The 107,368-nt window shown below is 39.0% G+C and overlaps 1 protein-coding gene and 1 pseudogene across 2 annotated transcripts; both read right to left on the reverse strand.

The window, feature by feature from the left end:
* Positions 1 to 13,042: 13,042 nt before the first annotated feature.
* Positions 13,043 to 72,049, reverse strand: Kif20b (kinesin family member 20B). Of its 2 annotated transcripts, none has more exons than XM_057777936.1 (32): positions 71,984 to 72,049; positions 69,415 to 69,562; positions 65,791 to 65,877; positions 65,591 to 65,707; positions 64,687 to 64,825; positions 62,262 to 62,446; positions 55,255 to 55,291; positions 54,595 to 54,819; positions 53,999 to 54,110; positions 52,903 to 52,974; positions 52,672 to 52,818; positions 51,499 to 51,661; positions 49,963 to 50,247; positions 47,185 to 47,324; positions 46,875 to 47,013; positions 45,361 to 45,469; positions 44,235 to 44,275; positions 43,106 to 43,247; positions 35,622 to 36,858; positions 34,954 to 35,092; positions 33,617 to 33,736; positions 32,797 to 32,857; positions 31,380 to 31,505; positions 29,796 to 29,923; positions 28,249 to 28,404; positions 25,057 to 25,233; positions 22,528 to 22,638; positions 19,657 to 19,854; positions 18,129 to 18,230; positions 17,626 to 17,776; positions 16,018 to 16,160; positions 13,043 to 13,155 (listed from the first exon to the last, which is right to left on the reverse strand). In XM_057777936.1, exons 2-32 carry the CDS (start codon positions 69,559 to 69,561, stop codon positions 13,078 to 13,080), a joined length of 5,214 nt encoding a protein of 1,737 aa, XP_057633919.1. In that variant the 5' UTR covers position 69,562; positions 71,984 to 72,049; the 3' UTR covers positions 13,043 to 13,077. The 2 variants fall into 2 exon arrangements, with proteins under 2 accessions (XP_057633919.1, XP_057633918.1); XM_057777935.1 differs by having other exon boundaries at positions 45,361 to 45,589.
* A 22,868-nt stretch (positions 72,050 to 94,917) lies between these two features.
* On the reverse strand, positions 94,918 to 95,212 carry LOC130880804 (ribosomal biogenesis factor-like; annotated as a pseudogene).
* Positions 95,213 to 107,368: the final 12,156 nt, after the last annotated feature.

Raw genomic sequence — 107,368 nt, forward strand, 5'->3', positions numbered from 1 at the left:
TTCCTATTATTCTGTGTATCACCACAAGGTTGCTACTTACTAGGTAAAGTTCCATCTGGCATCTGTCTCCTTTGGCGGCTCCATGGTATCCCTCTGACTCAGCCTTCTTTTCTCTTAGCATTCAGTTTACTTTTCCCACCTAGCTCTATTCTGCAGTGCCATAGGCCCAAAGCTGCTTCTTTATTAACTAATGGTAATAAAACATATTCACGGCATACAGAGGGAAATCCCATATCATATAGAGGTTAACGCTGAAGATCAGAGAAGCAAAGCAGCCAGCCACTAAAGAGTTCTTTTACCTCTACCAATGCTCAGACCAAAGAGGTGATATGTTGGCGGAGACTGCTTGTTCATTTCCTGGCCTCCCAGCCCTGAAATTATCATTCAGAAACTATATTAATTACAACACTGCTTAGCCTATTAGCTTATGCATATTTCTAGCTAGCTCTAACATCTTAAATCAACCCATCTCTATTAATCTGTGCATCACCACGGTCATGGCCCACCAGTAAGGTTCTGGTGTCTGTCTCCTCTGGCAGTTACAATGGCATCTCACTGACTCTACCTTCTTTCTCCTAGCATTCAGTTTAGTTTTCCTGCCTAGTTCTATTCTGCCCTGTCATAGGCCCAAGAAGCTTCTTTATTAACCAGTGGCATTCACAGCATACAGAGGGGAATCCCACATCAGTGATCCTGTTCTCAGACTGCATCTCCAGAGTGCATGTCTCCACCAAACCTCAGACTGTCCTGTTCCTCAGACTGCCTCAGACTGTCTGAGTTCCTGTCTCCTTCTGCATTATATTCCTCTCTGCCCAGACATATCGCTCCTGTCTCCACCTCCCTAGTGATGGGATTAAAGGCATGTGACTCCCAAATACTGGGATTAAATGTATGTGCCACCACTGCCTGGACTCTAGTGACTTAGCTCTGCACTCTGATCTTCACACAAGCTTTATTTGTTAAAACACAAACAAAATATCACTACAAAAGAGAATCGTAACTATAACTTGAGACAGTTATAAATAGCATGCAAGCATGAAACTCACCTTATTTTTATGAGTATTTCAATGTTTCTTTAATGTATGATTTGTTCTCAGCCATGACACTACTAAATACAAATAAATTCAGAAAACTTGACCAAATTTGGTCCCTTCTGTCACATCCAATTATAATGTCATCTCCAAGTGTCTCATCTTTGAGATGCTACAAATTCCATTTTCACAGCATAGTTCTGTACACAGAGATGCACAAAGCAAACCTCCCTTCTTGAAGTAGCCACATTCAGAGAGGAAGACGAGTACAAAATAGATACACTCCTCTGGCCTTCTCTAAGTATGCCAGCACCATCCCCTTGGTCACTTGTTGGGCTAACATCTGATAGAGCCCCAGGGTATCAAAATATTTCTATATATTATTTCAGAGAGATCCCGCCTTTTTCTTCATGGCTTTTCAGGGTGACAGCATGCTGACTCTCTCCCTCTCCCTTTGAGAAATTTAGTTTTCCCCAGTTCTGTGAGCAGTCCATGAATTTAGTGAAATACTCCCAAAGTGGACCAGGGAGCAGCTATTATCTCGACTATTCTGTTCCCTGATGGAAAATACCACTCTGCTTAATCAACATAGGAAGATCTGTCTATGTGACACAGCCTATGCCCGACTCTACTCAGGAGGCTGAGCTACGAGGGTCTCAAGCTTGAAATCAACCTAGGTGGCTTAGCAAGACCCTGTCTCAAAATGAAACTTTTAAAAGAGCTGGGAATGTAGCTCACTGGTAGAACACTTGCCTCAGGTCCTGGGTTTGGTTTTTCAGGCTGAAAACTTAAATCTTTTTTTAAAAAATAAGCCTTTCTGTTGTCAGCACTTCCTTACCTGTTACTGTTTTCGCTTGCTTTTACTCCATTGTCTCTGCCTTTGACAACAGCTGCAATCTATGTGCTTGACTTGTCTACCCTGGAGGACAATGCGACACCTTGGATTTTCATGTGCAGGTCTGTTAAAACAACAATGAAAGTTCTCGCTATAAGGTGAGATGTCAGAATGTACATTTTGGGCCAGAAGAGTCAATAGGGCACAAGCATTTGGCAGATGGCCTAGTATTTACAACCAGACATTTAATTCATGCTTTTTAGGAATAGCAACAATAAACAAGGATCTTCAGCTTCTAAGGTCTAAGCTTAATCTAAACCCCAAGAGGCTTGCTTGGCTGGGAAGGCTAGCGTATAAATTCAATATTACAAGCATACTTACAGTCTATATGCCACAGTAGGAACTCTCTAATGATGGACTAACTAGGAATTAATTTATTCCCAAACAACAAGACTGAGTAGCAGTGGCTTTCCTGCTTCATCGTAAGTTCAGACATACACAGTCTCTCTCTGCAGAGTAACTGCTCAGAGTGGTCACAAAGACGGGATCCCTGCACTTCCTGCCTGTCCTATCTGCGGTCCTTAGCTACAGTGAACTTTGCCCTCACACTTGTCATCGCAGGGACAATGATGGCCACTGCACACCAAAGTTTATGCTCCCAGGAGGATGGGGCAAGAGGAAAGCCAGGGAGGCAAGGCGGAAAGGTTAGGGTATGAAAGTTTTGCCATTTTATACAATGGTTTGCTTTCCACCTACAATGTTGGCTATCTCTACTTACAAGGGGGGAAGGCCTTGGGCTTGTGGTTTTTACTTTGATGCTGGACTTAGACAAACGAGACAGGAAACTGCCTGTCTTACAACCAAGTGCTTCAGAACAAACGGACCCACATTGCTACCCCTGCATGCTTCTTATATTTGTAAGGGACAGTCATTTACTTGTACTAACGCTGGATGATAACTTCAAAATTCTTTAGGTGATCATATTTCCAAACTTTCTATTGAACAATTCATGAACAACATTATTATTTACTTTCATATGGCATATTAGCTAGAAACAGACTTGATTATTTCTAGATTCCAGTTCAGATAATTGAATAAAATTTATTTTAGCCACAGTTTTAAAAATTAGTTCCTGGAAGAGTCCTCAGTAGTAAAAAAAAAATACCTTGGATGGAAAGAAAAAGTATTGGAGACAATCTTATCTATCTTTCCATAGTTTTGTACTATTTGGTGTGTTACATAAATTAGAATTGGTACAGATGCGGAGTCAGAAAACAAGGTCTGCAGGAACTAGTCCAGTATAAAAGGTGCTTTGTCTCCATCTGGTGGACGATGTTAATGTTGCAATGAGGCCGTCTACGGTAGGGCTCATGGCTAGACTGTCTTTTCCTTCCTTCCTTCTTCCTTTCTTCTTTTCTGTTTCTTTCCTCTCTCTCTCTCTCTCTCTCTCTCTCTCTCTCTCTCTCAAAACTCATCAATGCGTTGGAAGAAACCCAGTCGTTTGGGAACCCTGAGTGCCAACTCCCCGTTAAACAACCACAAAGTAGAATGTGGTCTATGCACATAAATTACACAATCTCCCAAAGGCCCCACTACACCCAGAAATTATCAAGCTGTTTCTAGCAACACAAGAAGTCTGATCTGTTGCTCCTTTGATGGGGCAGCACGGAGATGCAAACACACAGTCAGATTTGCCCTTGAGCAGAAGTCTTAAGTGGTTTCAATCTGATTCTGTTTCACACGTGTTCACAACTGATAGTATTTTCCATAGAATTCTTAGATGCTTGTCAAAGCAAGTATTCTTTCTTCCTATAGGTGTCTACACTCCCTTGGGTATGAAGCCCTGCAGTTGTACACACGCCTTTTCCTCTAATTTGCAGTTTACTAAAACTTGCTTTTTCTGGGGTCAACAATATGGCTCGATGGATAAAAATGCTACTGCAGAAGCCAGAAAAGCTGGGTTTTATCTCCAGATTTCATGGTTGGAGGGAAAGCATAGACTCCCAGAGGTCATCTCTGGCTCATGTACTCACACACATATGCACACAGTAATAAAAGAGTTCTTAAACTTGGTTTATGTAATCTGCTTCTCTTTCTTACCTTGCTTTTTGCCAGCTGATTAGATTTATTTGGTGGGTCAGACACAAAGATGATAATGTTGAGGGCAAAATACATTCAAGATACATACACCAATATTGTTTATGTAGAGTGAGAATTCATCTTATTCTTCTAGAAGACATTTCAGATGAAGCTACATTCAAACTAGTCACTATCATCATGCCAATTTTGACCAATAGCAACCGTCTTCATCATGACATATGCATTTATTGATATAAAGTTTATATTTAACCATATATATGACTTTACATTTTAAAAAGGTAACTAAGTTTTACTTCTGGCATTATTAGATAGTTCTGAGTACTTTGAGAACCTGGAAAAATTCAACATACACCATTAAAAGACAGATCTGATTGGTATTTACAACATACCTAAACATTAGAGAACTCATAACCAGAATGTAGAGAACAGGAGAATCAAATAGGTGGCTGGAGAGATGGCTCAGCAGTTAAGGACACTGACTGGCTCCTTTACCAGGGAACCAGGGTCTGAGGCCCAGCACATAGCAGTTGACAACTGTCTGTAACTCTACTCCCAGAGGATCAGACAATCTCTCCTCGTCCCTCCAGGCACTGCACACATATATACACAGGAAAGACATCCATACACATAACAATAAATGCGAATTTTTTTAAGCTAGTGAGAATTTCTAAAGGCTGGCTGTCATGGGTCAGTGTGTAATAGCACTTGCTAGGCAAGCCTGCTTCTCTGAGTTTGACTCCCAAGTCATGTAAACGTGGAAGGAGAAAACTGGCTCCACAATGTCATCCTGTCACGTTCACATGTGTACCGCGACTCACGCGCCTCTCTCCCACACACATCATGCACATACACGTTAATTAAATGTCATCGGTTGTCTCAGTGATCAAAGCACTGAAAATGAAAACCACAGTGCATACATCTGAAACATCTTTCAGAGTATCTAAACCCAAAAGGACAATACTAACCCATGCTGAGCAAATGCCACTCTTAGGTTATTTTTAACAAAACCTCAATCATTTAATTTTTTCAACAGACTCAGGGGCCAGATGGTCAAAGTCTGCTAGCTCAAAGAGGAAGAGAAAGCACCCAGCGGACCTTCTTCCTCCACTATCTCAGAAGTACCCTTCTACCATACTGTCTCTCACCAAAAACAAAACAAAAAACCCTCAATGTCCCTCCCTTCTCCTTCCTGTGTGTCTATCCATCCTCCTGATTCTGTCTTACTCTCTACATTTTTTTCTTAATAATCCTATGTTCACTTCCTGTCTGTTGCTTTCTTGCTCCACACATATTGATCTATGATTGACTTTATTTAATCCTGTTTACAATATTCAAGCAGAAAGCTATTGGATTAAGGTGTGTGGTAGGCCTGAGCCACACAACTAGAAACAGGTTTTCCAATAAATAAGACAACCTTGAGGGTCACAGTATGATCAAATATCCTTCAACACTCATATTCCACTAGTGAAAATGAACTTGGTACAATCAGCCTGGGAATTTAGTGGTATTTTTAAAATTTGAGCAATGCTATGACTTAGCAATGTTAACTTCTATAGATATGCAGGGAATGTTTCTTTGGCAGCATTGTTTATAAATAGCATGATGCAAAACAATACTGTAATGAAACAAAAAAGGCATAGCTCCTCAGAGAGCAGTGAAGCTCACACACGGAGTCTTACACTCATGAAGTCTGACAGGGAGTACAAGCACTAGCAGGCATTCTTGGTGTGAAATCAAGATAGAGATTAACTTCAGAAGAAAGGGGAGAGTGAAGGAGGAAAGGAGGAAGGGATTGGGCAGGGGCAAGAAATTTGTATTTTTGCTGTTTTGTACATTTTATTTTTAAAACCAACATGATACTAAGGAAAATTTATTTTAAAAAAGTATTCACATTCTCACCTTAAGTAGGGCAGCTTTAAAGCTTTTAAAAGCTCTAAGTAGACAGCTTTTAGAGCTATACACCTCTAAACTGGACCTGTTACTCATTAAACTTCATCAAGTGGTCTAATAATTAAACTTCATCAAGTGGCCCACAATAATGTATTCTTGGGAACTCCAAGATGGGCCAGTGAAATGGCTCAGGGAGAAGAGGCACTTAATCCCAGGACTCATGACAAGACTTCAAGCTCCATACCCTACAAGGGGATAGGCGAGAAAAGCAACTCCCTAGAGCTGTCTTCAGAGAGGACAGCTATATCTACACACACACACACACATACAGAGAGAGAGAGAGAAAGAGAGAGAGAGGAGAGAGAAATACTACAAGGTGATGCTGGTCCATCACCACATTTCGAGTCCAAAGTGCTAGGGCAGAGTTTTCCAACTATGCTTTATGAAAAGTAAGGTTTTGCAAACTACCAAGTACTAGCGGCCATTAAATGTTTAATGATACTTTAGTTTTAAAAAAATACTGTTGGGCCCTTTCTCTTGCTTTTTGAGAATTTGCTCTTAAATATAAGTACCAAACACTTATGTTTAGTAAGATAAATAATAAATGTACAGTATACAAGCTATATATCATGGGCACTGTCAAAACACCCTCTTAATTCAGAAGACAATATCAAAAATATGGCAGGAAAGGCTGCTTGGTAATGAGCACAAGATGTTTGGCACTGTCCTGGATAAGCAGCACTTAGCAGCTGGCATCTCTGCTGGATTGTCGTTTGCAGGGGCTGGCAAACTTTCTCCATAGGGCCAGATGGTAAACATCGTAAGCCTTGTAGACCATAGGTTTTCTATCATAACTACTCAGTTCTGCCAGTGCATCACAAAAGCTACCACACACAATATGTATATGACTAGGCCTAGGAGGAGGCCTAATAGAACCCCTAGTCTACTATACATCATCAGTTAACAATATGTAGGTTGTCTGAAATTTTCCACAGAGTTTTCAGAAACTGTCCAATCTTGGTATAGTGATACAAGCCTATAATTACAGCCTTTGGGAAGCTGAGACAGGACAGGCAGGAGGACAGTGTGTTCCAATCCAGGCTGTTCCAGCTACATAGTAAGATTCTACCTCAAGAAAAGGAAAGGAAATGAGAGTGGGGAAGAACAGAATGGAGTGGAAAGGGGGCATGGCAGGAACAGGGACGGAGAAAGAATAAGTTGTACCTCAACAATGACTTTTTTGGTGTCTTCATGGTTATTCACTGTCAAATAATTTTATAAATGGTGATCACTGAACAAGAATCCTAAAATAAATATGAAGTGACAGCACGGGGGACAACTTAGTCTATAATCTGCATTCTCTAGCCACACACTCCTGGGAAGCTGGCCTTCATGTCACAGGATTAGCAACCATCATTTATCATATTGCCAAACTGGCACAGAAATTATGTACATGAATTTAAATTTCACATAGAACTTAATCATGCTGATTCTGTGTCACAAAATGCATGTATTTACATAGGTTTATATTTATAATATGCATAGGAAGTATGACCAAAAACTGCAAATGTGCTTTAGAAATAAAAAGTAAAACTTAGCTGAGTATAATGGTGCATGACTTTAACCTCAGCAGGAGGCCGAGAGGCAGATCTTTGTGAGCTGGAGGCCAGCCTGGTCTACATAATGAGTTCAAGGACAGACAGGACTATGTAGAAAGACACTGTCTCCAAATAAATAAATAAAATAAAATTTCAGCTAATTACAGCTCAAAAGCAATCCACGTATTGGTTGGTTATACTACTTTATTACCATACAAACTTGACTACGCTAGCTTAGCCTCAGTTTCAGAAACCCAATATGAAAGTTCACATTCATGAAAGCTTAACTTACCGGGGTATCTAAATTTCTTTGAGCTGTTCATTTTGAAAAACTAGAGATTTTAGTATGTGTGAAACACTAAACCAGTTCAGATTTGTTCAAAAATGTTGGTCACCTGTGCTTTTATAAATAATATTTATAAAATAAAGGGCTTTAAATTCTATTGTAATAATTCAATGTATCTTAACAGAAACATCAAAAGATGCCTCCCAAAATGTCTTTGTCGTAAATCGTATCACACACAGCTTCAAACAGAAAGAATTTCATGTGCAATACAAAGAGCTGCATGAAATAATGGGATCACCATTTCCTCTCAAAGTATGGAGCTAAATGAATTACGCACTTTAAAATGTGTTCTACCCGCTCCCTCACAGCCGAGTGTTGGCTGCTTACACAGAACAGAAGAAAAGAGGGAGCACAATGGAGAAATAACTCTAAACACTACCACGACCAGGGGGCACAGTTTATAATGCATAATCCAGAAATGCTATGGGAATAAAATATTACAGTGTTTTCCTAGCATTGTTCCTATAATCCCTAATCAGACTACAAGAACAACATTAACAGACCCAAAATGTGAGACATTATACAAACGGCCTTCCTGGCACCCAGAAATGACTGACATCATGAGAAATACAAAAAGTCTGAGAAACTCACAAACCAGAGGCACAAAAACAACAGCATGACTAGTTACAACAGGGTGTCCTGTATGAGAGCCTGAAACAGAGAAGGAACACACGTGGAAGTTAATGAGATCCGAACACGGCAATGCTGGGCTCTTCAGTATCTCAGATGGACTCAGCAGCGCAAGATGTTACAAGAGGAGAAACTGAGTAAGGGTCAAAGAGGAACTAACTATGTTTTCAACCTATATGAAAGTTGAAAAGTAACTTTTAAATTTTAGTTTTCATTTAATTATGCTTTAAATGTTCCAACAAAGAGATACCTACATTTTTTTCACAAAATGTTACAGTCAAGTGGGAACGCTTAGATGTAAAGTGAGAAAAAGAATGTGTTAATATGCACTAGACGCTATAAGCCTTCACTTGGTATTGCCAGGTTTGTAATTTTACCTGTTCTAATCTTATGATCTGCTTGTGTGTATGTATGTGTGCACGTGTGTGTACACATGCACACATGCAATACCTCTTTGGAGCTTTCTAAGGTAGATTCATACAACTCAAGTTGATAATTCTTTCCAATTGCATACAGAATATATAATAATCAGGATAGAGACCACATCTTCCTATTTTCTTCATGTCCATCAATCCTATTTCCAACGCTCACCCGCCAGACCAACCAGAGGTTCTCAACATGTGGGTCATGACCCCTTTGGGGGTCAAACCGCCCTTGCACAAAGGGGCTACCTAAGACTACTGGAAAATAGACATTTACATTATGATTCACAACAGTAGCAAAATTACAATTATGAAGTAGCAACAAAAATAACTATATAGTTGGGGTTACCAAACTGTATTAAAAGGTCACCACTGCATTAGGAAGGTTGAGAATCACTGCTCTAGACAATTACTATTTTCCTTATTTTGTTACTTGGTAATCTTCTACAACCTTACCACTGCCTATGCATCTAATGATAAACATTACCTAAGGATACATTTCTCTGACTGGATTCAAAGGAGACTTGATTTAAAAGTCCTTTGTCTAGTTAATGGATTGTAATTAAGTCCTTCCAGTCAGCATCTTGCATGCAATATATTTATTTTTCCCATGCTGTTAAATGTACCTAGATTCTTTATCTCATTTATTTTGCCTTTCTGTTTTCAACCTCAGCTCCAAACACAGGGTAACTTTCTGGCCACTCTGCTCCTTTCTATAAATGACAAGTGTGCAGTCTTCATCTGGGTTGCACAAATCGGCCTTATCAAGCAAGCAGAATTGCAAGTCTGGAGTCTGTGAACAATGAGACACAACCATCTTCTCAAGAAAGAATAATGGACATACCTTAATGCTAACAGCACTTAGGTTTTGAACATAACTATACAACACCAAAAAATATTTTCTTGCTGGCATGGTTAAAACAAGTAATGCTAAAAACAAATCTTGAAGATTTTAGATGTTTAAATGTTTTTATATTTAAAAAGGCAACTATTATTGAGCTATGAACTCAATACACATTAGCTAATATCACGAGGAGACTAGACAGGCTTTGATCTCATTTGTAAAACAAAGAAAATGTTATTTCTAAGGTCCAAGTTTAAAATTTCTTTATCTTTTCTTCCAAAAAAGCAACAGTTTGGATTTCTAGATGTTCTCTTTTCTGATTTTCTCCTTCTGAAGTTTCCTATTCCAAGGGGGGGAAAATCCAATTCTTACATTATAAGAAACATAAAGCTGCTCTCACCGAAGTCCAGGGATCTTTTCTAAACCATGTCTACACATGCTTCAGCATATAAAGCACCCACGCACACCTTCTCCTCCAACCCGAGCTACAGGTGAAGCACACGTGTAAAATACATCACAACACCATAAAAATGAGAAAAGTTGGAGCTGGAGAGATGATGGCTTTCAAGTTAAGAGCACTGAATGTTCTTCTAGAGGACATGGGTTCAATTCCCAGCACCCACATGGTGGCTCACATCCAGATAATCTGATATACTCTTTTGGCCTCTGAGGACACACATGTGGTGCAGACATATATGCAGGCAAAACATCTACACACAAAAAATAAATTTTAAATTCACAATATAAAAAACCAAACACCTGACCTGAGTCATTATATATAGAAAGAAAAGAGGAATTTTTTTCCCTTTTTTTCTTTCTTGTGTGTGAGTATGCTAAGAACAGACCCAGAGCCTTGTATATAAAAGTAAAGTACTAAACCTCAGAGCAACAAACTCAACCACTAATTCTAGTTTTTCATTTTAAAAAGTCTCATACAATAAATTTTTATATTGTTTTCCCTCCCCAACTCCTCCTAGATTCTCCCCATCTCTCTACCCACCAAATTAAAAACACCAATAAGACAAAAAAAAAATACCAAAACAAAGCAAGTACACACACATACGAAAGGAGGGAGGGAGAGAGAGAGAAAGGGAGGGAGGGAAGACAGGGAGGGAGGAAGGGAAAAATTAAATTCATTTATGCTCAATCATACCACAACAACATGTGCTCAACTATGTCCATAGCAACATTATTTGTCATAGCCAGAACCTGGAAACAACCTAAATGCCCCTCAACTGAAGAGTGGATAAAGATGTGGTATATTTACACAATGGAGTACTACACAGCAGAAAAAAATGCCATCTTGAAATTTGCAGGCAAATGGATGGATCTAAAGAACATCATATTGAGTGAGGTAACCCAGACCCAGAAAGATAAGACATAAAGCAAAGAAAACTAGCCTACAATTCACAATTCCAGAGAACCTGGACAACAAAAAGAACCCTAAGAGAGACATACATGGATCTAATCTACATGGGAAGTAGAAAAAGTCAAGATCTCCTGAGTAAATTGGAAGCATGGGGTAGAAAGGGAGGGGGGAGGAAGGGAAACGAGTGGAGAAAAATATATAGTTCAAAAGAAACTAAAAATTATCATTTTAATGTAAAGTTTCCAATGAAATTAAAAACAAAACTGACAAGAAAAAAAAATTATTTTCCTTTCCCAGCAGGTATTAATTGAAATAGCTTCTTGGTTAAGGTGGAACTTTATGTCCACCTCCCTTCTTAGTGTTGGGACTTGTGTCTGGTTTGAATCTATGCGGTCTCGTGTTATCTCAGTCTGTCAGTCCTGCTGTGTCTGAAAGCCTCTATCTCTGTGGAGTCATTCATTTCTCACACGAGGATCCCTGAGCCTTGAGGAGAGGGGTTTCTTAAGGACATCCCATTTAAGGCTGACAGCTCTAAAGTTTCTCACTGCATTGTCCAGTTGTGGATCTGTCTTAATTACCATCTACTGCAAGAAAAGAATCTCTGCCTATATGTGAACTACACATGACGTTTTAAGTTTAGTTCACATTAGACTTCAGCAATGAGGCTTTTTTTTATCACTTTGTTCTTGAATCTAAGAATATACTTTCCCAGGATTATTTTATTTATTTATTTTTGGTCCTCTGTATGTCCTGGCATTCTGAATTTCCTTATGTAACAAGTTTATATCAAATAGCACTCACTATATGCTCCCACCCCCAGGTACCCTCTCTCTATCCTGCTTGAGGATCAGGATTTAAGTTCCACTCCTCCAGTACCATGTCTGCCTGCTGCCACACTCCCAGCCATGATCACAGACTGAAAGCCTCCATTTATAAGCTGCCTTCTTCACCATGTCTCTTGCAGCAATAGAAAAATCACTAAGTAAAACTGACTTAGAAACACTTCTCTTGCTATTTCAAATTTACTCTCAGTCATTTGAGACTAACTAGTCTCAGCTGCAAGTCCATCTCTGTACCCTAGCTCATCTACCCTATACTTTAATTCTACCTTGGGCACCTTTCCTAATGCTGATGGCAGCATTCTTAATGAAGCAGCACTGCTCAGCCTGAAATTAAAGGGGAATGCTGCTTTTGTTTGCTTCAGAATGTTATTTTCCTGAATCAAAAAGTATACTCGGGTTTCTTTCTGGCACTGAGTGGCTGCTATGGTCGATGCTTATTGGGCTCCTCCAGTTTCCACTTCCCGTGCTATGCCTTCACTCCACAGCCAAACATGTAGTAGAGGTCTCAACTGTGGGTCCCACTCTGACCTGGGATGGGGGGACAGGACGGGGACACTAACAGGCTCCTATCTGTCCAGTTGCACACCTCAACAGATGGGAGCCTGCTTCTACTCCTGGACTGCACCACCATTCAGAGAGAACTATCCCTGTGCAGGGCTTCAGTGAGGCCCTGAAGGGTCCTAGGCTCTTACCCCAACCCCTTCACTGACAGACATAAGGAGGTTATTGGAACTGGGAGTAAGGAGAGGACTCAACACCCACAGACTAATGACATAAACATCCAATAGAGAGACTTTAGAGCAGTGTGTGTGTGTGTGTGTGTGTGTGTGTGTTTATTCCACCTGCCACCAAGTGAAAGTCACTTCCTGAGCTCAATCCCCAGGACCCACAGGGCAGGAGAGAATCAATTTCTATCGAGATCCCTGCTAGTTGCCTCTGACCTCTATATGTATTCTGTGGCAAGCACACAAACAAGCACACACACAATAAAAAAAAATTTTAAAAGCCTTATAAAGTATACAGTTGATATATTTATTGTATTAAAATCATATAAAACACCAATCTATACAGAGGCATTTAACACATAATATATACAATTAACTTTTAAAACTTAAAATTTACAATGATTGTGAATATAAAATTGACACTGAAATAGTCTCCCAAAGCGATTTATTTGGCTGTTCTTGTTCGAAGTCGTCGTTTGAGAATCTGATGATCACTTTCTTTTACTTTCTGTTCCATTAAAATCTGAAATTAACAGTTTTTCAAATGTAAGTAAAAATAATTTCCTTATGAGTAATACACTTATGTGCTTAATCACTGACTATAATATATACATTAGAAATTCATTTTTCATCTTCTAAATAAATACATGTAAAAGAATACAGATTTTTTTTTAAGAATACAGATTTTTAAGAGATTCATTCAACATTACCTAATTCAAGAATTAAAACAACCTACAGCCTACTGAATCCAATCCAGATCTAAGCTTGAAATAATTACCAAAATATTTGTACACAAAATGCTTCAAATCAATTTTAGGAAATCACCATTTACAGCAACAAGGGTCTAACGTGAGAGGGAAGCACACTGTGCTCTAACTCAGCAGAGACACAGGTATCTGTAGACACAGGTATCTTTCTTCAGCCAAGAGGAAAAGCCATACGCTGCTCAGCTGGTGACATGTAACATAGTACATGAAACAGCATGTTCTAACTGACCTGAATTCGTTCCAGCTGCCTTATGATATCAGCCTTAGGTTAGTTAACTACTATTGTAAAACCCAGTCTCTCTTCTTTCTCTTGGCCACTGTTAACATCCTTTAATTCTGTTTCTACTTACACTTTTATCCACTGAGAAAATGAGGACAATGAATCAGAGTGATAACAACCTCCTTTTCTTAAAAAAGACTAAAGGTTGGTGGTGGCACACACCTTTAATCCCAGATTTGGGAGGCAGTGGCAGACGAATCTCTTGTGAATTCAAGGCCAGCCTGGTCTACAAGAGCTAGCTCCAGGACAGGCTCCAAAGCTACAGAGAGACCCTGTCTCGAAAAAAGAGCCTAAACGAAGCCAGAGATGTGTGCACACATACCAATGATCCCAGCCAGGCATGTGAGCACACACCAACGAGCCCAGCAACAGAGAGGTTGAGGCAAAAGGAATACTAAAAGTTTGAGGTCATCCTGGACTGCGTAGTAAAAACGTTTCTCAAAGTACAAAGAGGACTAGAGAGCCAGCTCAATGGTTAAAAACATGAGCTGCGCTCAATACCCTCCAGCTTCAGGGGTTCCCGTGTTCTCTTCTGGCACCCAAGGGTAGTGCACACATGATGCATATCCATACATACATACATACACATAGACAAAATACTCATACACATTAAATACAAATAAATTTTAAACCTAGGCTTATAGAGAAAAGGGTGAGAGAAAATGGTGAAATATCAATTTTGTATTTCTAATAAGGTACATGGGCTCAGATTTATACAACTCTTGTAATAATGATAACACATGGAAGATAGACCAAAAGTATAGCATCTGTCTTAAGAGAGTTACAGAAAGAAATTAAAATCATGTGTTGAATGGCACAACCATATTTGATAGGAATAGCAAAAGTCACAAAGCCAGCACACCTGCTTCACAAAGAGCAAGCAAAGCTAAGCCACATAATGTCCAGCGTGTTTTGGTTTTGACCTCCACCTGTTACATACTTAGGGGACTTTTAATATTTGTACAATTTGGGGATATTGGATTGATGGAAAATTTCTTATGAATCATTTATGCCTTCTCCCAGTAGTACTGCTTCTAAGCTTCTCCAGGACAGTACAAAGCATATACTACCCCTGCCACTTTTAGAGATATCCTTAAATACTTGAAGGTCTTCCTTACACCCTGGAGGTTGTGACGCACATAGAGAAGCCAGAGGTCTCTTTATGAGGCTCTGAGATATTCTTGAAACATCTGTCCCTGTACTTACTCAGGAACAAGATAATCAAAACAAAGTAAACTCTAAAAGGTCATGAAGTGTTGGCCACAGATCAGACTGCAAGCATCTTCTTACTATATATCCGAGCCATAGAGCATATAGAGCAACAAAATTAGATTAGCTGAAGTTACCTTGTCCTACACAGAGACTTATATTGATGAGCAAAGAATGAGAATCAAGAATTCCCTTTCTTAGAAAAGTTAGCACATGCAGAGCCATTGTGATGTCACATGAACAAAGAACAACAGAACGACAGGATTACATATATAAGCAAATTCTATAAATACATGAAGTACAAACACTGTATTGCACCAGAATTTAGAAACTCCAGCAGTTTGGGGCTAAAGACTTTTCTTGGGCAATCTGTCTGGGCTGGCTTGGAGATTTGTTCTGGTCTGGCATCCTTGTAGTCACAAAAGATACTAGCCTGAGAACAAGTTGTCGTATGCCTCCAGATTCTTGAAACTTGAGTTATGGGGTTAACGCAAAAAATGGTTATAAAAGATAACTGTTTATCAATGATAATTAAACTTGAGGGAAAATTATTGTAAAAGATAACTCTGCTCTGTCACAGTTTATCAATAATGACTAAAAGATATGCAAGAGGAAGTAAGACACATGTCTCGAAATAAAAATGATATGATCTATGTTTTGGAACAACATGAATCTATCCCTGCTTACTGAATTCTGTATAACTAAATAAACATCTGGCTGCTAGTCAGTCAGGCAGCAGGATTCTCCAGACCACCCTGCCCAACTCACTTCTTTCCTCACCAACACTTTTCTTCTCAGGACCTGTCAACTGCTGCAGCTGCCCCCAGAGCTGGAGAGATGGTTCAGAGGTTAAGAGCACTGCTGCTCTTTCAAAGGACCTGGATTAGATTCCCAGCACCCACATGACAGCTCACAAACACCTGTGACTTCAGTTTCACAGGATCCAGCACCCTCTTTATAACTTCCATAGGTACCAGGCATGCATGTGGTGCATAAACGTAATCAAAGCACCCATACATATTAAAAATAAAATGATTTTAAAAAATTATAATCATAAAATTCAAGGTTACAAATACTTTAGAATTTAAAAAAAAAGTTTTATACTGATGAAAACTAAATAGTAGCTTACCACTTGTCCAGATATGTTGATGGGAGATGAAATTTCATTTCTGAATAATTTCCGTTTGCCTTTTTTTGGCTGAGACACATTTTCTTTACTTACTTCTGCAGTTGAGAACTTTGGAGAACTCATTGTTTCAATTATCTTTTTTGCTGTAAGTAAAAATGTTAATTCTTGTGTTAATTTTCTAACTGCAAAGGTTTGAAATTCCTGATGAAGAAAAATAGAAATCAAGAAGAAAAACAGTGTACTATACAATGCTGACAGGGCACGAATAAACAATTGATTAAAAATTCAATTAAAAACAAGGAAGTAACAGTGAGACCCTTGCATCTTTAATGGCTTGGAGGTCTCCCCACAGCCGGGTCCATCTGTGGTAAGCCTGCATTAAAAGCCAGGTGGTAAAGCCAGACCTGACACATCCAACCTAGAGTCTTGCACCTGGGAGAGAGAGGCAGGAAGAGCTCAAGTTTCAGACTAGCCTGTGCTATATTAGGAAAACTGCCTCAAAAACTCAAAACACTAAATAAACGAAATAAATGAATAAAGAAATAAAGTGGTAGATTTACTTTGATACTCATATATCAAGATGCTCATACGACATAATCACAAACCTTTTATATATACATCTGTGCGTGTGCCGTGTGCAAGCACACACATATATATGCACATACGCGCACACACACACACAAAATTCTTAACAGTGGATAGATCTGAAGAAGTAGAGACTAGACATTTTTAAATTTCCTGCTGAGACATTAAAGACACTCAATCAAGAAAGTTTGACAACCTGCAGTTAGCCTTGACAAAACACTCTGTTTCAATTCAACTATGATTTTAGCTTCCTTTACTTTCCCATCTCCCCCACTTCTGGTCTCTAATTTATCTTATTGCTGCCACTCAGATAATCCAACAAAACCTCTCCACACACTCTCCTCTACCTAGAATTACATGTATATGTTATACTGTTCTCTATTCTACTAGCATTAAAACTATCCCCTCTAATGAATACACACATATGCATGTATACAGAAATACATAATACATATTTCAACAAAGACATTATACAACATGTCCACTTTATAGGTCACTGTTACTCCATGGGTCTCTGCATGAGATCCTGCCCTAACATCCTTCAATGATGGACTGTGATATCAAATTATAAGTAAATAAACCCTTTCCTCTAAGTTGGTATGATATATATGTGGATAGTTAGTATTTATAGGTATGTAAGAAAAAACAAAATCATCACAAGGATACACAATACTAACAGTGATTACTTCCATAGGGTCAAAGAGTACAATTCTATATTTCTATGCCCACATCCCACTTCCTTCCAAAAGTTTCCAAGAATTCCTCATTATTATGATAGGTTTTCTCTCTTCTCCAATAGCATCCAACCACTTTATTTTACCTCCACCATATTAAACAGCTTGCTTTATCTGAATAATTACTTAAACGTGAGCCTTTCTGCTCCAATACATAGTGAACACCTAGGAGCATCATCTTTTCATCTGACTTTCCCCACAGTATCCAGGAGAAGACAATGGCTGCCTGCTCTAGGCAATAGAAAGCACCCTATGTGCATTAAAAAGGCTATTTAACTTTTCCACAAACCTTTGGATTGAAGAATTGTTGGAGAATGTTGCAAGAAGTCTCCAAATTTCTGTAGTGTTCCCTCTCTTTTTTTAGAGGTCATGTCTGCACTAACTGTAGGTGCCTGGCTCCGTAAAGAATATGTTTTATTCGATGATGGATGTAAGGAAACCTAAGAAAAAAACACTTTCTGTCACTAATAATAAAAAACGTTACATGGAAACAGTTATTGTCACAGTTAAATAAAGGAACTTGGGATTAAGTTTGTGTGTTAAGATCAAAGGGCTAAGCAACTGCATAATGAATCTGATGCTAGAGCAAGCAGAAGTGACACAGGAAGAAATGCCCACAAGTGGGCAAATGCTAAAGGTGTATCCAAATGTGAATTCCATGTGTATGAATGGAAGATGAACTGAGTTGTAATTGGACACAACTACATTCTGGAAAACTAGTATCATATCTTACCCATATATCCCCACTTTATCAAGTAAACTACAGAAACGTTAACTGGAGCAAGGACAAACCTTTGGATCCTTTTTCAAAGAAGAATTTCTATGTTCTGAAGCAGAGAACTGTACATTATTTCTGGGTGTAGAATTCTTCTTATTTTCACATTTCACCAAGTCCTAGAAGTAATAAATTTCAGCACTGTTTACTTTCTTGATAATAATTTCTTTAGACTCCAAAAGATTTGTCTATAAATGCTACATTAGTAATTAGGACAGTTTGTCTTAAACCAAGGCAGTTTGTGACCAAAAATTAATACCATGTTAGAAGATGCAGCATGGAAAGTTGAAGAGTAATCATGGGAAGCAAAAAAAAAAAAAAAGATGGCAACTGGACCATGTTATTTGGAGAGCTTAGTAAAGAGCTTCTGGGAGTATTTACTGGAACAAAATACAGCACTTTTATAGCACTGCTGAACAGATTTTCCCAAGTGCCAAAGGGCAGATTTATTATAACAATGAAGATGTAACAAAATCATAACATTTCACATTTCAACATTACAAAACTACAACAATCAGAAAATCTTTTCTGAGATACACATGAAGAATATATACCAGGGAAATAAATAAATTGTATTTCAGCTTTCCCTTCTGAATGCTAGGGAAGAAATGTATCAAGAAAAAAAATTAATGTAGCTCAGAAGATGATGACATTCAAATATTTTAATCATAATCAAAATATGTCTATAGAATAAATAAACACACAGATGTCTTCAGAAAGCTAACCACTAAGACTTAAGGCACTCCAGGTATCACAGAGAAACTATGCTCACTAATACCCACTCGGGGAATGTATTGCCTGACATCCAGGAATGGGAACTACTAATTTTGCTCTTCTAGCAGCGTGAAAACACACTACTCTTTAAAGAAGTAGAGGAAAGTTAGAGAAATTTTTTTTGATCAAACATTTTAAGCTTAAAACAAGTAACTTTAAGGTAAATACTACCATCTATTATGTGCCTCTAACCGAAAGAGAGAAAGCACTCATATGCTACTTTGGAGAGAACTGAGGATCAGAGTGACTCACCACACCAATGTGGCTAAGATGCAATACCAAGTCTCGCAGCCCTACCACCAAGGAGCTGCACTAGCAAGTTATAAAACCTTTACCACTACTACATGAAGATCCAAATCCTAATACTGGCTGATGGAAAAAGAATTTATTTTCCAAAACTTCCCATGGTCATAGACTTAAGATTTAGTTAAATGGCAAAGATACTGATCAAGCTAGTCTGTCATTTTAATTTCTCTAATTTCTTTATCGAACATTTCCCATCCCACTGAAGGTAACCTAACGAGTATGGTATAAACCAGTATACTAAAGTTAAGTGTCTGGTAAAATTCACATTATCTGACCTACTACAGATGAAACAAAGTAAGGAACGAACTAGTAAGCACAGCTTTCTGAGGACGATGAAGCTCTTGCATCATTCCTAAACATCCGTACGTTAATGGGTCTCTAGAACGAGCAGCAGACTTAACTATAACAACAACTGAGCCTAATAACAATATTTTCTTGCTAAGTTCACCCATCAAGTAACGATACCTCCTCCATTTCATTACTTTTCCTCTTCCGTGCCTTGGGAATCTTAATTGTGACAGGTATAGCACAGCCAGGGTGTTTCACTGCCATTCTGTTTGGCTGCAAAGGTGTAAACTGAATCTCCAATTCAGGTTTTGGAAATCGCGTGCTTTGCACATTTTCTGTTGACACTTCACAAGAGTCAAGAACTACTGATCCACCCTACAAAAAAGGAAAAAAAAATGGAAAGTGTCATTTATTTTTCTAACATGGATTTATAAATGACAAAGAATTATATTTTCTCAAATTAATTGAATGTTATTCAAGACAATGACTTGAGAAAGATAATTTTTTTATTATTTTGTTTTCTTTGATTTTTTTTTTAATGGAGGAGTCTTTTTTTTTAAAGATTTATTTATTTATGTACACAGTGTTCAGCCTCCATGTATGACTGCAGGCCAGAAGAGGGCGCCAGATCTCATTACAAATGGTTGTGAGCCATCATGTGAGTTGCTGGGAATTGAACTCAGGACCTCCGGAAGAGCAGTCAGTGCTCTTAACCTGAGCCATCTCTCCAGCCCCGAGAAAGATAAATTTTTATGATCCTAAGAGCTTTATATTTAAAGGATTATTGGATCTCATTATAAAACCTGCCAAGTCAGAAACCTCCAAGGAAGAATTTGGTATTTCAAACAAGCACTCAAATTACAACAGATTTAACTCTAGCAACAAATTCTTTTTGACTTTTTCCATTTAAGAAAGGAGTCTTTTATTCTCCTCTTTGATGATTTCCATGGCTACTAGACAGGAGAACATGATGGTAACGTACAATCACAGGAAGCACCGTCACTTGCATCCTGCTCCCTTGCCCACTTGGGAAGTTTTCAGAATACTTTTCCTATTGAAAATGTCCCAAATCCAAACCCAGCCACTATAGTATAAGCTCAGGCTATAAGCAGAGGTCACAATAGGAAGCTAAAACCAAGAGATTTTAGGACAAGTATATAAATTTATAGAGAAAGTAACGTTCCATCACAGTAACTGTGACGTTCTATTCCACCTTGACTGGAGGTCAGAGTTTGAGCTTATTTTTGTTCTTTCAAAGTTGGCAACAGGTACTTCTACACACCCTGACCTAGGGTGTGGTTACTTGGTGTTTTGGATATTAAGATGGCCCATAGAGGTGGATCCTCTCCTCCCTGACCAAAGGTCAGAGAATTCAAGCCTATTCCTGCTCCTTCTTTTAAGATAGGAGGTTAGAAATAGGGAGTGTCTGCCTACAGGATACTTGGTCAAGGGTATGTTTGCTATATATCCTGCCCAAAATATCAAAAGTTTTACTCAGGAAACAATGGTTTTATGTCTCAAGTATTGAAGCATTGTGTCATGTAAAGCAATCTTTTGCCTTCTCAGCACCCCCCTTTGTACTGGGGTATAAAATAAAAGCATATGAAAATTGCAACATGGGTGGATTCAGTATTCAGTATACACTGAGTGGCCCTCTCGGTACTATCCTATGTCTCTGTGTTTCTTTCACATCTCTGTTTATCCTACCTAATGTTTCTAATTCACATGCCCCTACCCTGAAACATATGAGCCCATCGTGGCTGGACCAAGACAAAAAGTCACCCCCCCAAAATGCTTATGACATGTGACCAGAAAGAGAAGAGCAGAAAGAATGGAAAAGGCTTTTTTTTTTTTTTGGGGGGGGGGGGGGGCATTTGTCTATACAGGGCTGAATAGGTGTCCAGCAGTTGAGGGTGCTTGTTCTTTCAGAGGGCTCAGGTTTGATGCCCAGTACCCACATGGTGCCTCACAGCTGTAACCCCCATTCCAGGGGATCTTCTAACCTCTGTGGGCACCAGTCATGCACATGGTACACAGATATACACACAGACCAAACACCCATACACATAAAATAAAAAATAATCTAAAAAATTTGCTGTATGGATCAACTGTTTCGTAAACTCTTATTTGTATTAGTCACTAAAATCAAGACTAGAATACAAGAGAAAACCAGCGTGTAATTTTCCGAGAATTAAAATCTCTTCCATTCTCTAGTTACTACGCTTCATTTCTCCCGCAAGCACAGCATGATACCATGTTCTCTAACCCACCCCCAAAATATCCCAGGCAAAAAACAGTGTACCTTGGGGTTCCTGCTAAGGCTCCCTTATGAGTAAAATTACTCTCTAATAGGAACTTGTCTCCAATATTCCTAACTCCTTGCTGATGGCAATTATGTCTCAAAATTCCCAATGCTAAGTAACTGTATTAAGTGTGCAAAGAAGACATTTTGAAATAATTAAACTATTTTAGATATCATAGAATATTTATGAATTCAGTAATCCAATCTGAGGAATTCCATCTTAAACACAAACCCTAAACCCAATAAAAAAAAATGCAATGAGTTCATGTGGCTATTAGGTTTGTGGTATTTACTACAATGGATACAATTTCAAAAGAAAGTTTTGAAATGAAAACAAATAATGACCTTTATTGTATCTTTTATGAGATAGTCTATTTCTGACCATCAGTAACACTCTAAAGAAAAATAAGCCAGTGAGATGATCTGAGCTTGGTCACCACAGACTACATAAAGGTGGAAAAAGAGAATCAGCTTCACCAAGATGTTCTCTACCCCCACAGTGCTGTGTGGCAAGCATACTGCCCATCCAAAAAAGACTTTAAATTAAAAATAATTAAGTAAATAAGATAAACGTAATTTGGGGGTCTAATTTCTCAAGAGCCTCTACATCTCCTTCACATAGCTGAGCATACACATAGCTAATTATGCAGCAAGGTACCTGTAAAACTTGATTACTTTATACGTGCAAGTGAGGATAAATAGCAGGTAAAGAGAGCAAAGAACTGGTGGTATTATTGATTACCAACCTCTGCTGCATTCCTAGAAATTTCAAAACTTGTTGACTGAGGTTCAGTTTCAACTCCACCAAGATCAAATGAACCATTATGTTCAGGCTTCACATTCGTGGTTTGCTTTTCCTGAAATAAGAAAATCATTTTTAATATGAAAATAAACACGTATCACAGAATTTCAAAAATTAAGACTTGCACAGACTAATTATTAGAAATGCAGACTTCAATAAACCACTTTTCATTTCTTCAACATTTTCATCTTTAGACTAGGGAAAGACATCTTATGCCTTTTGTGAGTCAGACACAGATGAGATTTGAAAGACTAAATCCACTTGGCATTCTACTTATTCTGACTGTCTAGCTAAGTTTGAAAGAGTCACTTTTAGCAGGACATAGTGGTGAATGGTTGTGATATGCATTCAGGAGACTGGAGCAGGAGGATCAGGAGTTCAAGGTCATAGTAAGACCCTACCTCAAAATGCAAAAAAAAAAAAAAAACAGGCCTCATAGGGTGGTACAGCAGGTGCATCTCAGGCCTCATAGCCTAAATTCAATCTTTGGAAGTCATGCTAAAAGGAAAGAACTAGGACCCCAAGGTTATCTTCTGAGCTATGCAGTAAGTGTGGATTTGTCTGCATGGCCTCTATTTTCTGAACAGTGACAGACCTAGCTATGGTAAATGGCAGAGGCAGAACTTAGCTGGAAATAGACCCTCAATTTTCCATAAAATAATTCTTGAAAAACTGTATGGCTTAGCAAGTAAAGACTCATACCACCAAGCCATAACAGACTGACCTTAAGTTTGATCCCATAACCTACACAGCAGAGGGTCCTATGGTTATCCTCTGACCTCCACAAACATACTGTGGTCTGTATGTGCATGTGCGTGTGCATGAACACACACAAACACTAAAAAATAAATATCTGTAAAATAAAAAAGTAAAACACCTAGAGGCTACTTAGTAATGCAACCACAGCCTTAAGAACAGAAAGAGAAAATAGTAAAAAATCTTTTCCAAAAAGCCATTCTTCATGCCATTGTACTATACGATAGGACATATTCCAAAACCTTACTTATGTGACTCATAACGAAATATTATATGTTTAGTTTAATAAATTCTCATGCTTCTCTTAGCACAGCCATCAGAATGTCCCATGTCACCTCTTTAGCACTGGTGACTAACAGATTCCACTGCATTCACAATGAGGACAGAAACTCACAAGACAACACTGGCTTCCCGGGTGAAAGGAACTGTACTAATTTCTTGAGTCTAAGAAGACAGTGATCCCTACCTTATTGATTAGTTTATCTATTTTGAGATAAAGTCTCACTGTCCAACCCTGCCAGGCCTGGAGTGTGCTATGTAGACCAGGCTAGTCTCAAACTCACATAAATCCACCTCTCCCTGCCCCCTCTCCCGGAGCTCCAGGATTGTGCACCATACCTGGTACATTACTCATTTTAGATAGCTGAGAAATGCCCCGGTATTTCCCACAAGGATCCTACAGTCATAGTTTGTGATTAGCACTCAACACCTAGTTTTTCTAACTTCCTGTTCTGTGTTAATATATTATACAGTATATTATAATATTATATAGTATATTAGCATGATACTACCTCTTTTTATAGGAAGGTTTTCTTTCCTAATAATCACTAAGTGACTTAATGTATAACACACATAAACATATACACCACATGCATGAAATCTGGTTCTATAACCCAGGCAAGCCTTGATCTTGCAATCCTTCCACCTCAGTTTCTAAAATGCCAAGAATGCTGGTATGCACAACCATGCCTGACTAGAACAGCAGATTTGCTTGTTCTGCAGTACTTTGAACTGAATCCAGAACTTTGTACACACGCGTCAAGCCTTCCACCACTGAGCTACACATTCCCCAGACTTATTCATTCAGAAAGTCTAGCTTCAAATACACCCCGACTCTGTTTATCAGAATGTTGCTATCCCCAAAAGCACAAGCTCTCCATTTAGGATTTTCAACACCACCTACAACTCACAATGCCTCCCCATCACTAGACTTACTTTAAAAACATTTTGTATCTTCACATACTAAACTTAAGAGTTGGCTAGACTGGATGCATTGGTGGTACATGCCTTTAATCTCAGCAATGACAGGTCTATCTCTGAGTTCCAGGACAGCTAGAGCTAAAATGAAACCACCTCAAGTTGGCTTTAATTAATTAATTTAATTAAGGGTAGGTCCAATTATTTAAGTGTCACTAAAACTTCAAGCTCTACAATTTCTACAATTCCAGTATGAGGATTAAGATAATCCTAAATTGCAGACTTCCTAATTATTTTCATCTGGGAAGCATGACGAAGCTATTGAGAAAAAAAAGTTATGCTTTGGTCATTGATGAATTAACTATAATGATAAACCTGAAAATTCAAAAACCATGAAAAACGATATCAAAAATGTTCAAGCTTTTGGTTATTCCTGATGTAGTGAGTAAATAAAGTTGAGAAGTAATTTTAAAGAAGTATTATCTCAACAAGGAAGTATAGAAGGAGTGAGTGCACTGACTGGCCCCGAGCTCTCTGCAGCAGCCCTTTTCAGTTGCTGGATTTCCTCGTCCTTGTGCTTGCTGCTGGAGAGCAGCGCCTTCATCTGCGCCTCGACAGCAGTGACCAGCTGGTCCCGCTCCTCTCTCCACTTCTGAAGGTCACCAGTTTTCTCTGCCAGTTGTGCTGTCAGGGTTTCCTAGTCAACAAGCACAAACAATAGTGAAGTAAAATGATGTAGGCAAGAAAATACCAAAAATGGAACCCATCACCTTGGTCCCTAACTTAAAAAAATTAATCTAAAACTTTTAACATAAATTTTTATAATGAATCTAAGAATGTTTTAAAATTTGCATTAAATATAACATGTTGAGTATAGAATATACTATGCATTTGTATGTAGATGAAATGCTTATAAAATACAAAAATAACATTTTATTTATTAAATACTCATGCCAGGAGTGGTGGCCCACATCTTTAATCCTAACACTCAGGATTAGGATAATTCTGAGCATAAGCAGGTGGATCTCTGAGTGTCCCTGGATAGCCTGGTCTACATAATGAATTCCAGGCTGCCCAAGGCTACATAATGAGACCTTGACTCAAAATAAATGAATATCTAAATACCATATTTGTTTTTAGCTCGCCTTCAATAGAATCAGATTACTGGCAATTCCTTTTAATAAATAATTATAGCTATAGCATCTCAAAACATTTCCAATAATATTCAAATACTAAAAGAATAAAATTACACCAAAACAAATGTCACAACTGATAGTTACTGAACATAGAAAATAATATAAAAAGCTGAACAGACAACTTAGCAGTTAAGAGCACTTGGCTGCTCTTCTAGAGGACAAGGGTTCCAATGTCATGAGCTACCCTGTGAGTGCTGGACATTGGAACCCTTGTCCTCTAGTTTAAGGGGATGCAACACAGTCCGTGACCTCTGCAGGTACCAGGTACACACATATAGTACACAGACATACATGAAGAATACCTATACTCATAAAATGAAAATAACAAAAAAAATTTACCTAGAAGAAAAATGAACATTTAACATTAAGTAATTTGTAGTAGGTTCAAACAAGAATGAAATAGTGTTAAAGATAACATATGGAAAATCTAAACGTGGAAACTGCTAGCATCTGCAGGGACTAAACTGGATGCAGAAATTCTAAGTTCATTATTTATAATCCAAATTCTACTTCATATCAAAATAAGAAAAAAAAAACAATAACTTCACTATTACCAAATGGATCAATTCCAGGGATATAGGAGTAGGTTAGCATACAAAAATCAACAAATGCAATAAATCACACTAACAGATTCACATAGATCATATGACTATCAATAAATCCAGGGGGGAAAAAAGTGACAATTCAACCCTTCATGATAAAAGCCAGGAATAAGAGGATCATACCTCAACATAACAAATCACATGATAAGCCTATAGTCAACACTATACTAATGGCAGAAATGTAAACCATTTGATATAAATAAGAAACAATGGGACCGGGCGGTGGTGGCACACACCTTTAATCCCAGCACTCGGGGGAGGCAGAGGCAGGCGGATCTCTGTGAGTTCAAGGCCAGCCTGGTCTAGTTCCAGCACAGGAACCAAAAAGCTAAGGAGAAACCCTGTCTCGAAAATCCAAAAAAAAAAGAGAAAGAAAACAATGGTATCCACTTTTCCACTCTTATTCAATGTAAGACTGAATGCTGTAGTGCAATAAGTCAAGATGAGTAAGATTAAAAAAAAAAAAAAGGAAAGGAAGATGTTAAACTATTTCGATTAGCAAACAATATGATTCTATACATAAAAACTATACAGAAGGCCGGGCGGTGGTGGCGCACACCTTTAATTCCAGCACTCGGGAGGCAGAGGCAGGCGGATCTCTGGGAGTTCGAAGCCAGCCTGGTCTACAAGAGCTAGTTCCGGGACAGGCACCAAAGCTACAGAGAAACCCTATATCGAAAAACCAAAAAAAAAAAACAAAACAAAACAAAACAAAACAAAAAAACTATACAGAAGTTTTTGAACTGATCAATATCTTGAGCAAAGTAACAGCATACAAAATGAATAAAACTCAGTAGCTTCTGCATATAGCAATGATAAACATATTGAAAAAAAGAAACAAGAAAAAAATTCTGTTCAAAATGGTTTTAACGAAAAACAAAATATCTAAAAAGAAATCTAACCAAGGAAGTGAAAGCCCTCTGCAATGAAAATTTTAAAACACCAAAGAAACTGAAGACAACAGAACACAAAAGGACCTCCTGTTCAAGTATTAGAAGAATATAGTAAAGCACCCATCACCAAAAATAATCTACACAAGTCTAATGACACTCTTCACAAAAACTCAATCCTAAGATTCACATTGAACTACAAAAGATTCCAGATAACCAAAGCAATCCTAAGCAAAAAGAACAATATTGGAGACATCACAATCTCAAGTCATGCTACAAAGCACCATAAAAATAGCATGATACTCACCTAACAACAGACATGTATTTTCACAGGGAATAGAAAAGACACAGACAAACTCACACAGCTACAGACACCTTATTTTTTGACATAAAGCAAAACACAATGGACAAAGTAAGCTATATTAGCACATGGTGCTGGAAAATCTAGACAGCGAAACACAGAATAAAAATGCTAAAATCCTATCTTTCTCACACTGCACAAAAACTCAAAGTGGATCAAAAGGTCTAAAGTTCTGAAACTTTGGAGGAAAACACTCTAAGATATAAGCATTGGTAAAATCCTTCTCTGATAACTCAAGAAATAATCTCAAGAACAAAAGGGATTCCAAAAAATTAAAAAGCTTCTATTCAGGAAAGGAAATTTAGGTGAAGAAAGAAAATGTAGAATATTTGCTAGCTATACATCTTATAAGAGGATTACTATCTATACCAAAAAAAAAAAAAACCACAAAATATTAAACATCAAAAAAATAAAATTAAAAATAAAACATTTGGGTTCATGAGAACACACAATTTGAAACATGAAATACTGATGGTCATGACAACCATCCTTAACAATCAGGAAATACAAGTGAGAAAAGCTGGGGAAACATAAGAGTGAATGTCATGGTCAGATGGTAAGGGGATACCTTACAAAATGACAACCTACCCACAAAAAGAATTAGAGTAGCTTTAACAAACCAAGGAAAAAGATGAACTATATTTAAGCATCAGTGCTACCAACCACTTCATTCTGCAGCTTTAAACAGCGCTCCCTGTCTTCAGCATATTTTTTCATTTCTCTGTTTCGTAGATTTTCAGCTTCTTTTGCTTGAGTGGTAAGGATGGCCTTTTCTTCTAACCACTTCTTTCTATCAGCTTGATATTTCTCTTCAGATTCCTAAAGTAAAGATGATAAAAGCTATTTTCACATAACTAAGTAGTAAGTTTCAATATTTTCATGCAATCTACCCATTATTACTGTTTTGTTTTTTGTTTTTCGAGACAGGGTTTCTCTATAGCTTCGGAGCCTGTCCTGGAACTAGCTCTTTTGAGACCAGGCTGGCCCCAAACTCACAGAGATCTGCCCACCTCTGCCTTGCGAGTGCTGGGATTAAAGGTGTGCACCACCACCACCTGGCAATTTTTTTATATATATAAGGTTTTTTTTTTTTTTTATGTATACAATATTCTGTCTTCGTGTATGCCTGCAGTCCAGAAGAGGGTACCAGACCTTATTATTACAGATGCTTGTGAGTCACCATGTGGTTGCTGGGAACTGAACTCAGGACCTTTGGAAGAACAGGCAATGCTCTTAACCACTGAGCCATCTCTCCAGCCCCATAAATATAAGATTTCTTTTATGTAGCATATGATCATGTTTCAATGTTCAGATATTCAACTCTATTCCATTCAGTAATCAAATATGGAAAAAGTTATCAATAATCAAAATAATTCTCCCAATGGCCATTTTCTCCAGTGCAATATTTGCTAGGTAAGAAATGAAATAGAAAATTAGTGACAACTCGAAAATTACATACACATTATCAGGGAGTGGACTAAAGTACTAGCGGCAAAATCCTGTCACCTCAAAGATAGACCTAGAACCCAAGCTTTAAAATAAATATACATGGTGGCAGACATCTGCAATCCCAGCACTCCTGTGGGAAAATACGAGGCAGAGATAGAAGAATTACCACAAATTAATGAGCCAGCTAGTCTGAAGAAGCTGCTTAGTAGCCGGAATGAGATTTTGCCTCAACAACTGCTGAAAGTTGTCCTCTGACTTCCACACATGCTGTGGAATGCACACACGCACAAAGTTAATTAAAAATATAAAACATAAAATTGAGGAGACAATCACTGTGATTTCTTTGACTCATAATAAATTATGTCTTGGGAATTTTCCCCAGGATATTTTGAAAGTTTCTTCTGTATTTTATTACTAAGCACCATGTATTATTTCACCCCACAAAACTAGCTATAAAATACCAAATGCTAGGGGCTAGAGAGATGGCTCAGTGGTTAAGAGCACTGTCTGTTCTTCCAGAGGTCCTGAGTTCAATTCCCAGCAACCACATGGTGGCTCCAAACCACAGAAAGTTGTATACATAATAAATAAATACATCTTTTAAAAAAAAAAAAATTACCAAATGCTGAGTTATCTTATCAGAAACACAATGGCCGGAAGAGAGAGAGAGAGAGAGAGAGAGAGAGAGAGAGAGAGAGAGAGAGAGAGAGAGAGAGAGAGAGAGAGAGAGAGAGAGGAGAGAGAGAGAGGAATGTTACTACCTGCAGCTCGTCCTGAAGTTTACTGAGCTTCTTCCTAAGTGCGTCTGTGTCCTCCACTGGGTCTTTATTTGACCTTTCATTACTTCTAGCTTCTAGATCTTGGAATTTTTCTTTCCATTTATCCAATTCTAATTTTAAAATACACACAATGTTATGGTATGCAGCAATATGCATGACTGGTCATAAATAAATAAATAAATAAACAAAGAAGCAAGCAAGCAGAGCCCAAAATACAGATCAAGACGGGACTAAAATTATTCTAACAGCTGAACTTTAAGCAGTCTCACCAAATTCTTTAAGATTATTTTATTTGTCTCTTTCTACATGCACGTATATATGTGTGTATATGTATCAAATATATGCCTGGTACACAAGGAAGTCAGAAGAGAACATCAGATGCCCTGGACCTAGAGTTCTGAGGGTTGTAAGCTACTACATGGGTATTGGGAATCAAACCCGGGTCCTCTACAAGTACAAAAAATGTTCTTAACCTCTGAGCCATCTCTGCAGTTACCCTCACCAAATCCTTAGTGAAGAGAAACTACAGGGATTTCTCATATGCCCAAAGATTATCAAGTACTGAGCATACATTTATTTTAATCTGAAATTATGATACAATTCTTCAAGCACTCAAGAAAGAAAAATTCTATCTATGAAAATGACTAGGAAAGTAGGAAGAACTTCATCTACCAGCACACAATTCAAGGGTTCACAGAGTACTCTCACATTATCATAACACTATGTGCAACTACAAACATGCCACATGCCAGTCATTATCAAGCACACTTCACAGACGCAGGTAATTAGGCTAACATAGCAAATGTACAAAATTACATGTAAAAACTGTCATAAAAATAAGCATATACATTTCTTCCCTTTTGTACCAGACTATAATTAGCTTAATTAATAGTAAGTAATGTAATTTTCTATACATGCTAGAAAAACGGATGGTGTTAACAATGGAATCAATACTTAGATTAACAAATTAATGCTAAAAGCTTGCAGATACAAATCAATCAAAGCGTGCTTTTTCTCTGTAGAATTCTTTTTTATTTTATGTGGATGAGGAGTGATCAAAAGAGGTACTGAATCTTCTGAAACTAAAGATACAGATGGCTGGTTGTAAGCCACCATGTTGGTATAAGGAACTGGAACCCTGAAAGAGTTCCAAGTGCTCTTAATCAATGAGTCTTCTCTCCAGTCCCATCACAGAGTATTTTTATTTTTTTATGATATACAATTTTACTCAGAAAACAATACTTTTCATAACAGTGGAAAAGGCAGTCAAAAATAGTATATTATGCCGGGTGGTGGTGGCGCACGCCTTTAATCCCAGCACTCGGGAGGCAGAGGCAGGCGGATCTCTGTGAGTTCGAGGCCAGCCTGGTCTACAAGAGCTAGTTCCAGGACAGGAACCAAAAAAAAAAAAAACTACAGAGAAACCCTGTCTCAAAAAATCCAAAATAAATAAATAAATAAAAAAGAAATAGTGTATTATTATAAACTTTACACTATTTTTGAAAAGGAAAAAAAATCAAGGAAAACTAAAGCAAGAAAGCAGTTGTGCGAGCGGTCTCACTTTACCTTTGGCTAGACAATCAGCTTCCTCTAACTTGGCTTCCAGCACTCGGTCCTGTTCCACCTGAGTTTGTTCTTGCTCTTCTAGTGTCAATCGCATGTCTTCAATCACCTTCTCTTTAGCACTGAGGTCTGTTTGAGAAAAAAAAACAACTGTCAACAGTTCAAGTCAAAATATCACAAAGAACTCAAATAATTTTAATAAAGAACAATTCAGAAATGTATACAATGAAAATACAGAAATAATCACTGAAACTTAAAAACCTAAATACAAAAGTATATCCAACATTAATGAAAGACTTTGTTAAATAGCAGTCTTCCCAACTGGAACAGATTTTACAGTCACTACTGTAATTGCACATGGATGTTATATAGACGTGAACAGATTGATCCTAAAACTCATGCAGCAATACACAGCACCAGAGTCAAAACATTTTTACAAATGAGACACAAAAATGGGTGGACCCACATTTCCCAATTTTAAAACACATCACAATGTTGCCATAATACTGGCATGCTAACATGAAGACAAATGGATCAAAAATCAAAAATGAAAGACCAGAAAATAAACCATCACATTTATAGTTGATTTATTTTTCAATAATGGTACAAAGATAATGTACTAAAGGAAGGAACAGGAAGCCAGGAAGCACAGACACATCCCCAACATCACCACTGCAGAAGCAGCAGTGCCACCATGTAAAAGACCTGTGCAAAACCAAGTCAGACCAAATCCCAGCATGGAGAGGGAAAGTGGGCACAGTGTCCCACCCACAGCTGAAAAGCCACTGGCAACTGCTACCTGCTGGGAAAGAAAGGTCAGCTTTCTCTAAGAGGATCCTATCATCCCTGGTAAGTCTGCTTTGTGCCAGTGGAAGGCCACACATCCAAATATATAGTGGTAGCACATACTGGTCTGGGGGAGGGAGGGAGGGAGGGAGGGAGGGAGGGAGGGAGGGAGGGAGGGAGGGAGGGAGGGAGGGAGGGAGGGAGGGAGGGAGGGAGGGAGATGGGGGAGAAGGAGAGGTGGAGAGAGAGGGAGAGAGGAAGAAGGGAGACAAAGACAGAGACACACACAAAGTTAAGAGGGACAGAAAAAGAAAGGTAGGGTGGATCTGAGAATTAGGAGAAAGGTGAAGATGATCAAAACATATGGTATGAAATTCTCAAAGAGCTAATAAAAGTATTTTTAAGACGCACTGGCCATTACTAAGAAATGAGTGTTGCACCGAATGAATATTTCTTACTGCTTTTCTAATAATCAGTTTAAGTTTAAAATTTAATCGGCAGAAGTAATGCTTTTCATCTTTGAAAATATACCTTTGGCTGCCATCATTTCAACATTTTTAAAGAAAAAGTATTAACTGTTACTGCAACTATTTAGAAGTCATTTTAATTCTAAAAGGAGGAACCCGGTTCTAACCTTTGCACATTCTCTCATACTGTTGTACTGTTTCTTCCATTTTGTGATTGTTTAACTGCTCCTAAAAAAATTAAGAATATAATTAAAGGCACATATAAATCAATACTTAAAAAGTGTTAATAGTAGGTGTTAAAACACAGTCCAGAAACGTTGAGTGCTTCTGAAAATACTCCAAGAAAACAAGACAGGAAGAATCTTGAGATCTGTTTCTTCAAAGCACGGAATTGTTCTTGGAATATGTTTTTGTTTTTGTGCACCTCCCAAGTGAGTTTACTTCAGATTACTGTCTTCTGTTGTTAGTCAATCAAATGTTTAAACTATTCTTTATGTCTCTATGGGAAAAACATGGTTTTCCCACATGTGGCTTGTCCTTGTTGACTGTACACAGCTTGAACCCATGAGAACTTTACTCATATGGCCTTTCTTAACCTTCAGAGTATAAACTGTATGAGGATCTGAATAAAGATGACTAACGCAGGAGACTTCAGTCCACCTCATTCATGCAAGTTCTATACAATTCTAACTATACTCTCCAATCTCTCGCCAGTTCATCACAATCTCTACAGTCTATTTTACAATGGATCATTACAGATCTGGCGGGAGTGTCTGGATCTTAACAAAACAATCATATGGTACTAAGGTCTGATGGCTTGAGAAGAAATGACTTGCTACGAGGTCAGGGTCAAGACTACAAAGTGACACTCTATCACAAAGCATAAGACAAGAGCAAATTTTAATACTGTAAATAAATGAATAAAAACACACATTCTCAGTCAATAAAATCTAAGACTTCAAGCACCATTAACAACATAACTGCTACCTTAAGCTGCTGGATGGTCCGCTGTTTCATCTCTATTTCCTGAGAATACTGGTTTTTCTTTTTCTCCAGTTCATTAATTTTAATCCTCAATAATTTCTCTTCATCACGCATTACAGATACCTACAAATCAAAATTCATAAAGCAAATTGAACATTTTAAAACTTTTTGCCGTTGTTTAAAATTTATGGCCACATTTTCAGATATGGTGCCCTTGAATCTCACAGAAAAGTAAGGACAACGCTAAAGGTTCAGCTACTTTTTCTACTTCTGGTCTAAGCATGCTTTCCCTAACACTTTGTTCTTCCTTACTCTTTCTTCAGAGTTCCTTCTCCCCAGCAAGTGGCTTCCTGTGACACATGGACAATCTCCCTCTTAACTCAAGCAGTATTATTTTTTCCCCTCTTCTCTTTAGGTAGCTGCCAAGATGTACAGCTTGCCTGCTGAGGAAAGGAGAGGGGTGGAAGAGAAGGGATGGGGAGGGGAAAGAGAAATTCTTAAAATGTTTACAATTTTTCCTCTCTCTCTCTCTCTCTCTCTCTCTCTCTCTCTCTCTCTCTCTCTTTTTCCTTGCTCTTTTGGATTTGAAGATAGGATTTCTCTGTGTAACAACCCTGGCTGTCCTGGAACTCACTCTGTAGATCAGTCTGGCCTTGAACTCAGAGATCCACCTGCTTCTGTCTCTCAATTCACAGAAAGATACAGGGGGTAAAAATTATAGAGCAAAAGAAAGTAGACAGCAAAAATATGTAACTGGTTACATGTACTAACTTCAAAGAAAATGACTAGGAGAAATGGAATGGATTTTTCCCCTTCCTAAATACTTCTTTGTATGTTACACATTTGAATTGTGTAACGAAATTCTCTATTTTGAAATTATGGTCATCTACACTCATACCACACTCAAGGTACCAAATCCCATCTAAATTAAATTATAATGAAAATGTAAGTCACTCTTTATACCCTAAATATGAAATAGAAATAAAACTACTTTCTGTTTTTAGAGAAACATGAATTTTACACTTTTTAAGGAAAAGATTCTAGTCCTGTATCTAAAGCCTATATATTTTTACATACATGCATGTACAAACCTTCAAATGGAGAAAGGTTCATTACCTGCAGCTGGTGAGGATCATTTCCAAAGCCATGATATCCACATATTTTTTTCATCATGCTAACCTTTGGTTTATTTAAGGTGGCTGCATATTTTCTAAATTAATGGCAGTCATCATTTTTAGAAAAATTTAAGTTCACAGATTTCAGTCTAATCCTAAACTTGAAACCTAGGGGAGAAAATCTATACCACACTAAATTGCCAAAGGACTTTTCATAAAACCTACCTCCTTCTGTACCTGCTCAATCTGCTTTTTGGCATCAGTGAGTTTCTCTTTCAGCTCAGCATAATCTTCTTCCTTCCTCTGAAGATCTGCTTGGAGATTCTGAGTAAGAATACGGTTTGCAGCAAGCTCCTCTTTCAATCTAAAAGGGAATAAGAATCACAAAATACTTGTCTAAGGTGAGGCAACATGGGCTGCTTAGAATCACTGTGTGAAATGGGAACAAGTGGTACAGAACTGCATATTTTCACATATAGACTGTGTAAACTAGCAATAAGTGCCTCAGAGGGTGTCATGTGGGCTCTTAGGAGTATAATTTTCACATACAACTTTAGTTTATAGAGGTTTATGTGAACCAAGTTCAAGTGTTTCACTCATCATCTATTCTATAGTCTACCAATTAATACGTCCTCTAATTCTTCAAATTTATGGAGAAAAATGAATGTTTGGAGCCAGCAAGATGACAGTGAATAGAGGCATTTGCTGCCAAGTCTGATGACCTGAGTTCAATTCCTGGGGCCCACATGCTACAGGGAACAGACTATCTCCCACAGGCTGTTCTTTGACCTCTGCAAACACGGGCACATGCACACAAACACACGCACAGACACACACACAAAATGTGAAATATTTTACATATTTTAGATAGTTAAAATTAAGACTCAGCTCACTTTTCTGTTTCTTGTCTGCTAGTTTCTCTTTCTTCTTCCTTTAACTGAAGTGACTGTTTCATATTATGCAAATTATTTACCAACTGTGTGATTTCTTCCTTCAACTTGATTTCCTTTTCATTTAAATCTTTAGTGCTTTTGATGTGATCCTGGTGATTTGCTTCCAATTCCTTCAGACTTGCTTCTAGCTTTAAGATGGCAGATTCCTTCTCTAAAATGCCTTGCTCTAATTCGGCTAAGCGCCTACACTCATCTTTCTGGGTCTCTACCATCACTTCAAGTTCCTTTACTTTTGCTTTATACCACGCAACATCCCGGGTAAGCTCTGAAAGAGTTTGCTCTCTTTCGGCTACAAGCTGTACTTGAACACCAAGACTAACACATTTTTCTTGCAGTTCTTCTCTGAGCTGCTGTATAAGACTTTCTTTCTCTTCCAGCTGGTGATCTTTATTCTTATTCTCACTCTCCTTAGCTTGCAATTCATTTTTCTCATCCCTGTAGCCTTTTACTTCCACCTGTAACTTTTCAATTTTCTCTTCCAGTTCCCGAATCTGGTAAGACTTTTTGGAGGAGGCCTTCACAATCTCTTTACATACTTCCCAGATGGCTTCAATACTAGAGTGGAAGGAACTTTCCCTACTGAGCTCCTGAATATGATAGTCTTTAACCCCTTTGCTTGACAAGTCATTACTTGGAAGCTGTAGTGATGTGTTCAGCAAATTATCCCCTTCAGGACCATTTGACAGATCCTGGAGATAAAGTAAATCTATTTTTGAAATATGAGAAGGTGAATCAAGCGACCGTAGTTGATCTATTTTTGTTTGCATTAGCTGTATCTGTGAAACATTGCTTGTGATGCTTCTTGTAGCAGTTTCCATCTTCTGTGATAATTTCAGGATCCTTTGCTCCTGCTCTTGGTTCACAGCTCTCTGTGTGTGTAACTCAGCAACCGTACTGTCATAACTGGCCTGGATTTGCTCCACCTTTATCCTCAGAGACAAGTTCTTTTCTTCAGCAAAACAAAGCTGCTGCTGCAAACTCACAACCTGTTCATTTAATTCTGCTTTTTGCACCTTTTCACTTTTGAGTTCATTCTCACCAATAATTAAAAGTCTTTTTAACTCTTCGTTCTTTTCTTGTAAAACTCTAATGTCTACCCCACTCTCTGAAAAAGACTGTCCAATTTCTTCACTTTTCTTTTGATCTTCAGTGACAGGTGGACTAACAAGGATAAGCCCTGAAAGAGAACATTGATACTAATTTTATTAATCTAGCAAAACATAACAAAGCAACAGTGGCATATAAACCAACATTTGCAACACCAGAAACATCAAACTTCTAATGAAAAACTGAAAAGAACTTTTAAAAGAAAACACATACAACTTAACCCACTTATATTAAAAAGTATAGCTCCATGTCTGAGTTAACAAAAGAAGTCTAACAAAACAATGGTTGTTACTTCTGAGTATTCCCTTTCTTATCATTTCTAGTATTTATTATCTAACTTTATTCCAGAGAGCTTTATCAAACAGAGGACAGAGGAGAGAAAATTCCAGTGACATTCTTTCTCCCCCTCCCCCCTCCCAGACAAGGTTTATTGGTATAGGTTTGGTGCCTGCCCTGGAATTAGCTCTTGTAGACCAGGTTAGCCTCAAACTCACAGAGATCCGCCAGCCTCTGCCTCCCAAGTGCTGGGATTAAAGGGATGCGCCACCACTGCCCAGCCTCAGTGACATTCTTTCTAGCAACCAACTATATCCAAAAGAACAGTTTCAAATTACAGTTAATATGCAATTGATTTACAAATTGAGCACCTTATTCAATTTCTTCATAGATCACAATATGAGAGAATTGAAATACTGAGAAGTCATTCAAAATCAGAAGTTAGGACATATGGCCTCACCTTTCACTCATGAATAAACAGCTAAATCCTGAGTATTTCCTCAGATGGAAAAAGGAACAAGTGCTAATGACTCCCAAGTTGTAGGTATAAAGATCAAGGTAAGTGCTGTGCTTTAGAGATAAGACAGCTATTAACATAATATGGAAAAAAAACACAGAGCTCAACTAATTAAACATGAATGCAAGGCGTGCTTACAGGCGCAATGTTTACATCTCTAGGGTAAGGATAACTCTGCTGGCCCTTACTCTAAGACTAGTGCTAACAGGCTCAAATGATAGACTCAGCTGGTCAAGTGTTGGCTATGTAATGAAGAGGGCCCAAGATCAATCCCCAGAACCAAGAAAAGAAGCTGGGTTTCTTGGCACACACATAAAATCCCAAGCACTGGGAAGGGTTACTGACTAGTCTAACCTCATCAATGATGATAATCCTTCTGTACACTGTGAAAATGTGTTACTCTCATTAATAAGTTGACTTGGTTGAAAGCTAGGCAGGATTTTCGGAGCAGAGAGAGTGTCAGGAAGAGGGGTCAGAGAAGTCTAAGCAGACTTAATAAGGACAAAACATGCTTTGTGAACAACAGCATTTATCTCTGCTTGCTTACTGTAGGTGAATGTGACCACCTGAGTCACGTTCTGGCAGTCATTCCTTTTCCACCATGATAAAGTAGACCCTTAAACAGTGAACCAAAATAAACCCCTCCTTCCTGAAATTGCTTTGTCACAGCAGTAACTAACATAGATCAATATAACCTTATTCCATTACATGAGACCAAGATCTACTTCATTTAACATGGTCTAACTTGGGATACAGTTTTAATTAGTTACAAAATTTTAAGTTTATAATTTCTGGAGCTGGGTAGATGGTTCTTCAGGGAGAGCCAGGTTCAGTTCCCAGCATCCAGATGGTGGCTTAAGACTACCTGTAACTGCAGTTTCAAGGGACCTATTGCCCTCTTCTGACCAGTTAAGGCACCAAACACACATGCGGAGCACATACATATGTGCTGAAAGAATATCCATAAACATAAAATAAATCTTTAAAAAAATAAACTAAAAATATTTATAATTTATATACTCTAACTTTAAAAAAGAGGTAAAATTTTGGCATTGCCTGCTAGACAGTCCCTCTGTTGATGGAGGAAGGTCATTGGTTAAAAATAAAGAAACTGGCCCTCATAGGTTTGAACATAGGTGGGTGGAGTAAACAGAACAGAATGCTGGGAGGAAGAGGAAGTGAGCTCAGATGCAGGGCAGCTCCTCTGAGAAGACAGACGCCATGCTCTCCTCTCCAGAGCAGATGCGATGAAGCTCCGACCCAGGATGGACGTAGGCTAGAATCTTCCCGGTAAGTGCACCTTGGGGTGCTACATACATTATTAGAAATGGGCTAGTCCAGTTGTGAGAGTTAGCCGAGAAGAGGCTAGATATAATGGGCCAAGCAGTGCTTAAAAGAATACAGTTTGTGTGTTGTTATTTCAGGGCATAAGCTAGCCAGGCAACCAGGAGCTGGGGCGGCAGGAACACAGCCCACAGCTCCCCACTACAGAATGGCCCCCAACGTGTGGACAACTGAATCCACAGAAAGCCTGAGAAAGCTTGGGAAAGAATAAAGTAAAGCATGTTTTCTTGGTAGCAACAATTTCTCAGGTCTGCTCTGCTTGCTAGAGGCAAGCAAGCGCTCTCATCTAAGAGAGGCTTCCTGACTCAGCTTTAGCTGCAAAACCCTGCAGCTCATTAAGAGGTCCTGCCACGAAACACTTAAATGGTATTGATAAAAGCTGACTGCATGCTTGTTTGTTTTCAGCCGTAGCAGGAAAAAAGTTGTGCCGTTTTAAAATGCCGGCTTTGTGGGCCGTCCGGCCAGGGCAAACTCTGACTTTCAAGCAGGCGGTCCTAACTACGGAGCTTTTGAGTGTTGCTTAATACTGTTGCAGCCTGCTTGCTGGCAAGGACCTTGAAACATCGTAGAGTTGTGGCAATGAACAGGGCTCTGGCGGGTACTTCAGCCACAAGGCTGGAATGGCAGAAAGCTAAGGAATGGGCTGGATCCAGCCGTCAAAGCCACGGCTTTCGTCCTACTGATATTGCTTGGTAAATTAAAGACTCATGTGGTCAGAAAAAGAGAGATATACAGTAAAGAGAGATTCAAAGACAAAGAAAACTTTAAATGATTTACAGTGTGTTTAAAAATATATGCAGGCTAAAAGTTAAAGTTCTTAAAAGTAAAAAAACAAAAATAAGGAAGTAGTTGGGTGTGGTAGTTACACACCTTTAATCCCAACACTTGGGAGGCAGAGGGAGATTGACCTCTGTGACTTCAAGGTGTGGCAGTACACACCTTTAATCCCAATGCCTGGGAGGCAGAGACAAACTGATCTCTGAGAGTTCAAGGACAGCCTGGTCTACTGAGTTATTCCAGGACAAATATATACAGAGAATATAAAATATAAGTAAAAATAAACGAAATAGAGATTAAAACAAAGCCACACAAAGATGGAAAATACAATGAGAATCTTGATACTATATGCTATTATGCTCTGTTTGAATTGTTTGAATGCTGAGGAAGGAGCAACAGCTGCTAAAAGATATTTGTTTATAAATGCTACTGAACTAATCCAACATAGATATTTTGAAAATACCTTGACTTCAGAATTTGGATCTAAGGATATGATACTTTGGAAAAGAGATTCTTCTTTTCTTTTCACAGAGAATGAGACTCTATGGATTGCTTCTTCGATCCCAATGTGGTATGATAGACCATGCCCTCCTGAAGGGTTGCTGTGAACACCCTTAAAAAATTGCTTCGCTCAACTGCCAACTGAGATGAAACTAGCAGACAGGTTATCCCATAAAAGACCTGAATAACAGCGCCCCCATTCAGCAGGAAACAGTTTGGAGAGAAAAAACTGCGCCCAAGTTCCCAAATATTGTTTATAAATGTTCTTTTACATTTAAAGAGGAAGATGATATAGATGTAATTTGCATTGATATGAATCTTGGTTTGATATAAATTTAAGGTCAATCTTGTTATATGTATATGTATTTCTGATATTGATTAAGGTATTGTGATTGTGTAGTTCATGTAAAAATGTAATGTATATAGGTTGTTAATGGATAATCATCTATAATTGTCAAGTTTGTAGTCATGTTAGATTTTCTAGATGTACATAGATATATTTTAGATAGACATTCTTCATATCTTTCAAAGACTACGGAATATGCTACTTAATGTTTTAATAACTTAAGACTTTTCATGACAATAAGACACTCTGCTCCTGGCAGCACCAATCTACTTTAAGAGGAAGATGGGCATCGAAGAGGATCCTTATGGAGTTTGATAGCCATTTGGGCAAGAAACTGTTCTTGCCTGGACTATTGTATAAACTGGACACAGAGAACCCTCAGAGAGAGGACTGCTGAAATTGCCTAAAGGTGAGATGACCTTTTGGGGTTCCTGATTCATGAAGGAGTCTGCGAGACATTCTGCAGGACACAGCAGATAGTGACTGAACTGACTTTGAAATTTCCTGCTTCATGGAAATGTCTCTGGATACTATGGGCCTGTAGGTCGAAGATGGATGCCCCAACGGTACAGAAAAACTTTGGGTGACTGTACAGGCAGCGAGATGTCTCTGTCATTTCTAGAGTTTAGAAGTTGCTTATTTCTTGTTTGCTTAGGTAATATTGTATCTTTCTGGAGTCTTTGATGGAGTTGAAGAATAGTTAGTTATAGTTATAGTTTTCCTTAGTTATGATAAAGATAAAATAGATGTAAATATTGTAATTTTTACTTGATAACTGTTTTGTTATATGTAATTTTGCTATGTTAAAGTTAAAGCCTTCCTTTTTTTTTTTTGTTTAAACAGAAAAAAGGGAAATGATGGAGGAAGATCATTGGTTAAAAATAAAGAAACTGCTTGGCCCTCATAGGTTAGAACATAGGTTGGTGGAATAAACAACAGAATGCTGGGAGGAAGAGGAAGTGAGCTCAGATGCAGGATAGCTCCTCTGAGAGACAGACGCCATGCTCTCCTCTCCAGAGCAGATGCGATGAAGCTCCGACCCAGGATGGACGTAGGCTAGAATCTTCCCGGTAAGTGCACCTTGGGGTGCTACATACATTATTAGAAATGGGCTAGTCCAGTTGTGAGAGTTAGCCGAGAAGAGGCTAGATATAATGGGCCAAGCAGTGTTTAAAAGAATACAGTTTGTGTGTTGTTATTTCGGGGCATAAGCTAGCCAGGCAACCAGGAGCTGGGGCGGCAGGAACACAGCCCGCAGCTCCCCACTACACTCTGTATCTCTTTTGTTTTTTTGTTTGTTTTTTTTTTTTTGGTTTTTTCGAGACAGGGTTTCTCTGTGGTTTTGGAGCCTGTCCTGGAACTAGCTCTTGTAGACCAGGCTGGTCTCGAACTCACAGAGATCCGCCTGCCTCTGCCTCCCGAGTGCTGGGATTAAAGGCGTGCGCCACCACCGCCCGGCCTGTATCTCTTTTGATGCTGTTCTGCTGACAGTCTTGATATGTAGCCAAGAAAGCCTCAAACTCACAGACCTATGCCTCAGAATTCCTAGGTCTAGGATTACAGGCACACACCTCAACATCCAGCTGCTAACCCCACTTTCTTAAAAATCGTTGAACCTATTTTCAAAATTTTTCCTATGTTTGCAATTGATTGCAACTGATACTTTCTTTTTTTTTTTTTTTAAGATTTATTTATTTATTATGTACACAGTGTTCAGCCTCCATGTATACCTGCAGGCCAGAAGAGGGCACCAGATCTCATTACAGATGGTTGTGAGCCACCATGTGGTTGCTGGGAATTGAACTCAGGACCTCCGGAAGAGCAGTCAGTGCTCTTAACCTCTGAGCCATCTCTCCGGCCCAACTGATACTTTCTTAATTATTTCTCAAAGAACCAGTTTACCCTAAAGAGTCTAGCAACTCTTCAATCTTTGGATTTGCTTCCCCTGCCCCATTTTTTTTTAAACCAATTTGACCTTTTTTAAGTATTTCAAAAAAAAAAAAAATTCAATTTACATTATTTTCAATGAACTTTCTTCTAGCATTTTTTTTTTTTTTTCCGAGACAGGGTTTCTCTGTAGCTTTTGGTTCCTGTCCTGGAACTAGCTCTTGTAGACCAAGCTGGCCTCAAACTCACAGAGATCCGCCTGCCTCTGCCTCCCGAGTGCTGGGATTAAAGGAGTGCGCCACCACTGCCCAGCTCTTCTAGCATTTTAAAATATAATTCAAGTACAATTTTTGTTAGTAATATTTGGCCCAAAGTCTGTCAAACATCCCTTTTTTGTCCAAATGAATAAAAATGTAAAGTCAGGAAAAGAATGAGCAAAGGTTTAAGCAAAAACACATACTTGTTTAGAAGGTGAATTTTACCGACTAACAGCTCAGAATGAAATATCAGAGAATGATAAAAGCTCAGTATCTAAAACCTTATTGACTAAATAAAAGACAATTTCATGTACACACATTCCCTGATAGATTAGATCATGGTATCTAGGTTTTCCTAAAGTATGTTCTTGGTCAGGCCATTTCCTGCAGGAGGCTGAGGTGTCACTATTACCTTTCTTTGCTGGTGGTTCACCTTGCTGAAGTCCATCTTCATTTAATCTTTTCCTTCCTGGATGTGTCTGTGTTCTGCTGTCCTTGAGCGTTGCAACTGTTTCATTACAAGTTGATTTACTGATAATTAAAGATGTATCAACCTAAAACAAAACAATTAAAATCAGACTCTAAAGTAGAACATTACAACAAACACGGGAACTACTGGCACTACCTCTCATCCATTGATTCACAAATTTGATGAAACTCTTTGTAAGTCGTTTCTTAAGTTTCACCCTAAATAACTGAGGACTCTGGCAACAGAAAGCATTTAGATAAATATCACTAACATCACACTCAAAACATGTGCTTCAGATGCAATGGGAAAAGCTGTCACCAGCTACTTAGGAGAATGTGGGAAGACTGTTCCAGTACACAAGTTCAAGACTAGTTACATACATACACTTTTATTCATCCATTTCCAGTAACCTAGCATGATAATTGGTAGATGGCAATTATCAGGCAAAAATGATGGTTTTGCCTGAAAAAAAAAAAGGGTTCCAGCCTTAAAAAAACCTAACACCTCATGTTCAGATAATCCAGGGAATGGTGACATTCAACATTTTAAAACACCCGACAATTTAAGATAAACACTAGCTAATACATCAAATCAACATCACGTTCTACTAAAAGAATATAACTTAGTATGTGGTGACAGAATTAATTCCAAGATTGTCCAATAAAACTAAAAGACATAATCTCATTTGTATTAACACTTTAAGGAATGGAAGCTCTATATATGCATAAATCTACAAGTCTTGAAAAAACTTTCTATTGACAATGATTAAACAATGGTAAACAGATGAAGTGACTGTTGACTTGCTTATAAACATTTATTTTTAGTTACAAGTGTGTGCACATGTGTGCCTGTGCACACACACACTAAGTGCAAGTGCCGTGAAGCCAAAGGCTGAGTCCTCTGGAACTCCTGTACTGGCCTATGTCTCCAGTTCCAACATCTGCATTCTTTGCAACACATTCATTTCTTGTGGTTTTTTTAAAGTACATTTTTAAATAAGCATAGAACCGTGATTTACACCCTTTCATTAATCCGTTAAATTCTTACCACGACAAAGTAAAGCTTACATTACCTGACTTGATGTCTTGAGCCCTTGAACTAAAGAGTCTGATTCTGTGACGAGAAAGAACATTAATATGAAAATCTAAGTCTCTAAAACTAAAAAGCAATGAATGAATCACAGGCTACTAAATTATGTTAAATTTGGAAAAAGAAATTTGACACTGCAAATATTAAATTAAAAGACAATGATGCTTTTGAGCAAACTGATGGACAGAAGCCATTTAGTAGAAACACAGTAGCGTCCATAAAAAAAAAAAAAAAAAGAAAAAGAAAAAATTTAACTCCTTTACGATTGGTCTTTAAGATTTCCTATAAATTAAGACTCTTGCTTTAGTTCTGGGTTGATTTTCTGCTTGTTTGCTCTCATTTTGGGAGGTCGTCTCTAAAAATACTGACATAAAAACTAATACATGTTTTAAAACTATTTAGTTGTTTTTATTTGTGTGTGCACGTACGCACATGTGCACACACACATGTGGGTCAGGTATATCTGTATACTTGAATAAAGCAGAAATCAGCCTTGAGTGTATATCCTTAGGCATTGTCCACCTTGTTCTTTTATAGACAGTCTCTGAGATTTACCCTCAATTACGTTAGGCCGGCGACTCACAAGTTCCAAGGGCCTGTCTCTGTCCACATCCCCAGCAGTGGAATTACAAACACATGCCACCACACAAAGTTTGATTGTATAGGGCCTGGGTATCAAACTCGGGTCTTTATCTGTCAGCGCTAAAAACTATTTTTAGGCCAGGACTGGTGGCACACACCTTTAATCCCAGCACTCAGGAGACAAAGGCAGGCAGACTTCTGTGAGTTAGAGGCCAGTGTGGTCTACAAAGTGAGTTTCAGGACAGCTAGGGCTGTTATACAGAGAAACCCTGTCTCAACAAGCAAAAACAAAACAAACACACACACACACACACATATATATATATATATATGTACACATACACACATATATTTATATATTTTTTGTAGTAAATCACCATACAAATGGTAAAAATGTTAAGATTTTTTATATAGCTTAAAACATTTTCTAATCACAAAGGTTAAAAAAAAAAAGTTGCAGAAATCTCTATACTCCACTTTTTAATGTATTTGTAAAACCCAAATAAGGGTAAAACACATACACTTACCATTCCTTCTACTTTTTAGCTCTTCTTGGGCTTTAACTAATTCTTCTTTAGTTTGGGCTAATTCCTCTTTAACTTGATTAAATTTTAGCTGCAAACAAGCAATAGCTTCCTGGGGATCAGCAAGAGATGTAATATATAAATGAGCAAGTTCAGCCTGTTTCTTAATATCAGTGACATCATCTTGAAGAGAATCAATAATATCTTCAACTCCTACATAATTACGAGCTTCCTAAAAATAGCAGAAACCACACATCTACCATTAACAGTGGATTCATCTTATGTGGTAATACCTTAGACAGTTTTCAAACAGCAAAAACTCACAACTTAAAATTCTTTAAGTTACATGAAACCCCCAAATTCTCAAAATTTGTGTTTTAGTATTCACTTTCTAAAATATATAACATGAAGTTTATTTCCTTAGGAGTATATCACAAATCTTACTATAAGTTATTACAGAACAATTTTGATTACCTAGTTCAAGTATACCTTCAATCACATATTGATTCTTACATGGTATTTTACAGTAACCCCAGAAATTAGTCTCTGTTCTCACGCAGAAGACCACATCACAAACCAAGAACACGTTACAACGTGATGGAATGCCCTTGAGAGTCTGGAGATCTCTGTCCTAGATTACTGTATCCAGTGGCTGAAGAACAAAGCATGTATCCCCAGAGAAAACCAAAACAATCTCTCCAAAAATCCCTCTCAGCTTCAGTGGGAGCAGCAAAAATGAATCAACTTTCCTTGAGGCAACCCCATAGTACTTTTTCAACAAAGGCAAGCCTTTCTATATATAAATAAATGTTTCTAGCCGGGCGGTGGTGGCGCACGCCTTTAATCCCAGCACTCGGGAGGCAGAGGCAGGCGGATCTCTGTGAGTTCGAGACCAGCCTGGTCTACAAGAGCTAGTTCCAGGACAGGCTCCAAAACCACAGAGAAACCCTGTCTCGAAAAACCAAAAAAAAAAAAAAAAGTTTCTGTTCTGATCAAAACAATTAAGTGAGTGACCCTTTATATCTTTTTCTTCACAAATTTTAAGACATTTCTGAAAGGGGTATTCTGTAATCCAACAAAAATGACTGTCACAGCCTACAAGCAATGACTCAAAAAAAAAAAAAAAGAAAAAAGAAATGGAAACAAATGCCACACACACACACATACACACTCACACACAAAGCTTTTCCAAAAATGAAAGTTGATTAAACTATTTGTGTCTAGCAAGATGACACACACCTGTCATCTCAGTACTAAGGTGCTAAGGAAGCCACGGAAAGAAGACTGGAGTTCCAGACCAGCTTGGGTTATATAGTGAGGCACTGTCTCAGAAATACAAACCCAAAACACCACCTATTTATCTATGTATTTCCAATAATACATGCTTCATTACAATAAAGGCAAATAGTACTGTTTTAATTTTAGCCATGATTTCTAACATTTCTCATCACTGATGTGGGGTATTAAATCCTGGTACCAAAAACTTCACTGATTTTTTAATATTTTCAGTAACATACTTCAGTTCCAACTTTCATGGCACAAGTTGTATTTGTTGGTTCATCTTGGGTGTCACATTTTCCAACCAGATCTTTGAAGATTGCCAGGCGACGCTCAGCATTTTCTTCTAATGTCTCTCGTTCCTGAAGAAGTGTCTCCCTTTAAAACATAAATTCTATTAAGAAAGCAATTTAAATGCTCAAGTGTAACAACTGTCTGTATAAAGAAGCCATCACATTCAAAAGTCACCTAATATAAATTAAGAAATGGCTATAAAATAAACAAATGAATAAATCTCAATTCTTACTAGCTCATGAAGAAATAACTTACTTAAAATCTGCTTCCCGTTGAGTCCAATACTGAGTGAATTCCTGTGTAACTTCTTCTCGAATTTTAAGTTCCAATGTTAACTTTTCCTTTTTTTCATGTATTAGTCTTTTTTTCAAGTCTTCTATTAAATCCAACAGTTTCTAAAATAAGAACATATACTTTACAGAAAAGGGTAAGTTCCAAGAGAAATATAGACTGTTCAAAGATAGCTTTAAAGTTTAGTCTATTATAATCGTGTCCTATTCACTGGGCATGGGCCCAGTGAATACTCCAAGATTTTAACAGCACAAATCAGAAAGAAAGGGCAGGTGGATCTCTGCAAAATCCAGGCTACAGAGTGAGACTGTGCATAAAAATAGAAAAAGTATTCTGTTAGAGAAAGAGATATATGATTCACTGTAGCACAAGCTCAGACTCACACATATTACAATCATGTGTGCATGTGTGTGTGTGTGTGCGCACACACACACACACACACACACTCATAATGACACAAACTCTACACAGTATTCTATCAAAATCTGAACCCCTCATATGGTACAGAGCATAGAAACTGCTACAAATGTCGACCTTCCAAAATACCTAAGAAACAGATAATTTTGTTGTCTTAGGCTTTTTACTATACATATATGTATGTATATATATGTAGACATATACTCACACGGGTAACATTTCTTCTAAAATGCTATCCACTCTGTTTCCATTCACCTGGGATTCACCTATTAGGCTAAACTGGCTACCCAACAAAACACAAAGATCCACTTGTCTTCCCCTCCCTGGAACTGGGATTACAAGATGTACCACCATGCTAGGCTTTTTTTTTTTTTTTTTACTGATTCTGAAGATAACTCAGTTACTCACGCTCAGGTAGCAACTACTTATCAAATGAACTCTCTCCTTACTATCCCAATAACTTATTCTTACTGTTTTTTAACATCAAATAATGTCTTGATTTTTTTTAAAAAAAAAATCCTTGATGGCTATTCTAACTAAAAAAATTCTAAGTATAAATAAACACGCTATCAACAAATTTTATTATAATTTTAAGGTATCTATCTAATTAAAATGTAGTTTATGTTCACTGAGTAAAAAGGTAGTATACTTCAAATTGATCCAAGGGTAGGAAGCCTCATTTCTATTTTTGAAAATCAAGTATTAGCACTGAGGACGTATCCCAGGGCTAGAGTGTGCCTAGCACGTGCAAAGCTCCATACCAATTTTTTAAAAGGTATTTAACAAAATATTGGTAAATTTTTTTCTTGAAAATATCTACTATTGCCTTCAGTAAGCTACACCATTAAATCCTTTTCCTTAATTTTTAGACTTTCCGCCCTCCCCCACTAGAATCAGAAACTTTAATAACAAGCCAACTATGACACAACAAGATAAGCTAAAATAAGACTATCAACAGGCATGTCATCACTGAGGAAGACTATTACAGAGAAAACAAGGTCTAAGGCTGGAAAGACAGTTCAAACAGTTAAGAACACGCTTCTTTTCCAGAGGACCTGAATTCAATTCCCAGCATCCATGCCAGGCAACTCATACCTGCCTGTTAACTCCTGAAGTCACAGATATATTTATTTATACACACTAAAAAAAAAAAATGTGTAAGAATAGCAATGCCTTGGAAATGATCTAGCTATTCTCAAGAATACAGTATTTTAAAAAAAGAGAAAGAAAATAAGGTCTGATCACATGGTAAATGGCATCTTAAACTCTCACTACGTCCCAACATGAGAGCTTTCTAGGACAATGATGCTAATTATTCAAATGAGAACATTTAATTTAATACATCATTCATCTACATGCAAGCACTATGACATAAATTATGCCAACACATTAAATTACACCCAGAAACACAGCTAATCAGGTTACAGTTTACTACAAAAGCCCTGTTCCTAAGACAAGGGTATGAGGACTCTATATATAGTAGAGGAACAGCTCATGATCCAAAGTTTAGAATGAACACAATTTAATGCATGAACTGTATCTGAATACAATCCTCCCAAAAATTATTAAACTTTATGTACTTAGCAAGATGTTTTCGAAGAAACAGAATCCCTGAGGTTAATCAAGATGGCTCGGTAGGTAAAGGTGTTTGGTGACAAGCCTGACAACCTGAGCCCAGCCTCTAGAACCCCCATGCTGGAAGAAGAGGGCTGACTGTCGTGAGTCGTCTTCTGACTTACACATGTATGTGATGACACACACCCACTCTTTCCAAACATATGCTGTGCATACGCTCAGTACAGCACTTAACTAGCAGATGTAAAACCTGGAGTTCAATTCCAGCGCTACTTAGGAAGAAAAACTGAGTGTGGTTGAGTGCACCTGTAACATCTTCACACGGGAGATAGGAACAAGAGGATGATGGCAGTTCTGGGGCCAGAGTGGGCAACAATGCCTGCTCTAAGCCAACCAGGGCCCCAGAGCAAGACCCTATCTCAAAATCCAAAACAGAGGGGTAGGCTGAAATACTTATTTGTAAAATAGCCTCATATACTCATTTTGAATTAAAAGTTCCAGGCACCCACATAAGAAGCTAAGCACAGCACACATATGTAAATTCCAGCAGTGGTGGGGAGACTGGCAGATCCCAGGAAGTAAAGAATCTACTCCACAAAGATTTCTCTGACCCCCCCCCACACATTTGATATTGATCTGATCTCTACATGCACACAATCAAATGATCACACACATACACAAAAAGAGAGTCTCAAGAATGAAGCCTAATTTCAGAAAAAAATAGCCAAGCACAGAGATCTTAACACATACCTCGTTCTGGTTACTTTTGAAGATTCTATATTCCTCTAGCGTTTTATCTATATCTTCATCAGTAAGTTCAGTTTCCGTGTTCTGTGTTTCTTCACTTTTTTCTAAATCCTCAACCAAATCTTCATTTTCAACCAGATCTTCTAGACTATTTTCCCATGAAACAGTGGTTCTTTTAACATTTAGTATTTTACTATCCAAATTATTGTCTACTGATACATCTTGAGAAGATTTGATGGACTCAAAAGATTTCTCTTGAGAAGAACTTAAAGCATCTGGGACATACACCTGTTAAAATATCCAATGTGGCGTTTACAAGTGGAAAGACAAGAACGTTTTCTCTAAAGTAATTGTTTGAGACAGGTTCTCTCTGTTTAGCACCAGTCTGCCCAGAACTTAAGAGACCACCTGCCTCTCTGCCTCCAAATGCTGGGGTTATAGGCACCACTTCACCCAACCAAATAAAAACAACTTTATAAATTAGTAAAATTGGCTGGGTGGTGATGGCGCATGCCTTTAATCCCAGCACTCGGGAGGCAGAGGCAGGTGGATCTCTGTGAGTTCGAGGCCAATCTGGTCTACAGAGCAAGTGCCAGGACAGGCTCCAAAAGCTACAGAGAAACCCAGTCTCGAAAAACCAATAAACCAATAAACAAATAAATTAGGCAAGTTGTACCAGTTATCTGATTATTCTTTATCAATAAAAACTTGGGAGCCAGATATTAAGGTAAGAACCTAAGTGATCGGAGATGCAACCAGTGACCTCACCTCTCTCTCTTTCTATGCAAACAAACATCTAACAAAAGGAATTACTAAATGAACTTTCTGGGAAGAAAAGTCTACTTTGCATGCAATCTACAGGTCAACGTGCCTTCCTATATTCTTTAAACCGTCTATAGCAAAGGCTTTCTGAAGACCATCACTCCTAAGTCAGATGAACAGTAGAGTGGACAATTCATTCCAAAATTACTATGATCTATAATTTATGCTTATAATCAATATTTAGTATTAAATGTCATTTTACTCCTTTAGGGACAACATTAAATTTTTTCTATGTCTTTCTAGTTAGTTAAAGTATTATAATTTTATCTTCAAATATTTCCTAGGCTTAGAGTAACATACAAAACATTACTTATGCCGGGCGGTGGTGGCGCATGCCTTTAATCCCAGCACTCGGGAGGCAGAGGCAGGTGGATCTCTGTGAGTTCGAGACCAGCCTGGTCTACAAGAGCTAGTTCCAGGACAGGCTCCAAAACCACAGAGAAACCCTGTCTCGAAAAACCAAAAAAAAAAAAAAAAAATTACTTATTTCACAGAACCATTACTCAGGCACAGTAGCACACACTTGTAGTTTCACACTGAAAAAGCAAAGGCAGGGGGATGCTGCAACTGCAAGGCCAGGCTGGGCTACAGAGAGCCTATCTCAAAAACTAAAAGGCAAAGTAAACAAAACAAAACCCAAACACTTGCTCTTTCAAGGAAAGTGGCTAATAGTCTATGAGATGTTCATAAGCTTAGCACCAATCCAAATACATTTACCTTTTGAGCGATGGTTGAGAACTTCAATACATTGAGTGTTTCATCATACGCAGAACAACACTGACTAATATTGATGATCATACATATTTTCCCTTTGCCATTGAAAAAACTTTGGAAATAGTGGGTCAGTTTACTTTCCCGGAAAGGCACATGCTGTTGAAACCTATGAGAAAATTTGAAAACATGGCAAGTTAGAATAAATTTCATGTAGGATTAGAAATATGGCTCAGCATTAGTTCTCTGCCTAGCATGTGCCGGGCCCCAAAATTGACTCCCAGTACTAAAGAAACAAATACTTTAGTTGGGCTGCTAATAAAATTTGTTTAGTTACTTATCCTTATAATAGTCTTTCTATTTTAAGAAATACTGCTAAGAATAATGCAATAATCTACAAGGCAAAATGTAAAAGCCACAACTAACTGAACGGTACTCCCTATAATTCTATGGCACACATCATAAAATACCTTGACTAAAGTTGTGAAGGCTAATTAATCTATCATTTAATGAGCTTAAAAAGATATGCTGTAAACTGTCACATCTACAAGAATGCATACAATCTATCACTTAAAAATAAAGTGGTTACAGACTGGGGTGTAGCTCGGCTAACAGAGTGGCTACCTAGCTCGCACACACAAGGCTCTGAGTTTACTCTAAAGCACATGTAGTGGTACAAATCTGGAATTCCACGTGAGAAATAAAAGCAGAAGGACCACATGTTGAGGGTCATCCTCAGTGCACACTGAGTTCAAGGCTAGCCCGGGCTACAGGAGACCTTGTCTCAAGGACACACACAAAGAAGCTTGAGATGCTGGCTGAGTCAACATCACAGAGACATGTTTTCTAAAGCATCAGTGTATACCTGCTGTAGAAAATAATCATTACAGGCCGGGCGGTGGTGGCGCACGCCTTTAATCCCAGCACTCAGGAGGCAGAGACAGGCGGATCTTTTTGAGTTTGAGGCCAGCCTGGTCTACAAGAGCTAGTTCCAGGACAGGCTCCGTAGCTACAGAGAAACCCTGTCTCGAAAAACCACAAAAAAAAAAAAAAAAAAAAAAAAAAAAAGAATATAATCATTACAGACACTGTGTAAGAAACAGGTTTTCAGAAAGTACTTTCTAAAAAAAGCAAAGTTTAAAATTTAAAGAGTTTGATATTTATACTAATGACACTTACTTTGACTTTTCACTGTTCTTCAAAACATTGATACACTTTCCCAGAGTCAATAAGGAAGTGTTGATATTTCCAGCCTCTCTTAACCTTTCACCTTCATTTTGTGTCTTCATGCTTCGTTCTGAACCAGCGAGATCACATAAAGACAATCTAAATCAAACCCCAAAAAAAGGTTACTATAAAATTTTTCAAAATGATTCAAAATAACTACAATTTAAAGAATGTTCAACTTACTCACTAACTCGAGTTACACGAGGCATTTCAGAATCTTCTATCTGCAATATTCTAATAGTAAATATGCTGTGACTAAAAGAAGAAACAAAGACCAAGTATTATCACTCCACTCCAATGCATGCATTCTACAGGAGACAAGCACTAAATGGACCGGCTTCTTTACACAAGTTTAATCTATCATCTACCAGGGATACATTTTACAACTAGCTGCCAGATATGCCAGCCCTCTACTGCACTGTCACCTACACTTGTCCAATTGTCTAGTGTCACTGTATCACTTGCCAAACCCCAAATCCCTCAAACCTTCCACTTTTAGGACTCCATTTCTATTAATAAAATCATGTGTTTTAACGACTCAGTATGCAGCTATTCGTCAGAAGAAAGCAAAAAGATCTAAAGTTCAAGGCCAGCCTGGGCTACTAAGTGAGACCCTGTTTAAAAAATAAAAAGTAAAAAAATGGTTGGAGATGGATATAAGTCAGGAGTAGAGTACCTGGCTAGCACACATGAGATCCTGGGGTCAATCTCCATGACTTTGGGGGGGAAAACAAGAATTTTCTTGCAGAGATCATACTATTCGTGAGAACGTTGTGGTGAACAGATATAGTTTTTGAAAATATAAATGCAAAACATAAATCTGCCTATACACAGGCTGCTGTAGATCACAATACCACCCCACAACATCTCACCTTTCCTCCTTAAGACAAAGTACTTTAAGCATCTCCCTGCCAAAGCTTGTTCTGTCTCTAACCCCAATCCCACTCATCACATTCTTCCTTAACAATTTGAGAGTATGACCCGAATAATTTTTCAAAAAGTACATATGCCAGGGAAAGATAGAGAGAAAGACGACTTTAAGTAGCTGGGAAAATAATCCAGGGCACTGACATAAAGGAAGAGTAAAAATAATACCTCAAAAACATCCTGCAAATTGGGAAACCTACTGTTCAAATAACTGTCTAGTCCTTTTTATCATGCCTACGAATTCACAGAACATCTCTGAGAACCTACTGGCCACATCTACCTAAAATCAGCTACTACATTTGCACAGAGTACTATCCTTGCCTAGGATTGTCCCTGAGGGTCCACTACTTACCTTCTACTAGAAGCATTGTTCAGTTTTGTGAAGGCAACACTCTGATGCTTCACTCCTAGTTTTAAAAGTCTGTATGCTTCTTTAGAATCAGATACCTGTATCCACTGCAGATCTTTAATAAAGAAGATATGCACTAGTTTATAAAAATGTAACATTTGTGCTACAGTATAATCATTGCAAAGTATTTTCCTAGTACCATATAAAATCTTTCTGTTGGTCACCCATCCTAGAGAGTCAACTAAGCTACTGCTTACTCCACAAGACATGTAAACATAAGGCAAGACATTTATATTTAAGTTATGTAAGCTCACATGTTAGACTAGTAATATTTTAAAGTTCCAAATACAAAGTAGAATAATAAGTATTGGAACAACCTGCATTTACACCAAGAATGTAATTAACATTCAAGCAAACAGTATCAAACCAGACCCCCTCTACTCAATTATAATAAACATAAAAAATATTTCCAAAGCACAAACTCATTTTCTTGATGTTAAAAATGGATAAAAAATATTTCATTTCTGTTGCCTATAGCTATCACAAAATTAGAAGTGAACTGTGAAACAATAAAATTAAAACAGTGTTCGCTGGTGTACCTTTAATAAAAGAATAGCCCTTTACATCTTGGGAAAGGCGTAGCATCTTTCTCTTTTGGAATTTAGATGATACAGGAACAAACAAATCATAAATACTTTCATTGTAAATCTCAAAAAAGGAAACCCACACAGAATATTTTATATTGTCCACATTCAGGCTAGATTGGTCACAATTGTTCATGGATTCTTCAAATTCTGGGATAGTCAAAGAGTTTGTTAAACTTCCTATAACAAAAAAAAAAAAAAGCATGAAATAAGACCCTGACTTAAAAAAATATATAGAATTTAATATAACACCTAGACTCTTTCATTTCTTTACCATCTACATTAAAACATTTTAGGGAGGAAAGGAACAACTATTTGTGGCAAAGTTTAGTTTCTTTTAATCTTACCTTTTTATTTTGAAGGAATCAAATACAAATTAATGCAAAAGACAAAGAAAAATAGGAACAATTCACAAATTCAATATTAGAGTCAAGGAATACATCTGTGATACTGAACTCAAATGAAACTTTGCAGTTACTCATAGTTCATATAGCTTTCTAACACTTTGTAGAAACCACATCATCAAAAATTAACACTAGGAGAGATTTTGATATTAAAACCTGCCAAATATATTTCATGATGAGCAAATTAACAAGGTGAGAAAAGAATCCTTACCACAAAGAATGTCATAACTGTCATTATGTATGGTAACCTAGAAAAGAAAGAGTTTTAAAGCATTTTTGTTAAAGTTAAATAACTGAGATATTAATTACCTATCCAACTAAACCACCAACTAATTATAATCTTTCAACTACATAATTCAACGATTCCTGCTTATAGCTTACTTCCTAATTGAACAATAGAATCTCATAAGAAATTTGGCAAAGTATCAAATAAGAATATCTTGTATTATATATGACAACCAGAAATATCTGCAAATATATATAAGTATGCTCATTTATTTATTTTCCCTACATTTAATTAAGATAAGTTGCTTCGATGTGTAAAGATTACTTATAAAAATGTGATAAATAAGCTGGGCGGTGGTAGTGCATGCCTTTAATCCCAGCACTTGGGAGGCAGAAGCAGGTGAATCTCTGTGAGTTCAAGGCCAGCCTAGTCTACAAGAGCTAGCTCCAGGACAGCAGGACAGGCTTCTAAAACTACAACGAAACCCTGTCTCGAAAAACCAAAAAAATAAAAGTGATACATGTTTAACACAGACATAAAATGACTTAACTATTCCTTTACTAGTAAACAGATGGCTATTAACAAAATTTTGCCTGTAAAAAGTAATACTAAAAGAACATCTTTATATATTTCATTCTAATTACTTTCATAAAATATATAACAAAAAAATGAACTGGTTGACATGGTAGGGCCAACTGCCTTCTATAAATATTTCACAAGCAAAGCATGAAGAGAACACCTTCATGTTTAGATTTTCATAGATTAGTATCGTTTTCAAGTAGATAATTCATTTAAGAATTAACCAATGATTTTATTTTTCTTTATGAATTATGCAATTACGCACAGACCTTCATAATTTGCTAAAATACCATTTTATGAGACCATACTTTAGAGTCCACATATCAAATAAACCTTCCCTCTTTCATCTTGAAATTTTTAAAATTATGCGCAGATGTGTGTACACGAGTTTGTACACTGAATACAATAACAGAAGAGGGCTTACAAAATACAGTAACAGAATTTTCCTGGAACTAGGGCTATTCTACAAAATCAATCATTCTTAATTGCTGAGCCATCTCTCAAGTTCCATCTTTCATTTTTCAAAACAGGGTTTTGCTATGGTTGACCTGAAACATACAACCTTCCAACCTCAGCCAACCAAATGCGAATCACTTATAGTTAATATTACTATATTATTATATTATATTAATTATATATATTATTATTTAAAATTTGGTTTCTGATATTTAAGATTTATTTTTTTTCTGTGTACAAATGTTTTCCCTGAGCTTAATGTATGTACACAATGTGTATGCCTGGTGCCCCAGGATATCAGAAGAGATCTCAAATCTGGAACTAGAGTTATAGGTGGTTTGTGAGCACCACGTGGATGCTGGGAATTGAACCTCAGATCCTCTGCGAGAGCAGCAAGTACTCTTACCCTGAGCCATCTCTCTAGACACACTAATTTGGCGCATGGGGGGGAGGGGCAAGACTTACGAAGATGAAGCCCAGGCTTGCTTCAAAGTTGCTACATCCTATCCTAAGGACACAGCATAGGATGTCCTTGAAATTCTGATGTGCCTGCTTATACCTCCGAGCTGCCAGAATTACAGGGATGTGCTACGTTCTAGTTGTATGCAGTGCTAGGGCATGAATCTAGAGCTATGTGGATGCTAGACAAACACTAACAAAGGGACCACATCTCCAGCCCGTAAATGTGGTTTTATTTCTTTCAACTCCAATTGTGCTATCCATATCCTTTTGGACGTAGGGCCATCCAATTAAGCATGATTGACTGGCCAGGAACCCCACCCTTAATGAAAGCTGACTTTCCTTCCCCTAAAGACATCAATTTTCCACAGTTCCCAAGTTAGGGCTGGAGGCTCATGAATTCCCTTTCCCACTCATGCTAGCAGTAGCACTAAATTAATATTGTCCAGGCCACCACAAATGATGTGAATTCAAGAATAGAGAGATCCTGTCATATCCACGAGACACTGTGTCATTCTGGTCTCTACAAACTTTGGCTCTTACAGTCTTTCTGTTCCCTCTTCCAAAGCAGGTCCTGGGCCTTGGAGAGGGAGGTGTGATATAGATGCTTCATTCATGGCTGAGTACCCCACTGATACTGGCCTGTGTGGGCACCAGGCAAGGACATGTTATACATACATACATACATACATACATACATACATACATACATACATACCATACATACATACATACATACACGCATACATATAGCACTAATACATAAAATAAAAAACAAAAGTCTTTAAAAAGATTGAAGTGAAAGAGAATCTCATGTTTTCAAGGCTGGCACCAAATACCTGGACTTAAGAAATCCTCCTGCCCCAGAATATGGAATAATTTGGAACTACAGCACATGCTACCAGACCCAGTACATGACTGTTCTTCTCAAAGTCTTAATGAGGAAAATCATTAATATTTTGAAAGTAATAATTAAAACAAATTAATACCTTTTATATTTTTAACAGTAAAAATATCTGAAAACAGGGGCTGGAGAGATGGCTCAGTGATTAAGAGCACTGCCTGCTCTTCCAAAGGTCCTGAGTTCAATTCCCAGCAACCACACAGTGGCTCACAACTATATGTAATGAGATTTGGTGCCCTCTTCTGGCCTGCAGGCAGAGTACTGAGAATACTGTATACATAATAAATAAATAAATCTTAAAAAAATAAAATCTGAAAACATAAAACTCAGGTTAGATGGTAAACTCATTTTAAAATTCTTTAAAACTAAAATGGTACTATCTTACATAAAATAGCATCCCTCCATAGCACACTATGTATTTTTCTATTTGTCAGTGTATTATGGTTTGAATGTTCCCAATAAAGTTTATGTTGAAATATAACACCACTGAGAATTATTAAGGGGTGATAGGCCTGGCTCAGTGATTGGCTCCTTTACTTTCAATACTGACAGGTAGAGTTCAAGGCAAGGCTGCCTGGTCTACATAGTAAGTTCCAAGCTAGAGCTGCAGTGAGAACCCTGTCTCAATTTAGAGGGGGAAAAAGGAGGTGATTAGATCACAACTGCTTTGACCTCGTGGATTAATTCATCCATTAATCAGTGAATTAATGAGTTACTTCAGGAACTGATGTTCTAAAAAAGCCTGTTTGGCTCTATACCTTTGCTCTTGTACACCCCACATGCCATGTGATGCCCTGGATCACCTTGAAACTCTGTACTACCTCCTTACCAACAAGAAATCCCTCACCAGCTGAAAATTTTGATCTTACAACTTCCTGTCTTCAAGGTCAGTAAAATGGTTCAGAGGGTATAAGCACTTGCTGCTAAGCCTAAGAACCTAACCCAAATAGCGGAGAAAACAGACTTAAGTTTTCCTACAACTTCGACAAACAGACATACTGATGGACACATACAGACACACATGCACAAGCACACATGCATATATTTAACTTTTAAAAAATTCCTGGCTGCAGAACCATGGACTAATTATAACTTTATAAACCACCCAGAAGTACTTAACTATAATAGTCTCCACAATGGCAATACCATATGACCTAAACATCGGAAACATGGCTAGATCACAGTACATTAATAAAAATTACATACTAAACTGAATATTTTTTTTTTGTTTGTTTGTTTTTTTTGGTTTTTCGAAACAGGGTTTCTCTGTGGCTTTGGAGCCTGTCCTGGAACTAGCTCTGTAGACCAGGCTGGTCTCGAACTCACAGAGATCCGCCTGCCTCTGCCTCCCGAGTGCTGGGATTAAAGGCGTGCGCCACCATCGCCCGGCTCCTAAACTGAATATTAAAAAACAAATAGAGGCCAGCGAGATGGCTCAACAGGTACAGTGCTTGCCACGTAAACCTGATGCTCTGATTTTGGTCCCCAAAACCAACAGAAGAAACAATAAACTTTCCCAAATTGTCCTTTGACCTCCAACCTTTTACCTGGGCACCATATACTTGCATTCTCACATATGCAAACACATAAAAACTTTGTGTGTATGTGTGTACATATTTAAAGAAAAGCAAAATAAACAAGAAAGTGAACAACAGTTTGGAAAACTTATAAGCTATTAATGCATATAGCTTTTTTGTGTTTTGCTTGACTGAACTGAGTGTTTTATATATGCTAGAATTCTACCAACCACACTAAATCTACAGCCCTTATGACTTACATTTTAACAAATGAGTTCTTAAAAACAAAAAGAATAAATCAAATGGCAAATGACACCTGAAAACTCAGAGAAAAAAATTCTAAGATGCCCTAATCATCTCATTTATAAAGAAACAAACTAAAGCTGAGTTGAGACCATTGTTAAGTGACTATCTGCAGACTAGTAAATAGCTCCCAGGGCCAAGGGTTGGGGCACATGCTTGTGACCCCAGCACCAGGGAGCTAAGGCAGGAAGACTGAGAGTAGAGGACTAGCCAAGACTACATAGTGAAACTGTGTCCACAGAAGGAAAAAAAGTACCCACTGTTAAACTCTGTCTGGAGAAAGTAACAGGAAATACACCTGAAATAGAACATTCCCTCACTGAAGCAAAGCACTGCTTATAATAAGTTCAACAATATACAATTAGTTTTTCAAGCTGATTTATTTTTAAAGGAAGTAAGTAAAACACACTGACCTAACTGCTAATAGACACCAATGATTTAGCTTACCAAGAGTGTGAATATATATATATATATCACTGTGATTGGTTTAATACAGAAGTTGACTGGCCACTAACTAACAAGACCTACCCCTGGCTACTACAATCCCTTCTCCCTTTCTTCAGGACTCCTGAAACTTGGCCCAGTGCTTGTCTGTGGATCTGCTTCAGTTACTGGATGAAGGCTCTCTGATGACACTTAAAGTAGTCACCAATCTGATTATAGTAGATGGCTAGTTCACTCACCCTCTCTACTGTTGCTAGAAGTCTTAGCTGGGATCATTCTTGTGGATTCCTGGGAGTTTCCCTGGCAACAGGTTTCTCCCTAATCCCAAAATACCCACCCACATCAAATGTCTTTCTTTATTCCCACCCCAACCTGCCTCCAGTGCCCAGCCAGTCCAACTGCTTGCCCAACAGCTCCCTCAAACTCCCATCTCCCCCACCGCCTCTACTCCCAGCCCCTGGTTAACCCAGAAGATCTCTTCTAATTCCCAATCCCAGGGAAATCCATCCATCCATCCCTCTTTGGGCCCTCCTTATTCTCTAGCCTCTCTGGGACTGCGGATTTGTAAGTTGGTTATCCTGTATGTTATTCCTAGTATCCACTTATGACTGAGTACATACTGTGTTTGTCTTTCTGGGTCTGGGTTACCTCACTCAGGATGATTTTTTTTTCCTAGTCCCATCCATTTGCCTACAAATTTTATGAGGTCATTGTTTTTTACAGTTGAGTAGTACTCTGGTGTGGGAGGTCTAAATGTATGTGCTGCATTTATTGGTCAATGACTAAATAAACTGCCTTGGCAGCATAGAGCTAGGCAGAAAAAACTAAACTGAATGCTGGAAGAAAGAAGGAGGCGTCAGGAGAAGCCACGTACCTTCTCCAGAAGGCAAAGACAGAACCTTGCTGGTAAGCAACAGCCACATGGTGATACACAGACTGATAGAAATGGGTTAAATTAAGATGTAAGAGCTAGCCAATAAGAAGCTAGAGCTAATAGGCCAAGCAGTGATTTAATTAAGACAGTTTCTGTGTGGTTATTTCGGGAGTCTGGGCGGCCAGGAAACAAACAAGCAGCCTCCTACAACAGTACTCCATTGTGCAAATGTACCACATTTTCGCCATCCTTTCTTTAGCTGAGGGGCATTAGGTTTTTTCCAGGCTATTGTGGGGTTTTTTTTGTTGTTGTTGTTGTTTTTGGTTTTTTCGAGACAGGGTTTCTCTGTAGCTTTGGTGCCTGTCCCGGAACTAGCTCTTGTAGACCAGGCTGGCCTCGAACTCACAGAGATCCACCTGCCTCTGCCTGAATAATACGGCTAGGAACATAGCTGAGCAAGTGTCCTTGTGGTATGATTGAGAACCCTTTGGTTATATGTCTAAGAGTGGTATAGCTGGGTCCTGAAGTAGATTTTGAGAGAAACTACCATACTGATTTCCAAAGTAGCTGTACCAATTTGCACTCCCACCAGCAGTAAAACTATTCCCTTTCTCTACATCCTCTCCAATATAAGCTGTCATTAGTGTTTTGATCTTAGCCATCCTGACAGGTGTAAAATGTTACCTCAGAGTCACTTCGATTTGCATTTCACTGATGACTACGGATGTTGAACAATTCTTTAAGTGTATTTCGATCATTTGAGAGTCTTCTGTTGAGAACTGTTTGGATCTGTACCCCATTTTTTAATTGGATTATTTGGTATTTTGATGTTTAGTGAGAAATTAGGTTATTTTAAAAAGAATAAGATTTCACTACTGATTAAAAGAAAAAAAAAACTGTAATCTATATATAACAAAGAGGGAGCAAAAATGTAGGTCAATGAGAGTGCTTGCCTAGCATACATGAGACCTGGATCTAACCAGTATCAGAAAAATCAAAATGTGAAAGTAGCTACATATGACTTTGTATATCCATTCAGAGACAGAAACCCTCTGCATGTGACAGGTATGAGGTACACTCAGTAAATCTGGCACTCAGGAGGCAAAGGCAGGAAGATTGCAAAGGTGAGATCTGCTGAACTAAACAGGGAGTCTCTCAAGAAATCAAACTGTCCCAAATATTCACTTTTCCTTTCCTAAATTATTTTTAAAATTTTTCGTTTTTATTATTTTGAAATGTTTTATAAATATTTTAAAAGCATAATACTAATTCTATAACAAAAAAAGACCACTATAGTTTACATTTCTATTTAGTATTGCCATTTGCTGCCTTAAATATTTTTTCAAAAAAAAAAAATCACTATGACCAAACATAGACAAACAAGCTAAAATTATCATGAAAGTTTTCAAAAAATTTCCATGATTTTGCTATTTTCTGTACTGAAATCCTGGTGTACCTCTTTAACTTGCCGCAGCAACGCAGTTTTGTTAGCACCTTCCTCTTTCTCTTGGTCAGATGATAGTCTTAAGTAGTCTCTACATCTATGTGGCTTGAAGTTCATCTTCGTATAAAGTCGTTCCTGAAGACTATCAAACAATACATTCAGTGTTCTAGGAAGAATGCCAATGTTTTCCTCTGTGCCTATAAAAAGACAGGAAAAGGGCAATGTTTTTTAATTTAAAAAGCACCTTTGATACCAATAATAAAGTTAAAAAAGGGAAAATGCAAGAAGTTAAGGAATTATTAGTTTTCTATCATTTTAGTCTTTATTATCAACATATTCTGATTCAAGACCCTGAAATTTTACATTCAGATCTAGTCTTAATATTTATTCCTATCACCCATAATTACAAAATGAAATGTTTATTCCAGGCTTAATTCTCTAGAATATATATTAATTCTTAACAATATTTTCCTCGAGGGTTTCTCTGTGGCTTTGGAGCCTGTCCCGGAACTAGCTCTTGTAGACCAGGCTGGCCTTGAACTCCCAGAGATCCGCCTGCCTCTGCCTCCCGAGTGCTGGGATTAAAGGCGTGCGCCACCACCGCCCAGCTAAAATAATTTTATACATATATCTGAATTAAAAGCCAGCCTGGTCTACAAGAGCTAGTTCCAGGACAGGCTCCAAAACCACAGAGAAATCCTGTCTTGAAGAAAGCAAAAAAAAAAAAAAAAAAAAACTATCAGTTATGTATTTGACATGTTTAAAAAACTGAAGGAATAGCAAGATAAGATGACTAGCTAGTTTTCCCTGTGTGTTCAAGAAGAGTTTGAACAAGAAAAGAATATAATACAGCTCAGGGAGTGCCGGAAGCAAAGACCTGTATTTTGTTTATGCCATCTTAAGTTCACAAATAAAATATTCACCTCTGTCACCTCTGCAGGGTAAGCTCTGGGCCTAGGAAATCTTGTCTCCCTGCAAGACCTGCAGGCTCCAGGCTTCAGAAGCAATTAGCATTTCCTTTGTTAATATCTCTTTCTCTCAGCCAGAGACCTTCCAGACCTGAATTCCAACAGACTGGACTTTCCTGACACCCTGCCTTCTCCCCTGCCTGTTTGCTATATGAGAAAAAATAAAATTTTCAGCTTGATCAGAAAGCCTGTCTTGCTGTCATTTCTCGTGTCTCTTGCCCTTCCATTCCTCCCCTCCAGGTTTATCAGGGACCCCCATTCATGTCCCGCTGGCCAGGATAGGGGAGAGAGTACAATTTGAAAGTGCTTGCCAAGCAGGGCGGTGGTGGCGCACGCCTTTAATCCCAGCACTTGGGAGGCAGAGGCAAGCTGATCTCTGTGAGTTCGAGACCAGCTGGTCTACAAGAGCTAGTTCCAGGACAGGCTCCAAAACCACAGAGAAACCCTGTCTCGAAAAACCAAAACCAAAAAAAAAAAAAAAAAAAGAAAGTGCTTGCCAAGCAATAAAATACCAGTGTGTTGGGGAACTATTTCCTCTCATATGTAGAATCTAGATTTAAACTGAGAAAGACAGAGGAAGAACATCACTAAAGGAGGAAGAGGAGAAGCGATACTAAGGGAAAGCAAAAAGAGCAGTCTATGGAACGTGGTGTGTGGGTGTGTGTTTTCTATACATAATAAATATGTATATACAGATATGTGTGTGTATGTGGGTATGTATATATATACAATATGCAGCCAGATGGAAAGACTATTTTGCAAGGAGGAAGACCAGAAGAGGAACGATTGGGGAAATGGAGAACTGAAATAAGGGGAAATGAAAAGAACAAATTATAATGACATGTATGTACAAGCATGGCATAATTAAACCAACACTTTGATTTTGTTTTTGCGCTCTGAGATAAGGTCTCATCATGTCACTCTGGCTAGAGTAGAACTCACTATGTAGATCAGACTATCCTGCCTCTGACTCCTAAATGATGGGATTACACCAACACCTCAAGCTCTGATACTTTTTAATATTAATTTTTTAAAGCCCTAAAAATATATACATATGCCTGATGGTGGTGGTGCACACCATTAATACCAGCACTCAGGAGGCAGAGCCAGGCGGATCACTGTGAATTCGAACTACAAGAGCTAGTTCTAGGACAGGCTCCAAAGCTACAAAGAAACCATTTGTCAAAAAAATAAAATAAAAAAATTTAAAAAAAGACATATACATATATGCAATAGTTAACAGATTCAGAAGGCTATATTAATAATAAAGAGGCAGTGAATTTGAGAAGGAACAGTAGAGGTCATATAAAAGGAGTTGGAGGACGAAGAAATAATGTGATTATATATTTTAATGAAAAAATAGTAAAATAAAAACTATGGACTAGATGATGGAACTATAACATGTAATTATGAAAATACTGAATGAATATTAATGGCTTATTTTTCTAGTCAAAATAAGCAATATTTACCTTGAAATGTATACGTTTTTCCAGAATTGGTCAGTCCATATGTAAAGATCAGCCGACTGTGTCCTTTCAAGAGGTCTTTTACTGGCTGCATAATGCAACCCAGAAAGAACTCTTTTTGGGAAGTTTCAGGTCCAAAAACCTAAGGAAACATTTTTAAGATAAGACTTTTAAGAAAATTCATGTTAAAAATTATTAAATATCATGTGAAAAATTATTAAATATTTATTTTGAAATATTAATTCAAAACAAGTACCTTATCTCTACCACCAGTATTTATAAATTTTTAGGATAAAAACTTCAAACTGGCAAGGGCTCAGTGGGTAAAGGTCCCTGCCAGCAAGGCTGACTACCTGACTTAAATCCCTGAGAACGACATGGTGGAAAGAGGAGGAAAGCCTCCTGCAAGGTCTTCTACATGCACAGCATGGCAGGCACACACAAGTAATCAAAACAATAATTAAAAAATCTCACACACCCAGTCAATCAACTGTTCATGAGTTTTAAAAAATATTTTTAATTAGAATAAAAAGGTCAATTCAGTGACTTACTCACTTCAAATTATATATTTACAGACCTTAGCTTAACTTCAGGGGTAAAAAGGTATATATCTCAGCACCGAAGACTGAAGTTCTATGAGCATAAAACATGCACTCTACTGTACACAATTACACAATTGAGCCCATGTCAAGTCTTGCCCTATTTAAAAAAATAAATAAAAAAGAAAAAAGGAAAAAGAAAAAAGAAACTATGACTTTGAAATAGAGCAAGGAGAGGGAACTGGGGTGTTCTTAAGGGATAGAATATGAGCTTTACATGTCCACGACATAGCTCCCTCACACCACACAGACACAACCCCCCCCCACACACACACACACAAAATCCGTTTCCCAGGGAACTCACTTACCTTAGAAAAACTGAATTTCTGTGCCATCTGTGCAGAGCCCTTCTCATTGAGCTGGCCAAGGATGCTTTGGGGATCTTTCAGCAGAACATTTTGTGAGTCCAGAACTTGTACACAGCCCTAGAAAACAGGCACACAATAATAAGAGTAGCATTTATTGAATGAAAACAAAATATTAAAATCTAAGTAAATTCAACACAAACCTCAGTCTCATGTTCTTTTTCTGACTGTGTGAATGGTCTTATTCGAAGGCAAACTTGGAGGTAATTTTTAGATCCCAAACGGTTTGCCTAAAAAAAAAAAAAAAAATTAAAAATACAATTTTTAAGAGATTAACTATCTTCGTATGATTATTTACATAATAGTCTACAGAACTTTTATTCAGTCATTAACCTGTATTGGTTTTGTTTCTTAGTATTTCTACAACCAAGGCCTTGCTACATAGCTGAGGTTAACCAAAGATATAGTTTTTGTTGGTGGTGGTGGTGGTTTTTTGTTTTTTGGGGGGACAGAGGAAAGTGGAGTTCAGGGACAACTTTCAGGTGTTGGTCCTCTCCTTAACCCTTAGGTATTAAGAGTATGTGATGCTCTTGTAGAGGACCTGAGGTCAATTTCCAGCACCCACAGACAGCCCACTACCATCTCTAACTCCAGTTCCAGGATATGACAACTTATGACTAGGGCAGACATAGTGTACATACATACAATCAGGCAGAACCCATATACTTGAAAGAAACTAAAAAAAGAAAAATCTTGGTAGTCCAGGTATGGTCTTACACATCTACAATCCCAGCTACTCTATAAAGACTAAAGCAAGAAAACCAAAACTGGAAGCCTGCAAGATATACACAAGCTCCAAGGCCAGTCTGGGCAACTCAAAAGATCTTAGGCATATAGTTCAGTGTTTGAATGACTGCCTAGCATATACAGGCCATGGCTTTTATCAAGACAATTAGATGTTTTTAAAAACATAAATAAGGGAAGGTTTTTATCTCTCTATAGGTAGGGAAGGGAGGGGGAATGCAGTTGTAAAAACTCAGGTCCGTGATTTTAGTAAGTGCTTCAGTAATTCAGTGTCATTCTCAGTCATAGTCAAATTCCTGACCAGCCTACACTAAGTGATATACCTGTCTCAAAACCAACAAAGTGAATTCCTATAATCCCAGGACTCCAAATCTCAAAACCAACAAACTGTCAGGCGGTGGTACACGCCTTTAATCCCAGTACTTGGGAGGCAAAGGCAGATGGATTTCTGTAAATTCAAATCCAGTCTAGTCTACAGAGTGAGTTCCAGGACATCTAGAGCTGTTTCACAGAGGATAAATAAATAAATAAATAAATAAATAAATAGGCCATGCCTCAAAAATAAATAAAAAAATTTATCATAACTGTATACAGTTCACACAGACGTAGAATCTGGGATGTTTGAGTGGCTTCCTTAAACCTGCTGTGTGATCAAATTAGTTTAATTGTAAACTAATTAAAGTGATTTTATTTACATTTAAAAAGGAACAGAAAAAGCCGGGCGGTGGTGGCGCACGCCTTTAATCCCAGCACTCGGGAGGCAGAGGCAGGCGGATCTCTGTGAGTTCGAGACCAGCCTGGTCTACAAGAGCTAGTTCCAGGACAGGCTCCAAAACCACAGAGAAACCTTGTCTCAAAAAACCAAAAAAAAAAAAAAAAAAAAAAAAGGAACAGAAAAGTAAAAATAATTCATAATTCATTATCGTGATAAAGAGCATTCACAAAAATAATCATGAAAGAATGATTTTTAACAACACTTGCACTAGAAATAGCTCTACCCAGTGCAATTTGTAAAAAGACAAAGAAAACACACCCAAATTAGGAATGAAGACGCCTTTTCACATACACAACCATCTACCTACAAAATCTAAGTTACTAAAACCATTAGAGGTCAACACGCAGCATGATACAAATTAATATGCAAAATCAATTACTGCTCTATTTGCAATGGAACAGTTAAAGATTTATTTTAAAAAGCAATACCATTCACAAGAGTATAGAAAATTCCAAAATAGAAATATACAAGAAAAGGCCTATAGACTGAAAGATACAAAACACTGCTAAAAGAAATTAAAGAACCAACCCTAATAAAGAAGACACATCTTGCGCAGTATTTGGAAGATTCAATCCTGTTATGATGAATGTTCCCCAAACCGATATACAGATTCAATGCATTCTTTTTTTTTTTTTTTTTTTTTTTGGTTTTTTCGAGACAGGGTTTCTCTGTGGTTTTGGAGCCTGTCCTGGAACTAGCTCTGTAGACCAGGCTGGTCTCGAACTCACAGAGATCCGCCTGCCTCTGCCTCCCGAGTGCTGGGATTAAAGGCGTGCGCCACCACCGCCCGGCCAATGCATTCTTAAATAAGCATTTTCTTCCCAAGAGCTTTTATGAAGAAACTGATAAACTGATTAAAGTATAAATTACACAGAACGGTGAATAACTCTGAAAAGTTGGAGCACTGACACTACCTGACTTCAATATTTGTTCATGCTTCACAAACTCAGTTTCCTACTGTCAGGAAGATCTACTGGCATACAGGTTGGAAATCTTCAGCTCAAGATTTCTGTGACCCTGCTTTTATATGATCATATCAGTTATTTACTTAATTAGAAGCATTTTGGAACTTTTGCATACAATAGATGTTGTAGGAATTTAGCAGTCACTATATGGGGTAGACATTAGAATGAGCAGATGTTTTTAGAAGTACTTTGGCCTTGAAGAACCCTTGTGGGAAAGTGATTGTTTTCTGTGATTTATAGAATTGTTCTGTGCCCATCCCATGTCTATGATCACAAGAAGCCTCAGGCACACCTGAGACTCCTGTATTACTGTGTATTGCAAATGACACACATTAAAGGACTGGGCCTTGGGGGGCATGTGATGCTCTCCTTCAGTAGGACATGTACATTAGATTAGAGACCTTGTTATGAGAAATAATTTTTTTTATTTATTTATTATGTATACAACATTCTGCCTCGATGTATGCCCGCACGCCAGAGCAGGGCGCCAGATCTCAGTACAGATGGTTGTGAGCCACCATGTGGTTGCTGGGAATTGAACTCAGGACCTCTGGAAGAGCAGCCAGTGCTCTTTACCTCTGAACCATCTCTCCAGCCCCGAGAAATAATTTGCATTAACAATAAATACACCTTTGCACGGCTATTTGGGGTTAAGCCCATCAGAGAGGCTGGATCTTCCTGCTGCCACATAGGCCTTAAAATTTCATCCTGGATTGCCTTTCTTCAGGGGATCCACATTACACATACAGTGCACTCTGACAACGAAGACACTGCAGGTTCTTTCCAGAACAGCACAATAAAGCAAGCGCCACAATAAAGCAGAGCACATGAATATTCCACCAGTTAGTTTAAATACCAAAGGATAAAACCTGAAAATGCTTTTGCTTCAGATGGTTACCAAGTTAGGATACGGGTACCCATGGTCTAAAAATGAACTGTCGCCAGATGGTGGCGGCACAGGCCTTTAAACCCAGCATGTGGGAGGTAGAGGCAGGAGGAACTCAGTTGGAGGTCAGCCTTGTCTACCAAGGAAGTTCTAGGACAGCCAGGGCTGTTACACAGAGCAACCCTTGAAAAACCAAAAAAAAAAAAGAAAAAAAAAAAAAGGAGGAAAGAAAGAAAATGAACAAATGAACCGTTATGTATTTCTCTTTGGTACAGGGCTCCATTGAAAAGTCAGGATACAAGTCTGCTTTAAATATAGGAAGTTTATGGAAACTTTGTGAAATAAACACGTTTTCCCTGGAGCACAATAAACAGGATTTTCCTTACATTGTACTTACCCCAGGGTTTGCAGCAACTAAGGAAAACTCATGAGAGAGATCAAGCTTAATGCCATCAAAATTTATTTCCGAAGGTCTTGCAATTGGGTCAGCACTAAAAACATAAGATGGTCTAGGCAATCCATCTTGATTCAAATGAGATTCCATTCTGAAAGAAGAGCAGTAACCTCTTTAGACAAGTGTAATACATCAGTCTATGAGTCACCCACAATTTGAAGTCTATACTCCAGGGAACTTTGATGTAGTTCAGTTAGTATACTACTTTGCTAGCATGCACAAAGTCCTGGGTTCCATCCCTAGCACAATAAACAGGGTGTGGTGGCATGGGTCTACAATTTCAGCACCAGGGGTGGAGCAGGAAAATAAGAAGTTTCAGATCATCTTAGCTATACAGGTGATCCAAGGTCAGTCTAGGCTAAGCCAAAGATCTCAAAGAACAAAAAAGGAAGGAAGGAAGGAAGGAAGGAAGGAAGGAAGGAAGGAAGGAAGGAAGGAAGGAAGGAAGGAAGGAAGGAAGGAAGGAAGGAAGGAAGGAAGGAAATGATGGCCTAAGCCCAGTTCCCACACCCCTCTAAGGAAAAAGCAGGTGGATCTCTGAGTTTGAAACAAGCTTGATCAATATAATAAAGCCCTGTCTCAAATCAACTGATTACTTAATATAAAAACTTAAAGTTTTCTACTTCCCCCATCAAAGAAATTGGATATCAGAGAAAAAAATTAGACTGTTTCATTTACACTAACAACAAACTATGAAAAGACAAAAGGCCAAAGAATATTGACAAATTCCAAATATACTAATATTGACCACTACCTACAACTATTCATACGATCCAACTCTTAGATAGATTCATCCAAAGACACGCCATGAACAAATGCAATTAGTGAAAGAAGAGTATGAAATATTCACGCCACCTGAAATCCTCATCTCATTAATCAAACAGCATAGAGAATATGTGTTGAATCAAGGTCTTGGATTATTTTCATTACTAAGTATCTTCTCAAGAATGCTGTAAACCAAATATTAACATTCAGGGCTGAAACTCGGTTATTTGCAAAATGGCTTTCAATTTGATTCTTCCAACTTTAAGTAAAAAGTGAAATAATGCATATAAACTTTACATTTAAAATAGAGGACTGGGTCGGGCAATAGTGGTACACACCTTTAATACCAGCACTCAGGAGGCAGAGGCAGGTGGATCTCTGAGTTCAAGGCCATCCTGGTCTACAAGAGTTAGTTCCAGGACAGGCTCCAAAGCTACAGAAAAACTGTATTGGGGAAAAAAAAAAAGAAAGAAAAGAAAGAGAAATAGAGGATTGGATTCTAACCAGAGAAATTCTGGGTACCTGAGGCTCTGGAGTCCATGGCCAGGGCAACCGCCCCCCCCATGATAGATAGATAGATAGATAGATAGATAGATAGATAGATAGATAGATAGATAGATCAGAAAAAAATCAGTAACTGGCAGACACAAATCTTAAACTGAACATGGAATAAAGCTATCATTTAAGTATTAAATCTGAACTGAACATGAAATCACTACAGGGTAAACCTGACCCCCCTCCCAAAAAAAATGAAATATTTTTAAGAATCAACCAGATGTGCCAAGCAGTGATGGCCTCACTCCTTTAATCCCAACACTCAACACTCCAGAGGCTGAGGCCAACCAGTCCACAGAGTGAGTTCCAGGGCAGCCAAGGCTACAGTGAATAACCCTATTTCAAACAAAAACAAAACAAAAAAAATCTACCAGATGAACAATACCAGAGGGGGAAAGGCTGCCACTCTCCCGTCTCTTTGCTTGCTTGTTTTTTTTTTTTTTTTTTTTAAGAAACAACAATCTAAAACATCTACACGGAGATTCCCAATTTGGAAATGGTCATCCACCTACATTTGTTTACGGCAGGCTTCAAAATACCTGTCAACAGAAGTGCCCAAATAAAACTGGCCCACTTCCATTTTCTTTATATACACATAAAACCCAAATAAGCTTATTTTCTAGCGTGACATAAAAGCTGGCCTGAGGGGTGGGGGGAGGGAGGCTGGAGAGATGGCTCAGTAGTTAAGAGCATTGACTGCTCTTCCAGAGGTCCTGAGTTCAATTCCCAGCAACCATATGGTGGCTCACAATCACCGGTAATAAGATCTGGTGCCAACTTCTGTCTGCAGGGACACATGCAGGCAGACCATTGTATACATAATAAATAAATTTAAAAAAAAATAAAAAAGACTGGCCTGTGCCCAGGAAGAGGCCTTGTCCCGGGACGAAACTGCTCACCTCCGGAATTCAGAGAGCTAGATGTGGCAAAAGTCTTTTCCTGTCCTAGGAAAGTACTAATGTCTTTAAATATAACCCGCATCTCCTTTAACAGAGCGGGAAACCAAGGCCCACAGAGGTTGAAGTCTTGTGTGTCTGAACTACCTCAAGTTGCGGCTCAGCCCCCACACCTGCAGTAGCCCCGCTCCCAGACCACGGGCGTGCGTGACGAGCCCGGCCGACGCTGACACTGCCGCGGAGTCGCAGCCTCAGCTCGGTACAAGCAGTCACCCTCCTAAGCGTCAGCTCCTCACCTGCAGCATCCCCGGCCTCCGCCAACCCCGCGAGCAGAGCCAGCACCTCTCCGTTTTCAAATTCAAACAATGGCGGCCAGCAGCGCACTGAACCCTGGGAGCGGGCGGGGCTTCCGGAGAGCCCTAGGAGCTGGGCTAGCGCGCGGGGGACTTTTGCTGGGGCTTCCGGAAAAGGCTTTCAAATCTGGGGGCGGGACTTGGTGGCTGGGCGACCAATGGGCGGCCTGGCTCGGGCTCCTTCTCCGGGTTTCTCCGGACCGTGAGTGGTGTGAGCCTTCCCAGATTCGGTCCTTAAACCCTGGGAGGTGACTGTCGCGAGCTGAGGCCGCTGCCACCACACTTGGGCTCGAGATGCCCCCAGGTGGGGACGAATGGCGGACTAGTCACCTCCGAGTCGTGTCATTCCGGGGCCAGAAAGGACTTGCGACCCGGCACCAGGGTCACTTCCACGTGATCCTACCTGTTGTGGACGAGACAGATTTTTTTTCCTCAAAAGCATTTTAGAAGCATTTCCTTTATGTTTTCTGTTGTCGTGGATGAGACAGATTTTTTTTTTCCTCAAAATGCGTTTTGGAAACATTTCCTTTATCTTTTCTTTTTCCTTTTGGCTTCTCTGAAAGTATTAAACCAGCTACCGCTGCGAGGCGTTGTACTGTGACAGTTTTACCTTAGGCACGGTGTTTGCATTGCCCAATTTTGGGTAAGTGCCCTGCATACTTCTCTGCTTTGAGTGAGGTACTAATTTACTAATACATTCATGTGACAAGGATTTACTACTGAGGTTAGACTTCGCTTTGAATTACGTAAATTGAGCATTTACCTTACTCCTCCCCCTGGCACTAAATTTATGAAAAGGTCATGTTTTATTGTCAGGTCAAGAGAACAACCTTTTAAGACAGGTATTGCTATCGTCCCGTTTTATACGTTCTAAAATATGTAATGGGCACAAAGGGAAACGGAACCGACATTTAAATTTAGCTGAAGAGTTTTGTGGCCCTGCTTTCCTGTGGGCCTAGTTTCACCTATTTTCTTGCGTGGAAGCATTCACGCTTGCTTGACAGTGTTTTCCACCCTTGATACAGCATTTATATCTCCCACGGACTTCTCACTGTCTCATTCAGTTTGCCCACACCACCCCACCCCCCACAGTATAAAATTTGAGAACTAGTTTGGAATAGAAAAGTAGATACAAGGCCAAAAGGAAAAATGAACAAAGAAAGGTAAATATAAAAGGAGGAAAGATCAAAATACAAACTTTTCCTTTCCAAGCTGGAATTTAAGCCTTTTTTTTTTTTTCCTGAAACAGGTTTCTCTGTGTAACATAGCTGTCCCGGAACTCTCCCTGTAGACTAGGCCTATCTCAAACTCACAGAAATTCTCCTGCCTCTGTCGCCATTGTACTGGGATTAAAGGTGTGTGCTACCACCACCCAGCTCCTTTTTTGTTTGTTTGATTTGTTTTTGTTTTTAACAAAAGGTTCTTCTATGTAGCTCTGGCTGGCCTCAAGTTCTGTACCTTTCTACCTCAGCTTCTTTTCAATGCTGAAATCACAGAAGCATTCCAGTACCGCCCAGCTGAATGTCAGCCTTTAATGGACTTTGCTAATTTTCATTGCTCCGGCAGATAACGTCTATTCCCAGGATCGAAATTGTCTACCATACCTCACAGTGCCTTGTTGCCTTTGCCAGTTATTTGCAGTCCTTCATGTGGCACCTTTAAGTATTGGTTTGGCAAACATTTGTTGAAATTTTGCAGTATTCTGAGGTTTAGGGTGACAGAGACGCTAGGTGAGAGGGTGAACACAAAAACAGTGCCTTCTAAGGAAAGATTCAGATGGGGCAACAGTCAAGTCAAAAAAATAAATAAATGAACCAATGCCAAGTGGTCTAAAGGGAATTGTCTTAGGGCTACAAGATTGTGATGGGGAAGCCAGAGCAAATGTTTGATCTGTATCATCAAGGATCATTAGGAATTAACTAGTTAAGAAATGCAAACATTCCAGGCAAAGAAATCATGATACCAGGGGCTGGAGATATGGCTCAGCGGTAAGAGCACTGATTGTTCTTCCAGAGGACCCGGGTTCAATTCACAGCACCCACATGGCAGCTCACAACTGTTCCACAAGATCTGACACCTTCATACCAATGTACATAAAATAAAGTTAAATAAATCATTAAAAGTTTTTTTTTAAAAAAAAAAAGAAAGAAAGAAAGAAATCGTGATACCAGCTAGGCACAAGGGATGAGAGAAAACAAAATCCAGTGGATCACCTTTTATTTGATTCTTATTCTCAGCAGCATTTTCAAGTTTCATGCTTGAAACACTCTTCCCTGGGTTACTGGGATCAGCCCTCTCCCTTTGCCCTTCTGATCTCAACTGCCACAGAGTCTGCTTTCTCTTTTACTCCAGCTCTAAGTTAAAGGAACATCGAGTCCTGAGACCCCTGCTTTCTCTCATGTCTAGTTAGCTTTCTACTTGACAAGTTCATCAACTCTTAAAAACAACATACAGCTGGTAAATTATTCTCAGACCTTATGTCAGCGATCTAACTACATGGAAATATTCTACTTCCCACTTAATGAAGTGTGACACATTCCTGCATAACATGAGCAGCTTAAGACTCTGAAGGTTCCACTGTGGTATCCTAATCCTTTTCCTCCTTGGTTTCTCCCGTCTTGTAAATGACTCCATTGAAAACCAGGGACCCATCATTGTGTCCTTTTCCTTAGCACTCAGTACATATGCAATTGTACATCCTGGCATGTTGTTTTGTTTTGGTTTTTGAGAAAATATCTCATTCTCTAATGCAAAGTAGCCTGGATCCCAACAGTCCTTCCTCATCCTTTCCACTGTTGGAATTATAGGTATGAGCCACTAAAACTGGCCACCTTGGAGTGATTTTTTTATTGATATTTATTGAGCTCTACATTTTTCTCTGCTCCCCTCCCTGCCTCTCCTCACCCTCCTTCAGTCCTCCCCCAAGGTCCCCATGCTTCCAATTTACTTAAATGATCTTGTCTTTTTCTACTTTCTACTTCCCATGTAGATTAGATCTATGTAAGTCTCTCTTAGTGTCCGCATTGTTGTCTAAGTTCTCTGGAATTGTGGTTTGTAGGTTGGCTTTCTTTGCTGTATGCTTAAAAACCACCTATGAGTGAGTACATGTGATAATTGTCTTTCTGTGTCTAGGTTACCTCACTCAAAATGTTTTCTAGCTCCATCCATTCTCCTGCAAAATTTAAGCTGTTGTTATTTTTTTCTGCTGTGTAGTACTCCATTGTGTAAATGTACCACATTTTCCTTATCCATTCTTCAGTCGAGGGGCATTTAGGTGTTTCCAGGTTCTGGCTATGACAAACAAAGCTGCTATGAACATAGTTGAGCACATGTCCTTGTGGCACGATTGAGCATCCTTTGTATGTATACCCAAAAGTGGTATTACTGGGTCTTGAAGAAAGTTGTTTCCTAATTTTCTGAGAAATCACCACACTGGCATCCAAAGGGGTTGTTCCAGCTTGCATTCCCACCAGCAATGCAGGAGTGTTCCCTTTTCCCCACAACCTCTCCAGCATGAATTGTCATCAGTGTTTTTTATCTTGGCCATTCTTACACGTGTAAGATGGAATCTCAGGGTTGTTTTGTTTTACATTTCTCCGATGTCTAAGGATGTTGAGCATTTCCTTAAGTGTTTTTCATCCATTTTAGATTCCTCTGTTGAGAGTTCTCTATTTAGGTCTGTATTCCATTTTTTAATTGGATTATATGATCTTTTGGTGTCCAGTTTCTTGAGTTCTTTGTATATTTTGGAGATTAGACCTCTGTCTGAAGTGGGGTTAGTGAAGATCTTTTCCCATTCTGTAGGCTGTCATTTTGTCTTGTTGACCATGTCCTTTGCTTTACAGAAGCTTTTCAGTTTCAGGAGGTCCCATTTATTAATTGTTTCTCTCAGTGTCTGTGCTGCTAGGATTATATTTAGGAAGTGGTTCCCTGTTCCAATGTGTTCAAGTGTACTTTCCACTTTCTCTTTTATAAGGTTTAGTGTGGCTGGCTTTATGTTGAGGTCTTTGATCCATTTGGACTTGAGTTTTGTGCATGGTGATAGATATGGGTCTATTTTCATTCTTATACATGTTAATGTCCAGTTATGCCAGGACCACTTGTTAAATGTGCTTTCTTTTTTCCATTTGATATTTTTTTTGCTTCTTTATCAAAGATCAGGTGTTTGAAGAGGTGTGGATTGATATCCAGGTCTTCTATTCAGTTCCATTGGTCCTCCCGTCTGTTCTTGTGCCAATACCAGGCTGTTTTCAGTACTGTAGCTCTGTAGTAGAGTTTGAAGTCAGGAATTATGATGCCTCCAGAAGTTCTTTTATTGTACAGGATTGTTTTGGCTATCCTGGGTTTTTTGCTTTTCCATGTGAAGTTGAGTACTGGTTCTTTATAGGTCTTTGAAGAATTTTGCAGGGATTTTGATGGGCATTGTGTTGAATCTGTCCTTGAAATAATTTTTAATTTTAAGATTTGTGTTTGTTTATGTTCATGTCTGTTGGCCTACATGTATGTATGTGCAGCTCTTGTGGCTTCGCTCCCCAATGTGTCCTACTTATATAAACTATAAAAGATGGCTTGAGACTTCACTACTAGCCAGAACCATGTCTGTGCAAGGTTCTCTGCCCTACCCTACCAGTTTTCTCAAGTCGTTGGTTTGAACATTGACTATTTCTTTGCCTTTGTATCAGTGATAAAATAAAAATCTCAGTTCAAAGTCAATGAAGATGATTCTGACTATGAAGATGGACACAAGAAAGGAAACACAGTGCTGACATTTCAAGGCCTTCCCTCACTGCTCATACTCTGTCAAATACACGAAACCATATCACCCAATGGAACATTCTATTTGGGATTACCAAAATGCAACTTCTTAAGACCCAAATGGCAATGCTACAGAGATCACATGTGGCATTGGGTTGGAAACAGCACAAGGTGGTGCTAATAGACTTTACACAGTATCCGTGGCAACCATCACAGGCCTGCTGCTGAACTCTAGCTTCCTTTGGAAACAGTAGGATGTATGCCTGGGTGACCCTTTTAATTTAGAAAATGTTTGAATATGCGTTTTTGATACTTCAGTTACTCAAGAAAAGATGTCTTAGATAGCTTATTAATTAATGGGAGCTACTGAATTAATATAATTAATTGCTGAATTAATTAAGACTAAAAGTTGGGTGCAGTGGTTCTCACCTTCAGTCCCAGCACTTGAGAGGCAAAGGCAGGCAGATCTCGTGAGTTACAGTCTAGCCTGGTCAACATAGTTCCAGAACATCCAGAGTTATACAAAACTCTGACTCAAAACAAACAAAAATAGACTGATTTCAGTAAAAATGTAAAATTTGGTGTGTGCAAATAAGGCCTTTATAACATTAGGAATAAAGAATAATAAACGGGAGGGAGGAAGGAAAATGAGAAAAAAAGGAAAAAGACATGGGTTTTTTGTTTTTGTTTTATTGGTTCTTTGGGGGGGGTTGTTTGTTTGTTTGTTTAGTTTTTCAAAACAAGGTTTCTCTGTAGCTTTGGAGCCCATCCTGGAACTAGCTCTAGTAGACCAGGCTGGCCTCGAACTCACAGAGATTCACCTACCTCTGCCTCCAGAGTGCTGGGATTAAAGGTATGTGCCACTACAATCTGGCATGGGTTGTTTTTTTGTTTGAAACAGTGTCAGACCATGTAGCCCAGGATAGCCTGAAGCTCACTATGTGGCTCAGGCTGGCCTCAAACTTAATCCTTCAGTCTCTACTTACTAAATCTGGGTTTATAGGCGTGAGACACCACACCTGGCCAAATAAAAGTGCATTTATTTTGCTTATAGTCATCTAATGACTTAGCCTTGCATCACAGAAAGAGACTATCAGGGCATGTGAGGGCCTACATGCTAAATATGATGGCACATGTCTATAACACCAGCATTCAGAGACAGAGACAGAAATGTGAGGTCGAGGCCACTTTTATCTAGGCAGTTAAGTTTCCAGCCAGCTGAGCCTGCATAATAAAACCATGTCTTATTAAAATAAAAATGGTTGGGGATATTGCTCAGTCATAGTGCACTTGGCACATAATGCATGTGCAAGGCCCTGGCTCCAGTCCCCGTAGAGATGAAAAGGAGTGAGAGTAAGGAGGGAGAAACTACAAGTGATCTTTCATTTCTTAGAGTCAAAATAAAAGGTTCTGGAAAATTAATTGATATGCACAAGTCATTATCACTGCTTAGTACCAGGGGAAGAATATGAAAATAAAGAACAGCCGGGCAGTGGTGGCGCACGTCTTTAATCCCAGCACTCAGGAGGCAGAGGCAGGCGGATCTCTGTGAGTTCGAGACCAGCCTGGTCTATAAAGAGCTAGTTCCAGGACAGACTCCAAAGCTACAGAGAAACCCTGTCTCAAAAGAAAGAAAGAAAGAAAGAAAGGAAGAAGAAGAAGAAGAAGAAGAAGAAGAAGAAGAAGAAGAAGAAGAAGAAGAAGAAGAAGAAGAAGAAGAAGAAGAAAGAAAATAAAGAACATAGCCTTCTTCTCCCCCCGCCCCCCAGCTAGGATTCAAACCTGGAGCAGCACACATGTGAGTAGTCATCTGCCGCAGCCTCTGAGAAAACTCACAGCAATTGTACTCATAGGCATTCACTAGTGCCTCTCGAAAAGTCTGACGTCACTGAAAAGCAGTTACAGGCAGGAGCATTGCTGTCACTGCGGTGGGAACTATTTGGGGACGCTCACCTAGGATGAGGTTTGGCCCCTGTTTGTTTGGTTTTGTCTTCATGTCTGGGAAAATGTGTCATTGTCTTTAAGGCTGTGTGTGAGGGAGAAGGAAGAGAGACAGAGCGCGCACACATATGTGCAGTTGCCCACATTTGGAGGCCAGAGAACATTTTTAGGAGTTGGTTCTCTCCTTGTTTTTGAGGCAGTGTCTCTGCCACCGCACTAGAGCTTCTGACTGATTCTCCTGTCTCTGCTTCCTGGCTTACCCCAGGAGTGTTGTGATTACAGGTACATGCCCCCACCCGTCTGTGGTTTTCAGGACTCGGACTGCAGTCCTTAGGCTTGTAAGCTAGGGTTTTTACTCACCAAACCATCTCCTGCTTGGCACCTGCTGTTTACTTGAAACTGTCTTTGTTTCACTACCATGGAACTTTTCTTTGCTTCTGTTTGTTTTATTTAATTTTTGGGAAGAGAGAGGGGTTTATCAAATGATGTTTTAATGTGTATTTTAAGCACAAGAGTTCAAAGAAAGGAAAAGGTGCTTGGGAAGAAAATAAGATATACTAAAGAGAGCACGGTATGGGCTTCTTTAAGAGAATTGCCTATTGTAGAACTTCCATTGAAAGCTTTTTATATTTTTAAATAACATGATTTTATAATTGTAGAACTCTGTTTCTGAATCTCGAGTATTAATCTCATTGACAGTAGATGAAAAAAAATTAGAACTTAACGGTCATTTCTTCAGAAATCTCCACCGAGCAAACAAAACCTGAGTTCTGAAGCCGCGCTTCACACTGAACAGAAAGGTACAGGGAAATGCTAGAGGTTTTTTATGTGGTTTGGTTAATTATTTCAGAGAGGAGCCCCTAAACTAATCATTTATATTGCTCCTGTAAGGAACAGCCAGATTTTTGCTCCTTGGTATATTATACCACAAGAAGAGGCCAACTTGGTCTTCATAGAAAGTTCCAAGTCACACTGTGATACCCTGTCTTAGGTGTGTGTGACAGAGCCAGGGAATCTATGGTATGCCTTCTCTCATAAGGTAGGAGACAAGATTATAATGAAATGAGCCGGGTGGTGGTGCACGCCTTTAATCCAAGCACTCAGGAGGCAGAGGTAAGTGGATCTCTGTGATTTCGAGGCCAACCTGGTCTACAAGGGCTAGTTCCAGGACAGGATCCAAAGCTACAGAGAAGCCCTGTCTCAAAAAACCAAAAAAAAAAAAAAAAAAAAAAAAAAAGAAAGAAAGAAAGAAAGAAAGAAAGAAAGAAAGAAAGAAAGAAAGACTCTGAAAGCCAAAAGTATTTAGTAGACTTGGCAGCAGGACTATTGGGCAACAAAACCTACAGTGAGCCAACATGAAACCTCTGAATTCTCATTTTGGATGATTTCTCTCCATCCATTCATCACATGTTCCTCTTTACTTGCTCAAATTTTGCAACATGAAGATTAATTGCAGTGGAAGATGTCCAAAAGTGTTAAAGATGTACCTCTTGATAATGATGAGAAGAAGAGGAAGCGTTTGTCTTTATCAATAGCTCTGAAAGTAGAATTATTACAGAAGCTTGGTGCTGGTGTAACTGAGACATCTTCCTGCAGACTATGGTGTGGGAACCACTCCCATATATGACTTAAACAGAAAAGGTAAGTTGTTACATTTTTACAGTGACAGTGGTAACCAAGAACTAGTGAAAAATAGAAAAACATTGCCTAGAACAAAAACTGAAGATCTGGATCATGTGTTTGTTGAATTCAACAAAGAAAAAAGATACACCACAGTCAGGCCTGTTGGTCATGAAACAAGCTAGAATATACCATGAGGAACCAAACATTGAAAGTGAGTGTGACTACTGAGAAGTCTGGCTGCAGAAACTGAAAAGCATCTTGGAATCAAGTATCTTAAAAAGTGGTTGGATAGCATCTACTGATCATACACGGATCTGCTGAAAAAATTGCATTGACAAACTTGCTAAGATAATGTCTGATGAAAAAAAAAACCTCAGCTCTGAACAAATTATAATACTGGTGAAACAGCCCTTCATTGGTGCTATGATCCTAAAAAAGCGTTAACCATGGCCAATGAAAAGGCATCAACAAATTTCAGGGATGCCAAGAAAACAAGGATGACATCCTTGTTCTTGGGTGTGCTAATGCTGCAGGCACACAAGCTAAAGCTAGCAGTGACTAGACGAAGTCAACATCCAAATTATTTAAAAAGGTGGACAGTTTACAAGTGTATTACTATGCAAATAAGAAAGTATCAGTAACAAGAGAAGTCTTTTCTGACTGGTTCAATAAGCATTTTGTACCAGCAGCACGAACGTACTGTACACAGGCTGGACTGGAAGGAAATTGCAAGATTCTACTGTTTCTAGACAACTGTTCTGAGTACCCTCGTCCAGAATTTCTCATGAAAATGTTTTTGGCATTTACCTTCTGCCTAACATGGCATCTATGATACAGCCTGTTGTGGAATATTATTTTAACTATCTAAACATGTTAACATTTGTTTATGGAATATTACTTTAACTATGTAAAGGTGTGTTACATTCATTTATGCTTCATTTGTTTAATGATGTAAGGATATGTGTTTAATTATGTAAAGAACTGTTGCTGTTTTACCTTGCCTGGCCAAAGTACCCAACTGGTCTAATGAAGAGCTGAATGGTCAATAGCTAGGCAGAGAAAGGATAGGTGGGGATAGTAGCAGGAAGAGAGAATAAATAGAGGGAGAAATCTAGTCTTGAGAATGAGGAATGAGAGAAGAAGGCGGAAAGAATGAGGGAGACACCCGGCACAAGAAGCTGGGCAGCCACTGCCAGTCAGTTAAACATGAGAAGCAGAGAAAGTAAGATATACAGAAGGAAAGAAAGATAAAGATCCCCAAGGCAAAAACTAGATAAAGAGAAATGGGTTTATTTAAGTTAAAAGAACTATCCAGAAATAAACCTAAGCTAGGCCAATCATTCAAAACTAATAATAAGTTTCTTTGTTATGATTTGGGAGCTGGTTTGTGACCCAAAAGAAAATAGGTTGGTGCAACGCCCTTGTAACCTAGGAATCTTACACTCTATGAAGAAGAAGTACAAGCACTTCTTTTTGCACAGCTTGTTTACTTAAACAGATGTCTCAAAATCCAGGACTTCCTGCAAGAGTTTAGTCTCAAGGATGCTATCTATGCCATTGCTAATACTTGGAATTGACTTACCAACATTAGCAAATGCTTGGCACAGATTTGGGGCTACAAGGACATTTGAAAATGACCTTGCTGATGAAGATTTTGAAGGGTTTAAAGGCTCTAATGAAAAGATCATGATATCAAACTCATGACTTATGCCAAAAGTTTGTCAGATGAAAGTGCAAATAAACTGGAAGAAGCTGACATTGAAGAAATGTTGAGTATTGACAATGATGTACCAGTTGTACATCCTTTATATGAGGGAGAAATTACTGAGATAGTATTAAACACAGATCATGATGCAGACAATAACAGCACTGATAACACTGAGAGCACAGGGGGAAAATATCTATAGGTCAAATGACATAAACATGTGCCCAGTTAATAACTGGCCTCCAGTGGTGAGCATTTATAAGTGAGAAAGAGCTTATGGTACTGTATTTAATTAGAGAGAAACTCCGTAGACAGAAACCCATGTTGAGAAAACATGATATGGGAGAAGATGTTTTTAAAGGCTCTCTGGTAGTGTCTCCTTGACAATGGACAGTGTGTTTCTATCTCACAGAATGTCCAGGTCCAACCTAGTCTCCCAGACAATGGTAATGGTAGTAGAACCTTTTCACCAAGATTCTCAGGCAGCCAGAAAGGGCATATAGTCCATGTATCTATGTTATGTTACATATTCACCTATTTATATATATAAATTTAAATGCCTTTTAATTTCTTGAAAGTTGTGTCTTTCAAAAAGCTTGAAGAGCACATTATATATTTATCCTGTTTTACTTACCAATAAATTTATGAACAAATTACATATATTGGTAGATTTATTAATGTAAAAATTCTCCTGCCTCTGCCTCGTAAGTGCTGGTACTAAGGGTATGTGTCACCATGCAAAAATGTCAATATGTTTCATTACAGTCTTATACTTTTTTTTTTTTTTTTTTTTTTTTTTTTTTTTTTTTTGGTTTTTCGAGACAGGGTTTCTCTGTAGCTTTGGAGCCTGTCCTGGAACTAGCTGTTGTAGACCAGGCTGGTCTCAAACTCACAGAGATCCGCCTGCCTCTGCCTCCCGAGTGCTGGGATTAATGGCATGCGCCACCACCGCCCGGCTACAGTCTTATACTTATTTGGGCGTGAAGGCAGAAAGATCAGGAGTTTCGGTCATCCTCAGCATCAGACTGAACTACACAAGATCCAGTTGCGAATGGCAGAAACAAAAAAATCTCATGAATGTGCTAAAACAAGAGGTGGTCTATTCCAGGTCCCTCCCTTAGCAGCCCAAGGGGAATTTAGTCCATCCATTCTCAGATTCCCAAGAAAGTTAAGAAAATGATTGTTTTCTTATTGTTATGAATTCTATCACTACTGCATTTTACCTGGATACAGATCTCACTAATGCAACATTTTTTTTCTATTACAGTCCTAAAGCTGGGAACATTCCATAAGCCCGCTTCCCTTTACTTATATGGTATTCATGGGAATTAACAAATTTGGGCTCATTTGAAATTGCCTTCATTTAATGGTTTTATTTTGAAAATATTGCACTGTCTTCAAAGCCTTCATACTTTCGTTAAGTTATCTGATTTTGTTTTCTTTTGTTCTATAAAGATAATTTTTCCTTTTATCCTTCATTTTCTGAAATTTTACCAGTAAGTGCCTAGGATTTAGTCTGGAGTTTTCTATTTATTTTTCTCCTCATTTTAAGTAGCAGTCACAGGCCCTTCCACGGATGTTCCCATCTTTCATTTTCTGTGAGAGATGCTGTTCTGCTATTTCTTCGGAAATTTATTCTTCATTATTTTCACCAAACTCTTCTTCCAGAACTCTTTCCTAGTTTTCATGAAGTATTTGGCGAGTTATGGTTGTGTCCTGATGTTTGCTCTTTCACTTAGGTTCTAAGCTTCCTGTCTGTGTGAGTGTGCGTCTGTTTGTCGCATTCTATATCCTTTTGGTGGACACGGGAGAGACGGGTCCCCTTCTAGGAGTATGGAGCCAGTGGCACATTTGGGGATGGAATCTCTTGCTTTTTATGAGACACAACACTCCTAGGGGGTACTACACTGCTTCTGGTGCCCAACTGTTACTGTCCTGGAATTGCTTTTCCTGTTTGCTATACAGAGCAATGAAAGGACAAAAAGAACTGCGTATTGTCCCTGCTGCTGTTGATGTCACAAAAATCATCTTGACTCTTGACCATTTGATCCAGGCATGACTCACAGTCCCAAGATTCGTTTTCCCCAAACCTGGAGTAAGACTGAAGCCTTTCACAGTTACAGATGCTGCCACTTTCATGAGTTTACGGCAGCGATTCCTTCTTTCAATGTTATCCAAATTCCATTTTCTGTGTTCTATAGTTCTGATCCCATTTGTCTTACAGCATGGGGTGTCTATCTATGCACGCATGTGCCCAAACATTTGGGCACACAAAGACCTTTCTTTTATGTAAGTGTTAGGGTTTGAATCATGAGAAGAATTATCTGTGTTTATATTTCTATACTTTTGTTTGGTTTTTCTTTGAGACATGTTCTCACTATGTAGCTCAGCTGTCCTGTAACTTACTATGTAGACCAGGCTAGCCTTGAGCTTGCAGCAATCCACCTGCCTCTGCCTCCTGAGTGTTGCAGTTCTGGAGAAGTTTTCAAAACCTTTTAGTACAAATACTACTCTTAAAATGAAGTGTATAGAGAAGGTCACTACAGTAAAAAAAATAAGAGCAATATGATTGGACTGGAACAAAAGAGAGAGTCTTACTTAATTGTGAACTACTCCATGTCTTCCTTGTTTACCACTAGAGCTACTGAAACCCTTCATGGAATCCTAGAACCCTGAATATTCACTTAGAAATCACTGGAGTTATCTATAGTTCAGGTACATTTGGCCCTACTAGTCCCTCCCTTCCTTTCCCTCACTCTCCTGTGTGTGTGTGTGTGTGTGTGTGTGTGTGTGTGTGTGTGTAGTTTGAACCCAGGATCTTGCCTATGTTGGTAAACACAACCATTGAGCTATATCCCCCAAAATGAATACATTATTTTTTTTACGTGTATGAGTGTTTTGTCTCATATATGTCTGTGTACACATGTGCACCTACCAGGTACACACAGTGATCAGAAGACCATGCCATATTTCCCAAAAGTGGAGTTCTGAAATTTCTGGAATGAGCCAACATGTGGACGCTGGGACTGAACACTGATCATCTGTAAGATTAGTGAGTGCTCTTAGCCACTTAGCCATCTTTCCACACAAGACAGCTATAATTTATATTAAATAAATAATTAGGAACTAGCATTATTATTTTTATTATTATTTGTTGGGTAATGTATTTTAAGCTATGTTACTTTTGCTTATGTTGCATTTAACTGTGAAGCTGTGTTACTGTACCTGTCTAAAACATCTGATTGTCTAATAAAGAGCTGAACAGCCAATAGTGAGGCAGAGGAGAGGAATAAGTGGGGCTGGTAGGCAGAGAGGATAAATATGAGGAGAGATCTAGGGAATGAGAAAGAGAGGAGGAGGGGTTGAGGCGCCAGCCACACAGTCAGACAGGGAGTAAGAAGGAAAGAAAAGGTTTGCAGGAATAGAGAAGGATAAAAGCCCCGAGGCCAAAGATAAATGGGGTAATTTAAGTTAAGAAAAGCAAGAAACAAGCCAAGCTAAGAGTGGGCCTTCATAACTAAGAATTAGTCTTCGTGTATGATTTATCTGGGAACTGGGTGGTGCCCCCCCCCCCCGCCAAAATTTAAAAGACTAGAAAATCAAAAGGAAAAAAAACTTCACACAACAATTATCATTAAAATGAAAACATTGTCTTCTAACCTTAGGCTTGCCTAGGTACTAAGACTAGCTCTTGCCATTTTTTGGCAATATCCTATTAGAGAAAACCTTTTCAAACATACAGAATAGGGCTGGCAATTCGCATAAAGATCAAGCTCCAGTTGTCTCTGGACAGGTGCTCCTAGACTGGGAAGAGCAGCAGCTGCAGACTCTAACTAGCTGCCCTGTGGCCACTCTGATAGAGACTACAAGTCAGGGAGCCCAAGGACTGACCTGGGTTTGTAATCCAAAGCCAGAACAGTCTCCCTTTCAACAATACATCCCATTATTAAACACTAGGCAAGTGCCATGTATCCCAATAGCAGAATCTGAATTATTTTTATCTTGAGGTGTCCACATGACTTAAGCTTGTGGGAAGCTGTGCTTGCCAGAAATAGACTGACAACTTTATTAAGGAACACTTAGCTGAAACAAATCTGAATGCCTTCTCATATTGAAATCAATATATTGTGTAAGAAAGATGTAAAATGGAGTGACTTTCATGTAGATTTATTTTTGTGAATTTTTAAATTATATCCACTCAAGAAATAATTTCATATATCCACATAGAAGACTTTCAATTCTATTTCTAAAAAAAACTTATTAGGGACTGGAGTGATGTCTCAGTGGTTAAGAAAGCCTCCTGCTCTTACAGAGGACCTGGGTTCAGTTCCCAGCACCCAAATGGTGGATCACAGATATCTGTAACTCCAGTTCCAGGAGATCTGGCACTTTCTTCTGATGTCTGCAGGCACTGGGCATGCTTATGGTGTATATACATGCAAAACACTCATGCTCATAAAATGAAATACATATTTTATCTCCATTCTCTGTGGCTTCCAGGATCAAACTTAGGTCATCAGGGTTGAAGGTGAGTGCTTTTACTCATTGAAAGATCTTTCATCCCCCTTTAATCCTATATCAAACAACCAAAAGCTTCACTTTTGTTTTAGATTAATTTTTATTTTTACAACACCAATATGTTGATCATTTTAAAAACGCAATCTTAAATAAGGAGTAAAGCTACAGGAAAAAAACAAACCACTTAGTTTCATGTTTACAGTAATAATTTTATATTGACCTCAACTGTTAAAAGCACATTGAAACTTTTAAAAAAGCTGAGCTAGCGTAGATGAGTCCTCTAACTAGGCAAAATAAAGAATTATAAAATTCAAGTTTTCGTAAGTGAAGACTTTGGGATCAACAGTATTTTGTTTATCCAGTTTAATTTTCTACAGTAAATACTTTGGGCATATTTTATATAAAGAAAAATTATCCTGAAGATCCATCACACAAAGACTCCCAGATTCTCACTGTGAGCATTTGGTCTACTTTTATTTTCATTCCTGCACAAACATATGTAAGCAGAAGTCCAAATGTCCTCTTTGTTATATTGCCTGTCTGCCTTACAGTCAGAGTCAGACGATATTCATGTGACATTTCTCATGTTTAATATTATAAAACGAGTGGTTTCTTCATTTTAAAAAGAAACTGCAGCCTGGTGGCCACAAAGACTTGTAATCCCAGAACCATGGAGGATGAGGCAGAAAAATTGCCCAGTTTGGAAGACCAGTTCAAGCTAACTAATGGACTAACGGACTGCAGAATGAGGGCTGGTGTAATGTGTTTTCTGTCTTTTTTTTTTCCCGAGACAGGGCTTCTCTGTAGCTCTGGAGCCTGCCCTGGAACTAGCTATTATAGCCCAGGCTGACCTCGAACTCACAGAGATTCGCCTGCCTTTGCCTTCCGAGTGCTGGGATTAAAGGCGTGCGCCACCACCGCCCGGCGTGTTTTCTGTCTTAAGCTGCTGGGATCTGAAAGTCATTTTCATGCAACCAACACTTATATCAAATAAAAACATGATGAAACCTTGAAGTAAATGTAAAATAGGGGACACTGACTACCAGTTATGGGAAGAAAGAAAACTAATGCTAGAGGCAGAAAAGTTGGCAATCTATGATCTGCAATAGCAAAGCACTTGGCAAAAATTCTTATAATAATAACTTAGAAGGCAAGCTATATGCTCACTGATCTGTCTGGTCCACGAGAAGCAGCTACAGGGAACCAAACTGTTCATGTATATTGGCTACTGTTGGCTAGCAAGTACTGGCAATTTGCAAAAGAAAAATTGGAAAATATGTAAGGGATCTTAAACTAAACTACTTGTTGATCTCAAATTGTAGAGAATTACATTTAGGAAACTGGTAGCAACAAAAGCCTGTTAATTTGCTATTTTATGGCAAAGAGCACATCAGACATGTAGTCTTCCCATCAGTCCAGACTGCACCACAGGGCCTACCACGAAGATGCATCATCAAAGAGGGGAGGAATCAAACCAAATAAAAAACTGAGCCGAGTGGTGATGGTGCACGCCTTTATTCCTAGCTCTTGGAAGGCAGAGGCAGATCTCTGTGAGTTCAAGGCCAACCTGATCTACAAGAGCTAGTTTCAGGACAAGCTCCAAAGTTACAGAGAAACCCTGTCTCATAGCCGGGCGATGGTGGCGCACGCCTTTAATCCCAGCACTCGGGAGGCAGAGACAGGCGGATCTCTGTGAGTTCGAGGCCAGCCTGGTCTACAAGAGCTAGTTCCAGGACAGGAACCAAAAGCTACGGAGAAACCCTGTCTCGAAAAATCAAAAAAAAAAAAAAAAAAAAAGAAACCCTGTCTCAAAAACCAAAAGAAAAATTTAAGAGAAAACTGAGAATATATCAAGAAAGTATGTAAGACCTTAGAAACTGTATATGAAAGTAATGTAAAGTCTTACATTTCTGAAGAAAATTGTTTCCAAACAACCAAAAACAAAACAAAACTCTATGATAAAGACTAGTAAAGGAATAAAACAGCTTTCAGATCCATGAATGAAGAGAATAGACTTCAAAATGGACTCCAAAATCCACTGTAAACCTCAAAGAAAGCCTACTCCCATTCACCAACCTTAAAGTCACCATGTAAGGTAATACACAACAAAGGGAATTCTCAAGAAATAAAACCAAATTTTCGTAAGGACAGATGATTGAAACAATTATCTCAGGTGCCGTGGACATGTAGTGAGTTTATGCCACCATAAAGATGAAATTGTGACATTGGGAGGAAAAGTGGAAATAACTGGAGATCAGCATATGACGTGAAATAAGCCAGAACCCTCCATCCTACTAGCCTGCGTTTTCCCTCATCTGTAGAACACACACGAATACACACACTCAAACATTAACAGAAAGTGATTTTGAAAGAGGAGGGAAGAATATGGGGAGAGAGAAAGGGAAAAGAAAGGTTAACTAGAGACAATGTGCTCAAGCACATATAGATGAACAAAAATATTGCCTTGAAACTTACAACTTTGTATAATGAATATGCGCTAGTAATCATTTTTTTTTCATTTATTTATTTCGGGGTGAGAGGGCTCATGCTATGATGTGTGTATAAAGGTCAGAAGTTGCAAAAGTCAGTTCTCCCATCATAACTTGTGAGTCACAGAGATCAAAGTCATGTTGTCCGACTTGGTAACAAGTTTTTAACAATTGAACCATCTCACTAGCTGCTCCCTACTGCCATTTTTTAAAAAATAATAACTTTCCATATGTTTTCTGACATAAGAATCAATCTTTTACCTTCTTTAGGTGAGTAGGTGATGTGGGAGGTGATGAATGCTGCGAATATGTTTTATTGCCATTGGTTAATAAAGAAACTGCTTTCGGCCAATGGCTTAACATAGTAAAGCCAGGCTGAAAGAGATCTATAGAGAGAGTTAGGCAGACTCAGGGAAAAGCCGTATAGCTGCATCCGGAGACAGACATGCTGAACCTTGCCAGTTAGCCACAGCCACGTGTTGATACACAGAGTAATAGAAATGGGTTAATTTAGGACATAGAGTTAGCCAGAAATATGCTTAAGTTATTGGCCAAAGGGTATTGCAAATAATATAGTTTCTGTGTGAGTATTTCAAGTCAGAGTAGCCTGGAACAAACAAACAGCCTCCAACTACAAGTGACAGTCTATGTGTTCCAAGTTGGCCACTGAAGTTGTCTCTCCATACTGTGTATTTGGAGATATGGATGGCAAAGGAAGTAGAGATCCTGGTTTTTAAATTACTCAAAGAAAAAAATTATATCTGTGTTAGATGAGCAAGTTAGGGTTAGACACATCACCCAGGAATTTTGGCTGAATATAGTGTCTTTGAGTAATTTACTGAGAGTCATGGTGGGAAAAGAAATTCTGCATATGGGAAGAAGAATAAATGAAAAATTATTGACTGAACGAAAAAAATGGAAGAGAATGGCCATATGTTTTCCAAATTCATTTCTTTTTCCTCATTGGCACTGACTTAAACATTTCTCACCTGTGCTACAATTAGCTGACAGGTAATTTAGTTCTGGCCAATTAAACCTGGGCAAAGTTGTTATATGGTAGTTCAAATATTCTGATGGTTTGTATGCTAATGACCCCATAGGTCCTTATGTTTGAATGTTTGATACCCAGTTAGTGGAACTGTTTGGGAAGGATTAGGAGGTGTGGTCTTGGTGGAGTAAATATGGCCTTGTTTGAGGGGATGTGTCACTGGGGATGCACTGTGGGACTTCAAAAGCCCACACCAAGTAGAGTCCCTCTCTGTGGTGTTTCTCTATCTCTGTAACTTTCTCTCTCTCTCTCTCTCTGTCTCTCTCTCTCTCTCTCTCTCTCTCTTTCTCCTGCTTGTGGATCAGATTTAAGCTCTCAGCTGCTCACGCACTATACTTGCCTGCCTGCTGCCATGCTTTCCACCATAATAGCCATGAGCTCTTCTCCGATAGAGTAAACAAGCTACCAGTTAAATGCTCTCTTCTTTACGTTGCCTTGGTCATGGTATCTCTTCATAGCAATAGAACACTAACTAAGACATGTATAATCCTGAAAATATTCCACACCATCCTTGATGCTCTTCCACCCATCATCTACTCACTGGGTGAAACGCCCAAGTGTTCTAAAATTATTCAGTTAGCAAAGCTCTTACTTGACCACACTGAACAACAAAAAGACTCTTCTTGAATAAAGCCCCTGAGAGTCTGGAATTATTAAAAGAAGCAAGGACTGACAAGATGTGTCACCTGAACCCGCATGGTAAAAGGAGAGAGCCAACTTCCACAGGTATTCACTGACTTCCATACTCGTGCCCTGACATGACACATGCATACACACACACACACACACACACACACAATAAATAAATAAATGTAATAAAAGAAGCTAGTGTGTTCTTTGGGTTTGGGGGATTTTAATTCTGGTTTGAGATATGGTCTCTCTAAGCACCATAGACTGCCCTGTTTTGCCCAACATGGTATGATCCTAAAAACCTAACTGGGGCTGTGAGGGAATGAACAAAGGGCAGATGCACACAAATGTACAGACACACATCCAGAAAAGCTGAGCTGTGCACACGCTGATGGAGTGCACGAACTACACAGCAACCTAGAACCTCATCTATTTACTATATACAACATGGGTGGGTATCTGGTCATAAATGGTGCAGACACGATTTGGTTGTTTTTGTCAGCTACTATAAGATCACGGGTGTTTTTCTATGGTGCCATACAGCATTTGTAATGATTAAACTAGAGACCATATGGCATTCTTTCTAACTGATCATATTCCTTCATCTGCTCAGGCCTGCTAAGCCAAAAGCCTGGGCTATACCTAGACTTCTCCTCCTACTGCTCTTTTGCCTAGATGACTGCAAATATTTCCTAATTGATACCCTGGTTAATGATGGTCACCTACCGATCTGCCACGCAACACATAGGAGCCAGGCATCAAACACACTTCTTCAAGGACTTGCAACCAGCTCTCCTTTAGAGATCAACCTACAGCTAAATTACCCACATAGACCGTCAGATGTTGGCAGCCTCATAATTAACTCCAAAGACAGGCACTTTAAGGAGAAGATCTATATTAATATACCTTCAAAAACGTTACTATGGGGCTGGGGATGTAGCTTAGTTGGTAGAGTGCTGTCTAGCTTTCAAAAACCCTGGATTTGATCCCCGGTACCAAATAAAATAAGATGTGGGCCATACCTGTAATCCCAGCAATCATTTTCAAAGTGTAACCAGGAAAACCAGGAGTTCAAGGCCAGCCTAGACTAAGCGAGACTCTGCCTCAAAAACAAAACAAAGCAGGGACTAGAGTGACAGCATAGTCAATTAAATGCTTGGCCAAACATGCTTGAGGATTGGAGTTCAAACCCCAACGTCCACATAATAAGATGGATATGGTGGTATACAGATAATCCCAGTACAGACTCCTGGGGTTTGCTGACCAGCCAACCTAGTCTAATAGGCTAGTCCTGGGTCTCAGTGAGAGACCCTATCTCTCCAATAAAGTGGACAGTTTGAGAAAAATCACCAGAGTTTGACATCCAGCCCCTACATGCATGTATATAACTGCACATACATGCAAAAACACAAAGTGTCAGGGTGCATTGTGCATGGCTCATGCTTATAATCCTGGCCTTTAGAGGCTGAGGCAGGAGAATTGCCACATGTTCAGGGTGAGTCTCAGCTACCTACTTAGACATTATCTGAAAAAAGCCATGTCCTAGGGCTAGACAGTTGACTCAGCAGTTAAGAGTACTGGCTGCTCTCCAGAGGACCCACATGGTGGATCACAACCATCTGTGGATCTGATGCCCTTTTACGGCCTCTGTGGACACTAGGTATATGCATGATTTACATACATATATGCAGGAAAAATACTCATATACTTAAAATAAAATAAATCTTAAAAACATTTTTTAAAGTATCCATTCTTTTACACTATTTTGGGGTTTCTATTGCTGTGAAGAGACACCATCACCATGGCAACTCTTATAAAGGAAAACATTTAATTGGGGCTGGTTTACAGTTCCAGAGGTTTAGGTCATTATTGCCATGGTGGGGCATGGTGGCAGGCAAGCAGACATGGTGCTGGAAAAGGAACTAAGAGTGGAGAAGGAGCTACATCTTGATTCTTCAGGCAGCAGGAAGTGGTCTGAAACACTGTGTATGGCTTGAGCATATATATGAGAATTAAAGCCCACCTCCACAATGACACACTTCTCCAAAAGGGCCATACCTACTCCAACAAAGCCACACCTCCTAGTAGTGCCACTCCTTATGAGCTTATGGGGGCAAATTACATTCAGACTACCACATACATCCTGCTAAAACTGTGATACAAGCAAAGTTGCCCATAGGCGTTCCTATCTACCTATTAACCTTTTAAATATGCTCCATAGTTTGAGCTATGCATGTCCAAAAATGGGCCCATTTTCTTCTTGATATTGTAAGCTAATTGCATTCTTCTATATGTGTAGGCTCCTGAATAAAATACCCATGCCTCCTTTGCTGCAAGGGGCCATTGCCTTAGAAACAACTCTCATACTCTGCTTAGGAAATAGCTCCCATCACCATCTGCCGCAGAAACAAACTTGGTTCACTAATTTCTTTGTGGTGCTTGTTTGGGATTTATGCTCATCATAACACAAACACACTGTGCATTGCATTCAGATACATCAACATCCTCACCAGCCCTGCCTCACCATATACCTTCTATGCTCCCTGAAAAGCAGAGAGTAATTGTGTGTATGTGTCCATCCAGAATAACTTTCCTTCTTCCTTTTGTTCCCCACATACGTGGCAAATATCTACTCACTCTTTTAACACTTGGTATTAAAGATCACCTCCTCTAGGGAGAATCTTGTACCTTCCCCATAAGAAAGGAAATGCTCCATGTTCTGTACTCCTAGATGAATATGAATTTCTCCCCACTCTTCTACTTTCCACATATAATTCATGCCTATCATTCTTAGCACAATAGGAATCATGTTCTCTTCAAGTTATTATTTCTAGCAGTCTAATATCTGTCACCAGTGGGTTCCAATAAATACTTTTCTTCAAATCAATAATTATAACTACTGACAATTTAGCACTATTTTCCAGGCACTGTTCAAATTGCTTTTCACATGTCATCTCAACTTTTGGACAGTTCTCTAAGATAGATATTATCACCATTTTAAAGTTGAGAAAACTGAATCAGAAAGCTGTTAGGAAACTTGCCTCAAATCACCTCGCAGCTAGTCAGTTAAGGGCAAGACAAGGATGTGAAATAAATGCAATTTCTATAATCTCGACCCATCCCACACATATTCCTTCCTTGTGGAATACATCTATTACCTCCTCTTCCATCCTTCCCTTTAAAGTTGGCTCAAGGCAAACAAAAGTTTAAAGACACATTACAAAGTAAAGACTTTTTTCTGGATTTTCTTATATCCAGTGACAACTTCACTATGTGTTGCTTGTGCCAAGGAGATGACAGGTTGAAGGGCATCCAGCAGCCCTGGCGGATATGGAGTAATCATGCAGGTCAAGCCAAGTACACTGAGTGTTCCTTCAAGGACATGCAGCTGGAGATCAATGAGCTTTGGCCAACTGGCCCAGCTTCACAATATGTTTCAATATAATTTTTCTTTTATTGAAAATAGCTTTTGTTTTTTTTTAAATATTTATTATGTATACAATATTCTGCCTGTGTGTATGCCTACAGGCCAGAAGAGGGCACCAGACCCCATTACAGATGGTTGTAAACCACCATGTGGTTGCTGGGAATTGAACTCAGGACCTTTGGAAGAGCAGGCAATGCTCTTAACCTCTGAGTCATCTCTCCAGTCCCTGAAAATAGCTTTTATTCTCACATAATATATCCTGATTACAGTTTCCTTTCCATCTACTTCTTCCAGTTCCTCCCAACCTCCCTTGCCATCCAGATCCACTCCCTTTCTCTCTCTCTCATTAGAAAACCAACAGGCATCTCAGGAATAATAATAAAATAAAAGTTGGTGGTGGCACATGGTCTTTAATCCCAGCGCCTAGGAGACAGAGGCAGGCAGATCTTTTGAGTTTGAGGTCAGCCTGGTCTACAGCCCATCTATTGAATGCAGTTGGTGAGCTTCCTTTCCTGTACTGCAGGCTGCTGCTTTTGAATGACAGTGTGCTTTACCATGCCAAAGCCTTTGCTGATCTTAGTGTCTGCATTAATAGCTTTCTCCAGTGCCAATAAGTTCAAGGTTGTTCCTACCTTCTCATCTATCAGGTTCAATGTATTTGTTTTATTCTTTTGTTTTGTTTTGTTTTATAAAATGTTCAATTTATTGATCTTTGGGGGAGTGTGCTATACTGTCACAGTGTTACAATTGAGCAGTAAGTCTTGTTGCTTCATCAACATTAGCTGGTTCATTTTTATGGTGCTTCAGCTCTTTCTGCACAGATTTAAGAGAAAGGCTATTTGAAAAGTTTGCAAGTTTTTTCTGTATGTCTACAAAAGCTCTGTTCATTCTGTTGACTTTTTCATCGTTCATAATGTTTATCTTCTTAAGATTAGTAGTAACTGCTTTTGCCTTGTTTTTCGCCTTGAAGGTTTTTTTGGCTGGCTCTATGAAATACATTCCTGTTCTTCTGCCCTTCTAATTTGTTCTTGGCCATTGTGTTTTATGCAATTTAACTCAGTGATTCTTCACCACAACCCTTTTGGTAAATACTATTATCCCCATTTTACAGATTTTTAAAGAGTGATGCAAAGATTTTGCCAAGGTTTAAGGGTTTGTTTTGCAAACACACACACACACACACACACACACACACACACATACAAAGGTTCGTGCTGGTACACACCTTTAATCCCAGCTCTCAGGAGGAAGGAGCAGGTGGATCTCTTTAAGTTCCAGGCCAGCCTGCAGCCAGGGCTACACAAAGAAACTCTGTCTCGAAAAATCAATACATACATACACACACACACACTAGACAGTAGAAAATATATGATTACAGGAGTAAACAGTAGACAAAAAACTAAACTGATTAACTAATCAGTAGTAAGTCTGAAGTAATAATCCATAATTAGATATTTTATATACACAAAGACGTCAACATAAAGCTTACACAGGTGTAAAGGTGTAACACACCTGAATGACGAGAGACATTTCCTAAGCTAGAACAAGAACAGTTCGAGCACATCAACAACCTAACTGAAGCCAAGGATTGGGAAAGCTGACGGTTTCATGAAGACTGTGGTGAAGGCACCCTCGAAACACAGGCAACCTGCCAATGGGTGGCCATATGGTTTCCGGCCTGGGTGGGTGGGTCCACAGACCCAAGAAACAGGCATCCTGGCGGAGGAGGCAGAAAAGAGCCATGGGAGCAGCTGCAGCCAGAAATCCCACTACGCCCTACCTGAGCCCAAACATTTCACCCCAGCGTGCAGACAAACCTCGTAAGCCCAATGTATTTATTTGGTTTTATGTTGAGTTTTTGATTAATTTGGAGTTGAGTTTTGTGTATGGTGATAAATATGGATCTATTTGTATTCTTCTACATGTAGTCATCCAGTTTTACCAACAAATTTTTTTGAATATGCTGTCTTTTTCCCAGTATGTCTTTATGGCTTCTATATAAGAAAAAAATCAGGTGTTGATATGTGTGTGGATTTAAGTCTGGGTCTTCAATTCAATTCCATTAATCAACATGTTTGTTTTTATGCTAATACCATGCTCTTTTAAAAACGTAAATAGCTTTGTAGTATAACTTGCGATCAGGAATGGTGAGCTTTTTGCGGTTATTTTATTTATTTGAGATGGTTTTTGTCACCCTGGGTTTTTCATGTTTCCATACGAAGCTGAGGTCTCTTCAAGATCTGTGAAGAATTGTGTTGGAATTTTGATGGGGATCGCACTGAATCTGTAGATTGCTTTTGGTAGGATGGCCATTTTTACTATGTTAATCCTACTGATTCATGAGCACTGGAGATCTTTCCACTTTCTGATGTCTTCTTCAGTTTCTCCAAAGACTTGAAGTATTTTATCATATAGGCCTTTCATTTGCTTGGTTAGAGTTATGCCAAGATACTTTGCATTATCTGGGACCATTTATGAAAGGTGTTTCCCCAATGTCTTTCTCAGTTCATTTGTCATTTATTTATACAAGGGCTACTCATTTTTGTGAGTTAATTTTTGTGTACAGCTACTTTGCTCAAAGTGTTTACCGGCTGTAGGAGTTCCCCTGTGGAATCTCAAGGGTCACTGTAACTTGAAGTGTGATCCTAATTAGACTTATGAAATAAAACCAGGAATCATATATTGGGGTAAAAGCTGAAAGATCAGAGAAGCAGAGCAGCCAGCTACCAGAAACTTAACTCTACTAAATCTCAGACTGAATAGGAGAGATTCTGTCTCTATGAATCCTCAGACTAAATGGGGGAGATGCTGTTTCTAAGAATCTTCAGATTGAATGGAAGAGATCAGGTCTCTATGAATCCTCAGACTGAATGGGCCCAAGATTCTGTCTCCACCCATCTTATATTCCTGTCTTTACCTCCTTGGTGCTGGGATAAAAGGTGTGTGCCTCCCAAGTACCAGGATCAAAGGCATGAGATCCCAAGTGCTGGGATCAAAGATATGAGCCACTGCCCAGCTGTTTCTTTTAGACTGGTTCAATCTCACACAGCTCAGGGTGGCCTTGAACTCCTGATCTTCCTGCTTCCTCCTCTCAAAAGCTGGGATTAAAGGTGTGTGCCACCACTGCCTGGCCTCTATAGTTAATTAGCTGTTAGCTCCGCCATCTGCTCTCCAGGCAAGTTTTATTTGCCAGAACACAAAGTATCACACAACAGTCACTTCTTTTTGTTCTAGAGCTTTCAGGCATGCTGTTAAGTTACTAGTATGAGAGCACTCTAATTTCTTTTATATAGGCACTAAGTGCTGTGAACTTGCCTCTTAGAACTACCTTTACTGTGTCCCATAAATTTGGATATGCTGTATATTCATTTCCATTTAATTATAGAAAGTTTTTAATCTTGTTTCTTAATTTCTGTCGAGCCATTTTCATTCTGTAGTGAGTTTTCAGTGTCCATGAGTTTGTAAGGTTTTTATTGTTTTTGGTGTTGTTGATATTCATCTTTAATCTATGGTGGTCAGATAGGATGCAAGCTATTATTTCAAATATCTTGTCTATGTTGAGACTTGTTTTGTGTCTGAATATGCAGTCAGTTTTGGGAAAAGTACCGTGAGGTGCTAGGAAGAAGGTATTGTTTTGTGTTTGTTTGGATGAAATGTTCTATAAGCATCTGTTAGGTCCATTTGGTTGTCCATTAGCTCCAGTATTTCTTTGCTTAATTTTTTTTTTGTTTTGTCTTGAGATGGGGTTTCTCTGCAGCTTTGGAGCCTGTCCTGAAACTCACTCTTGTAGACCAGGCTGGCCTCGAACTCACAGAGATTCACCTGCCTCTGCTTCCTGAGTGCTGGGATTAAAGGCCACCACTGCCTGTCCTCTTTGCTTACTTTTTATCTGGGTGACCTGACTATTAGAAAGAGTGTGGTATTGAAATCTGCCATTATCAGTGTGTGAGGTCAATATATTCTTTAAGTTGCAGTAGTGTTTCTTCTATTAACTTGGGTTCCCTTATGTTTGGTGCATGGATATTAAAAAACTGCAAAATCCAAAATCCTCTTGGTAAGTTTTTCCTTTGATGAGTATATGGTGTCCATCCCTATTTCTTCTGATTAGTTTTGCTTTGAAGCCTATTTTATCAGATATTAAAATGGCTATACCAGCTTGCTTCTTAGATCCATTTCCTTAGAATAACTTTTTCCATATTTTTAACCTGAGGTGCTATCTATTATTGATGTTAAGGTGTGTTTCTTGGATGCAGCAGAAGGATGGATTCTGTTTTTGAATCCATTCTGTTAGTCTGTGCCATTTTATTTGAGGATTGAGACCACTGATATAACAATGAGCAGTGTTTGTTGATTCCTATTATTTTACGTGTGTGTGTGTTTTCCATCTTTTATTTTGCTGGTCTGGGACTGTTTATTCCTTATGTTTTAACAGGTGTCATTAGCCTCTTTAGGTTTAAATTTTTCTTCTAGTGTTTTCTGAAGAGCTAGATTTATCGGTAGATATTGCTTGAATTTTGTTTTATCATGAAATATCTTATTTCCCCAATCTATTATAATTCAAAGATTTGCTGGATATAATAGTCTTAGCTGGCATCTGTGGTCTCTTAGAGTCTGTAGAACATCTGTCCAGGCTCATCTGGGTTTAAATTCTCCAATGAGAAGTTAGGTGTTTTCCTAATAGATTTGCCTTTATATATTACTTGGTCTTTTTCTCTTTCAACTTTTAATATTCTTTCTTTGTTTTGTACCTTTGTTTTTATTTTTTTCATTTGTGATTTACTTATATAGTCCCATGGTGTGATCATGGTAACTCTTTAAAGGAAAACATCATTTAGTGGGGTGTCTTACAGCTTCAGTCCATCATCATTATGGTGGGACATGGCAGTGTGCAGACAGACATGGTGCTGGAGAGGTAACTGAGAGTTTTTCATTTTGCACAGATAACAGGAAGTAGACTGAGGCACTGGGTATGCCTCATATATGAGGCCTCAAAGCTCACAGTGACACACTTGCTCCAGCAAGATCACACCTTCTCTAACAAGGCCAGACCTCCTAATAGTGACACTCCCTTTGGGGGCCATTTTCTTTCAAACCACCGCATTCTACTATCTGACCCTCAAAGGCTTATAGTCATATCATAATGCAAAAATGCATTCAGTTCAGCTTCAAACTCCCCATTGTCTATCACAGACCTTTGGTGTTTTGATTATTATGTGCCGAGGGTAGTTTCTTTTCTTGCCCAGTCTCTTTGGTGTTCTGTGTGCTTCTTGTACATTGATACGCATCTCCTTTTTTAGGTTAGGGAAATTTTCATATATGATTTTGTTGAAAATATTTTCTGTACCTGGGTTTCTTCTTCCTCCTCTATTGCTATTATTCTTAGATTTGATCTTTTCATGGTATCCCAGATTTCCTGGACATTTTGTGTCCGTTTTTTGTTGTTTTTGTTGTCTGTTTTAAGATTTTCTTTGGTTAAGAAAATGTTAAGGTTTCTCCTATTATGTCTTCAATGCCCAAGATTCTCTCTTCCATCTCTTGTAATCTATTGGTGAGGATTGCTTCTGAGGTTCTTGACTGAATTCCTAAATTTCTTACCAAGAGTTGCCTTGGTGGTGGTGTTTCTTCACAGGAACAGAACAGTGACTTGAACTATTTTATTACTTTCCTTTTCTTTGTGTTTCATAGGTTTCCTTAGGGGATTTGTTCATTTCCTCTTTAAGGATCTCTATCATATTCATAAATGCTATTCTAAGATCTTTGTCTGGTGTTTCAGCTATGTTGGGATTTTCAGTGCCAATTGTGGTAGGGTTACTGGGCTCCAGGTGAGACATATTATCCATGCTGGTGTTCATTATGTTTTTATGTTGCCATCTAGGCATTTGGGTTCTGGAAGATTTTAATTCTAGATGCTGGTGTCTGGTCTTTGTTGAGCAGTTGTTTTACTCCTCATTTTCTGTTGCCTTCTCTGGTTCTTATGAGACTGTGGAAGCTGTATGTTGCCTGTGTTTGTGTGGAACTCAGAGGATATCAGTGCTCCCTTTCCTCCCTCTTCCTTCCCTTTCAACCCTCTCTCATGGTCTCCATGCTCCCAATTTACTCAGGAGATCTTGGCTTTTTCTACTTACCATGTAGATTAGATCCATGTATGTCTTTCTTAGGGTCCTCATGTTGTCTAGGTTCTCTGGGTTTGTGAATTGTAGGTTGGTTTTTCTTTGCTTTATGTCTAAAAGCCAATTACAAGTGAATACATACTATATTTGTTTTTCTGGGTCTGGGTTACCTCGCTCAATATGATCTTTTCTAGATCCATCAATTTGCCTGCAAATTTCAAGATGTCATTTTTTTCCCCACTGTGTAGTACTCCATTGTGTAAATGTACCACATTTTCCTTATCCATTCTTCGGCCAAGGGGCATTTAGGTTGTTTCCAGGTTCTGGCTATTATAAACAATGCTGCTATGAACATAGTTGAGCACATAACCTTGTGGTACAATTGAGCATCTTTTGAATATATACCCAAAAGTGGTATTGCTAGGTCTTGAGGAAGGTTGTTTCCTAATTTTCTGATAAATTGCCATACTGATATCCAAAGGGGCTGTTACCAGTTTGCACTCCCATCAGCAATGGAGGAGTGTTCCCTTTACCCTACAACCTCTCCAGCATAAGTTGTCATCAGTGTTTTTGATCTTGGCCATTCTTACAGGTATAAGATGGAATCTCAGAGTTGTTTTGATTTGCATTTCTCTGATTTAGTGCCCTTTTTTTATCCAAATAGTATGAATATGTACTTTTGAAGCTAACCCCACCTAAGTCTAACTACATGCATCTGCCATGCTGTGTGTGAGGAAACCCATGACAGCCAAGCAAAGATAGAATATGGAGATAGAATGATGACCAGCCAGCCCAAGACATCCAACTGCTCAAACCTATGCCATACTTAGAAATGAAGGATCTATTTAGGACATTTCTGTTTCATCAGATTCAATATGGTAAAAAAGAACTGAAAAATGCAGTTGAAGTCAGTTAATCCTGTGCAGCTGCTAGAACAAACATCATGGACTAGGTGACTTATAAACACATTTGTTCCACATGGATCTGAAAGCTACTAGTCAGCAAGCCACTACAGGGATTGGGTTGTACTGGACACCCTCTTATGAAGCACAGACCCCCAACTTTTCACTGTCTTCATGTGATGAAGAGGAGGTGCTCTCTTTGGGTCTCTTATGATGGTATTGATCTTATTAGTGAAGGTTCCATCATTATGATCTAATGGCCTCCTAAAGCCCCATCATACTGGCAAGTAGGACATGAAGACCGTAACAACTTTGTGATCCCCACTGAGCCAGACCCACCATTTGTAGCCATTTCAGCCATCACAGTCACGATGGAACTGAGTCCTTTTCATATTCCAGACCCCACATAAGAGAAAAATAAATGTTTTTCACACTAAAATAGGAAGTTGAAAAAAATATATTTTTTACCTACCATGGAGTGCCAAAAGATATTTAAATGAAAAACATCTGTTGAAAACAAGTTCAAATACTATTGCTAAATAAAAACGACAGTGGACCATGCTTTGAACTGAGTATTCCTACATTGGGCCCTAATTCAGGTAACCAGAATCAGTCTGAACTTCCATGCCACCAAGGGAGAAACTATACTGTTTATCTTTTTTTTTTTTTTTTTGGTGTGTGTGTGTGTGTGTGTCTATGTGTGTGGCGTTTTGAGACAGGGTTTCTCTGTAGTTTGGGAGCCTGTCCTGGAACTAGCTTTTGTAGACCAGGCTGGCCTCAAACTCACAAAGATCCTCCTGCCTCTGCCTCCTGAATGCTGGGGTTAAAGGCATGCGCCACCACCGCCTGGTTTAAGCTGTTTATCTTACCTATAAGAAACTAGAATTAGAAAGATAATATCAAATTTCTTCTATTGCCCAATTGACATGATAATGATATTCTTTTTGACTTAATCCTTACACAGAAACAGCTAACCCAAAGTAACCTGATAATGACAACCCATAGGTGTAGTGATATTTTAAAAAGTAAAGCTTGCCTTAAGGCCGGGCGGTGGTGGCACACTCCTTTAATCCCAGCACTTGGGAGGCAGAGGCAGGCGGATCTCTGTGAGTTCGAGACCAGCTGGTCTACAAGAGCTAGTTCCAGGACAGGCTCCAAAACCACAGAGAAACCCTGTCTCGAAAAACCAAAAAACAACAACAACAAAAAAGCTTGCCTTAAAATCAGAATGCAAAATTAAACTACTAGAGGCCAGGAAGTGGTGGCACACACCTTTAATCCCAGAACTCCTGAGAAAGAGGCAAGCAACTCTGTGAGTTCAAGGCTACCCTGGGCAACACAAGGTTGATCCAGAAACAGATCCAGGTCTTGGTGACTCACACCATTAATCCCAGTGTTTGGGAGTCACACACCTTTAATCCCAGCCCTAGGGAGGTGGAGACAGGAGCATATGGCTTGACAGAGAGGAATATAAAGGGAAGAGACAGGAACTCAGTGGAGTGTGGAGTCTGAAGATTCATGGAGAGAGGATCTCGACCTTTTGATCTGAAGGTTTGGTAGAAGTTAAAGGTCTTTCCAATGGCTGACTGCTCTGCTTTTCTGATCTTCAGCTTTAACCCCGATATCTGTCTCTGGGTTTTTATTATTTGAGCTACAGATAGGTTATTTCTCTATTGTACTATATCCCTATACCAGCCTTTAAAAAAGTAACCTTGAAGTGAGGGTTTGGGTATAGTTTATTCAGTGGGTTATGGAAAGGAAGAGTGAGAGGGAGGGAGGGAGGGAGGGAGGGAGGGTGAGAGAGGGAGAGAGAGAGCTTGAGGGTGCAAAAAGGAGGGAAGAGGCAGAGGCAGCAGCCACCTCTTCAGAAGAGGGACTGGACAGAGAGAGAGCACAGACTGGGAGCAGAAGGAACATCCCCTTGCCCCAATGGAAGGGGGAGTGGGCGTGGCTTGTCTCTTAAAGGGACAGGACAGACCATTACAGCCAGGATGACTGTGACAAGTGTGAGGGCTTTGTGACTTTTACAGCAAGTCCCAGACTAGCCACGGGTACATAGTGAGATTATGTCTCAAAGGGAAAAAAAAATCCCTTTTTTTCAATAAAGAGAAACTATAAAAATCAGATGTATGAAGAGGAAAGTTTCTTATTTATTATTAAACTATCTAGCAGGTACACACAATAAAGGAGAGGCAAATGTTTTATATCTCCCTTGGCCTACCACTATCCAAAATAGAGAATCTATTCATCAAAATTCCCTAATAATAACCAATTCAAAAACAATAATTTTGGGCTAGGGATATAGTTCAGTGACAATGTTTGTAATGAATGCATGCAACCCAGTCTTGTTTTCAATCCCCAGCGTAATGCAAGAGACAGGATGACCTTGCAGATTTCAACATATTTTATATATCCTGATAAATCCCCAAATTATTTTTGTGTACATTTGTCCCATTGTTTGCTATTGGCAGCAACCTCAGATTGGTTTCCAGCCAGTTCCTTTGTATTCAATACTCTGTGCTGCTGGGTGTCTTAGTTAGGGTTTCTACAACTGTGAAAAGACAGCATGACCACAGCAGCTCTTTTAAAGGAAAACATTTAATTGGGACCTACAATTTCAGAGATTTAGTCCATTATCTTCATGGCAAGAAATATGGTAGCACTTGGGCAGACATGGTGCTAGAGACGGAGCTGAGGGCTCTATATCTTGATCTGCAGGTAGCAGAAGGACACTGTTAGCCACACTGAGCATAGCTTGAGCATCTGAGACCTCAAAGCTTGCCTCAGTGACACACTTCCTCCAATAAAGCCACACCTTGTATTACTGGCACTCCCAATGGGCCAAGGGTTCAATCACATGAGTCTCGGGTCCATTCCTAGTCAAGCCACCATGCTGCGACAGAACAGTTGACAGAAAACGTGTGTTGCTCGTGGTTTTGAAGGATTCAGCTTATTCATGTTTGTTCTCAGGGTAGAGGAGCAGGGGCAGGGGAGAGTTACTAACATCATGGAGAACAGGAGGCCAAGAGGCAGATGGGATGGGAGCAACAAGACACATCCCCCACACATACACACATGTATAGGACTCACCCTCAGAGACTTAATTCTTACAAGCCCTATCTTTTAAAGTTTCCAGAGCCTCTCACAATCATATCACCAGCTGGGGATCAAATGTTTAGCATATAAGCCTATGGGATTGCATGTCATATTCTAACTAAAATGTTTATCAGAACAAAAATATTTTTGAGACGGGGTCTTGCCATATAACCCTGGGTGACCTGAAACTTACTATGTAGGTTAAGCTGGCCATGAACCTGAGGTCATCTTCCTACCTCTTCCTCCTGAGTGAGTGCTGGGGTTACAGGTCTGAACTGCCATGCCTCACTTCTAAAATATCTCTTGACCAATTTACATTATCTTTCTTGGACTACAGTTGTATCAAATGTCTACCATAGGCTAGCAGACGGGAATGAGTGGAGTTAGGTCATTCACCTTCTTCTCAAAGCTTCGCTAACATTCTGAAATCATCTGTCATCTATCCTGAAATCATCTAAGCAATGTCTCGCAGAATAAAAAAAGTACATTTGCATCCCCAACTCCTCCACCATGACTCACGCATCTCTTTACCTTCCTGCTCATCTGTATCCTTACAATATCCTTCACAGTCACTGAAGATCTTCGAACTACTCTAGCCAATAATCAAAGCTAAGGAGAAAGTATGAGAACCCTGATTCTGTAGCTGGCCGGTCAGAAATAGAAGCCACAACCTGGCACTTACACGTAGCACTGGACGACAGCAGGGTCTTAGGAGACCGACACTTGGCCTGTGGGATCTGAAAAGTGGCAGGACTGAACGGGATTGCAGGTTGACGATGCTGCTGGCTATCTCCTTGGTATAGGTGTGATGGGTAGGCGATTCCCATACATTTTGGTCATAGGAGTGTTGTGGGCTGTGTTAAATATGAGAAAGAGAAAACCAGGTAGCTTCATTTGCAGCTGATAAGCTTCACTATTTGTAGATGTCTTAGCCTGGGAAATAAAGCAGGTAAGGCAAATCCAGAGGTCCAGAAGGGCCTATCATGTAAGAACCTCCCTTCGTTTCTATTATTCTTGAGGACGTGTGCACGTACTCTCTTCACCAGTATCCCCGGTGTTGTGGTTTGAATGAGAATGGCCTCCATAGGCTCCTATGTTTGAATGATTGGTCCACGTTGGGAAGGATCGAGAGGTGTTGGTCTTGTTGGAGGAGGTGTGTCTCTAGGAGAAAGCTTTGAGGTTTCAAAAATCCAAGCATTCCTAGTTAGCTTTCTTTTCGTCTTGTGCTTGTAATCCGACAAAACTCTCAGCTACTGCTCCAGATCCGTGCCTGGCTGACTGCTGACGTAAGAGTCATGACACCTAGCAACATGGAACTTTGATTCTAGAGAAATGGTATGTATGCAAGAGTGTATGTACACACACACACACACTCATGCACAGAGGTATTCATTCTTTTTCTTCCATTTCATTACACGACAGGTCACACCCTCATCCTTCAGTTACCAACATAATGTGATGTCTTTATTACTCCCTTACAAATAGACTCCTCGTGGTGGTTTGAAAGAAAATGGCCCCCCAAAGGGAGTGGCACTATTAGGAGGTGTGGCCTTGTTGGAGGAGGTGTGACTGTGGAGATGGGCTCTGGGGCTTTCTCTCAAGCTTCCCTCAGTGTGGCAGCTACAAGATGCAGCACTCTCAACCCCAGCTCCACGTCCGCCTGCATGCTGCCTGCCATGCTTCCTTCCCTTCGTGATCATAATGGACTGAACTTCTGAAACTGTAAGCGAGCCACCCTCAATTAAATGTTTTCTTTATAAGAGTTGCCGTGGTTATGGTGTCTCTTCAAGGCAGTAGTAAACCCTAAGACACGCCTCTTCCACTTACTGTGTTTTATACTATTTTAATTGTTGTGTCTCTTAAGAACCTGTATTTATTTATTGACTTACATATTTGCTATATTCTTCCCCAAGAAGAATGTGTCATCTGTAGCGGGAGGGGACATTTCCCCCCTCTCAGTTATTGAGGTAATCTAGTACTTGGCAGGATATTTTTTTCTCTAACAGTTAGACTTTGCAGGCAAGTGTCCGCTACTCCTGAGCCATATCCCCAGTTCTGTAAACTCAGTACTTGTAGCAGTGGCCATCAGTAAAACAGTTGTTTACATATTTTGTGAGACTGTAAGAGTACTCACTAGGCTTACCCTCTCAGAGGACCTGAATTCAGTTCCTTGTACCCATGTCAGGCAGCTTACAGTTGCTATAAATCCATCTCCAGTGGGAGTAGGGACATCCCTGGCTTCGAAGGGAACCTGAAGTCACATGTACAGATACACAGAGTTAAGAAGAAAACAGAACATTGCTAGAATTTGGGGCTTTATCATTATTATTGCTGTTGCGGGGGATTGAATTTGAAATTTTTACTTTTTTTGTAAAAAACAACCTTATGGCCTCTGGACCTTTACAAGGGTTCCAAGGATCAAATTAACATTGCTAGGCTTGCATACCACCTTTCTTTTTTAGATGAGTCATCTCATTAGCTCTTTTATTTGGTTTTTGGAGACAGGGTCTCATTATGTAGCCCAGGCTGGCCTCAAACTCCTAGCCTCTAGTGTCTACCCCTGAATGCTGCAGTCATGGGTGCTGCTTCTATGCCCAGCTTAGGAAATTCCTTTAAGGAGAAAAAGTGTCTTTTGTAAACAAGACTGTAAGATGCTTGAATGCAAATAACAGTGAGAAGGAGAAGCAAAGCCATCTAATCACCATTCAGAACAGTGCTGGCAGTGGATATTACACAGCCATGGGAAATCACTGCATCAGGTCTCCAGGCCACGGGAGAAGCAGTTTCTCTGGCTTTCTCTGAGGAGGCACTGCAGCAGAGTTAGGAAGTGTGTGGGAGTAGAGAAAAACACCTGTTCTCCATCCTCCCACAGTGAGAAAAAACAACACACGAAGCTCGGGTAACCAGATGTGGGGGTGGGTGCCCTACAGCTCAGCTCTAACACTATCCACCTGGAGGTTACTTCACACAGGCTAAGTGAGGACCCAGGACCAAGAGATGGCCTCTTCCTCAGACGCCAGCTGTAAGCCCCAGCTATGGATCTGTGCTCTGACTAGCCAGCTACATGGTTGGTATCCCATGAAC

The sequence above is a fragment of the Chionomys nivalis genome, chromosome 8 (genome assembly GCF_950005125.1).
Source record: "Chionomys nivalis chromosome 8, mChiNiv1.1, whole genome shotgun sequence".
NCBI lineage: Eukaryota > Metazoa > Chordata > Mammalia > Rodentia > Cricetidae > Chionomys > Chionomys nivalis.

Excerpts from the sequence above, each read along its gene's own strand:
- Kif20b (XM_057777935.1), bottom strand. The coding sequence starts at position 69,561 with ATGGAATCTCATTTGAATCAAGATGGATTGCCTAGACCATCTTATGTT. Across the intron at positions 64,826-65,590 it reads AGAAATTCAGTTTTTCTAAG|GTTTTTGGACCTGAAACTTC; the intron begins GTAAGTGAGTTC and ends ATGTTTCCTTAG. Across the intron at positions 13,156-16,017 it reads TCAACATATCTGGACAAGTG|ATTTTAATGGAACAGAAAGT; the intron begins GTAAGCTACTAT and ends TGTTAATTTCAG.